This window comes from Rhinolophus sinicus, chromosome 14 (assembly GCF_057876585.1).
Source record: "Rhinolophus sinicus isolate RSI-liver-muscle chromosome 14, RSI-T2T, whole genome shotgun sequence".
NCBI lineage: Eukaryota > Metazoa > Chordata > Mammalia > Chiroptera > Rhinolophidae > Rhinolophus > Rhinolophus sinicus.
Window position 1 is genome coordinate 78,578,231 of NC_142514.1, and position 136,290 is coordinate 78,714,520.

The following is a 136,290-nucleotide window of genomic DNA, read 5'->3' on the forward strand; positions in this document are numbered from 1 at the left end:
TCAATCTGCCCCTTGGGTGTGTCATTCTAGGACGTGGGGGGTGATTCTCCAGCTTGTTTTGAAGCTGTCCACTGGGGGCGACAGCCCCAGGACCACTTTGGAGGGGTCCGATGTAGGTCAAGTCAGCCACAACCAGTGCCCTACCTAGGGCAACCTATCATTAACCACAAGGACATCCGCAGATGGCTGCCACCTGTGCTATGGTTGGAAGCACCTGGAGAGGCCAAGCCTTGAACCAAGGCTGGCTACCGCTGGTGCCACGCTTAAGGCTGCTTAGCCAGAGGTACAGGACATGCTTAACCCAGATGCTGCTTGTCTGGATTCCACAAACCTTTGAGAGACTCTAGGAAAGTCTGTAGCTTGAGCCAAAGCAGGTGGTCTACAGGAGAAAGCCACGGGAAGAGGCCTGGGTGTTCCCGAAAGTTTGTTGGGGCCAGGACTTAAATGGCAAGGCTGGGGTGAATGAATAAGGGAGACTCAAATATGGTGGCTGCCTGCATAAGCATGTGGGGAAGGGGGAGGGCTCACCAAAGAAACAACGGCCTCTGCTAGCTCGCCCGTCCAGGAGAAAGCTGCCTCTCCAGCCCCTGTACCATGACAGACAACTCAGTTCCCCAATACATGTCCCTGCTGCCTTTTCAGCTGCTGCCCCAGCACTGGAGCTCAGAGCCAGTGATTCTGTTGGTGGGTAAATCTGTGCACAGTCCCTTTAATGGGCCTTGCAGTGCAGCCACCCTTAATGTCAGTCACAATCTCCACTGGTTTTCATTACCAGAAATTATGGCGACTTCTCTCCCTGGCACTGGAACCCTGGACCGGAATGCAGCCGAGACCTCTTGCTCCTCTGGGAGGTGGGGGGGGGGGACCCCAAAGCTGAAATATCCCTCCTGATCTTTAGTAGTCACATTTTGGTGTGGTACCAGCCCATTCTGCATCTGTGCCCTGCCTACCAGTGTGGAGGTGGCTTCTTCTGTGCGTCCTGAGTTGAAAAGCTTCAGTTCAGCTTGATTTTAGGTGATTCTCAGTAACAGTTGTTTTGTAGATTAGTTGTAATTTTCATGCACTTGTGAGAGAGGGTAAGCACAGTGTTTACGTACTGCATCTTCTTGGTTGTCTCCTGAGTCCTATTTGCTTATGCATTCAGCTAACTCATGTCTTCTTTTCATTGGAGCATTTGATCCGTTTACATTCAAAGTGATTATTGTAGGTACATCTTTACGGCCATTTTATGAATCATTTTTTTAATCTTCATTTGTTTTTGTTTTTTCGTCTTTCTTCTGCTTAAAGATGTCCTTTTAACATTTTTTACAGACTGGCTTGGTGGTAGTGAATTCCTTTACCTTTTTCTTCTCTGGTAAGCTCTCTATCTCTTCTTAAATTTTAAATGGTGGTCTTGCTGTGTGGAGCAGTCTTGTTGTAGGCCCTGGTTTTCCATTACTTTGAATATTTACTTGTGCTCTCTTCTGGCCTGCAAATTTTCTGTTGAGAAAGCAGCTCATAACAATTGGTAGCTCCCTGGTGAGTAAGTAGTTGTCTTTCTCTTAATGCTTTTTGAGTTGTTGTTTGTCTTTAAGCTTTGCCTTTTTCATTATAATGTGTCTGGATTTGGGGATCATCTTTTTTGGAGCTCTCTGCACTTCCTGAGCTAGTATGTCAATTTCCTTTACCAGGTTAGGTAAGGTTTTAAACATTATTTCTTCAAATAGGTTCTCAGTCCCCTGTTCCCCTTTTTTCCTACCTGGTACACCTAAGATGTGAATGTTGTTCCACTTGATGTTATCTCACAGGTCCCTTAAAACATCTTTGTTTTGTTGTTGTTGTTCCGATTGGGTATTTTCTACTTCCTTGTCTTCTACATTGCTGATTCAATCCTCTGCTTCATCTGATCTGCTCTTGATTCCTCCTAGTGTAGTCGTCACTTCACTTATTGTATTTTTGTCTTTTTATTTCTGATTGGGTCTTTTTTATGCTTTATGTGGTCGCCTTTATGCTTACTACAGCTTTGTTGAAATTTTCACTACCTTCCTTAAGTTTTTTATAACAAGTGGTTTAAGCTCTGCTCTGGTTGGTTGGTTTCTTCCATTTCATTCAGTTCTACCTTTGGAGGTTTCTCTTGTTCTTTTATTTGGGACATGTTTCTTTGTTTCCTCATTCTGGCTGCCTCTCTGTGTTTGCTTTTGTGTATTAGGTAGATCTGCTATGTCTCTCAGTCTTTTCTTGATGGCCTATGTTGTATGTGTCCTGTGTGGTTCCATGGCTTAATCTCACTGATTACCAGTGTGTGTGTGTGTGTGTGTGTGTGTGTGTGTGTGTGTGTGTGTGTGTGTTCTAGGAGTTTCCCTTGAGTGTGTTCTCCTGTTGTAGGTTAGCCTGGATTGTATTTGGTGGTACAAGGTGGAATTGACTCCCAGGCTGACTGACTATGAGAATTGGCTATGACCACAGTGCATGAACTGCTGTGTGGTATTCCTGAGAATGGAATTCATCGCTATGGCCTCGGTGTCTGTTGATATCCCCCCTTATAGGGTGCCACCTGTTGGGCTAACCAGGTAGTATCCTGGTGTGGTTTGAGGCTGGCCTCATGGCATGTTGTTTGTGGTGTCTCTTGGCTGGTTGCTGTGTAGGATAATTTCAGCCTTTCCTGTTACTGGCTTGCAGTTTCCTGGTAGGATTCACAAAGCTATATGTGGTTGGCTCCTGCCTGTACTGTACTATGTAGGTGTGGCTTACCAATGAACTGAGTCTGGCTGCCACCAGTAGAAAGCCTGGAACAGCTAAGCAAAAGGCCCAGGGCCCCCTAGGCCTATTGACACCTGCTGGCTACTCATAACGCTCATGCTTTGAGAGAGTCTCCTTACGTGTGCAGGCCAGGTTGGGAGTGGGGGCGGTGTTGAGAGTGTCCTCCATGATGCAACACTTGTTAGGTGGGGCAGAGATTCTACTCTTTCATTGCTGTCTGAGATTTGGTCCTTTGATGGAGATTTCAGCGTAGAACAAATGATGGCCTCCTGTAGGCTACACATGAGGCAGGCTCCACACAATCATAATAATTGCTGTAGCTCCAGCTCTCGCTCAGAAGCCACTCACCTTACTCTTACCCCATATATCTGTGGCGCCTCTCAAGTTGTCACCCCTCCACTGGAGACCAAGTGAGTGAGTCTGTGCACCAGTCCTTTAAGATGACATCTAGGTTCTAGCTGGCTACCATCTCATTGGGATGGGCCAACAGAATCCTGGTTGATTTCACTTCCAGATTTTGTGGGAACTCTTCTTGCCACAGCACCCCTCGGCTGGGGAACCAGTCTTGAAGTGGGACCGCTTCCTCTTCTGGGGCAACCTTCTCCAGTGAGGTGTCTCTAACTGGAGTTCTGCCACTATATGTGAGTTTAGGGTCTACCAGTTTCAAGTGTCTGCCCCTTCTATAAGTCTCAATGTGGCCTCTTCTTTGTATCCTTAGTTATGGGGTTCTGTTCAGGTAATCTTCAGATCGTTCTTGAAGTTGATTATTATTTAATTTATTTGTAATTTTAGTGTGATCCTGGAATATCGTAGTCATAGCATTTCCCTAATTCGCCATCTTCACGTTGAAGGAATACAGGTTGGTTCAGTATCATGTTTATTTTTTCAAATTGGAACAAAATGGAATTTTGCTGATATCCCTAAGGAAAATAGTGAATTTGATATATAAAGAAGAGATCGCCCACTTCTGAGACCTCTGCTCCTGAGTGCCACCATTTCTTCCCTTAAATTGAGGGTCACTGTTTTGGTCCAGCACCCCAAGGACAGCTGTGGCAGGGGGTGGGAGTGCCAGCATTAGCAAAACAAAGAGCTGACTGAACTAGGAAGCAGCTCGGTGGAGGATAAGGTCATCCTTACTCATAACTGTTCTTACAAACCAAGCACCCATTTGTTTAAAAGGCTTTAACTTCCTCTGCACTGATCTTCAAGCAGAATCTGCATTGCTGGCCGACATCAGCTTTTCGGTCCCTCTTCTAACAAGTCCAGGAAGGACTCGGGCCAGAAGTCCACAGGATCATTCTCCATCCTGGGACTGTGCTCCCGAATGTAAATGTGCGCTGAACTCCCTGGGGGTTTCTGTGAGGGAGGTGCCTCTTCACATTTCCATTCCCAGGTTCACTGCACCCACACTTAAGATTTTGCTTCAGACGGACTGGAAGGGGTGGGGACAGGTTTGTACAAACCCTCCGCAGAAGTAATGTGACTGGGAGTGTCTGAGAGCTGCACTGACAGACACACAGTCCATAGAAGGGGGAAGAGGTGTAACAACTCACTCATTTCATTGCCTAGAGTATTTAGAACCCAACAAACAGGAAGAAAACCTGGTTTTTGCTTTGGGAAGTCTCCAGAGTAGTGTGTCCCTGATAAAGATCTTTTCTAAAAATGTGAAATTTACAAAAGTATTTGTTTTATTACAGTAATGTGGGATTATTGTGATTTTTAAAAATTGCTTTAGTGTTTTTGTTATTTTGGTTTTAGTAAGTTGTTTTGACACTGTTACAGTGTGAAAACTTTTTAAGTAGTAAAGTTTGACTTTTGTTCTCACCTGACATGACTTAGCATGTGGGGCAGAAATAACAAGTATTATCATTAACTTTGGGTCTTGCCGTGCTTTACTTTTCCTAGAAGCTTCTCCTGGGGGCCAGCTTTCTCCCTTGTACAGTGTCATTTCCAGGACTGGATTCCATAATAAACCAGATACTGTGAGTCCCTTTAGGAAGAGTCCCAGGGTGGGGTCCCCGCAGTCATTCTGAGGGTGATCCCTGTAGGTGGGGAGGGGCGGTGGGGACAGGAGCTTGAACTCACTGGCCTCTGCATTCCAGGGGAGCAGGAATTCGACCCCTCCGTGAAAGGCAGCCAGCACTTCATCCCCAGCACCCAGCCACTTTGGGCCAGGTTGTTTTGAGACAAACATAACACTCATCTTTAAAGCATGCTGTGGCCTAGCGGGACCTCAGCCCACTGTGGAGATGCCATGTGCTTAGTGGGCCGCCTCCTTTCCACTCCTGAGCAGTTAGTAGAAAAGTGCATTGTCACCTGGCTGAGTCGACAGTTTCTGCTTTTTTCAGAAAGCCAGAGAACTGAAAATCCTGGATTAATGAAGAGGCAGAGTTTTAGTTTGCACTTACTACACACCCCACTGTGTAGAAATCACCACAGATTCAAACAAAGTTATTCTTGTACAGTTTTAATATGTTCTTACTGTAGAATCTCGAGGTGATACTCTAATTTGTTATTTTATAAAGAATATATATTATGTACATGAAATGTGTGTATAACATGTCTCTTAGGAGACAGATAAGACTACACAGTAAAATGTAGAGAAAAGTGATTTGTAGAAATTCATAAGGTAATAGACTTTGTTGCAGAGCAACTTGGGCGATCTCATGTGCATGTTGCAGGAGCAAACACAAATGCTTTTATTGCCTGAGAATGAGGTTGCAAATCCTTCTTTGCAGAAGAGGTTATAGAATGCTGCTCTGTGTAACCAGAGATCCTACACAGGCCTGAACGATTTTGCTGTCCACTCGTCTTTTATGTGTACATATACTTTGACTGCAAGTTTGGTTTCACACTCCTGTTGGCCACCAGGCCAGTGCTGCCATTCTGTCCTGTTTCCTAAGCACACTGAAAAATCTCCCAACTATGTTCTTTGATTTTTTCCACCTGGCCCGCCACCTGCTGGCTTGACATTGTATTATAACCCTTGACAGTGATTGGGGCTCTGCCTCTAGCATTTCTGGCACCTTGGTTCAATCCAAGAGGCAGGTAGAGTGGGGAGAGCAGTTGTGGGGGCAGAGCCCCAGAAAGTAGTTTCCAGGCTCTCGGCCTCACATAGACAGGTGCTGGCTCAGGTAGTAAATGGCCATCAACTGATTGCATGGCCATCAGCTGTGGCTAGTTGGCCGTCAGCTGTAGCCAGTTAGCCAATTAGCCGCCAATATAACTGCTGCGGCTACGGAGGAGAGTAGAGGAGAGAGAAGGAGAGGAAAAAAGAATGGGGCTAGCAAGAAGATGGCGGCTGGGCTGGCAAGTGTGGAGGCGGTTTGAGGACAGTGTAGATCCAGCCTCCATTGAGAGTATAGTGCCGCCAGAGAGAATATAGTGGTATGACTCCCCTACCTACGGCTCCGTGGGTGTTCCTTTTTGGCCTCACCATATCCTGCGTTCTTGTATGGGGAGCAGGAGCAGAGACCCTGTAGGCCTCCCAGCACGACAGCAGTATTACTGTAAAAACACAAGACATACCAAGACTTGGCTTGGGGTGTGGAGGGGGTGTGGATTTTTGTTTCTGTGTAGGTTGTTTGGCATTGGTAGGTGTCACGCGGGGCGTCCATCGGGGTCTCTGGTCCCAATCCCCACATAAGAGCGCAGGACATGGTGAGGCCAAAAAGGAACACCCATGGAGCCATAGATGGGGGAGTCATTCCACTATATTCTTGCTGGCGGCATCTGCCTCTCTGCAATCCGCTCTTGCTAGCTCAGCCACCATCTTCTTGCTAGCCCCCATTTTTTTGCTAGCATAGCCACAGCAGTTATATTAGTGGCCAATGGCTCACTGGTTACAGCTGACAGCCAACTAGCCACAGCTGATGGCCATGCAATCACAGTTGATGGCCATTTACTACCTGAGCCAGCACCTGTCTATGTGAGGCAGAGAGCCTGGAAACTACTTTCTGGGGCTCTGCCCCCACAGTAGGTTTCACTGTGGTCTGGTTTTGCTGTTGCTAGCTTACTGAATTCTGGAAAATGCTGAAGAGATGGAGAGAGCTATACTGTTCACGGGTGCCCACTTCACTGTATTTGCAGGAGATGATTGAATACAGATGACCCTGCTGTCCATCTCTTCATTTGTAAAATTCTCCCAGTAATGGAGACATTGTGGGATCACGTGTGCAGAAATCTCTACAGAGGAACTTTATGTACCTAATCCAGAGATGCCTGTGCAGTTGGTCTGGATGTACAGCAATAAATGTGTTGTGAGAGTGAGAGCATGCGTGTAGCCTGCTGGACCTTTTTTCTTTAATGGTTAGCCTCAGTAAATGAGTAGGGTGAGGACATTTTAATGCGAAGCTACTGTTCATGATGTTCATGTATAGTGAGCTGACTGTAGTATGTTACCGTTGTCTGTTTAAAAATAGAAAAACTGTAATTTATGTCCACTTTGTACTGTAGTGTATTTACTTGGTACAAACCATGTGTGTGTGTGTGTGTGTGTGTCTGTGTGTGTTAGAATACAGACCATCTAATTTGGATTTTAAAACATCAGGTGTTTGTCTTTACTAACTCTGCCATTAGTTTGCCTTCTGATTTTCCACACCTGTATAACCCATGTCCCTGTAGCTTAATAATAGTAACTGCCAACAGTCATTGAGGGTTTACTGAATATTAGGCACTGTTCCCAACATTTGATATTTATTATCTCATTTCATCCTTTCTGCAACAGATGCCATAGATACTATTGTTATTAAGTGTCTTTGAATGGAAAACTGGGGTAGAGAGCTTAGTGACGGAGAGGGTGGCAGAGCCAGGGTTCCACTTGCGCTTCCATCGGTTCGTCCTCTCCTTGTTCTGTCTGGTGAATGTCACAGAGTGGCAAGCCAATGAAATGGAAGACCGGATGTCTGCAGAGTGCAGCAGGGCTGTGGTGACTATCAGAAATTCCAGACTGACCAATACTGAGGGCCGGCATCTGTGATATGTAGAACAGCGTGTGTGATACATGAAACGATGCTTGCTTAAATGAGTATTTAGAGCAAGTAGCAGAGCCGGCACTGCAACCCATGAAATAGTAGCTAAAGGTAGCTTAATATGAAAGATGTATCTAAAAATGGTATTTCATTGTTTTCAGAAAAATCACAGTATCCTTTCTGAAGTGATCAAAAATTAGGTGTAACCTTTCCTGGACAGAAGAGTGTCTTATATAGACTGCCAGGGAAAAGTAGAGAGGGAAAATGAGCCCAATACTTATTTGAATTTTACAGAGTGGGAGTTGGTGTGGACAGCAGCAATGTAATATTTAAATTAACTATGACAACTACAAATACAGTTGAAGACAACATGAACAAATTATCATTGACTTTACTAGTGTGAGATCAATAGTATTTGGTCATTGATATTTTCATTTGTCATTGTGACTATGGGAGAGTAAAGTGGTTTGGGGCATCTTTTATGGGATAGTTCAGTAGAGGCCTGTGTTTAAGAGTTAATTTCCAAAGTACATTATTATCAGTATTGTTACATCTGTTTACAGGTATGTGGATACACTTTTTCTCCTAGCAATAACATAGCCTTTTCTTTCTAGGGCATCACCTTATAGGCAGATTAACTTTGTAAAAATACCTTTAGGGTTAGGTAAGGTCAAGATGCTATCTGACTTAAAAAGAAGTGACAGCGTTCTGCCTGGCGACCAGGGCAGCGTCCTTAGCAGCGGTAATAGACGCGAACAAAGGCGGTGACTGCGGGGATCTGACGTCGCCCGGGTGGGCGTTGTGCGCATAGTGGAGGGTTAGGCGGTAGCGGTGGCGGCTTTAACTGCGGCAGCTCGACTAGGGCGACGGGAGAATCCCCGTGACCGGCGGTCGAGTTAGGCAGCGAGTGTGTGCATCCGCTCTCGCTGTGCTCTGCGGAGCTTATCGTAGATACCGTGCGACACGCAGGGGAGGTGGTGCGCGAGGGGCTGCGGGAGCGGAGCCCGCTCCTCGGCTCCTGTAGCGCCCACCTCCTTCTCTGCTGCCAGCACGCGTTTTGTCACCTCGGTGCTCGCAACTTCGCGGTACCTGTGGGTCTGTGCCCCCGTGTGGGCAGCGCAGACGGACTTTTGGGTTGGGGTGGACAGGGGTGGAGGGCTTTAAAGAGGCCGCCTCTGCTTTCCAGGCCTGTGACGGGCCAGCCGCCAGGAGTTGATCAGTACCTGAATGGGGGAGTGGGAATGAAATAAAAGTCACACACAAATGCTAATGCGGCCGGTCTTCAGTCATGCTGAACCCTGAGTTTATTATCTCTAACCAATATATACAGTTTGAGTATGTGCAGTTAAATGAAGAAGATATGCATTATCTCAGCGAAAGTAAATCTTTCCAGCCTCAACTTTCCTTTGACATAGAAGATACAAGGTCACTGAAACTCACAAAAGTAAATATCTCAAGGAGACAGAACCTACCAATTGTCCAGAAAGCCTTTAGTCTTCTGTGTCCGGGAACTGGCCGTTTCCACCACATTCCTCAGCAGCCGTTAGGCGCCTCTCAGATAAGGCAGAGGCAATGTTATGGGGGCAGAAACCAAGCCAGTCTGCAAGGTTCAGGGTTGCAAGAAACCATGGCTCCCCACATCTCCCCCTTTTTTATTTTATAAAAGCAAAGTCCATCCAGCCAGGATGGCGAGGTGACGGTGCCTGACTTAGGTGTCTCAGGACGCCAGCCTCAACTTACCCGTCTTTGGTACTCATATTTTATTATATAAGCCCTGTCTTAGGTGTTGAAGCGGCTCCCAAGTACTTACCCGTCTTTGGCTAACCCGCCCCTCTAAATGCATGGGGGAGAAAGACTTAAGGCTTCGCCTTAAGCTCAAGCTGATGGATGTCAGCTCGTAAGTCTAACATCCTGCTGATGAAACATCTGATGAGGATGGGGAGTAGGCACAGAACCAAGCAGACACAGATGCTCAATGTAAGAAATATTATAACAGAATGGGTAATATAAGGCATAGAGGGCAAAACACTCCTAAGAACATCAACAAACTCAGAGGCAGCCTGAGCTGCATCAAATTTTAAGGGTTCAGCTTCTCTCATACTTTGAACTTTATCATGAAGCTGAAGCATATCTAAAGACAAATTAGCATTATGCCAAATTCCTTGAAGATGTAAACGAACCCGATTCCAATCATATTGACTATTATTATACTTTTTAGAAGTGACACATATCCAATGATATTCTGCATGACACTCTAAATGAGATTTAACTTTCATACCCTGAATCACATCTCCCATATACTGAACTGTATCATAAAGGGCATTCACTTTTTGCTCTAATTTCTCATCAATAGCTTCTTGGGTCCCTAAAGCCAAAGTAACATTTTTTGAAAGAGTATTAACATAATGAGCATTTTGAATAGTCTGAGAAAGAGCCACAGCTGCTGTAGCAGCAGTTGCAATAATAGTAACCAAAGCCATAATTCCTGTAATTAGAAGTCCAATAAACCGCTTTTGCCTACTCAAAGCATACTCAATTTCTTTGAAAATCTGCAAACTTCTTTCAGCATACCAAGGTCCAGAAATATTAACAGGAAGCATAACAAAAGATGGTTGTTTAAGTATCATAACATGAGTTCCTGATGGTACCCAAGAAATACAATTTGCTAAAGAACAATTGCTACAAGATACATTAAATTGATTTCCTACAAAGTGTACATTAACATTTCCAATCAACAGCGCATAAGGAGAAGGAACACAAGCAGATACATTAACAGTCTCAGTAACAATAGTCCAATCCCTAGTTCCGTCTTCCAAATCCTCATGGGCAGAGAGAGCCTGGTTTCAACCTTGTCCATTGCTCCCATAAGCCTCCATAGTGAATTTTGCTGATACTGCGTATCACAAGTCCAAAGTCCAGAAGTCAGTTCTCTGGCCCATCCTGACCGGTTACTTCTTGACCAGTCAATGATATATCTGTTTGTCCTGGGGATGTCATAATGAACAGGATCATTGCCAGGACAGTCTCTCCATGGGACAGTCTCAATATTCAATTTCAATCTTTTATTGCAAGATGGACGCGATGGAGGGACGGGCAGATTTATCTTGCGTCCCCCAGACCAATCGCCTAGCATGTTAAGACGAATAGTCCATCCAACTAAAGAGTCATTAATGTGCATAGTGACAGGAGAACTGCGCAAGCACCCAGATGTAGACCTATTTTTTGCAATACAAATAGGCAAACCTATTCCTATACCATTATAAGTGAACTTCTTTTCCAAATGCTGTTTCATGTGTCCATCAGAGGGCAGTCCTAAGGCATGGGTGTCATTAACATAGACTGGAATCTCAGGACCGTCCCACACAGCGGGGTGGAGGATTGGTGGATCAGATACATAGGCCCAATACGTCTGGTCGTCTTCTGCATTGCTGAGGACTATCAGCCTCATCAGTAGGTAGAGGGTCCACATGTCGCACCAATCGTTCTGGCAGCCACCGAGGGCCTTCTGCATCCTGTGGAAAAATACATACATGTCCTCGTCCCCATATGAGGACTGGTTCTGGGCCTTGCCAAGAGCCCGTAAGTGGATCTTTCCATTTGACTAAAGCCTGAGGGGCAGTAGAAGGATGCCAAAAGCGTTCCGCAGCACTTTTACCATGGGCATCCAAGGTCAAGAAATTTTGAATAAAGAGAGAATGAGACAGATAATTATGAAGCGTCAGGGGATATAACTCCCCCTTTTTTATTTTATGCAAATTAACTTTCAATGTACCATGAGTGCGCTCAACAATCCCTTGTCCTTGGGGATTGTAAGGAATGCCAGTAACATGATTGATCGAAAATTGCTGGCAAAATAGAAAAAATTTTTTGCTGGTATAACCTGAGCCATTATCTGTTTTAAGTTTTTTAGGGGTTCCAATCATGGCAAATGCAGCAAGACAATGTCTGATAACATGGGATGTGGCTTCTCCATTATGAGCCGTGGCCACAACGAATCCGGAGAAGGTATCAATAGAGACATGAACATATTTTAACTTTCCAAATTCAGGTATATGAGTCATATCCATTTGCCATAAGTCATTAGGACGCAGGCCTCGAGGGTTGACTCCATAATGAGGCACAGGTTGGAGATGTGAACAATCCGGACACTGTTTTACTATCTGACGTGCTGCTTCTCTGGTTATTTTATACTGCAGTCTCAAGCTCTGGCTATTTTGATGATGGAGGCTATGAGACTTTTGTGCCTTTTCTATTTGAGTCAAGGCAATGAGCTGAGTAGCAGAGTCTGCAATTTGATTTCCTGAGGCTAAAGGACCTGGAAGATTAGAATGAGCTCTAATATGGCCAATGTAAAATTTCTTACAGCGTAGCTGAATGGCCTGTTGTATCTGAAGAAACAGGTCCTGAATAACAGGATTACTGGTGCTAATAAAAGGTACCATTTCTAAATTCCTGATGGCACGAACCACATAATGGCTGTCAGAGAATAAATTAAAAGACTGAGAAGCAAATTCAAGCAATACCATATGAACTGCTCGAAGCTCAACTATCTGAGCTGAGGCAGGAGGTGTCTGTACTCTTTTGATGACTTTTTCACTGAGCGCATAAACAGCTACACCATTGCTAGATCCATCAGTAAAAATATTAGGTACAGCAGGAAGAGGAGTATGTGACACTATTGAAGGAAAAATTGGATCATGATGTTGAAAAAATTGAAGCAATTTATGCTTGGGATAATGATTATCCAAAGTTCCCACAAAATGAGCCAATGCAATAGGAAAACTGTTTGTAAACTCATCAGGCCTTGAATTTGTGTTTTTGTAAAAGGGATAACAATAGAATCTGGCTCTTTTCCATAATATTTTCGAGCTTCTAGGCGGCTCTCCTGAATTAAACTGGCCACAAATTCATAATAAGGAGTAAGATTCTTTTGAGCAGCCACATGGAGGTGTATCCATCTAAGTGGTCCTTCTTGCCATAACACCGCTGTGGGTGTATGCTTGGTGTCCAGAACATACACATATAGAGGTTTAGAATAATCTAAAAAGGAAACATGCTGTTGCTGAATGGCTTTCTCAACCTTAGAAAGAGCCTTCCTTGCAGGCTCAGTAAGAGACCTGGAAGAGGTCGGATCAGAATCTCCTTTTAAAATTTCAAACAGTGGTTTAAGATCTCCAGTAGTTAATCCCAAAGAAGGGCGTAGCCAATTAATATCTCCCAACAGTTTCTGAAAATCATTAAGAGATTTAAGATGATCTTTCCTAAGCTCTATTTTCTGTGGAGTGAAATACTGAGCAAATAACTGCCATCCCAAGTAAGAATAAGGCTCACTTCTTTGCACTTTTTCAGGTGCAATAATAAGACCTGAGGCTAGAAGGTTCTTTTTCATATCTGCAAAGCAAGCTAACAGCTAACAACATTCCTTCTTTTTTACAAGCCAATAAGATGTCATCCATATAATGAATGATATACACAGAAGGAAACTGTTTTCTGGTGTTATCAATTGCTTTACTAACAAACTTCTGACACAAGGTAGGACTATTGGCCATACCTTGGGGAAGGACTCTCCATTGATACCTTCTTACAGGTTCCTGGAAGTTTGGACTAGGAATGCTAAAGGCAAATCTTTTACAATCTTGGGGATGGAGTGGTATATTATAAAAGCAGTCTTTCAAATCTAGCACTATTTTATAAGTATCCTTTGGAATAGCAGAAGGATGAGGTAACCCTGGCTGGAGAGCACCCATAACTTCCATAGTTTCATTTACTTTTCTCAAATCTTGCAATAATCTCCATTTCCCTGATTTTTTATTAATTACAAAAATGGGTGAATTCCAGGGCGACGTAGATTCAATTACATGGCCTTTATCAAGCTGCTCCTGTACTAGCGCTTGAGCGGCTAATATTTTTTCTTGAGTAAGGGGCCATTGATCTATCCACACAGGCACATCAGATTTCCAAGTGATTGCTTCTGCAGTTTTTTGGTGGAGTACAGGTAAATCTATGACCCCTGGGGAAAATATCCCAGACCTGTTCTTTGTAAATTAGGGTTAGGCGAAATAGGTTCCTGACGTCCCTGTCCCTTAATGCCTAAGCCTTGTCCTGGGAGAAGCCCTTGATCAAACATTTGCTGAGTTACTTGAGTGCTTGGGCTATAAAGATAGACTCCCATATTACTCATAATATCTCGTCCCCACAAATTAACAGGCAGGCCGGGAATAATATATGGCTGGAAAGTCCCTTGATGTCCGTCCTCATCCTGCCATGACAACAAATTACTGCTTTGCTTAGGGGAATGAGATTATCCTATGCCCTGCAAATCTGTAATAGTGCTTTGCATCGGCCAGTTAGATGGCCAGTGTTGTGCAGATATACAGGAGACATCAGTGCCAGTATCCAAAAGTCCCTGGAAACTTTTTCCACTAATTTTAAGCTGCAAAACAGATCGATCTCTTTTTATTTCCTGAACCCAATAAACATCAGAGGAACCGAATCCTCGGTCTCCACGTTCCTGATTTTGCCTATTTTTTCCTATTTTTACACGAGGCAAAATAATTAGCTGAGCTATGCGAGTTCCAGCAGGTATGGTCGAAACATTCAAGGGTGAATGAGTCATGATTTTAATTTCTCCGGTAAAATCCTCATCAATAACTCCCGGGGAAACCTGAATCCCTTTCATAGTGGTACTGCTTCTTCCTAATAATAAACCTACAGTTTCTGGTGGTAGTGGCCCAAAGATTCCTGTGGGCAATGCTTGCATTCCCATCTCGGGAGTTAGTACAATGTCGGTGGTGGAACACAAGTCCAATTCTGCGCTACCTGAGGTGGCCTGAAATAAATCTGTGATGTATTTCCTCTCAGAGGCTCGTTCCCTCTTTGTCCCTGCATCTGCGCTGGGATCTGCAGTGCCCCATAACATTGCTGATTCGGGGCCTGGGGCTGGCCCCTCACCCAGTTTCCCTGAATCGGCTTTCCGTTTTTGTTTGTTTTGGATTTGCATTCATTGGCCCAATGTTTTCCTCTCCTGCATTTAGGACACACATCTGGAGGCTTTCTCACAGGAGCAGCCGAGTTCTCAGATTCCCCTTTATGAGGGCATTGAGCAGCTCGATGTCCCTTTTTGCCACAAGTAAAACAAGCTCCAGAGCGACTTCCTGCATTAAATCTTGCTTGTTGATACAGTATTTCTTTCATAGGCTTTCCCTGAATAGCAGCCGCTATGGCTATGCCCTGTGTAAAAGAGGAACCTACATCAGAGCACAAGCGAATATAATCAGATAAGGTTCCCTTTTTTCTGAATGGTCTAATAGCAGCTTGACATGCAGAATTAGCATTCTCATAGACAAGCTGTGTTATAAAGGACTGAGTGGCCATTGATGGCCCAAAAATCCGCCCTGCAGCTGTATTGAGGCGAGATACAAAATCTTGAAAGGGCTCATCGGGTCCTTGCCTTATCTGAGAAACATGTTCCTCTTTGCGGGAAGTATCTGGCAGCATACGCCAGGCATCTTTTGCTGCAGCAGTGGTCTGAACATAAGCTCCTGCCACAAAGTCCATCTGATTCCTTAATTCAGCATATATGCCTTCTCCTGCTAACATGTCAAAAGTGATGGGAATTTGTCTTAAGGCATTCTGATTAGCTTTCTCCTTGCAATTTTCATAAAACTCGGATTTCCACAAAAGATAATCGCCCCCGGAAAGGCAAGCATGAGCAATATGCTTCCAATCCTCTGGAGGAGTAGCTTCATTAGACAAAGCATCCAGAATTGCCATGGTGAAAGGGGCAATAGGGCCGTACTGTACACAAGCCTCTTTTAACTCTTTTAATTGTTTCCATTGAAATGGCCTCCATTCTCTAAACCTATTCCCTTCCTGGTCAAGCCTGTCAAAAAGAGGATATACTCCAAATTGTTCTGTGGATTCCCCCTGCTTGTGAGCTTCCTCACAAGCCATTTGAAGAGGGGAACACACATTAGAGTCCGATCCTGGCTTAACATAATCCGGCGGAGGCTTAGTAGGCATGTCCCAAACTGGGGGCTGCAACGGAGGACCCCACATACAGAGCTCCTCAGGAGGTGGTGCAAAGGGAATAACTATGAGGGGATCTTTGCCCCGAGGATTCCATTGCTCTCTAAAAGGAATCTGGGGACCCCGAGGACAATTTCCTTCGTCCACAGCAACTTTAAATTCAATCAACTGTCCCTGAATCATCTTTATCTGATCTGCAAGAGAAAGTGTAGTGCCTGCAGGTTGTCTGCCTTCTTGAGCCATAGCCACCAAAGGAGGGTATTTGTTCCTATTATATTTGGCTGCTTCATCCTCTAAGTCTTCCTGATCCTGAGAGTCTAAATCTTCCCAGTCCTCGACCGGAGGTTCCTGATAAATAGGCTCTGTATCTTTAAAAAGTTCTTCTGTGGGTTTGGCTTCCTCCCCCTTTTCTCTCTCTGCCAGAGAAGCGGCAGATGAAAGAATTTCCTCATTGCCAGCTTGTTTCACTTTCTCTAGTTTACAGCTCTTACGCCTGAGATCTAAACAATCTCTAATCAAGGTCCACAACCCGAATGTTTCTACAGGGATCTGCTGAGGTCCGTGGGCAGCATAATAATCTTGTAACTGCTCTCCCACTTTCTCCCAAGTTTCCAGACTGACAGTGCCTTCTTCTGGAAACCATGGACAAACTTCTTTTACAAATTCTAAAAACTTATCTAACTGTTCTCTGCTCACCCGACTGCCACGGGCGGCAAGCAATTTCTTAAGTCCTCTAACATACAGGTCCTTGCTGCTAGCGTGACCCATCCTTCACCCTAACTCGGCCCTTCAATCAACAAGGAAAACACTCTGATGCCCGTCTGGCCGTGCCCCTCGCGGAGCTAAATCTGTCTTGGCTAAGGCGCTTCGGTATAATCCCCCGAACAGGTGGACAGAAGTCCAGTCGCCGTTATGCCGTATGACAGAACCGGAACCGCAGATTAGGGCCCAAGCAAGCTCCGTGACAAGAAGTCGTGGAACTATCACTCACTCACACATTCATTCGACCGAGGGGTATTGTGCCTTACTCACCGCGCATCCACTGAAATTAGCTCTTATACGAGCTGGGCCCTTGCCACGCGGAGTTCCTCACTGTTATCCCCCGTATTCAGGTCCCTGTTCGGGCGCCAAGTGTGATGGGCCAGCTGCCACGAGTCGATCAGTACCTGAATGGGGGAGTGGGAATGAAATAAAAGACACACACAAATGCTAATGTGGCCGGTCTTCAGTCATGCTGAAGCCCTGAGTTTATTATCTCTAACCAATATATACAGTTTGAGTACGTGCAGTTAAACGAAGAAGATATGCATTATCTCAGCGAAAGTAAATCTTTCCAGCCTCAACTTTCCTTTGACATAGAAGATACAAGGTCACTGAAACTCACAAAAGTAAATATCTCAAGGAGACAGAACCTACCAATTGTCCAGAAAGCCCTTAGTCTTCTGTGTCCGGGAACTAGCTGTTTCCACCACATTCCTCAGCAGCCGTTAGGCGCCTCTCAGATAAGGCAGAGGCAATGTTATGGGGGCAGAAACCGAGCCAGTCTGCAAGGTTCAGGGTTGCAAGAAACCATGGCTCCCCACACCGGCCACGTAGCGGGAAGGAGCCGAGGCTCCGCCATGGCCTCGGGGGCCGGAGGAACAGGAGGGGGCGCTGGCGGCGGCAAGATCCCGACGAGGCGTTGCCACCTGCGGTCATTTCAACCTTACGAGCTGGGTGGGCAGAGGCGCCAGGTACTAGACAGCGACTCCCTGTGGTGCAGCGGGGATGGTCTGGAAACGAGTTAATATATTCTAGGTGCCAAAAGTTATAACCACAGTTTCTTTTTAATGCTCTTAGGTAAAAAATCTAAATTTGGGGGGTGATGCCTTAACAAGATAACACCTAAGATCCAAACTCTCTTAGAGCTGCTATGATTTTAGGTTGTGCAGTTCTGTTTTACAGCGTCATAATTTATCATTTCCCTCATCCAAAATACTATCAGCTTCTTGCCTCAGCCGTTTAATTGGAAAAGAAAATATATTTCTCGCTTTGGATTCAGGTTTAAAGATGTTTGGGGATTTTTACATCAACACTAGGTGTTACTTAGTATTGGCAGAAAATAGCACATAAAAGTATCCAGGAATATATAAAATACTACTCAATTTATTATTATCGATTTTTAAATCTTAAAATAAGAACTTTCTTTACTCCTTTCTGGGACTTTTGTGGATTTATAGGCTGACTGCCTCCTTTCTGTCTTCTACTCTTACCAGAACCTTGGCTCTGCAAGAATCCACCACCAGCTCCTGGTGCTGGGGAACTACTTAATTTTGCCCTTTTTTGGGGGGTGGAGTGGGTGGGTGCTTCAGAGGTTTTATCTTCTGGTTTGGAGCTAAGGGAATCCATTCATTTTATTTTCCTAGGTTGTAATTTGTCTTACCAGTCAGTTCCTGCATTAGGCTATTTGAAAAAGAGGGGAAGGAAACACCTTTATTCAGTAACTTAGACCAGGAGTCTGCAAACGTTTTCTGTAAAGGCCAGATAGGTTTGTAGCTGAAAGTTCTTTCCTCTGTTTTCACATTCTTTAAAAAGTATAAAAGTCATTCTTAGCTTGTGGCCCGTGTAAAAGGCATCCAAGGTCTGTATTTAGTCCACAGACCATGAGTTGCCTAAATAACACTCCATTATATGACAATGTGGGTTTTTGGTGGTGGTGGAGTTTTGTTGTATTGGTACCATCTATAAAATACTTTGTTCCAAATAAGTATGCCCTGCTTGGTATCTGATGACTAAAGAGTGTTCTCAGTTTTGAAAAGGAGGGATATTTAGAGGTTGAATACTGATCTCATTCCAGAAGTCACTAAGTAGTTTTGAATTTATCCTTATTTGCTTTCTCCTAGATGTTTAATTCTATCCATGGACATAGGAATGGAAAGAGTTGATAGGAAATGTGCTCTAATCAAGTCAAGCACTTGGGTTTGAATGCCTGTCTGCCAGGACTTGTAATCAACTTTAAATAAATACAAGTTATTTAAGTACTCTGTGCTTAATTTACACATTTGTAGAGCAGAAATTGTTCTGAGAGTTAAATGAGATAACAGAAGTAAAGCTCTTAAATCAGGGCCTGGCATATAAAGTAAGGACTCATTTGTAATTACTGTGATTAACTAGAAACTTTTGATTTAAATGTTTTAACTGCCTATGAATTCTGCTGCCTCTTTCTAGTGGTTTTTCCTTTATATACCCACGCTCAATCTTTTATAGGCTCATATTGGATTTAAGGACTTGTTTGCTGAGTGATGAGGCCAAACCTTAAATTATTGCTACTCTCCTAAGTGCTTACTTTTAACATATTTTCTTTGTAGAAATGCCAGTCATTTAGATATATAGGGAAATAAATCCAAGTATTGAGTTGTTTGAAGAAAGGTCGTATTTTGGTTCATGATGAGAGGCCGTTGTGTAGTTTATGATTTTACCACATTTTCTCATGAGTGACAAAAGGGCCCAGGTGTTGTTTCCATTTCCTGGAAAGTTCCCTGATGAGGCAGGTATCTGTTAGTTTTAAGTAAAATGAAGACTTTGGTCTGATGACCCTAATTTAAACCATTTTCATTAGGCACAGTGTATTATTGGAAAAATATGTTGATCTTTTATTCTCAGAAATGTTTTCTTTGTAGCTACTTAGTTAATGGTCATGGCGGTAGCAGAGTTTGAGAAGGGTCTTCTGTGTTGGGAAGCCCAGTTTAAAGTCTCGCCACCAGGTACAATTTACTGTGTTTACTGTCAGAACAGGACAGGACAGTGCCTTTTCTGTCTGTGCGAGGAGATATTCCAGTGTGTGTGTCAGTTTGCTTGATTTCACTGATCTTTTCCATAGTATGATTTCAGAAATAAATTCTTACATCCTGTGTCAAACAGATTGTGGACAAAAAGTGGCAATATCTTATAGGGAACTTTGGGTTACACTGCTTTGGCCTTTTAGTGGGTCTCCTGTGGCTAGCTTACAGGTCTTTTAGGGACTCTTTTTCTTGTCCTTGTTGTTTGATTCCTGTTAATTAACTATTCACCACCTCTGTGATATGGATAACTGAAAATAAGAGACTAAGCCAGGCCATGTTTCTCCTTCATGTGTTAGTGACAGAGTATTGAAGGAAGGGGAAATGTGTGTCCCATTGTAGTTTCTAACTTTTTAGCCAGAGTAATTTTTATGCCCAGGTTGTTTGGCTTGATCTGTTGAAGTTGAGAAGAGAAATGAAAAGCGGATTTTTAGTGGCTAGAAGGTTTTGGACTGGGTATATTGGGAAAACTTGGCTGCTGACTGTCACACTGGAGGTTGTAAAATATGACAACTAGTAGCTTAGATTTGCAGGTTAGATTGAGATTATTTAAAACTAGATTCAATATAACTGCATTAGAATTTGAATACTTCATTACCTTTTTCCCTCATGGAAATAACTGAGTGTGCATCAGGCACACAGACACTGGAGCAGTAACAATTGCAGTACTTGGAGCAGGCTTAGCCAATCAAGCAAAACAAACATATTCATAGGAACAGCTTCGAGGAAATCACAATAATTTTAATCCACCTCCTGTGTTTGCATACATGCTGAGTTCACAATCTCAGCTGCCATTAAAAAAAAAAAACAAACAAAAAACAAAACTGAGTGTTAAAGTCAGAATAGAGACATATTTTTAAACAAGTAATGTTAGAATGGATATATTGAAAAACTGGCAATACCTGGTAGATTACAATGGCATCTAGGTTTTCGCTCTAATTTAGTGTTTTTATAATAGATATTTTTTAAGTCTCATGTGAAGTCTTGTGTTCTTAGTTCTTGTTCTTTACTTGGGCTTGGAGGCAGCAAGGGGAAACACTGATTAAACAGACTATATGAAATAAGAGTTTCAAAAAAGTTTGGGAAGGAGAGTCTGGTGGCGTGGGAATTCAGTGGGTAAGGAGAATGTTCACAGAACTGTGGAAGAGAACTAAGGGTTAGTGATGGTCCCCAAGGAAATAACGGCCACTGAAAGAGCAGATAAAAATCAAAACAGCGGTGTATTCTGGGGGAATGGGGCTCCAGAACCTGAAAGCTGATGATGGAATATATTTGATATTTATACTTAGAGAGGCAGTGAAGTTATTTGACAAAAGAGATTTTATAGTCTGAGTACTACTGTTTAATAGAGTATGATGTGAAGAAGAGAGTTGCATAGAACTGAAGTCAAGAAAACTAGTAGGAATAGAGTTCTATGTAAGAAGAAGGAAGGCTGTATAGTAGTGATAAGGAAGGAATTAGTCATGTTGAAGAGATGTCTCTGGTTGTTCTGAGATTTCCAATTGGCGAAAAGATACATAGGAACAAATGACCTTTTTTATTAGAAACGAGTTGTGAGTTTGTATTGTAGAAGAGCCTTTCCCCACCTCAGCCTTCTTTCTTTAATCCTTGAAATCAGGTAAAATGGAATTTGTAAAGCTAGTGTCCTCACCGCACCTTAGACATAGATTGTGCTTGATATGTGAGTCATTTACTTGATTTTACTTCTGGCCCCTAAACTGAGTACTCTAATCTCAATGGCATTTTTTAACGTGTTTTGCCAAGTGCAGAACCTTGGAAAGAATGGACTCGATGAGTTTAACCAGTCTGAGTTTGAAGATTCACGCCTTTAATCCTTGAATTTAGCTCATTAGTTGTGATTATGTTGTTAGGCTTACAAGGAGTATTTTTAAGATTTTAATGCTCCGTTTCTTTGTTGATTTTTCTAAGCCCTTCATTAATTTAGCTTTTTGGGGGCCTGACTTTCTGCTTCTTTTCATTTAGTTGGTTTTGTATTATTTATCATTCCAGAGGATGGTTTCAATTTTCCCATGGTCTTGGATAGCTTCACACATTGGTTTTTTGAAGAAAGGATTATTAGTGTAGTGACAGAAATATTATTTGGTTGAGGTACAACTATTACACTGAGCAAATTTATTATTTATTTTTAAGTTCTAGAATCACTGATGTTCTTTTTCGAAACGTGTCATGGAATATTCATGTGTAGGAATAAGAGGTTGGTTGAGCAGTGCAGTCGTAGGAAAATTCAAACCACGCACCAGCTAATCTGTGCGTGAACAGACCTGGTGTCTGCGCTCACAGAGCCAATGTTAGTGCAGGTGATGGACAGACTGATTACATCCTGTTTGACAAATTGCCGTCCTGTAAGAAGTACGGGGCACTGTTGGAGCATATAAGGGGGGGACTGCCCAGACTTGGAGGATCAGAGAAGGTTTTCTGTAGGAAACCTTCCATGGAGTTACATGGTGGCCATTATGCTTCCCTCTGAAGCCTCTGACAGCAGGAAGGAAGCTGATCTGGTAAAGCAGGACATGAGTGTGCACTGCTTAGGAGACAAAGATGAGATGTTCTTTGGTTATACAGTCAAAGGAACCTTTACTTCTATAACGAAACGGTTTTTCCCCTTTGTCAGGCAGGGAAGTACTTCTCCAAATTTATTTGATATACAGACAACTTTATGGTCTCCACGCAAATCTGTGCATAATCAGATTTCTTTTTCACAACAATTTTTTACAATTGAATACTCAGTAGTTGGTTATTTACCATAAGTATGCTAAGTCTTTACAATTAGAAATAAAATGCTTCAAAGATAATCTTTTATATTTACTTGTGGTGTGAATTTCAAAGTTGATATTATGAAGTAGCTGTTTATAAAAGTTGGTGTAATGGTCTGATGTATTTGATTCTCATGGAAATAGGGTGATCATTTAGGTAAAACTTTGTTGTAGTTAAGCTTATACTCAGGGTTATGTTTACTCTGGCCTTAATTGGGATAATAGTCACTGAGTTTGTAGAGGATTTTAGTACACTGGTTCTCCAACTTTAATTTGCATAAGAATCATATCAAGAGTTTTTTAAAACAGACAGATTTCCATTTCTAACATGGTCAGGGTGACACCAAAGCTGCTGATCTAAAGACTCCAGTATGAGGACCACTGTGTTAGTCCTTTTACAGTTACTGTCTCTCTGTATATGTATGTACATATGTATATATGCTATAGAATAAAAGATTACACATAGGTTCTCACACATACACATGCACGTGATTAAAGGGGAATTTTGAAGAACTTCAGTAGTTATTTAATGTTTATTAGATTTTGCAGTCATTAAATGGTTACCATAAGCTTCGTCAGCATGTACCAAGGACACTGCTGTATTTGAGTCTTGGTACTTTTTGTTCCCTCAGTTTAGAAAACTTCACTAGAAATTTGCATGGCTCATGCCTCACCTTTTTCAGGTTTTTGCTTATATAAAATAGCTACCCCATTTGGCTTCCCTGCCTTATTCTTGCCCGTATCACCGAATGATGATGTTATATGTTACATATTATATTTATTTGTCCCCCTAACTTAGAATATAAGCTCCAAGAAGGCAGGAACTCGTTCCCTGCCGTCTCCCAGTGTTCTGTGTCTGACATGTAGCATGCGACCAGTAAGTACTGACTGAATGAGCTGAGTGAAGGAAAGCAATGTCTGCTGTTACATCTATGAGTTAAATAAGATTCCAAAATAGTCCCCAAATAAAGCTTCTCTGTGGCCTATTTATGGACTTCTTTAAGAGATAAAGGTTGGATGTAACTTTTGGGTACTATGAGTGCTGCCCTAAGCGTGGTACATTTGTCCCATTGGTGATAAAGTAGATGAGTCAAACTGATACATGGACTGACTGTTTAATTTTCATTTTAATCATACAAAAAACTCTGACAAGTAGCACTGCTATATCAATACCTTAGGGGCCCATCAAGAAACAGACACTCTGGATGATTGAATGGAGATGTCTTTTAAGAGAGTCTACTTAGAGATATGCTGGTGGTTAAGGAATAAATACGGCGTGGCAGGAGGCCCAGAGACTAGCAATAGCAGAAGCTGCCATCATCCCTCAGACTGGAAGGATAAAGGGAAGAAATGGTGTCAGGAGTGGAGGAGGGACCACCTGTCTAGAGCTGTGGTTTTAGAGATGGGGCAGGCACTTAATCAGAGGGAGCACAGGAAGAAAGACCTCTTTCCTCCCATCCTCAAATATCTGGTGTCTGTCATAGGCCAACCCTTTTAGAAGCCAGTTTGGTGGGACAACTTCTCAAGAATAGAATGAGGATGGGCACGTGAAGCCCAATACAACATCAATCTGTGATTTGGTAGATTTTATTGTGTAGAAAAAGCTAAATTTATGAAGAGAAGTGAGTGGATAGAAAGAAAAATCAGTAAGTAATAGTACAGGTGAAAATCATGGCTAAAGTTTGAGAAACACTGGGGAGACTGTTCTGTAAGCCGCACTGTGTTCTGTACAGTCCTGTGGGGACAGAGACCCAGAAATCAGTTTCCAGGCTCTTCGCCTCACATGGAAAGGTGCTGTCTCGGGTAGTAGATGGCCATCAGCTGTGACTGATTGGCCATCAGCTGTAACCAGTGAGCCAGTTAGCCACGATATAACGGCTGTGGTGGGATAGCAGGCTCGGATTGCAGCTAGTTAGTGGGGGTTGGTTGGTTCGCAGAGAAGCAGATTGCGGATTGCACATCGTTTGGAGCCTGCTTCCTGTATCTTCAACCCAGCTGCCTGCGACAATATAGTGGTATGACTCCGCTATCTATGGCTCCATTGGTGTTCGTTTTTGGCCTCACCATATCCTGCATTCTTGTGCGGGTAGCGGAACCAGAGACTCTGCATTACAGTCCACTGGACAATTTGTTTTTCTCATTCATTTTAGAATATTTTATGATATATTTTAATGATTGTGTGACCAGTATTCCACATTATACGTTTCCAGGTAACTGATTCGTAATAAGACTTGTAAGTACACATAATTTTATTCACCTCTTGTAGAGGGACTTTTTCCCTGAAATAAATGTATTGTAATTTCATTAAATGTATCTAATTTCCTCATCTCTTTAACGAGAATGGTGGTTCTGAAACTTGAGCACCCATCAGAATCCCTTGGGGGCTTTTGTTAAATCAGGTGAGCCTACCTGCTGAGTGTAGTAGGGCTGGGATGGGGCCTGAGGCGAGGCTGATGTTACTGTGAGGGGGGCACACTTTGGGAACCACTAGTCTCGGGGATTCTGAGCTTATGACCTTTTCTTATGACTTAGGGTCGCTTACCCCACAGAGGTACACTGAAGCTGAGGGATGTTGTTTTCTTCCAATGGTTCTGGGTCAGTTTTATCATCCGTATTACTTTGTACTGTGGAGCTCCTGATGCTGTCATTCATTGTGCCACTAGTAACTCCTCTCTCTCACATGGTAATTTCCTTGTGCTGAGCTGCTGTGGGCTGAGATAGATTCGTTGGTTATATTTTAGTTAAGTAAAGGGAAGGTCTGCAAGCAAAGTTCATGAGCTTTAGGTAATGAGCTTTATTATGTCCATTTTGACTGTTTGGTTTGTTTGCTGATTATTCTCCACAGAAATCTAACACTGCCCCAGAAGTGACCTTTGGTTAAGTATGGCATTCATTTTAAGTCTCCATCTGTAAAGTGACCCAGTTAATACCAACTTAATAAAATTATTGTGAGGAGTAAATTGAATAAGATTTATAAACCGCTTAGAATAGTGTCTGGCCTGTAGCAAAGCTACTGTAAATGTTAATACTGATAGTTGTTACACCACATTTTTCTCCTTTTAGAAGTTACCATAATAAAACTATTTCCTCGGATTTTCAGGCAACATTCTGTATAATGAAATTTTACCATTAAAAAACATGAGATTATTTCTTGAGTTTCTTATGTTGGATTAGTTGTCTATTGTCCGTCATTTTTGAAAAGGAGTCTCCTAGTTTTGTCTCGATTTTTGTTCTTTTAAAAGACTTTGCAATAAAATAATTGCTTGAGGCAGCTATTGAAGGTATTGTTTATATTGCTTCTTTAATATGCTGAGATCAAAATGGATGCCTTTTCTCTGGGATTATGACATTTTAGTGCATGCTTCATTACTAAATTTAAAGTTTATGTCTCATGGGAAGGACTATTGGAGATTTTTAAGGATTCGAATAATATGGCCATTTGGGGGTAATTATTGGCTCATGAATACATGCTATGGAAGAAAGAAAAAAGCAGGAATTTCATAATGTCTCTACAATTTGTGAAATACTGGTATGTCAGCATTAACTCAAGAAACTGATATTTAGGAAACTTTGTTGGAAACAGTTGTGTTTTTCTTGGTGTGGCTTTCTGTAAGTTGGTACCTATATAAAAATACATTTCTCAAACTGCCTTATGTGTGTTTCCCCCCAACAGAGTATCTTTAGCAAGTTGACAGAATCTATTAAGAATATTGTGCCACAATGGCTACAGAACTACTTCAGCAGGAATGAACATGTATGCACCTGCTCAGCAGTTAGAAGAGAGGAACCACAGGGGCTGGAAAATAGAGAAGATGACCATCTGATATGTGCTGATGAGGAGAGCGCTAATATTCACGGTGGCAGAATCACTCCTGAGCCAACAGTCAGTAACACGGAAGGTAAATAGGGCGTGGGTATTGTGTTTTGAATGCTGGTTTCGTGCCTGAATTTTAAATATTTTTATATTGTCTGATGTGGTAAATCTAACTGGGAAGAAGGAGGAGAATAGTGATCAGATTCCAATTAAATATCTTTCTCATTTATCGGCTTTCTGATTATAATTAAGGGAGTCAGATACACTATATCAGTTAAGAGGGCAAGCTCTGATGTTAGACTTTGGGTTTGATTTTGACAGCAGCAATCGTTAGACATGTGGCTTGGGGAAGACAGTCTCCTTTCTCTTGTGTAGCCTCATAAATACTTTTGAAAACAGTAGTACATGCAAAGCCCTCAGAGTAGGCCCTGGCGCTAAGGGAGCGCTGTGTAGACATCAGCTCTTACACTGACACTGTGGTACTGCCTCCCACAGCACAGGAATTTGGGTATGGCGGAACTGCAGTTGGTTTCTGTCCTCTGCAGTGCGCCAATGGGGCATTTCATTCATCGTGTCGTTGAGTGACCAGGCATGTTAAGGCTTGACCGGTTTTGGATCCACTTCCAGCATTTGTGTGTGTGTGGTGGTGGTGGGGGGTTTACAAATAGTAAATAGCTTCAGTGTAACCCATGCATGTGGCATATTTGGAAATGCTACTTTGTCATTTCACATTAAATACTTTTTACACCTCTATTGAGATCCATGTCACATAGGCTTGAGGTAATGCATTTAAGGTGTACAGCTCGGTACTTTTCGACATTTTTTTGAAATATATTACCATTTTTTTTGAAATATATTGAGCCTTTCTCTGGTAGACCTCTAAGCTGACTGCTTCCTTGTCACTTTCTTCCCTGGGCCTCAAATGGGCCCCCAGGCTCTCTCTTTCTCTGTATTAGAGACTTCTCGTATGTAAACAGTGTGTATCCCCAGGGACTGACAGCTTCTTTTCCATCCTCGTGTGCTTGCTTGTGAGGATTTACTAACTTGAAGAATTTAATGTAGGTGTCAGATGAACGGAGAGTTTGAAATAATGGAATTAATTCAGTGGTCACCGTGGTCAATTCCAACTTGGATTTTATTCATTATATTACTGAGGTTATAAGGAGCTTTTCTGCTGCATGTATGTATATTATACACACCTTTGTGAATAACTTCTAAACTTAAAATATGCAAAGTGTCAAACTAGAAAAAGTTCTCACAACAGTAAGGAGGATGGTGCAGTGAACCCCATTGTCCCCATCCCCCAGCTTCAAAGACAGCCGACTTGCTGTTGATCTCCTTGGCTCTGATCACACGCCTATTCACCCACCTTCCCACTCTGATTCCCTTGGTTATTTGGTAACGAATTATGAGCAGCTTTTTGATAATTAATTTCAAAGACTGGTAGTGTTTCCCCTTTGTCTTAGATCTGAATTCTACTCCTATGTTAAACTTTGTAAATTCCAGAGAGTTCTCTCTTCACAGTCTGCCTCGACCTTTCTCACAGTGTTTATTCTATACATATAATCACATAACATGTGAATTAAAGTACCTCTTATAACTCCTCAATATGTGGAATGTAGATCTCACTAGATACAACACATCACAGTTTGTGTTTCCTCTGCGAAACATTACACTTGAATTTGTCAATGTGTTCTCAAAACAACTTAGGCATGTCTGCTCTTAAAGTAGTGCCACATCGTTGGAAGCTTAAAGTAATTCAGATATAACAGTCCTGAATGTTGTTTAGTGAAGGTTAATTGTACCAGTGTGGCTTTTCCATTAACAGTACCTGGAGCTGGAGGGCACTGTACCGTCTTCAAATAGCACAAATAGTGCAGGAAGAACAGTTACAGAATCTGTGGCTCATTTCAAACCTGTTGTCTGCAACTTTCCGCTGATGTACCTCTGTGTGCTGCCTGTCTTAGTGAGCGGGAGCCATGGAGTGTCTAGTGTGTTCTGCAGGGGCAGTGGACCTGATCGATGAGGAGAAGTCATACAGTATTTGTCCTTTTGTGACTGGCTTCTCTCACTTAGCCTAATATCTTTAAGACTCATCTATGCTGTTGCATGTACCAGAATTTACTTCTTTTTGAAGGCTGTGTAATATTGCTCTGTATGTATATACCACATTTATTCATTTGTCAGTGAACAATTAAGTTGCTTCTACTTTTTTGGCTATTGTGAATAATGCTGTTAGGAACATGGTTGTACAGAAATCTTTGAGAATCTACTTTTAGTTCTTTTGGGTGTATATCCAAAAATGGAATAGCTGGTTCATATGGTAATTTTGTTTTTAATTTTGCGAGGAACTGACATACTGTTTTGCACAGAGGCAGTGCCATTTTACACGACTCATGATGTTGAACATCTTTTTCTACCAAGAGTGCATACAGGTTCCCGGTTCTCCACATCCTGCCAACATTTATTTTCTGCTTTTCTGATAATAGCTGTCCTAATGGGTATGAAGTGGTATCTCACTGTGGTTTCGATTTGCATTTCTCTCCTGATTAGTGATGTTGAGCATTTTTTTATATGCTTGTTGGCCACTTGTGTATAAGCTTTCGAGAGATGTCTGTTCAAGTCCTTTGCCCAATATTTAATCAGGCTATTTGAGTTTTCTGTTTTGTGAGTAGTAAGAGTTCTTTATATTTTCTGATATTAACCCCTTGTCAGACATGTGATTTGCAAATATTTTCTACCATTCTGTGATTTGCTTTCCACTCGGTTGATTGTGTGTTTTAGTGCACAAAACTTAAGTTTGATATAATCCCTTATGTCTGCTGTTTTTTTGGTTGCCTGTCATGTCCAGTCCAGTGTCATGAAGCTTCTCCCTTTTCTTTTCTTCTTGGAATTTTATAGTTTTGGGTCTTATGTTTAGGTCTTTAATCCATTTTGAGTTAATGTTTGTATATTGTGTAAGGTAACGGTCCCCTTTCATTCATTTTCATGTGGAGATCCATGTTTCCAAAAACCATTTTTTGAGGACATTGTCCTTTGCCTGTCGAGTGGTGGTCTTGGTACCCATGTCGAAGATCATTTGACCATTGATGAGAGGGTTTATTTCTGGGCTGTGTTTTCTATTCCATTTAATCTATTAACATGCTCAGCTACATTAACAATTCCCTAATGATGAATGATTCCTTGCATCCCTCAATGAATTCCCCGGTGAGCGTGATCCCAGTCAGGTAATTTTAACAGGTGTGTTAGGAACTTTGGTCATAGTTTAATACCTTTTTAAAGACTGTGTTAAGTATAGCACCTTGGCTAGCTTGGTTTCAGTTTCTGTTGATTAATTTTTTCCCATTGCGGATCACAGTTTTCTTTTTTTAGGTATATCAAGGGATTGTTTTTACAAAATATTGTCAATTTGGATGGATATGTAGAGTTTCTAGATTCTGTTATCTCCCTCTGACAAGAATTGATTCTCATTTTAGCAGGCAGTTGTTACTGAATGATCATTTTTAGCTTTATAGACTTAGTTTCACACTTTGGTAGTTGTATCTACGGAAATTCCAGGGTGTTTCTTAAGTCCCGTAAAGTGGTGGGACTTAGCTTCCAAGCCCTGTCCCCTCTGTGCGTTTTGGGGATGAGTCTGCAGTAAATAGACTCTGGATACTCCCGTGGGGCCACCTGGAGGCCCCTTCTGGCACAATTTTCTAGTCCAATGCCCTTAATTCTGATTTTTGCCTGTTGTGCTTTGCTTAGACTCCAGCTCTGCAACAGGTGTGAAATGCCCTAGACAGAGAGCTAGGGCTCACTGTGTCAGGTTTTTGTGTGCTGTGTTTTATTGCCTGAAAGCTGTCCTTCACATAGTTTGTCCAGTTTTATAATTATTTACATTAGACAAGCTAATCTGGGGCCCAGTTGTTTTACCCTAACTGGAAGAGTCTTTTGGAAAGTTGTCATATGATTCTAAAGTTCTTGAAAATACAACTGAAGGTGAATAGAAAAATTCTGAAAAAGAATAAGGGGGATGTGGGGTAGGTTGGAGGCTCTTTTAGAGTTATTCAATGTGTCCTAAAGCTACAGTATTTAAACCATTATGGAACTGGTACAGAAATATACAGATATATAAAGTGGGAAGGGGGGGAAGCCTCTTGGAATTTAGCATAGAAGGACCCCGACATAACTAACATTCATTCAACTTATGAATTTTTGACCTTGCTATAGTGTGTAAGTGATACACAGTACATAGAAATTGTAGTTTAAATTTTGAATTTTGATCTTTCCCCAAGCTAGTGACCTGTGGTAAGATACTCTTGGGATGCTGGCCATGGCCATGAGCCACATCTCCCAGTCAGGTATGAGATCACACAACAGCTGATACTCTGCAGTGTACTGTATCGCCAACGTTTTTGGATATTGTGTTCTCAGTAGGTGTAAAATAGGCTGGGTAAAGGTACAATGTTTGGTAGGTCAGGTGTATTAAATGCATTTTCGACCTAATGGTGTTTTCTGTGGGTAAACCCATCCATTGTATGTCCAGTAGCATCTCTATGTAAAGGGAGTAAAATTTTTCATTTTTTAGAGTCTTTGAATACTATCAAGTCTCTGTAAACAAGGTAGAAGTTATTTTCTGATTACAAAAGACACCATCAAAAGAAATGAAGGGATACAACTGATAGTGAAAGTTTCGATACTTTAGATCATCTCACACTGATTTACTGAAAAAGAAATTAGATCTCAGTAATCTTAAGAGAGATTACATCAATAAACAACTAACAGGAGAAGAAATATGAATGACCAATGAATTTAGGCAAGGATACTCAATATCCCTGTCGTTAAAGTAAGTGCAAATCATATAGTGATGCCATTTGTCATATTATATTAACAGAAATCAGAAAGGGTTCATACGCAGTGAGAACATGGGGGCAGTGTACATTGTCATTTGCTCTTTGTGGGCGTATAATGACAGGAAATCTTTGGATCACAGTATCTCTCATAGGCAAAAATGAGCATGTGCTCTGATCCAGTGTGTCAGAGCAATTCCACATAGTATTGTTTTCTCACTGATTCCCGGGATACCTCTGACTACTTAGGCTGTTTTATGGGCCCAAATTTAGACTACCGAATCAGACCTTTCCTTTATGATTTTTATTAAAAATATGGCTAACATACATTGTTATATTAGTTTCAGGGATACACCATAGTTTTTCAACATTTATATACCTAAAAATTGATCACCATGGTAAGTCCAGGAACCATCTGACACCATACCACGCTATCACAATATTATTGACCATATTACTTATGTTGTACATTACATCCCCATGACTTATTTGTTTTATACCTGGAGATTTGAAATTCTCATTTCTCCCAAATTTTCTCCTCTTTTAAATTTTTGAATTACAATTGACATTCGATATTAGTTTATATTAATTTCAGATGTACAGCATAGTGGTTTGACATTTATATAATTTAGGAAGTGATCCCCCTGACTAGTCTAATATCCACCTGGCACTGTACATATTTATTACCATATTATTGACTTTATTCCTTATGCTTTACTTTATATCCCCATGAGTATGTTGTAAACACCAATTTGTACTTATTAATCCCTTCACCTTTTTCACCCTGCCCCGAAACCCCCTCCCATAGGTGACCCCAATAAATTTAGTTCCTCTCTGACACCATGCGTAGTTATTACAATATTATTGACTATATTCCTTGTGTTATACCCTACCTCCCCATAATTATTTTTTAACAACCAATTTGTACTTCTCAATTTCATCCCCATTTTCTACCTACACCCCAACCACCCTCCCACATGGCAACCATCAAAATGTTTTCTGTATGTATGAGTTTGTTTCTGTTTTTTTTTCCTTTATTTTTTTCTTTAGGTTGCATATATAAGCAAAAACACATTACACCGGTCTTTCTCTATCTGACATTCCATTCAGCAAAATACCTTCTAGGTCCACCCATTCTGCCAAAGATGGCAAGAATCCATTCCCTTCCCTGGCTGAGCAATAGTCCATTGTATACATGTACCACCTCCTCTTCATCCATTCTTCCATCAAGGAGCACCCAGGCTGCCTCCACATCGTGGCCATTGTAAACAATGCTGCAGTAAACATGTGGATGTACATGTCCCATAAAAGTAACGTTTTGGGTTTCTTTAGATAAATACTCAGAATTGGGATTGCTGGGTCCTTCTTTATCTTTTGTTATACACTTTGTTTTAAGGTTTATTTTGTTTAGTATAGTGTTGCTACCCCAGCTTATTTCATTTTTATTTCTTTTTTGTTTCTTTGTTTCCATTGTCATGAAATGAGTTTTTCCATCCCTTCACCTTATGTCTGTGTTTCTTTCAATCTGAAGTGAGTCTCTTGTAGGCAGCATATGTAAGAGTTTTGTTTTCTTATGTATTCAGCCCTCCTGTGTCTTTTGACTGGAGCATTTACTCTGTTTACATTGAAAGTAATTGTTTTTTCTGTTTTGTTTTGTTTCATTTTTTTAGAGGAACAAAGACTTTTATTGAAGCAAAAGTACAGCTCCCTTATTGGAAGGGGTACCCGAAACTGGGATGCCCCTGAAAGTAATTGTTGATAGATATGTAGCTATTGCCATTTTGTTATTCATAATTTGTTGTTGTTATTCATAATTTTGACTTTTTTTTTCTTCTGTCTTAAAGAAGTCCCTTAAAATTCCTTATAGTACCAGTTTGGTGATGATGAATTCCTTTAGCTTTTTCTTGTCTGGGAATCTCTTTATCTCTCCTTAGATTTTAAATGACATCCTTGCTGGGTAAAGTAGCCTTCGTTGTAGGTTTTTCTTTTCATCACATTGATGCTTTGTGCCAGTCCTCTCTGACCTGCAACATTTCAGTTGAGAAATCAGCTGACAGGATTATGGGGGCTCCCTTGCAGGTGATGAATTGCCTTTCTGTTGCTGCTTTTAGAATTCTCTGTTTGTCTTTAAACTTTGCCATTATAATTATATTGTGTCTTGGTGTGGTCCTGTTTGGGTTCATCTTGTTTGGGTCTCTCTGTATTTCCTGGACGTGTATATCTTTTTCCTTCACTAGGTTAGGGAGTTTTTCAGTCATTAGATCTTCAAGTAGGTTCTCAATCCCTTTCTTTGTCACTTCTACTTCTGGTACCCCTATGATGCAAATGTTGTTATGCTTCATGTTCTCCCAGAGGTCTCTTAAACTATCCACATTTTTTGGACTCCATTTTCTTTTTACTGTTCTGACTGGGTGTTTTCTGCTACCTTGTCTTCCAAATCAATGATTCAATCTTCTGTTACATCTCATCTGCTGGTGAGTCCCTCTTGTGTAGTCTTCATTTCAGGTATTGTATTCTTCACTTCTGACTGGTTATTTTTTATGGTTTTTATGTCCTTTTTTATGCCTGCTATCTGTCTGTTGAAGTTCTCACTATGTTCCTTGAGCATCGTTATAACCATTGTTTTGAACTCTCTATCTGGTAGGTTCTTGTATCCACTCCATTTAGTTCTCTTTCTGGAGTTTTCTCCAGTTCTTTCATTTGGAACTTCTTTCTTCGTTTCCTCATTGTGGCTGCCTTTCTTTTTTTCTATTAGGTAGATCTGCTATGTCACCCTGTCTTGGTCAGGTGGCCTTATTTAGTAGGTGCTCTGTAGGGCCTTGGAACAGTCTCCCTGGTCACCTGCTCCAGGTGCTCCAGGAGTGTCCCTTGTGTGAGTTGTGTGTGACCTTTTGTTATAGTTGATCCTTGGTTGCTCTTGGCATGTTAGTGGGTGCAATTTTCCCCCTGGCGATTTGTTGTGGGGTTTGGTCAAGTACACAGCTTATGTGCTGTTGTTCAGGGGGCTTACCTCCCTGAGTGGGAATCCCACTGAGGGATTCAGCCCTGTGGGCTCTGGTGCCCTTTGAGACTGCTTTTTTGTGTGCTGCTTATGGGACTAACTGGGTATTGCGCTGCTGTGTTCTGAAGCCAACCTCCATGTATGTTGGTCTGGGGGCTCTTAGGAAGGGCTCTGGTGCAGGCTGATTACACCCAGTGCCTGTGATCAGCCAGGGACTACCTTATAGGAGCTACAAAGTGACCTGTGGATGTTTGCTTTCTGTGCTAAATTTGGAGGCATGTGTGAGAGGCCACACTGTGATCTGAGGATAGCTGCCACAAGTACTGAGCCTGGCGTAGCTCTTTTCAAAAGCCAGGATGCTGTGAGGCCTGCTGCTACCTGCCAACTTTCTTAAGGTTCAGAAAATGATGAAGCCTTGTGTGGTACACAAGTTGGGTGATGCAGGATCTCAGGGAGTCACTAGAGTGGGCGGAGTTGTTGTCACCAGGTTAATGTAGATTCTGACTTGGTGCCAGGGCTGAGCCTAGAGCTACTCAGCAAAAGTCTTAGAGCACACCGAGGCCAGTTGTAGACCGCCTGGTGTACTCAGACTCTGATAGCTTTTCAAGAAAGAGTGCAGTGTTAACAGGGCTCTCTGAGGAAGTGCCTCTGGTGTGGGGGGATTTGGTGGGTAGGGTCCCAGTAGAGCCCACCAGACCAATTCAGATTCAAATTTCACCCTCTTGGGGGAGTGCTAAAGAAAGAAAAGATGGTGTCTGACAGCTGGCTGCATGGGAAGAAGATTCTACACAGGGAAAATGTTGATTGTCCTCTCTCACCCTTGCCCTGAAGCACAAACCTCAGTCTGCCTCCCATATGACTTTGATGCCCCCTGAGTCACTGTCCCTTCACTGGATCCCAGCTCGAGAGCCTTGAAGTGAGAGAATCTGTGCATGCGCCACTTAAGAGAATGACTGGGTTTCTCATAGCCTTTTTCGTACCAGGATAGTCAGAATGCCCACTTTTTTTCCCAGCTGGGTGTTGTGGGGGATCCTCTTCCCGCTTGATAGCCTGGTGTGGATCTGGGATACCTCATTCCTTTGGGGGAACCTCCTCGACCAAGAAATCTCTCCTGATTCTCAACTGTCACCGGCGGTTTGGTGCCAGTCTGTTCGGTCTTTCCACCCTTCCTACCAGTCTTAATGTGGCTTTTTCTTTATATCATTGGTTATAAAACTTGTGTTCAGCTATATCTCAGAAGGTTCCCCAAGTTGATTATTTTATAATTTAGTTGTAATTTTAATATTTTCACAGAAGGATGCAGACACAGGGTTTATCCACTCTCCTGTCTTGGATTTCCTTCAAATCAGAATTTTTAAAATCTTTTTTTAGGAATATTTGTTTCATAATTTCTCCTCATGTTACTCTTTCAAACTTAAAGAATCGTGGATTTGTTGATAAGTATGCTCTCATAAGTATATAGGTGTAACCATAAAAGTTGGATGGAGTATTGGGAAAATAATGAAATATGTAGAGTAAGTCAGTATGATAAAATACAATGTGCTATTTAAAGGGAATGAATGCTCTGTATGTAAAGACAAAATTATATTGGTAAATGGAAAAACACATTACAGAACAGGATGTAAAAGCATGATTATTGGATTGGGGAATACATATATTTTTGTATGCATATATAGTATACTTCCCTCTTATCAGCATTTTTCCCTTCTGCAGCTTCAGTTACCCACAGTCAGTTGTGGTGTGAAAATATTAAGTGGAAAATTCCAGAAAGAAAAAATCGTTAAGTTTTCAATTACTCACTGTTCTGCATAGCATGATGAAATATCGTGCAGTGCTGCTCTGTCCTGACGGGAGCTGAATCATCCCTTTGTCCAATGTCTGCACGCTGTAGATCCTCCCTGCCCTTTAGTCACTAAGTGTCAGGTTGGTTATCAGATCGACTGTCTTGGTATTCCAATGGTAGTGCTCACATAACACTTACTTTACGTATAATGGTTCCAAAACACAAGAGCAGAGATGCTGGCAATTTGGATATGCCAGAGAGCTGGAAAGTGTTTGTTCTGTTTTTTTAAGTGAGAAGGTAAAAGTTCTCAACTTGTTAGGGAAAGAAAAGATCGTACAAAGATCTACAATAAGAGGGAATTTCTACCCATGAAATTGTGAAGAAAGAAAAATAAATTTGTGCTATTGCACCTCAGACTGCAAAAGTTACAGCCACAGTACATGATAAGTGCTCAGTTAAGATGGAAAATCATTCAGTTTGTGGGTGGAAGACATGGACAGAAACCGTGTTCCAAGTGCCAGCAGCGTGTTGTGCCAGAAAGTCCTGAGCCTATAGGAAGAGTTCAGCGAGGGGTCCCCATTCACATAGCTTTTATGACAGTATATTGTTATAATTGTTCTATTTTGTTAGCTATTGTTTATCTGTTCCTGTGCCTAATATAATAAATGTTATCATAGCTATGTCTGTATAAGTAAAAACATAGTATATAGCATTTGATACTATCTGCAGGTGCAGGGATCCACTAGGGGGTCGTGGAATATATGTCTCACAGAAAAAGGGGAACTAATGTAAATTCTTTGGGAGGATATAAAATTTAATCGTGGTTGTTTCTAAAGGGTTAGACTTTGTTTTATGAATTAGATAGCTTTAATTTTATCTTTGATTAATGAGTTTTATCCTGAGACCAATTCAAAGAAAATCAGGAACACTGAACTTTTACAAGTTGGTATGTGATCACGGAAATATATTTTGACACTAGGTTAGGTAAATTAATTGCAGTTAGTTGAAATCTTTTTTGGCTCAATTGGGCTTATAGGAGGCCTCAGTGACTGGAATTGAGGCTATATGCACTGTGTAGTATGTTTTCTTAAAGTACAAACTGCATTTTGTCATGATGGGTTATTGCTTTTCCTAAGTTATATATTCATAATAATAGTGTTTTATTTGTTAGTTTAAAGATACCACAACAACTAATACTTCAAATTGTCCACATGTAGTAACGAGGCCTTCTCTTCATCGGAGCCATCTGAATTTCTCCATGTCAGACTCTCCTGCATTACACTCTGATCCCTTAACTTCCTCGTTTCCAACGGGCAGTTCTCGAGTTTCCCTTGTGAAGGAAATGAAAGATTCTGCCCCTCAGCATGACAATGGTAACATCTCAACTACCAGTGGTGTTTCTTCAAGAGCTTCTGCTAAAGGTGTTCTTGGCATTTGGTTGTAAATAATTTTGGTAGTAAAATTAACTTTCATGGGATAATATTTTTCTACACTCACTTGTAATTTTCATTTTCTATTCATGAACATCTAGGGCCTCGTCATTAGTGCTTTTACTATGTGTTACATATTTTTGTTTCTGATACAGCTGCTTCGGAGAACACTTCAGTGCCACATCTGTGGTCCATGGAGACGAAAAGTAATTCATTCTCTAGGCATACTGCCACCAGTTCCAAAAACCCAGCATTCTTTAGAAGACTCTCCCAGGTGAGTACTAATTGGAGTTGATTGAATCACATTAGTTTTGAGTGTTTATTGCTTATAATTTATCAACTGTGTTTCTGTACAGTTAAGTGGGAGATCTTCGATCCTTCAAACAAGCCAGCTTGGAATTTCTTGTTTTCATCCTGTGAAAACAAGATATGGTGGGGCGACCGCTTTCCTCAGAGAGCCTAAAGTACGAAACACACCATATCAGGTTGGTTTGAAAAGGATCGGTAACCTTTTCTTAAAAACAATAGTTGATAAGTAAGTAATGCCACTCAAATCGAATTTTGTTTAGGTATTTTCTGGAAAATGAAAGAAGTGGGTATTACAAACATTCTTTTCAGTTAGGGACGCTATGAATATGATTTTAGATCTAGTGAATATTTTATACATTAGAGTTGTGTGTGTGTGTATGTTCAGGACACGTGATTATTAATCACTTTCTAAAAATGTTTTGTTGTTTATTTTGCCTTTTTATTAACTTTTTATTTTATTTTATTTTTATTTTATTTTTATTTATTTATTTTTTAAATTAAATTTATTGGGGTGACAATTGTTAGTAAAATTACATAGATTTCAGGTGTACAATTCTGTATTACATCATCTATAAATCCCATTGTGTGTTCATCACCCAGAGTCAGTTCTTCCATCACCATATATTCGATCCCCCTTACCCTCACCTCCCCCCCCACCCCCCTTACCCTCTGGCAACCACTAAACTATTGTCCGTGTCTATGAGTTTCTGTTTCTCATTTGTTTGTTTTGTTCTTTTGTTGTTTTTGGTTTATATACCACATATCAGTGAAATCACATGGTTCTCTGCTTTTTCTGTCTGACTTGTTTCGCTCAGCATTACTCTCTCAAGATCCATCCATGTTGTCACAAATGTTCCTATATCATCTTTTCTCACTGCCGAATAGTATTCCATTGTGTATATGTACCACAACTTCTTTATCCATTCATCTATCGAAGGACATTTTGGTTGTTTCCATGTCTTGGCCACCGTAAACAAAGCTGCAATGAACATTGGCGCACACGTGTCTTTATCTCTAAATGTTTTCAGATTTTTTGGGTAGATACCCAGGAGAGGGATTGCTGGGTCATACGGCAATTCTATTCGTAATTCTTTGAGGAACCTCCACACTGCCTTCCATAACGGCTGCACCAGTCTGCATTCCCACCAACAGTGTATGAGGTTCCTTTTTCTCCACAGCCTCTCCAACATTTCTTACTATTTGTCTTGTTGATGATAGCCATTCTGACTGGGGTGAGGTGATATCTCATTGTGGTTTTGATTTGCATTTCTCTGATGATTAGTGATGTTGAACATTTTTTCATATGTTTATTTGCCATTTGTATGTCCTCTTTGGAGAAATGTCTCTTCAAGTCCTCTGCCCATTTTTCAATTGGGTTGTTTGTGTTTTTTTTGTTGAGTTGCATGAGTTCCTTGTATATTCTGGATACTAGCCCCTTATCGGAGGCACTGTTTGCAAAAATCTTCTCCCATTCAGTTGGTGGCCTCTTTATTTTGTCAATGGTTTCTTTTGCTGTGCAGAAGCTTTTAAGTTTCATATAGTCACATTCATTTATTTTAGCTTTTACTTCCATTGCCTTTGGAGTCAAGTTCATAAAATGCTCTTTGAACCCAAGGTCCATAAGTTTAGTACCTATGTTTTCTTCTATGCAGTTTATTGTGTCAGGTCTTATGCTTAAGTCTTTGATCCATTTTGAATTAACTTTGGTACATGGTGACAAATAGCAGTCCAGTTTCATTCTTTTGCACGTGGCTATCCAATTCTCCCAGCACCATTTATTGAAGAGGCTGTCTTTGCTCCATTGTATGTTTTTAGCTTCTTTGTCAAAAATTATCTGTCCATATTTATGTGGTTTTATTTCTGGGTTCTCAATTCTATTCCATTGGTCTATGTGTCTGTTTTTCTGCCAATACCATGCTGTTTTGATTATTGTGGCCCTGTAGTACAGGCCAAAGTCAGGAAGTGTGATACCTCCATTATAGTTCTTTTTTCTTAAGATTGCTTTGGCTATTCGGGGTCTTTTGTGGTTCCAAACAAATCTGATGATTTTTTGTTGTATTTCTTTAAAATATGCCATTGGGATTTTGATGGGGATTGCATTGAATCTGTATATTGCTTTGGGTAATATGGCCATTTTAACTATGTTGATTCTTCCAATCCATGAGCACGGAATGTCTTTCCATTTCTTTGTGTCTTCTTCAATTTCTTTCAAAAATGTCTTATAGTTTTCAGCATATAGGTCTTTCACATCCTTGGTTAAGTTTATTCCTAGGTATTTTATTCTTTTTGCTGCAATTGCAAAAGGAATTGTTTTTTGTATTTCTTTTTCTGATTTTTCATTGTTAGTATATAGGAAGGCAATGGACTTTTGTGCGTTGATTTTGTAGCCAGCAACTTTACTGTATTCGTTGATTGTTTCTAATAGCTTTTTGGTGGAGTCTTTAGGGTTTTCTATATATAGCATCATGTCATCTGCAAAGAGTGATAATTTAACTTCTTCATTCCCAATTTGGATTCCTTTTATTTCTTTCTCTTGCCTGATTGCTCTGGCAAGGACTTCCAACACTATGTTGAAAAGCAGAGGTGATAGGGGACATCCCTGTCGTGTTCCTGAACGTAGAGCAAAGGGCTTCAGGTTTTCTCCATTAATTATGAGATTAGCAGAGGGCTTGTCATATATGGCCTTTATTATGTTAAGGTATTTTCCTTCTATACCCATTTTATTAAGTGTTTTAATCATAAATGGATGTTGTATCTTGTCAAATGCTTTTTCTGCATCAATTGATATAATCATATGATTTTTGTCCTTTATTTTGTTTATGTGATGTATCACATTGATGGATTTTCGTATGTTGAACCATACTTGTGCCCCGGGGATGAACCCCACTTGGTCGTGATGAATAATCTTTTTAATGCATTGTTGTATTAGATTTGCTAGAATTTTATTTAGGATTTTTGCATCGGTATTCATTAGAGATATTGGTCTGTAGTTTTCTTTTTTTGTGCTGTCCTTACCAGGTTTTGGTATCAGGGTAATGTTGGCCTCATAAAATGAGTTAGGGAGTACTGTCTCTTCTTCAATTTTCTGGAAGAGTTTGTGCAGAATTGGTATTAGATCCTCTTTGAAGGTTTGGTAGAATTCACTAGTGAAGCCATCTGGTCCCGGACTTTTGCTTTTGGGAAGGTTTTGGATGACTGATTCAATTTCCTTACTGGTGATCGGTCTGTTTAGATTTTCCAGTTCTTCATGGTTCAGCCTTGGAAGGCTATATGTTTCTAAGAACTTGTCCATTTCTTCTAGGTTGTTGAATTTGGTGGCATATAGTCCTTCATAGTATTCTTGGATGATCCTTTGTATTTCTGTGGTGTCCGTGATAACTTCCCCTTTTACGTTTCTGATTTTGTTAATCAGTGTCTTCTCTCTTTTTATCTTAGTAAGTCTAGCCAAGGGTTTGTCAATTTTGTTAATCTTTTCAAAGAACCAGCTCTTTGTCACATTAATTTTTTCTATTGTCTTTTTGTTCTCTATTTCATTTAGTTCTGCTCTAATTTTTATTATTTCCTTTCTTCTGCTGATGTTGGGTTTTACTTGTTCTTCTTTTTCTAGTTCTTTAAGGTGTAACATGAGGTTATTTATTTGGGAGTTTTCTTGTTTCTTGAGATAGGCCTGTAATGAGATAAATTTCCCTCTTAAAACTGCTTTCGCTGCATCCCCAAAATTTTGGTAGGATGTATTTTCATTGTCATTTGTTTCTATGTATCTTTTGATCTCTCCTCTAATTTCTTCTTTGACCCAGTCCTTCTTTAAAAGTATGTTGTTTAATCTCCATGTATTTGTGTTTTTTCCCGCTTTCTTTTTACAGTTGATATCCAATTTCAAAGCCTTGTGATCAGAGAATATGCATGGTATGATTTCAATCTTCTTAAATTTGTTGAGACTGATTTTATGTCCCAATATATGGTCTATCCTTGAGAATGTTCCGTGTACACCAGAAAAGAATGTATAGTCTGATGTTTTAGGATGAAGTGCTCTATAAATGTCAATTATGTCCATTTCATCTAATGTGTCATTTAGGGCTACTATTTCGTTATTTATTTTCTGTTTGGATGATCTATCCATAGCTGTCAATGATGTATTTATGTCCCCTAGTATAATTGTGTTTTGGTCAATTTCTCCCTTTAGTTCTGTTTGTAGTTGCTTGGTGTATTTCGGTGCTCCCTGATTGGGGGCATAAATATTGATGACTGTTATGTCTTCTTGTTGTACAGTCCCCTTCACCATTATGAAATGTCCATCTTTATCTCTTGTTATCTTTTTCACCTTGAAGTCTGTTTCATCTGATATCATTATGGCTACACCTGATTTTCTCTGGGTACCATTTGCTTGGAGTGTCAATTTCCACCCTTTCACTTTGAGTCTATGCTTGTCCTTGTAGCTGAGATGTGTCTCTTGTAGACAGCATATGGTTGGGTTTAGTTTTTTGATCCAATCTGCTACTCTGTGCCTTTTTATTGTTGAGTTCAGTCCATTTACATTTAGGGTGATTATTGATATGTGAGAATTTCCTGCCATTCTATCTTTAGTTTTCTGGTAAGGCTGTGTCTCCATTGTTTCTTTGCCTTTTTGTCGTTATCTATTATTTCTGTGTGGTGGTATTCTATGATGTTTCCCTCTGTTTCTTCTTTTATTTCAGTATATATTTCAGTTCTGGATTTTTTTTGAGTGGTTACCCTTAAGTTTATGTAAAAGTAAGTTTGATGTTTAGAGTATTCCATTTTCTTCAGCACGCTTACTTTCTGCATTCCCATAATCCGGTTCAGGCCTTTACTCTCCCCCTTTTTGAGTTTTGGTTGCCACAAATTGTCCCTGTTGATGGTGGTCAAATAGCCTCCTTTAGTATTTCTTGTAGTGCAGGTCGTGTATTAGAAAATTCCCTCAGCTTCTGTATGTCTGGAAAGGTCTTTATTCCTCCTTCATATCTAAAGGATATCTTTGCTGGATGTATTATTCTTGGCTCATGATTTCTCTCTTTCAATAGTTTGAATATTTGGTTCCACTCCCTCCTGGCTTGTAGAGTTTCTGCTGAAAAATCTGATGATAATCTAATGGGCTTTCCTTTGTAAGTTACCGTCTTCTTTTCCCTGGCTGCCTTGAGGATTCTTTCTTTGTCGTTGATTTTAGACAGCTTCAGTACAATGTGCCTTGGAGAAGGCCTGTTGGGATTGAGGTAACTAGGTGTTCTATTTGCTTCTTGGATTCGAGGGTCCAGTTCTGTCCACAAATTTGGGAAGTTCTCATCGACGATTTGTTTGAATATATTCTCTGTTCCCTTCTCTCTTTCTTCTCCTTCTGGTATGCCCATTATTCTTATATTGCTCTTTCTGATGGAGTCAGAAAGTTCTTGTAGAGTTCTTTCATTTCTTTTAAGTCTCAAGTCTCTTTCTTCTTCTCTCTGTGTCATTTCCAGGTTTCTATCTTCGATGTCACTGATTCTTTCCTCCATCTGATCAACTCTACTACCTAAGCTGGTTATTTCATTCTTAATTTCTTCTATTGAGTTCTTAATCTCCAGAAATTCTATTTGGTTCTTTTTTAAGATTTCAATCTCTTTCGTAAAATGCTCATGCTGTTCTTTGATTGAGTTTCTGAGTTCATTTAACTGCCTATCTGTGTTTTCTTGTATCTCGTTGAGTTTTTTCAGAACTGCAATCTTGAATTCTCTGTCATTTAAGTCACATATTTCTGTATCTTTAAGTCCCTTCTCTGGAGATTTTTCACTTTCTTTCTGAGCTATCTTGTTGCCTTGGTTATTCATGGCGATTACTGGTTTACTATTTCTCTTCCTAGACATCTACAGGAGTGACTTCTGCAACAGGTTGATAGAAAGCGGTCTTTCTTTTGTTTGCCAGTACTTGTTGGTAGAATGTTTTATTATTTCTCCAACTGCAACTTATTTTTCTTCTCCCACACGGTAGTGCTATGTTTTCTCTGCACTATTCCAACTTCTCACACAATGGGGGGATTCCCTGGGAGACGGGCTTCTCCTCTATTTATAGTTCGTCTAGGTCACAGGGCGCAGTGTCCCGGTGGGTATGCGGAGAGCTTTTGATGTTCCAAAGCTCTTCCAGCTCCTGATTCAGAGCCCGTATGTTTCAGCAGTTCTGTTTACTCCTGCAGGGATCCGCCCAGATAGGTGTGGTCTGGGGCGGGGTGAGTTGTGAGAGGTGACCCAGAGCAATGGCGGTGACCACCACCACAGCCGATCCTGCTTCCACAGCTCTCTCCCCTTTGCCGGAACTAGTTGGGCTGTGCATTTGTGTCTGCAGTACACAGTTCTCAAAATAGCAAATTTTCTGTTGTTTTGATCTGACACTGCTACTGTTTCGCTTCTAGCACCGGGCAGGTGGGGGCGGGGCGAGCTCTGGGAGGGGAGGGAGGGGGCGGCTAGTCTCAGTGCCTAAGGCTCCGTTCTCTGCTTGGCAGTGCGGCTTAAACTACCGTTTTCAGCCTTTTACCCTCAGTCTTTTCTCCGAGGTCTCTGCCGTGAGCGTTGGGTTCAGCCATGTTATATGCTGTCCCCTCAGCCCCGTGGGCCACAAGCGGAGCCCTAGCAGTCCGAGTTCTTCCCTCTCCCGCAGCTGCGGTAGTTCCGTTAAGCAGCAAGCTCGGTGCACTGAGCGAGGTCTGCGTCCTGCGCCCGCGCGGCTCCGTCTCCGCGCACTTCTCCCTTTCCTCCTCCCTCCACTTGCGCGAATCTCCCATCTGTAGGTGATTTCAGTCGGTAGTGGGCCTCTTCGTCTTGCCTGTCTGCTGTGCAGGGAGTCCTTTGTGGAGTTTTTGTTGTTCGATTCTTTGTAAATTCCAGGGGAGCTTTACAGAGGCTCACCTCACTCCGCCATTTTTTCGGAAGTCCAGTCTATTTTTTTTACATACAGAAAAATTCACTTTTTTTGTGTACAGTTGTAAGAGATTTGTAAAACTATAACCTCATGAAACCACCACTATAATTATGATACAAAATTGTTCTATTACTGTTAATATTCTCGGGTACACTTTGTAGTCAAACCCTCTTCCCTTGCCCTCTAAAAAAGAAATTGAGGTACAAATTACATGCAGTAAAATCTACCCTTATTAAAGTATTTCAATTTTAGCAAAACACATGCAGCTGTGTAACCACTTTGCAATCACAATAAACAAACGTTTTCATCATCCAAAAATTTTAACTTGTGCATCTCTGTCTGCAGATAGTCTACCTACTTTCACCCTGTGGTAAGCATTGATGTGTTTTATTTCAGTGTAGTTTTCGATTTTCCAGAATGTCATATAAATTTAATAATACAATATGTAGTCTTTTTAATCTGACTTACTCCACACAGCATAATGCATATATTAATAGTTAGTTCCTTTTCATAGCTGAGCTATTATACTGTTTTTCTGTCCATTCACCAGTGAAGGGATACTCGGGCTGTTTCTAATTTTTGGCAATTGTGAATAAATCTGCTATTGACATTTGGTGTGAACTTTCATGTTCATTTTATTTTGATAAATACCTAGAAGCTGAACAATAATGAATGCCAACTATAATTATATATGTCATATATATATATATATATATATATATATATATATATATATATATATATATACAGTGCAGTGATCAGGCATCTACATCATGCCCGAGGTGGTCTCCCAAAAGGGACAAGTGTCCATCGGATACCCTACAAAGTCTTTACAATATTATTGATTACATTCCCCAAATTAATTTTCAAAACTCCGTGGCAATCTTGTGGTTACCCACTGTTTTCTAATGCCCTCAGCTTCCCCCTTATCCCCAACCCCTGCCCATCTAGCAACCCTCAGTTTTTCCTCTATGTCTCCAAAACTGTTTCTGATTAGTTCATTCTCCTTATTCTTTTCATTAGATTCCACATATACGTGAGATCATATGGTATTTGTCTTTCTCTGTCTGACTTAGTTCACTTAGCATAATGTTCTCTAGGTCCGTCCATGTTGTTGCAAATGGTAAGATTTCTTTCTTCTTTATGGCTGCGTAATACTCCATTGTATAAATGTAACAGTTTCTTAATCTAGTCATCTACCGATGGGCGTTTCAGTTGTTTCCATGTCTTGGCTATTGTGTATAGTGCCTCAATAAACATAGGAGTGCATAAAGATTTTTGAATTGGAGTTTTGGATTTCTCCGGATAGATACCTAGGAGTGGGATTGTTGGATCATAAGGTAGTTCCATTTTCAGATTTTTGAGATACCTCCATACTGTTTTCCATAGTGGCTGCACCAATCTGCAATCCCACCAACAGTGCACAAGCGTTCCCTTTTCTCCACATCCACGCCAGCACTTGTTGTTTGTTGATTTATTGATGATAGCCATGTTGACTGGGGTGAGGTGGTATCTCACTGTGGTTTTTATTTGCATTTCTCTGATGGTTAGTGAGGTTGAGCATTTCTTCATATGTCTGTTTGCCATCTGTATGTCCTTTTTAGAAAAATGTCTCTTCATGTCCTCTGCCCATTTTCTAATTGGGTTGTTTGTTTTTTTTGGAGTTGAGTTGAGTGAGTTTTTTATAAATTTGTGATATTAACCCCTTATCAGATATATCATTGGCAAATATCTTTTCCAATTCAGTAGGATCCCTTTTTGTTTTATTGATGGTTTCCTTTGCTGTGAAGAAAACTTTTTAGTTTGATGTAATCCCACATGTTTATTTTTTCTCTTACTTCCCTCGCGTGAAGGGATATATCAGTAAAAATCTTATTCCGAGTTATGTCTGTGAAGATTCTTCCTATATTTTCTTCTAGGAATTTTATGGTTTCAGATCTTACATTTAAGTCTTCAAGCCATTTTGAATTTATTTTTGTATATGGTGTAAGGAGGTGGTCCAGTTTCATTTTTTTGCATGTGTCTGTCCAGGTTTCCCAGCACCATTTATTGAATAGACTGTCTTTGCTCCACCGTACATTCTTGCTTCCATTGTCGTAGATTAAATGGCCATATAGGCATGGATTTATTTCTGGACTCTCTATTCTGTTCCATTGATCGATGTGTCTGTTTTTATGCCAGTGCCATGCTGTTTTGATTACTGTAGCCTTGTAGTATAATTTGATGTCAGGTATCGTTATAGCTCCCACTTTGTTCTTATTTCTCAAGATTGCTGAGGCTATCTGGGGTCTTTTATGGTCCCATATAAATTGTAGGATTATATGTTCTATTTCTGTGAAAAACGTCGTTGGTAGTTTGATAGGAATTGCGTTGAATATGTATATTGCCTTAGGCAGTATGGACATTTTAACTATATCAATTCTTCCTATCCATTAACATGGTATGTGTTTCCATCTCTTTGTATCTTCTTTCATTTCTTTCTTCAGTGTCTTATAATTTTCTGAGTACAGATCTTTTACTTCTTTGGTTAAATTTATTTCCAGGTATTTTATAGTCTTTGGAGCAATTGTAAATGGGATTGTTTTTTGTTTTTTTTTTTAAATTTCTCCTTCTGATGTTTTATTATTGGTATATACAAATGCAACTGATTTCTGAATATTAATTTTGTATCATGCTACTTTACTAAATTCATCTATCAGCTCTAATAGTTTCTTGGTGGAGTCTTTAGGGTTCTCTCTATATAGTATCATGTCATCTGCATATAATGACAGTTTGACTTCCTCCTTACCGATTTGGATGCCTTTTATTTATTTTTCTTGTCTGAGTGCTGTGGCTAGAACTTCCAGCACTATGTTGACTAGAAGTGGAGAAAGTGGGCAACCTTGCTTTGTTCCTGATCTTAAGTGGAATGGTTTTAGCTTTTCCCCATTGAGTATGATGTTAGCTGTGTGTTATCATATATGGCCTTTATTATGTTGAGATATGATCCCTCTATTCCCACTTTCTTAAGGGATTTTACATAAATGGCGGCTGGATTTTATCAAATGCTTTTTCTGCATCTATTGATATGAACATGTGATTTTTATTTTTCATTTTGTTAATGTGGTGTATCACATTAATTGATTTGCAGATGTTGAACCACCCTTGCATACCAGGGATGAATCCCACTTGATCATGGTGTATAATCTTTTTAATATATTGCTGAATTCTGTTCGCTAATATTTTGTTGAGGATTCTTGCATCTATATTCATTAGAGATATCCGCCTGTATTTTTCTTTTTTTGTGGTGTCTTTGTTTGATTTTGGGATCAGGGTGATAGTGGCTTCATAAAAAGTGTTTGGGAGCCTTCCCTCCTTCTGGATTTTTTGGAAGAGCTTGAGGAGAATAGGTGATAATTCTTTTTTGAACGTTTTGTAAAATTCACCTGTAAAGCCATCTGGTCCAGGGCTTTTGTATGTTGGGAGATTGTTGATTACTGTTTCAATTTCTCTGGTGGTAATCAGTCTATTCAGGTTTTCTGTTTCTTCTTGAGTTAGCCTTGGAAGGTTGTATGGCCCTAGAAAATTGTCCATTTCTTCCAGATTGTCAAATTTGTTGGCATATAGTTGCTCATAGTAATTTCTTAATTTTTTTTGTATTTCTGCGGTGTCTGTTGTCACTTCTCCTCTTTCATTTCTGATTTTATTAATTTGGGTCCTCTCTCTTTTTTTAAATGAGTCTGGCTAAAGGTCTGTCAGTTTTATTTATCTTCTCTAAGAACCAACTCTTAGATGCATGGATCTTTTGTATTGTTTTTCTGGTTTCTATTTCATTTATTTCCGCTCTGATCTTTATTATCACCTTCCTTATACTCCCTTTGGGCTTATTTTGCTGTTCTTTTTCCAGATCCCTTAAGTGTGAAGATAAACTGTTGATTAGTGATGTTTCTTGTTTCTTTCGGTAGGGCTGCAATGCTATGAATTTCCTTCTTAGGACTGCTTTCGCGGCATCCCATAGATTTTGGGTCATCGTGTTTTCATTTTCGTTTGTCTCGAGATATCTTTTGATTTCTTCCTTGATATCCTGGTTGACCCATTCATTATTTAGTAGCATGTTATTCAGCCTCCATGAATTGGTGTGTCTTCCAGTTTTATTCTTGTAGTTCATTTCTAATATCATAGTACTGTGGTCAGAGAAGACAATTGGTATGATTTCAATTTTCTTAAGTTTATCAAGACTTGTTTTGTGGCCTAACATATGGTCTGTCTTGGAAAATGTTCCATGTGCTCTTGAGAAGAACGTGTATTCTGCAGCTTTGGGGTAAAATGCTCTGAAAATATCGATTAAATCCAAGTGGTCCAATGTGCCATTTAAGGCTGTTGTTTCCATATTGATATTCTGTCTGGAAGACCTGTCCCTTGTCAGAGGTGTGTTGAAGTCCCCTACAATGATAGTATTACTGTTGATCTCTGTCTTTATGTCAGTCAATATCTGTTTTATATATTTAGGTGCTCCTATGTTGGGTGCATAGATGTTTACTAGGGTATGTCCTCTTGTCGGATCGATCCCTTTATTATTATATAGTGCCCATCTTTGTCTTTTAATATGTTCTTCATTTTAAAGTCTGTTTTGTCAGATATAAGTATTGCAACTCCAGCTTTTTTCTCATTTCCATTTGCATGAAATATCTTACTCCAACCCTTCACTTTCAGCCTGTGTGTGTCTTTTGATCTGAGGTGAGTCTCTTGTATATAGCATATTCAAGGGTCTTGCTTTCTTATCCACTCAGCTACCCTATGTCTCTTGATTGGAGCATTTAATCCATTTACATTTAAAGTGATTAATGATAGGTACATAGTTATTGCCATTTTTAAATTTGTAGTTAGATTGTTTTCATCTTTCTTCTACTTACAGAAGTCCTTTTAGTATTTCTTGCAGTGCTGGCTTGGTGGTAATAAATTCCTTTAGCTTATTCCTTTCTGGGAAGCTCTTTATCTCTCCATCAACTTTAAACGATAGTCTTGCTGGATAAAGCAATCTAGGTTGTAGGCCTTTGTTTTCCATCACTCCCTCCTGGCCTTCAATATTTCAGTAGAAAAGTCATTTGATAGTCTAATGGGAGTTCCCTTGTATGTAACCCTCTGTCTTTTTCTTGCTGCTTTTAGTATTCTCTCTTTGTCTTTAACCTTTGCCATTTTAACTATAATGTGTCTTGGCGTGGGCCTGTTTGGTTTATCCTGGTTGGAACGCTCTGCACTTCCTGGGCTTGTATGTTGGTTTCCTTCATCAGGCTAGGGAAGTTTTCGGATATTATTACTTCGAATATGTTCTCAATCCTTTGCTTCCTCTCTTCACCTTCTGGTATTCCTATGATGCGCATGTTGTTGCGCTTTATGTTCTCCCAGAGGTCTCTTAAACCATCTGCATTGTTTTTTATTCTTTTTTCTTTCTGTTATTCTGTTTGGGTGATCTCTGCTAACTTGTCTTCTAAGTCGCTGATTCAATCCTCTGCTTCATCTAACCTGCTGTTAATTCCTTCAAGTGATTTCTTTATTTCGGTAATTGTGTTCTTTAGTTCTAACTGGTTGTTCATTATGATTTCTACATCCTTCTTTATGTCGTCTCTAAGCTCCTTAAACATTCTTATGATCAGTGTTCTGAACTCTGTCTCTGATAGGTTGGTTACCTCTGTTTCATTTGGTTCCATTTCTGGAGGTTTCTTCTGTTCTTTTATTTGGGACATGTTTCTTTGTTTTCCCATTCTGGCTGACTCTCTATGTTTGCTTCGATGTATTAGGTAGATCCCCTAGAGTTCTTAGTTCTTGCTGGGTTATCTTATGCAGTATGTGTCCTTTATATTTGACTTGCACTACTTGGTTCTTCTCCTCTGCATGTGCTCCAAAGGTGACTCTTGTGTTATGTATATTGTCCTGTTAAAGAAGATCTTTAATTGCTTTTCGCTTGTGAGTAGGTGGGGTTAACTCCTAGTCTGACTAGTTGTGAGACTTGGCTCTGCCCACTGCAGGGTGTTCTGCTGCGTGAAGGTGTTCTGCTGCATGAGGGCTGACCACTTAAATGTGATTTGGCCTCTATGGGCTCTTGTGCCTGTAGAGAATTCCCTCTGGGTGTGTCACTTGTAGTTCAAACCCAGTAGTACTCTGATTTGGTCTGTTGTTGGCCTCTGGGTGTGTTGAACCTTGTGCCTCTTAAGCTGGGCCGTGGTAGGGCAATTTCAGAACAAAGCAAATCACCAGGCACAGCAACAACAACAACAAAAAAGAAAAACTCAAATACCTTCCCATGTAAAAACAACCGATAACCCCCACTCAACACAGGCAAAGATATCAAAGATATAAAGTCAAAACAAAACAAAACAAAAAGCAGTGCCAGTCTTGGCTTAAGCCCACCAAGTAATCTCCAGGTTGTCCTCTGCTGTACCAAAGAGTCCTGTGTGTATTGTGCAGGCAGAGCCGGTCACCTGGTGACCAGAGTGACATTGGGACTGCAGATTTTGATGCGTGGGACTGAGGGGTGTGAATGGTAGTTTCTACAAAGTCAGTGCAGTTTCTGCCCTTGCCTGCACATATGCGCACTGAGAGTAGCCCCACCAGCCCTGTGTCCAGTTCTACTGAGTCTTAGGGCACTTCTTCCGTGTGTGTGTGTGTGTGTGTGTGTGTGTGTGTGTGTGTGTGGCGGGCGGGAGATTTCTGAGCTGCTGAAAACCCAGAGCTGCATCTGCCGCTTACTGCTGATCCCTGGGAGTGCCTCTGCAGTTGTAATTGCCCTGCCCTAGGCAGGCTAGAATGGGTGGGGGCTGGAGATGGAGCGGTGGTCTCTCTCCCAGCCCAGCCATGTCACACTCTTCCCGTAGGCCAGAAAAGGTGGTGGCCGGGCGTGGAGGAGTCTCTTCTCCCCTAGCCCAGCAAAAATCACACTCTTCCCAGCCTCTTCCCTGGGTCAGAGCTGCACACCAGTCTTCCCAGAGCCTGAGCACTAAGGCTCCTCTGTAATCTGACACTACTCCTCAGTTCAGGGGCCAGTTTAAGTCTCTGGAAGGGCGGAGGTAGGATTGGAAGAGCGGGGGGAGGGGCTTAGGTATGGAGTTTGTGTCCTTTGTGCTGCCTAGGGCCCAACTGGAGGTCTCACTGAGGTTATTGCCTCAAATGCTGGATATGCTGCCCCCTGGGCGGAAGAGATCAGCTGTGGGACACAGGGAAAGAGCCTACCTCCTGGCTTTCGTGTTCTCTGTTCCGTCCTGGTATCCCCTGTGTCTCTGCAGCAGCGGATGCCGGCAGCGTTTCCACCGTTGCAGATGCGGGCCGAGTTTCCACCGCCGCACATGTGGGCCGCGTCCCCACAGCCGCAGATGCGGACCACGTTTCCACAGCCACAGGTGTGGATCACGTTTCCACAGCCGCAGATGAGGACTGCGTCCTCACAACCGCAAATGCAGGCCGTATCCCCACTCCGCTCCCTTCCCTCTTCCCCGGCTCACCCAATTTGTCCACCTTCAAGTAATCCTTGCACAAGTCTCTTAGCTGTTCTGCGTGATGAGCAGAGTCCTTTGATCGGTTATAGATGTCCCTTTTGTGATAAGATCCGGAGGAGAACTCAAAAAGTGCACCCCGCTGACGCCATTCCTATGACTTCTTCCTCTTGTAGAAACTTTTTAACTTTAGGTTTTAATTTAGTCCTATGATTCCTTTGAGATAATTTTTGTATGTAGTATGAGGCATGGGTCCAGATTTATTTTTTCAACATATGAATGTCCTATTTTTCTAGTATGATTTGTTTTTCTAATGTGATTTCTCAATTGAATTGCCTTTGCATGTTTCAAACATCAGTTGACCATATCACAGCTCTATTTCTGGACTTCCTATTCTTTTCAATTGATCTACTGTATTTCCCTGAAAATCAGACCTAACCAGAAAATAAGCCCTAGCATGATTTTTCAGAATGCTCGTCATATAAGGCCTACCCCCAAAATAAGCCCCAGTTAAGATCATCAGCCTGACGGATGCATTTAGTACTTCCGTTGCAACACAGGATGGAAGTATTGAATTGTAAAATAATAATATTAATGTATAATTAAATATAAATAAATAATATTGATAGTAATACTTAAAATAAGGGATAATGTAAATTATAATTAAATATTTGTAAATACCTAAGCGGGTGACTTTGGATGAGAGGTAAACAGATGAACTTGAGACTTATTGCCAAATGACCAATCGGAGTACAGATACAACGTGCGACTAATGTGCACACTTGACAATGAATGGACATGCCTGTGTTGAATATGAATCTTCATAATTCAATACGTCCTGTGTTGTAACGGATGTACTTAATGCACTGATGTGAAATAAAGCAATGTGAATTTTGGTGCCTGAAATTTTTCGTGGCTTTTGGACCATCATTCTTAACTGTCATCATTTTTGTTGCCACTCCTGTCTTTTAAGTCTTCAGTTCACAATTGATTTAATGGTAGGTTTAAAGGGAATAATATTTTGACCCACAGACAAGATGAGTGCATAAAGAAAGAGCTATTCCATCAAGTACAAGAAAGGAATCATGGAGGACTCCTGGAGTAAGAATCTTACGGCTTTCTGCAAAGAGAAGTTGGATCTCCGAATGGTCCGAAAATGGCGAGCAGAGTATGATAACCTCAATCAACAGGTAGACGAGGGAAATGCTTTGAAGCGCAAGTGTGGATCAGGTCGGCAACCATTATTTCCTGAGCTGGAATACATCATCTGTGAATGGATTGCTGACAGGAGAGCAAAGGCTTTCGTCGTGTGTAGGGCTTATATTCAAGCATTTGCCATTGCAATGGCACCACAGTTAGAAATGTCCCCAGAAGAATTCAAAGCATCACAACACTGGCTGGATGGCTTCCTTCAGCGATATGAACTGTCTCTAAGATTGACAACACTCTTCAAGCTGGAAGATACTGAAGTTATTAAACATGGACTTGTCTTCAAGTCCTTTGTTGATGGCATCGACTTTTCTACATACCAACTCCCCAACATGATTGCTATGGATGAAACTGCAGTGTTTGGGGGCCAATGATCTCAAACTACAGTTGATCAGAGGGGTGCCTCGTCAATCTACATTCCCTCCACTGGTTACAAAAGTGCACGTGTTACCTGTATTTTGGCAATTCGTCTGGATGGAAAGAAAGTCCCACCTCTAATCATCACTAAGGGCAAGAAAGATAAGATTGAATGTGTTTCGGGCATTTGTGTTCTTGAAACCAAAAAAGCCTTGTGCACACAAGCATTTATAAGGAAGTGGGTCAATTTAATGCTGCTACTTGTTTTGCGAGGTGGCCAAAGACGTCTGCTAGTCTGGGATTCAGCCAGCACTCACGGCGCTAAAGACGTGAAGAACTTCCTTGCAGAAAGAAGAATAGATCAAATAATGATTCCCGCAAGAATGACTGCGCATCTCCAGACTCTTGATATTGTAATAAGCAAGCCATTCAAAGACCATTTGCACATGGAAATAAATGACTACATTGAAAATAGAATGGAAAGAAATCAGCGTAGAAACTTTGTGAAGCCTATCCTGCAAGAGGTCATGACTTGGGTGAAGAATTCATGGGATCATATCACTTACAGTTGTGTTGCCAATGTACTACGAGCAGGCTACATGGACAAGAAATGCTCATTTAAGGAGAACTCCATTGCTGGACATGAGAGATTGGGGCCAATGGTTCTACATGAAATGGAGTCGCAAGAAATTCGAGTCGGAATTTGGGTTTGGAGAGTTATGATGATGTTCCAGAAGAAGATGACATGACTGTATTTTAATAAATGTAGATTTTTGTACATGAATAAATGAATAAATGTAGATTGTTGTACATGAAGAAATGTAGACTATTGCACAGGTAAAAAATAAGACATCTCCTGAAAATAAGCCCTAATTCATCTTTTGGAGAAAAAATTAATATAAGACCTGGTCTTATTTTAGGGGAAATACAGTATATATTGATCTTTTCACCAACTCTGAAATTTCTTGCTTGCTATAGCTTTACAGTAAGTCTTGAAATCAGGTCCTGTGAGGTCTCCAGCTTTGTTCTTATTTAAGCTTGTTTTGGCTCTCCTACTTTTTTGCTTTTTCATAATTTTAGAATCACCCTATCAGTTTTTTACAAAGTCTACAGCAATTATGATTGGGGTTGCATTGAGTCTAAAGATCAATTTGGGGAAAATAAGCATCTTAAAAAAAAAATGAGTCTTCTGATCCATAAAGTCAATATGTCTCTCCATTTATTTAGTTCTTTCTATATTTCTACCAGTGTTTTGTAATAGTCATTACACAGGCCTTGCACTTATTTTGTTTGTTTTATACTTGTAAGTAGCCTATTAAATAAATTAAATTTGTAGTTAAAATAGCTTTTAGCAAAGAAAACTTGAGATCCACGTAATGTCCCTGGAGAATTCTACCAAACATTTAGGACAGAAATAACACCAATTCTCGACAACCTTTCTTGTATACCTCCCAGCACATTCAGGAACCGACATTACCCTGATAACTAAATCCAAAAACATTATAAGAAAGCTACAGACCAGTATTTCTCATGAATTACAGACACAAACCTTCTCAAGAAATATTTGCAAATTGACCCAGCATAAAAATATGTAAAAACTTACATCATGGTCACATGGGAGTATGTCATTGGAATGTAATTTCATTTAGCATTAGAAAATAAATATTATCTACCATGTAAATAAATAATAAAAAGTGCATGAACATCTCCCCAGATGCCTTAAAACACATTTGACAAAATCTAGCATTCATTCATAATGAAAATTTTCAGCAGAACTAGGAACAGGTGGAACCTCTTGGATGTGATAAATGGTGTCAATGGAAAATGTTCAGCTAGAATCATACTAATGTTGAAAGACTGAATACTTTCATCCTAAGATTAGGAAAGAACAAGGATGTCTGCTATCACTGCTGCTGTGACATGTACTACAGATCCTAGCTAATGCCAGAAAAAAGAAACACAGGGTGTACTTATTGAGAAGGAAGGACTGAAATGGTTATTAGTCATAGACAACGTGCTAATCTGAATAGAAAATCTCAAGTAACTACAAGAAGAACTTATAAGTGGGTTTAGCAAAGTCACAGAATACAAGGTCAATATAACAAAATGAGTTATGTTTACATATAATATTAGCAGAGAACATTTAAAAATTGTTAGTTTTAAAAATAATACCAATTTTAGGTAAAGTGCAGCATTCTTTTTTGTCCTAAGATATTCCTGAAGCTCATAAAACTTCTGTTTTGTGTATGTGTTGTTATGGTGCTTATGTTCCAGATTTTGACATTTTAAAGATGAAGGAGTAATGATATTTTTAAGCCTGTAAGTTTTTGATTAGGAAATCATATAAAGATGACAATCTATGACAGACGTTGAAATTGCATAGAAAAAAGTATATATGATGATTTGCCTTCTATTCAGAGTAGTTTCTTGTTTTCCTGAATAGAGGATGCTTTTATAAATAGTTAACAGTAATTTGAGTCTTATTTCTGAGTGTGTTCATGAAGGGCAATATTTTATTTCACAAAGTGCTAACTGGATCTTGTAGTCACATGAAGCTTTTTCTAAAGCTTAAAGTGGATTATAATACTTTTTTAAAAAAATTATTTACAGTTAAAATAGTTCAGTGTGTTAGTAGAAGATAAGATGATGCCAGTCAATGATTCATCGGCTTGTCCCAAGTAAAGATCCTATTCCTGCTGCTTCCTCCTTTATTTTGTATACGAAACTCTTTACTTTTTATTTCTGAGTTCTGAGATACCGTATGAATCATCCTCAACACTGGCTCCCAGGTGTTTGTCGTTGACATTTGGGATGAAACTGTGCTTTTCCTCTCTTTACTGCGGTGTAGAGTGGGAAGGTATATTAAATGTTCTCATTTCCATTTTATGAATTAGTGAGGTAAGGCCCTGAGAGGTCCATGGCCATTACAATGCAGTGACAGTGCACACTGTCACATATTCCTAGAGGATTTTGATACCTCATGTTAGCCAAAGCCTCTGGTCTGAACAGCAATCCTAGATGGGCACCAAATTCTTAGTAAGACTTACGTAGAATATTGCAGCGACCCTGAAAATATAATGAATGTTTGGGATCAGATGGAGAAACAGTATTTAAAGTAGTTGTTATGGTTCAATTTTTCAGATGTTATCAGCTAGTTATAGAAACCGGGTTGTAATTTGATTATCATAATGTATCATTTTGATTGCAAGTGTTCCCAAACTACTTTGACTCGTGGAGGTCACTTGGATGTTGAAATATTATAGTGCATTCTTGAGAAAAGGAAGTGTTTCTATTGCAATTTCTAAACATTGTTTGTGTATTAAAGGGTACTTGTCTATTCTTTACAAGGTTGTATCTTTAACTCCAATTTTAAGAAATTTGAAATGCTACCTATTAGGAAAGAGTCTGTGTACTTAATGTTTTTCTATTAAAATTTGTGAAACAAGTCCACTTAAAATTTTTAATTTTGATTGCAGTAGAGTCTACCGTGTCTTTGTTTAGTTATCTTGGAATTTACTTTAATAAATACTATTTAATACCTGGAATAACTAATATTTTAATACCGTTCTACTTAATCCAGTGGTCTTTGATTTAAATATCAGGGATAAACAGATGAAGGTAATGCTAGAATGTTCTACCAGTTATCTCAATTTTTCCCATTTAACATACTTGTAGCTGGCAAATCTGTAGAGGGGTACGTGCTGTCTTACCATGTTTTTCTTATTGTAAAGGTGATGTGTCAGCTAGACGGGTAGAATTTCAGTAAACACATAAGGCAAAAAGGTTGAAGTTGCTGATAACACATTAATCCTGTTTCACTTAGGACATCCATTCTGTTTAGTAAATATTTTCCTTTTCTGAAAATGTGTTTTGAAGTTCACAGTTCCAACAGATAATACAAGGTTTAATTTTTGGGCACCAGTAACAAAACAGATGAAAACTAAGCAACTCAATACACAATCTTATGGTGTGACTAGTTCAATAGCTTGGCAAATATTCCAGACTTTAGAGAAGATGTCAAGTCCAGTAGCAGTAAATTTTTAAATTCACAATTAAATGCAACGGTGTTCTAAAATTTGAGTTTAATGAAGAATCTTAGCTTTGTTATCATTTCAAAATTAACAGGATGCAAAAAGAATTCCACAAGTTGCTATTGCTCCACTGAATTCTGTAAGTTGTTTTTAAACTTTTTACGTGATTTGTTTTTTATATCTTGGTAATGAAAGTCCTATTTTTCACAGTTTGCCATCTATTCTAATATATTTTGTTTTTCAGCCTGTTGATAGTTACCACCACAGATTATTGAGCCAAAAGGCAAAAGGGAAGACTTCTTTTGCATTTATTTTTGTAAAGTGTGAGGACTTTTGCATTATTTATTTTTAAGTCATCAAATGCACAAACTGAATTTAGTTGATCGTCATTAGGGAACATGTATGTGAAACATAAGATGTTTTCCATGACTTTGTTCCTCTTGTGCACACGTTACTTAGCATATTGCTGTATATGTAGTAGATGCTCATGCAGTATTTTGTGGATATTTGGCATTCCTGTCTACATCATCTTGGCAGTCTTTTCGAGTAACTGTTGTTATCTTTGGATAAATAAAGAGAAGAGTGAACAGAGTTTGAAGTGCTTAGTCTCCAGACGTTCAATGAACTAAAGTGCTTACTGAACATAGTTATCTTTGTAAACTTTCCTCATTAATAATCATATGTCAATCTGCTGTGTGTAATTGATTTCAAATTGACATGTCTTCCATCGGTCAGCCCAAAATACTGTTTCAAGGTAGCAGAGCTAATACACAATAGAATATAGATTATATCATGATAACATTTTTATTAATGTATTTTGTTCAAATTATCTTTGGAGTTTACTGTGGGAAAAATAAAATACTCTATAGCCAGGGTTATAAAGGTGTATTTTTTGTCATTTATATTTGTAGCTGTTTAAGTTTTGTTCTGGAGAAGCAGACAAATTTCATTTGTGACTTCTTTATTGACCCTTGAGTTTTGGAGGAGTATATTTTTGCCGTTAAGTAGGAGATCTTGTAACATTTTCTGTTGAATGTGACATAAGATTTGATTGAAATTGTGGTGTGTATTAGTATATATTTTCTTCATGTCTGTTGACATTTTACTTTGCTGGCTTATTTATAGGGGGAGGTATTTGTTTTTTATTTTTTCTTTATCTCCTCTTTTCCTATTTAGCACCTTTGTCCTTGGGACTCAGACTCATCAGAATCATGACTGGTTTGGTAATTTGGACTTTCTACCTTAAGGCCTGTTTTGTGATATTTTATGTTGGGGGCCTTGGCTCAGTTACTGGTCTTGAGGGTCTATTTAACCTTTTGTTTCTACTTGTTGGTGGGTTGGAGTATTGCAAAGGGAAGGACTAGATCAATGTATCTAACCCGTTGAAAGAAAATGTCTTGAATGCTATTTATTATACATTGTATAAACTTTTCTAGTTTTCTTAGCAAATTGCTTTTATTTTGTCATTAAAGCTCTTTATGTAGACATATTAACATTTAAGAAATGGGTTATTTGTCTTACATTGTTTAGGTAAGGAATTGTGATTAACACAGCATGAGCTTGTTCTTTAGAGAAGTTCTTAAATACTCTGTAAAATGTGTGGGCCTCCCTTTTTGAAGTCTATCTCAGTAGTAGAAAACCATCAGCTTGGTTTGGTGTTTGCCTGATAACAGGTTTGTAAATTTTGCCTATTTCCCTTTGGTTTAAGTTTTGAAAGATATAATTGCTAAGATCTTTATCTGAATCTCAGTCTGATACCTGTAGCTCAATTTTAGCCATTTCACAGATTTGTGTTTCGTCTGATTTTGCTATAATGTGAAATTTTGTGAGTAGTGGTAGTTAACCGTTTGTTTATTTTAAGTTCGTGTACCATTGAATGACTTGGACAGATGTTTACACCTGTGTAACTCGAAGCCTACTGAGATGTGGAACATTTCCAGTCCTGCAGAAAATTCACTCATGCTCCTTCCCAATCAATACTCATTGCCTCTTGACCCAGGGCAACCAGTATTCTCATTTTTCCCCACTATATATTTTTTTCGTATTCTAAACGTTCATATCAGTACAATTATTCAGTATGTAGTGTTTTCTGCCAGGCTCTTTTGAAAAGCTGCTGTGAAGATTCTTGTACCATTTTGTGGATACATGTTTATTTCTCTTGGGTAAATACCTACAAGTGGAGGTGCGAGTAATAGTTTAAAGTCCCCCCAACAGTATGTGAACCTTTCCATCACTCTGCATCCTTACTAGTAGTTGGTTGTCTTCTTTTAAATTGTAGCCATTCTGCTTTGTATTTGCTGCTGTGTCATTGTAATTTTACTGTGCATTTCCCTCATGACTAGTAATGTGTTCTTGTTTATGTGCTTCTTGGCCACGTGCCTGTCTTCCTTTGTGAGGTCTCTCTTCAGAACGTTTGCCCTTTAAAAATTTGTGTGGCTTTTAGTTTAGAGTTATAGCAGCTGTTTGTAAATTCTAGACACAATTACTTTGTTTGATACAGGCCTTACAAATATTTTTCTCCCAGTCTGGCTTGCCTTTCATTTTCTTGACATTATCTCTTGATCAGATGTTTTATATTTTATGAAGTCTGAATTTTGTGTATTTTTCCCATTATTTTTACTGTTCTATGTGTTCTAAGAAACCATTGCCTCTTTCCAGGCTGCAAAGAAATACTCCTGTTATCTTTTAGAAGATTTTAGTAGTGGTTTTATGTTTTCTCTTATTTCCATTTTGATTTCTCATGTGATTGTAGATTATTGTGATCCCTGTTTAATCATGACTTTAATGTTTTAAAACACATCGAGACTTGTTTTTTAGCCCAGTGTACAGTGTGCTTGATGAATTTTGGTGAAGGTATATTCTGTAGTTGTTATATACAGTGGCCTCTAGATGTCAGATAAGATGACTGATAATATTTCTTACATCTTTCTTCTTGCTGGAAGTTTCTTTTCTTTTCTTTTTTTTTTTTTTCCAGTGGGTAGTATCTGGTTAGTCTTTTAAAATTGTTGAGATATAGGAGTTAATATTGTCTGTTTTCCATTTGGTGAATTTGTCTTTTCCCATTAATTATGTCAATTTTGGCTTCATGTCTTTTGAGGCCCTCATGACAGCCTGCACCTTACATTATTATGGCTCCTCGGTGATGTCCCCATGTTAATATGACTACATGTGTGTTTTAAAACAATCTTTTGAAATAACTTTTTGTCTTCAAAGTTACTTCATATGGTATTCATATAGACAGCCATTCCATTACTAGAATATGATTTCTTTTGCTTACTAATCATGGTTTGTATCTTCTCCATCCATTTACTTTTAGCCTGTGTCTTTATAATTATAGTAAACCTCTCATTGGCAGCATATATGTGAGTCTTCCCTTTTTGGTTCTTTCTATCTTTTTTTTTTTTAAGATTTTATTGGGGAAGGGGAACAGGACTTTATTGGGGTACAGTGTGTAATTCCAGGACTTTTTTTTTTCCAAGTCAAGTTGTCCTTTCAGTCTTAGTTGTGGAGGGTGCTGTTCAGCTTCAAGTTGTTGTCCTGTCAGTCTTAGTTGTGGAGGGCACAACTCAGCTCCAGGTCCAGTTGCCATTGCTAGTTGCAGGAGTCGCAGCCCCCCATCCCTTGCGGGAGTCGAACCGACAACCTTGTGGTTGAGAGGACGCACTTCAACCAACTGAGCCATCTGGGAGCTCAGCATCAGCTCAGCTCAAGTGCCATGTTCAATCTTCGTTGCAGGGGGCCGAGCCCACCATCCCTTGTGGGATTCGAGGAGTTGAACCGGCAACCTTGTGGATGAGAGCCCACTGGCCCATGTGGGAATCGAACCAGCAGCCTTCGGAGTTAGGAGCACGGAGCTCCAACCCCCTGAGCCACCGGGCCGGCCCTCTTTCTATCTTTTAATATGAATGTTTATAATTAATGAAATTATTGGCATGTTTGGGTAAAAGTCTACCTTTTGTGATTATTTCAGTTACTTGTTTACTTCTTATGTTCTATCTCTTTGTTTTACTTTGTGGTTCCTTTTGTGATTACGATGTATTTCCTTAACTCTTTTACAATCTACTTTGTGTTAACATTGTGCCACTTCTTGTACAAACTTAAGAATCTTGCCCCTTTATAGGCTGATTTATTAGTCCTTTTCCTTGGTATATTATGCTTACTTCTTATTTTTATTATATTTAGATACATAGCCTATAAACCCACAGCATATAATTTTTGCTTTATTTAGTTATATGTATTTAAAGAAATTCATAGAAAAACAATGTGTGTTTTTTGTTGTTGATGATGTTGTTATGTATCCTCAGGTATTCTTTATTTTTTCTGGAAATCTGTGTCTCTATTTGGTCTCATTTCTCTTCAGCCTGAAGAACTCATAAAGCAAGTTTTATGGCAACAGATTCTCTCAGTTTTCTTTTATCTGAACGTGTCTTTATTTTTCCTCTTTTGGGAAGAGGTAGACTTACTGAGGTGTGCTTTATGTATAATATACTGCGTCCATTTGAAGTTATGCAGATTGTTTTAGTTGCAGTGAAGTTACCTGAACTCAAACCCTGTCTGCTCTGTGGTGGGCAGCAGCCGAGACTCTTTAGTCGGAGTTGGCTGCTTGCTGTCCGTCCATCTTCCACTCATGTAGTTTACAGGTCTGCCAGGTATTTGAACAGCTAACATGCAGACCGGAGGCTCCTCTCCTGTGGCTCTTCAGTCATGTATCTCCCGTTATTTTCTAGATACTGTGGTCACCTAGTTTGTCCACTGATTCTTCAACCAACACATTGCTGTTTTCTCTCTGCATTTCAAGTATCCAGTGGCCCTCATAAAGAGAACTCATAAAGAGAACAAGAAGCTCACTCAGTGCTTTTCTCTTCTTCCAGGTGTCATCTCCCCTCCAATTCCTGCTTGTTTTTGTTTGCTCTTTAATGTTTTCAGATGATTATTTTAATATTTAGGCCTTAGATTCTAATTGTTATGTCAGAGATTGGGCAGATATGAGCTACTCTACCAATAGCTGAAGCAGAACGTCTTTTGTTTGTTTTTAATCTGTGTCCATGAGACTTGGGGTGGTCTTTGCTTTATTAGGGTAAAACCAAGGCAGTTCCCCAAACTCATGAGAAATAAAGTTTTTTAAATGCTTGTTTTATATGGTGTGACCATATATAACTTTGCATTTCATAGTACTACCACCACTGTGGCCTATAATTTTCCCCCTCATTTTCACAGATTAGGAGTTTGGTACTTAGAACAGTTAGGTTCACAGGCACATGGCTGGCTGGTGGTACAGCTGGGATTCAAATCTATTTCAGTTTTTTTGATTCAGGAACTCACATTGTCAATTAACACTGCATGGTGCTACCTTGACATATTCTCAATTTACCTCTAAGTATATAAATTCTACCTGAAAAAATGTAGAGATAAAAGAATGACAGAAAAGATGAAGTATATTATTATAAAACATACTGTATTCTAGGAAATAGAAGGACCAGTATTCCTGAGAATCACTCTACCCATGAGTAGTTCTTCATGGCCTTCCTTCAATTTCAGTTTCTCTGTTTTGACTTCTCCTCCATCTTAGAACAAATGAAATTAAATATATTTTTTTGACTTGAGTGAAAAAGCTCTCTAACGAGATTTGTTTAAAAGTAATTTGACACTTCAAGGTTCACTTTTCTCGTGACAGATTGGATATACAGTTAGTATGTCTGTTGCAAAAAGAGCAGAACTTTCTGGATCTAGTAGTGTTTCAGAACCAGTTACAAGTGGTTCAGGTAAGTAAAAATTTCTCATAATCTTTACATGAAAATACTTGCATATATTAGATTAGTATTTCAAAAGCTTTAAGTTTTGGCATTTCCTATAAATGCCTTCATTTGAATGAAATGAGCTCAGAAAAATAAACAGGATGTAATATCAACATTTTGACAATGCTTTTTAGTAATTAACCTCAGAGATACTTAGCTCCCTAAATGTCAGTGTTACAGGTTGGTCATGAGGAGAATAGTGACAACAGCAGATTCATCCATTGTCTTTATTTAGTCATAATTAGATGACAGTGTATTATTAAAATGAAATCTCATTCCCCGTAGTGGTATTACTGAGCATTACATATTTTTGTTTCGTATGTAGCTGTTTCAAAAAACACTGCAGTGCCAGCTCTGTCGTCTGCAGACACTGATCGTTATCATACACTCTCCAAGCACACTGCCACCAGCTCCAAAAAGCCAGCATTTAACTTGGCAGCTTTTGGAAATGTTTCCCTGGTAAGTATTAATTGGAGTTGATTCAGTCACATTGGTTTTGAGTGCTTATGGCTGATAATTTACCGTGTGTTTCCATGCAGTCAAATGGGGAATCTTCGATCCTTATAAGAAGTGAGCTTGGAGATTCTCCTTTTTACCTTGGCAAAACAAGGTATGGTGGGGCAGCTGCGGTTGTCAGACAGCCTAAAGTACGAAACACACCATATCAGGTTGGTTTGAATAGGATTGATAACGTTTTATTTAAAAATAGTTGTTAGGTAACTGTTGGCACTCAAATAGAATTTTGGTTTAGTTAATCTTTTGTAAAATGCAAAAGGTATTAGAAAATTCTTTTCATTTAGGGACAGTATGAACATAATTTTAGATGTCAGTGAACATTTTATACATTAGATTTGTGTATGTTTAGGATGTGTGATGATTAATTCCTTTTTGAAAAAAATAATTGAGATATAAGTTACATGTAGTAAAATTACCCTCATGAGAAGATTTGAATTTGAGATAGTTTTGTATGTGGTATGAGGCATGAATCCAGATTGATTTTTTAAACATATGAATGTTCACTTTCTCTAGTACCATTTGTTGAGAAGACTATACTTTCTCCATTGAATTGAATCTTTAAAACATCCGTCGACCATATTGTGGCTCTATTTCTGGACTTCCAATTATTTTCCATTGATCTATGTATTGATCACTTTGCTGACATTGAACTGTCTTGATTATTATACCTTTAGAGTAAGTCTTGAAATAGGTCCTGTGAATCCTCCAACTTTCTTCTTGTTCAAGCTTGTTTTGGCTTTCCTAGTTCCTTTCCTTTTCAATAATTTGAATCACCCTATCAGTTTTCTACAAAGTCTACAGGAATTTTGATTGGGTTTGCATTGAGTCTAAAGACCAACTTATGGAGAATAAAAGTCTTAACAAAAAAGAGTCTTCCGATCCATAAAGTCAATATGCCTCTCCATTTATTTCTGTCTTTTTACATTTCTACCACTGTTTTGTAATAGTCATCACACAGGCCTTATTAGTTTTATACCTATCAGTAGCCTATTCAATAAATTGAATTCATAGGTAAAATACCTTTTAGCAAAGAAAACTTCAGGCCCATATAACTTCCCTGGAGAATTCTACCAAATATTTAGGACAGAAATAATACCAATTCTCCGCAACCTTTCTTGTACATTTCCCTGATCATTCAGGAACCAACATTACTCTCATAACAAAAACCAAAGGCATTATAATAAAGCTACAGACCAGTATTTCTCATGAGTTATAGACACAAAACTTCTCAACAAATATTAGCAGATCTATCCCAGCACATATAAAAAGTATATCATGATCGTGTGGCATATGTCCTGGGAATGTAAGGTTGGTTCAGCATTGAAAATTAATGTTATCTACCCAGTAAATAAAGAATAAAAACTACATGAACATCACCACAGATGCATAAAACACATTTAACAAAAATCCAAAGTCCATTCATGAGAAAAATTTTCAGCAGAACTAGGAACAGATGGAACCTCCTGGATGTGGTAAATTGTGTCTACAGAAAATCTTCAGCTAGCATCATACTATTGTTAAAAGACTGAAATCTTTCCCCCTAAGATTAGGAAGAGAACAAAGATGTCTGCTATCACTGCTGCTGTTACACGTACTGCAGGTCCTAGCTAATGCCAGACAAAAGAAACACAGGTGTACATATTGGGAAGGAAGGAATGAAAGGCCTCCTAGTCATAGACAATGTGCTGGTCTACATAGATATTTCCAAGAAAGTACAAGAAGAATGTGTAAGTTGGTTTAGGAAGGTTACTGAATACAAGGTCAATATAAGAAAAGAGTTATATTTACATGTATACATTAACAGAGAACATTTAGAAATTGCTAGTTTTAAAACTAATACCCGTTTAAGGTATATTGCAGCATTCTGTCTTATCCTAAGAGTTTCTTGAACATCATAAAAATTCTGTTTTGTGTATATGTTGCTATGGTGGTTACGTTCCAGATTTTGACATTTTAAAGATGGAAGAGTAATTATATTTCCAAGTCTGTGGGCTTTTGGAGAGGGCAATTGTATAACGATGACAATTTATGACAGATGCAGAAATTTCATAGAAAAACGTGTATTTGAAGATTTGTCCTTAGAGTAGTTTCTTGTTTTCCTGAATAGAAGATGCTTTCATAAATAGTTGATAGTAATTATGAGTTTTATTTCTGAATGTGCTCATGAAGGGCAATATTTTATATCAAAAAGTGTTAAGTGGATCTTGGAGTCACAGGGAACTTTTTCTAAAGCTTAAAGTGGATTATAATGCCATTCAAACATTTTTTTAAACTGAAAATAGTTCAGCATGTTAGTAGGAGATGATGCCAGCCCACGATTAATAGATTAGTTCCAAGTCACAGTGTATACCCACGACTTCCTCCCCCATTTTCATTAATAATTGCATTAAATTTAAATCTTAGTCTTAGAAAAACATTTTTTTTTCTTAATTATGAAGCCTGAGGAGATTCCCTACATATCTCCATTACATTTTTAATTTTAAATAATATTATTAAAAAGTGTTGGGGAGGCTGTGGAGAAAAAGGAACCCTCATACACTGTTGGTAGGAATGCAGATTGGTACAACTTCTCTGGAAGGCAGTGTGGAGGTTCCTCAAAAAATTAAGAATAGAATTACCATATGACCCAGCAATACCCCTCCTGGGTATCTACCCAAAAAACCTGAAAAGAGTTATCCATAAAGACATATGTGCTCCAGTGTTCATTGCACCTTTATTTACGGTGGCCAAGACATGGAAACAATCAAAGTGTCCTTCAATAGATGAATGGGTAAAGAAGTTGTGGTATATATACACAATGGAATACTATTCGGCGGTAAGAAAAGATGAAATAGTACCATTTGCGACAACTTGGATGCATCTTGAGATTATAATGCTAAGCGAAATAAGTCAGACAGAAAAACTAGAGAACCATATGATTTCACTGATATGTGTTATATAAAACTGAAAACAGCAAAGGAACAAGACAAACAAATGAAGAAACAAAAACTCATAGATATAGACAATAGTTTAGTGGTTACCAGACGGTAAGTGGGGAGGGGGATTTTAGAAGAAGGTAAACAGGGTCTAATATAAGGTGATGGAAGGAGAACTGACTCTGGGTTGTGAACACACAATGTGAGATATAGATGATGTATTACAGAATTGTATACCTGAAATCTATGTAATTTTACTAACAATTGTCATCCCAGTAAACGTTAATTTAAAAAATTATATATAGAGATAACATACAATATTGTATTTATTCCAGATTTACATGCCTAAAGAAGTGATCACCCTAAGTCCAGCCACCAGCTGACACCATAGCATGCTATCACATTATTGTTGACTCTATTCCCTATGCTGTACATTACATCCCCATGACTTAGTTGTTTTATACCTGGAAATTTGGACTTCATATTCCCCTTCACCTTTTCACCATTTTTCATTTTTTATTACAGTTGATATTCAGTATTATTTTACATTAATTTTAAGTGTACAGCATAGTGATTAGAAATCCATACAATTTAAGAAGTGCTCCCCTAACTAGTCTAGTACCTAGCTGGCATATGTACGTAGTCATCACCACGTCACTGACTATATTTGTACTCTCTATGCTTTACCCCACATCTCCATGACTATTTTGTAACTGCCAATTTGTACTTCTTAATCCATTCACCTTTTTCTCCCTGCTCCCCACACCTCTCCCATCTATCACACCAGCAAATCTGGTATCCATCTAACACCATTCATAGGTATTAAAATATTACTGACCCTATTCCTTATGCTATACCCTATCTCCCCATAACTGCTTTATAACAACCAGTTTGTACTTCTTCATCTCTTGCCTTTTCTCGCTCATCCCCAAGCCCCCTCCCATCTGGCAACCATCAAAATGTTTTCTGTATCTATGAGTGTCTTTATGTTTTGTTTATTTTGTTCTTTGTATTCCACACATAAGCAAAATCACATTGCATCTATCCTTCTCTGTCTGACATATTCCACTCAGCACAACACCTTCCAGTCCATCCATTCCGGGAAGATGGCAGGAACCCTTGCTTCCCTAACTGAACAATAGTCCATTGTATACATGTACCGCCTCCTCTTCATCCATTCATCCATTGAGGAGCACCCAGGCTGCCTCCACATTGTGGCCATTGTAAACAATGCTGCAGGAAACATATGGACTCACATGTCCCCTTACAGTAGCATTTTGGATTTCTTCAGATAAACACCCAGAAGTGGGATTACTGGATCCTTGTTTGTCTCTTGTTAATATGTTTGTCGTAAGGTCTATTTTATCTTGTGTAACTATTGCTACCCAGCTTTTTTTCGGTTTTTGGTGTCCACTTTCATGAAATAACTTTTTCCATCCCTTTACTTTCCATCTGTGTGTGTCTTTCCATCTGAAGTGAGTCTCTTCTAGGCAGCATATGTAAGGGTTTTGTTTTCTTATCTATTCAGCCTTCCCATGTCTTTTGATTGAAGCATTTAATTTGTTTACATTGAAAGTAATTTTTGATAGGTTATGTTGCTATTGTTATTTTATTATTCATAATTTTTATTTTTTTCTATCTTAAAGAAATTCCTATAAATTCCTTTGTATACTAGTTTGATGGTGATGAACTCCTTTAGCTTTTTCTTGTCTGTGAAACTCTTTATCTGTCTTTCAATTTTAAATGACAGTCTTGCTGAGTAGAGTACCCTTGGTTGTAGGTTCTTGTTTTTATCACGTTGACTATTTTGTGCCAATCCCTTCTGGCCTGCAAAGTTTCTATTGAGAAATCAGCTGATGATCTAATGTGAGCTCCCCTTTTTTGTTGTTTTTTCTTTTTATTTATTTTAAGTGTGTTTTTCCAGGACCCATCAGCTCCATGTCAAGTAGTTGTTTCAAGTTAGTTGTGGAGGACACAGCTCACTCTGGCCCAGGTGGGTGTGCATCCGCCAGCCCTGGTGTTACCAGCATCACACTCCAACCAACTGAGCCAACTGGCCACCCCGTGAGCTCCCTTTTAAGATAGTAGTTGCCCTTCTCTTGCTGCTTTTAGGAGTCTCTGTCTTTACCATTTACCATTTTAATTTTAATGTGTCTTGGTGTGGGCCTGTTTGGGTTCATCTTGTTTGGAACTCTCTGCATTTCCTGGCCTCGTATGTGTATTTCCTTCACCAGGTTAAGAAACTTTTCTGTCGTTATTTCTTCAAATAAGTTCTCAATCCCTTGCTTTCTCTCTTCGTCTGATACCCTTATGATGTGAATGTTGTTATGCTTGATGTTATCCCAGAGGTCTCTTAAACCATCCTTATGTTTTTGGATCCATTTTTCTTTTTGCTATTCCCCTAGGGTGTTTTCTGCTACCTTGTCTTCCAAATCGCTTATTTGATCCTCTGCTTCATCTAGTCTGCTGGTGATTCCTTCCAGTGCATTTTTCATTTTATTTATTGAATTTGTTATTTCTCACTGGGTCTTCATTATGGTTTTTGTGTCCTCTTTTATGCTTGCTATCTCTCTGTTGACGTTCTCCCTAATTTCCTTGAACATCCTTATTAACCATTGTTTTGAACTCTATCTGGTAGGTGCTTGCATCCATTTCGTTTAGTTCTTTTTCTGGAGTTTTCTCCTGTTCTTTTATTTGGGATACAGTTCTTTGTTTTTTCATGTTGGCTGCCTCTTTGTGTTTGTTTCTATGTGTTAGGTAGGTCTGCTATGTCTCCCAGTTTTGGTCGAGTGGCCATATGTAGTAGGTCCCCTATGGGGCCCTCGCACAGTCTCCTTGGCCATCTGCTCCACCTGCTTCAGGAGTGTCCCTTGTGTGGGTTGGGTATACCCTCCTGTTATAGTGGCACCTTGATTGCTATTGGCATGTCAGTGGATGGGTTTGATCCTCAGGCTGATTGGCTGTGGGGTTTGGGCACATGCACAGCTTATGGGCGCTGTGTGGAGGGGCTCAACTCACTGATTGGGATTTTCCCCAGTAAGCTCTCGTGCCTATTGTGACCGCCATTTGTTTGTGCCTCTTGTAGGTCTAATTGGGTTGTGCTCTGCTGTGGTCTGAGCCAACCTCCAAGTATATTGGTTCTGTGGCCCCTTGGCAGGGGGCTGCGGTGCAGCCTCAGGGCAGTCCCTGCCTGTGTCCCACTGGGGACTATCACGTAGGAGCCGCAAAGACATCTGTGTTGGGTCACTCTCTGCTCTGGAACTTGCATGTGTGGTAGACGCCACACTGTGGACCGGGGACGTCTACCCCCATATCCAGGTCTGGAGTAGTTCCTCAGAGAGCCAGGACAGCCTGAGGCCTGCTGCCACCTGCCAGCTCTCTTGTTTCAGACAATGATAAAGCTTTGTGCAGTAAGCAAGTTGGGTGAGGCAGGGCCTCAGGGAGTCACTAGAGTGGGAGGACTTGTGGTTACCAGGTGAATGTAGATTCTGGTTTGGTGCCAAGGCTGAGCCTAGAGCTACTCAGCAAAAGATTCAGAGCACACCAAGCCCAGTGGACACCCACTTGGGTCCTACGGACTCTGATAGTTTTCTAAGAAAGAGTGCAATGTGGGCAGGTCTGGCTGTTCACTGAAAAAGTGACTCTGGTGTTGGAGGAGTTGAATGGTCAGGTTTCCAGCAGAGGTCCTCAGACCAATTCAGATTCACATTTAGCTGTGTGGGGGTAGAGTTGAAGAAAGCCCAGATGGTGCCTGCCTGGTGCTTGTACAGGGAAAATGAAGAATGTGCTCTAGCCCTTGTTCCAAAGCCACAACCCTCCGACTGCCCCCCATATGCCTCTAATGCCCCTTAAGTCACCCTACCTCCACTAGAGCCCAAGGTGAGAGCCTGGGAGTGAGAGAGTCTGTGTGCATAGTGTTTTAGTCCCAAGCAGAATGTCAGAATCATCATTGTTTTTTCACAGCCTGATGATGTAGGGTCTACTCTTCCCGGCACCTGGGCTCCAGGCTTGAGAACCTGGTTGGACCAGGGATCCTGCACACCTTTGGGGGAATCTCTGTGGCTGAGATATCCCTCCTGATTCTCAACCACCTAACTGAGGTTTGGGAACAGTCTGTTTAGCTTCTCCTCCACCTTTACCAGTCTCCACGTGGCTTCTTTATATTTTCAGTTGTAATACTTCAGCCAGACTTCAGATTGTTCTCCAGGTTGATTTTCTATACTTTAGTTTTAATTTTATTGTGTTCCCAGAAGGAAGCAGGCCCAACGTTTATCTACTTTGCCATCGTGGAGCTATTTCAAATCCTATACTTTTTTTTTTTTTTTTAACTTTATTAACCTTTGCTTCAAACTTTATTCCCAAGCTTCTTCACCTTAATTAGCTGCAAAGAATGATTTGTGTATAAGCAAAAACTGAAAAGAGCTGCAGTGTCCAAGGGGCTTGGGCTTAAAAATATTAGAGATTGAGATTTTATCAGATCCATGAACAAAATTTAAAAAGCAGTCTTAATATAAAATATCAGCTCCCAGTAATTTCTTCAGGTTTTCTTCAGAAGTTGACTCAGTTCAGTTTGCTTCACTCTTGGAAGCCTCATGAAAATTCTCCACAAGATCTGGAACTTCATCATCATCCTCCTCTCCGGTAGCAAGTGGTGCTTTTCCACCCACAGATTGTTTGGGCAGAGCTTCAGCCAGTCTCCTTAAACTAGTCAGACTATCTGCACCGAGCTTGTTTAAGATGCTGGGTAGCATTTCTGTCAGCTGCTTGGTCTCAGCGTGGCCTGTGATGGTGAAAGTATTCTCTGCCAAAGAGATTTGAACTTTAGGGTTGTTAAAGTGGATCCCTGTTCCTTGGTTTGTGAACATATTCACCTCTTCAGTACCAGAGACATTGTTTACCCCTAACTTCTTTAAAGAGAACTGAAGTTTTTTATCATCTGCTGTAGCTGTTCTGTGAACCACCTTCTTCTTTCTGCGCGCAGTTCCTTTTCCACCAATGCGCACTTGTGCCTGCAGTTTGGCGAGTTTCTCCTGGTTCATGATAGTTTCTTTCATCTTGTTGGAGAGGACACGGGGCTGCGCAGGGGACTGGGGTTGGCGCTCAGGGGGTCTTGGGAAGACCAGCTGAGAATAAACTCACACGTGGGAACACAAGATGGCAGCTAGAGTACTTGTGTTTTTTAACTTTTATTTCTTCATATTAGTTTGAGGTTTACAAAACAGAATAATGTTTAGGCATTTACACCCCTTCTAAAGTGATAACCCCTCCCCAAGAGTCCTGTACTTTTGAATGCTTAATCCTGAGATAGCACAAGAATCATTCTCAACACAGGCTTCCAGAAGTATATCGTTGACATTTGCGATGAATCTATTAGTTCTTTCTTCATTTGCTGGAGCCTTAGAGTTGGAAGGTATATTAAAGATTCTCTAATTAATTTCTATTTTATGGATTAGTGAAGTGAGGCCCTGAGAGGCCACTGGCCAATGGAATCCAGTGACAGCACAGACTGTCATTTTTTCCAAAAGTTTTTTAATGTCACCTCATGTTTGCCTCTGTCCTGAATGGCAATCCTTCTTGGGCACCAAATTTTAAATAAAATTAATGTAGAATATTGCAGCTCCTCTGAAAATATAATGAATGTTTGGTACCAGATAGACAAACTTTATTTCAACTAGTTATTGTGATTCAGTTTTTCAGATATTATCTGCTATTTATAGAAACTGGGTTATAATTTGTTATAATACTTTTTCTATTTTATATTGAGCATTATCAAACTACTTTCATTTGTGGTAGTCACTTGAAATGTAATGCAATCTTGAGAAAAGGAAGTGTTTCTATTGGAATTTGTAAACATTATGTGTGAAAGAGTACTTGTCTCTTCTTTATAAGGTTATTTCTTTAACTTCCATTTTAAGAAAGTTAAAAATCCATTTATTGAAAAACAGCCTGTTCCTTTAAAAGTTTTCTTCTATTAAAAGTTGAGACACAAATCGTTCACAATTTTTAATTTCCATTGCAGTAGAGTCTACAGTCTCTTTATTTATTTATCTTGGAATTTACTGTAATTAATACATTTTAATACCCAGAATAACTAATATTTTAACACAGTTCACTTAATTAAGTGTTCTTTGATTTAAATATCATTACCTTGATAAGCAGATCAAGGTAATGCTAGAATGTTCCATCAGTTGTCTCATATTTCCCATTTTACATAGCTGACAGATCTTTAAAGTGGTGCAAGCTGTCTTACCATGTTTTTCTGATTGTAAAAGTAATTTCGCTGGCGGAGAATTGCATTTTCAATAAATAAAGGAGAAAGGTTGAATATATGATTAATGACACCACCCAGAGATAAGTTGTTAACACAATATTCCTATTTCCCTTTCGACCTCCATTCTGTGTTGTAAATATTTTCATTGTCTGAAATATGTGCTGTAGAGTTCACAGTTCCAACAGATAATACAAGGTTCACTTTCTAGGTACCAGTCAGAAGACTGATGAAAACTAAGCAACTCAATACACAATCCTGTGGTAGGATGAGTTTAACAGCTCGGCGAATATTGCAATCTTTAGAGATGGTAAGCCCCCTCCTGGTAAAATATTTAAAATCACAATTAAATGCAACAGTGTTTTACAATTTGAGTTTAGTGGAAAATCTTAATTTTATTATTGCTCCAACATTAACTGGATGCAAAAAGAATTCCATTTGTTGTTTTTGTCCACTGAGTTCTCTAAGTGGATTTTCAAACTTTTTATCTCTCACTTAAAGATACATTTTTATATATTGGTGATAAAAGTCATATTTTTCAAACTTTGCCATCTATTCTAATATATATACTTTTTTCAGCCTCTTGATAGGAATGGGATGGATATCAACACATATTTTCAGGCCCAAATGCAAAAGGTAAGACTTCTTTAGCATTTATTTCTATAAAGTGTGAAGACTTATTTATTATTTATGTTTAAGTCATCAAATACATAAACTGAATTTAGTTGATAGTCATTAGGGAACATGTATGAAAAATGATTTTTTTCTTTGACTTTGTTCCTCTTGTGAGCACCTTACTTAGCATAATGCTGTATATGTAGTAGATGCTCATGCAGTATTTTTTGGATATTTGGCATTCCCGTCTTCAGGATCTCAACAGTTTTTATGAGTAACTGCTACCTTTGGATAGCTAAAGACAGGCTTTAACAGAGCTTGAAGTGTTTAGTCACCAGACGTTCAGTGAACTGACGTGCTCACTCAATGTAGTTATCTTTGTAAAATTTCCTCATTAACAAACATATATTAATCTGTTGTGTGTGATATAATTACAAATGGGCAAATCTCAATCAGTCATCCAAAATACTATTCAAAAAAAGTAGAGCTAATAAAAATAGAATATAGCTTATATCTTGCTAACCCTTTTTAGGGCATTTTATTTTGTTAAAATTAGCTTTAGTGGTTATTGTGGGAAGAATTAAGTGTTCACTAGCCAGGGTTAAAAAGACTAAATTTTTTTAGTTATTACTGTGACTGGTTAAGTGTCCCTCTCGGGAAGCAGATAACCAGATCCTTACTTGTGGAAGCATTTATTACAACACCAAGTTCCCCCAAGAAGTAATTGATTAAAATTATCATAAATCTCTGAATTATTTTGGGGACCTTATTCAAGATATGAAAACTTATGAAATTTTTACCAAATTTTTGATGCATAGGAGAAAGTTAACATTTACTTTTTCTTCGGATAGTGTTGCTTCTCAATTTTCGGAATGACCTAGACGCTTGCATTCTGGCAAGAGGGAATCAATCCATTATTAGTTTCTGTTAGGGGATTAGTATAGCCTTATTAGCTGCTTTTCTCAGACTCCTATTTTATATCAGATTTCTTAAAAAGTAGTAAATTTTAAAAATTGTGCCAGAATACATGTTCTCATGAAAAAAATTTTTTCTTACTGTTTGTGTGCAGTACCAAAAACATTTTATTAATGGGTGTTAGGAAGTATAAGGGCCAAAACATGATATTAAAGCTCATGGTTCATGATGTAATCAGAAGAGTCTGCAAAACAGACCGTGTCACCAAGTTGTAGGATCACACTTGTGGTGAGACTGAGGGAAAAACCTCTGAGTCTTTGCCCTGAAACCAGTGCTGTTCACAGCTGGTGCTGAGTGAACAGCCTGTATTCCTAGTATTACAGTCTGTGGACAGAGGAGAAGAATCTCTTGGTTTCAGACTCATCTTAAACCCACAGGATTCTACTCTGATTCTATGTAGCCAGAGACCATTAACAAGACACTTGTGAACCTGATAATAAAGATGGTTCATGCTAAGCTTTGGAATTCTAAACACTACTTTACTAAAGAGATTTCAATTGTAAGACTTTTGGTTTGGTTTTTAAATCACAGCAGAAAAACATTAAATTGGAGAGTAATTTGCTCACATTTTAAGCTATTAAAATATTTTCCTAGTTAGTGTAAAGGTATCTTATTTGCAGCTGAGAAAATTTAGATTGTACTTTGAAGGAAAATGTTGCAAAATCAATTGCAATTTATATAGTTAGTTTTTATATTTGAAATTCATCCTGTAAAAGCTTAGATATGTGGAACGGTTTTGAATAGAGTTCCGATGTTGTGTGTGTGCACGTGTGTCAAGGTCATTAAGTCTAGAATAAAATAGTCTGTGAAAACCATTTTTGAACTACACACACACACACACACACACACACACACAAATCTAAACACACGTACCCACACCCTTTGGTTTTATTACTATCAGTTTTCTTATTGGTATTTGTTTGCATTCCCTGGGTATTTCTATAGGAAGTACTCACAGTCTGTAGTTCACATTAGGTATTGCCAAATAATTATTAAATTTGCACCACTGTTATATATGAAAATTAAATTTCATGTTTGATTTCATTTTACCTATAAGGCGAACTCTCAGTATCCTCCTGTTCAGAGACTCATGACCCCAAAGCCAGTCTCCATAGCAGAAAATCCAACTGATTATTTTCAGCCAGATCTGACCACATCGAGTGAATTAAGAGCACTAATCAAAGAACATAAAAACCACAGTGTGACTATGTGTCTATTTTCACTTGTCTTCGAGTATAGATGAAAATGAACAAGAATAAATAATGTAAAACACAAGCACTGTACCATCTCAGTCTACCAAGTAGATAATGCATACACTTTGTGAATTAGTGATAATTATGAATTAGTATGGGTTTATAATGGCTGGCACCTCAATCAAATCGCAAATTATCGTTTACTGGTAAGCACTAGTATGTACTCATGGTTTAGACTAAATAATTTTTCTAGGTTTATTTATGTATGTACTTTGCGTTGGTGGACTACCACATATAAATTTCAGATATCACATCTTTCAACTCTGAGTGCTTTGGCATTCATTTTCTAAGTCATTTCTTCTGTATTATCACACATAAGAAACTAATGCCAGTTCCTTCCTAATATTCTCTAATATCTTGTCTATGTTCAGATGATGTTTATAGCTGTATTTTTTAACCAGAATACAAGTTTTACACATTGCTTTCACTTTTGTCTTTCTAGACCTGAAATTGTCCCTCTCACCACATTATTTTTATTTTTAACTCACCTCTTTATTGGGATATAATTCAGATTCCAAAACATTTACCTATTTACCTATTCTGTGGTTTTAGTGTATTCACAGAGTTGTTCAGCCATCACCATAGTCAGTTTTAGAACATTTCCATCTCCATTTTCCTGACCCCCAAAAACATGTACCTGTTAGTAGTGATCCCTCACTCCTACCCCTCCAGCCCTAGGCAACCACTGACCTGTCTCTGTAGATGTGCTTATTCTGGACATTTCATATAAATGGATTCTCAAAATATGGGCTTAATTGTGACAGGCTCATTTCACTTTGCATAATGATTTCAAGGTTCATCCATGTCATAGCAAGTATGTGAACTTCATTCCTTTTTATGGCTGAATAATATTTATTTGGATGTGCCAGATTTTGCTCATCCATTCAGGAGGAGATAGACATTGGTGTTATTTTCACTTTTGTACTATTGAATAGTCCTGCTATGAACTTTTCTGTAAAAGTTGATTTTGGTGTTGTTCTTGTTGTTTTGGTGAACATATATTTTCATTTCTCTTGGGGTTTGTAATCTAAGAGTGGAATTCCTGAACACATTGCTTTTTGAAGAGACCAGACCAGTTGTCTTATACAATGTCCCACAATCTGGGTTTGTCTGTTTTCTTGTGTCATTTAATTAAAGTGATTTTTTTTTTATTTACATAACATCTTACCATTTGTGCTTTTACTTATATATAGTTAATCGGATTTGATCTTCATAACAACTCCATTTCTTGAAATGTTTCAAAGTGAAGTTGAAAGAATAATAAAATGTTGACGTATTACTCTTTTATCTGGATTCAACTGTCATGATTTGCTTGATCAATATTTAAATAGTATTTTGAATTTAATTTTGGACCTGCAGAGTTGCAAGACAAATTTGAAGAACTCCACATTTTACTACATTTGCTTTATCTTTATCTGCATATTTTTTACCAACAAGGAAATCCTTACATAAATGGCTAATAATTATCAAACTCGGAAAGTTAATGTTGGTACAATACTATTATCTAATGTAATGTACAGGTTTTCTTTAGATATTGCCAGTTATCCAAAAGACAAAGAATCCAAAATCATGTTTTAGTCTATAACAGTCCCTTAAAGATTTTGTGGGTTTTTTTCTTTTTTTTTTTTGGTATTTCACATCATAGATAATTCTGAAGAGTGTAAGTTACGGTGTAGCATGCCCTGCGATTTTGGGATGTGTGATGTTCCTCCTGATTGGATTCCAGTTGTGTACTTTTGGTAGTAATACCCCAGAATGGATGCTGAGCTCTTTTCAGTGTATCATGTAGGAGGCACATGCTGTCAGTTCATCCCATTCCTGGCTGTGTGATCATTACCGAAGGTAGTGTCAGTGGGATTTGTCCACTGTAAAGTGACTATATTTTACCTTTTATTATTAGTAACTTTCTTGTGGAGAAGACTACTTTGAGCACATAAATGTCCTTTTCACCCAGTTGTGTTAGCATCGTTGAGGATTTTTGCCTGAATCTATTATTTGTTAATTGCCAAAAGGTGATTTTCTAATTCTTTGTTCCTTCTTTTTGTCTATTTTTGTGTTTATTTTTCATGTCACATGAATTTTTACATTTAATAGGCTAAATCCTTCATTAGCGTAATTTGTTTCAATGCTCATATTGTCCCATATTGGTCTTCGGCCGGGCTCTTGTGTGCTTTCGATATTCCCATGTTATTTCTTGACCATTTAGTTTCTTTTTGATATTATAAAGTAATACAGGCTCATCTTGTAAATTCCTGGCCCTAGCCCTTTTATCAATCATTTATTTCTGTAAGAAAGTCTGATTCCTTATCATGGATGAACTCCTCAGTTTCAGAGAATAATTTCTAAAGGAATATCTTTATGAATTTGCTTGTGTGTTTAATAAGCCATTAGAAGAGATAAGTAAAAGTCTTTTTAAGGTTGGTAGTAGATTAAGTTTGTATATTGCCATTTTGTTTAAGGGACAGTTGTACTCGATGACATTTTATGTGTATGTAATTATGCTCTTACTCTTGTGTACCATTCTGAAGGCAGGGTATAAGTTGCCAATTTTAGGTTTCATTAACTGAGCAGCATGAAATTCCTGATTCCAAATATGAAAACTCACAGACAGAAGGATGCTACTACAAAAATGAGAACAAATAAGCAAGCATTTAAATACGGTGTGTTCATTTTTTCTAGACTGTAGACGGGAAAGCTGTGACACCAGAGCAAAATACAGAACAAAGGTAATGTCATCCTTATAGCTAAACATTATATTTAGTTTGTAAGGTCTATATTTGATTCACATAAGCCATTTTGAAGTAAGTAAGGTTGGAAAATAGAACTCTTTACACAAAGAAATCTATCAAGGTTTAACATCATATTCAGCTGTTAGTAGTTCTCTATTATTTAGGTAATCCTTTCACAAATTATGGAGAAGCGTAATATATCTGTTGCCTTAATTTCCTTTAATTTTTTTATTTCCTTTTTTTTGTTTCTTTTTTGCCTAGTGGTTTATCTTACCCAAATTTCAATCTGTCTGCGGCCAATGGTTTATCTCCTGGAGTTGATAATGAAGGTAACAACATGACACAGGAGAGATCGGACTTTGTGGCAACTAAACCCCCAGAGGAGGAGGTAGGTTATATAGTTAATACTTTTGATGTTTATTAAAGGCCTGGGTGTGCTGGTGAGGGGAGGTGTGAAAGGGTGGGCTTTGGGGTGACCCAGCACAAGACTAACCTGCCACTGAAACAGTCCCTTCAAGTAGTGTGTGTGTGTGTGTGTGTGTGTGTGTGTGTGTGTGTGTGTGTTTTAAACTACCAGGCTTTTAAATTTTAAATCACGTTCACTGTGATTTAAAACCTAACCTAGCACCTATAATTTCACGAGTATCATCAAAAAGCCATAATTCTTCCAAGAGAATATGACACATGAAATTATTTGACCCTCAAAATATTACATGATTTAGTTTAGCGAATATCTGAAGTGTCTATAAGTGGATTAATATTGTATGTATTCATCTCACTTGCCTTTTTCTTCATATTACTTATTAAACTTATCAGTGTCGTGAAAGATAACTCTGGGTTATTGAATTTCACTGTTACATATTTATCCTGTAGGAAGATTTCCCACAATCCATTCTGCAGAGTACATTTGGGTCCATTCCTCATACATGCTGAGCAGAGTGTCCATGCACGTCTCCCTGGGCACAGGTGCCGGCTGTTCTGTAGGCTCTTTATCCAGGAATGGGGTTGGATTATAGGGGATCATACACACCTTCAGATGTGTGATGTGTTGCCTCATTGCTCTTCAAAGTAGTTTTACAGCTTACCACTTCGACATTACTGTGGGTAGTGTGCTGTTTCTGTGTCCTTACTAGTACTTGATTTTGTTTATTTTAAAGTTTTTCCATTGTGATATCTGTGAGGTGGTAGGCCTTTGGTGTTTTACTTTGCATTTTGTTGTTTACCAGGAAGAGGAGATATTTTTTTGTGAGTTTCTTCGCCATTTGTTTTTTCTCTCTATCCACTTTTTCATTATCCATTATTACTTGTATTAAGGAGAGTCCTTTATATGTCCTAAATACGAAACTTTTGAAAAGATTCAGACTAACTGAAGATTGTTTAATTTAACCTTTCTTTCTATAGGTTGTTGTATTTGTTTTCTCTCTACTTTGAGCTGAACTCAGGTCCTTGCAGTCTTTTTATAAATGAATCCGAGCCTAGCTGGATCAGTTAAGTTTTGATTCCTAATGCTTCTTTCTGTCATTTATTTCTAGTTAAAATTTCATTTGTGACTTCCTCCTTGATTCATGAGTTCTTTACGAGTATATTTTTAGGCTTTTCAGTAGGAGATCTGATAACAGTTTCTTTTGACTGTAAAATGATGTTTTGATTGAAAGTTCTGTATGTATTAGCAATAATTTTGTTCATGTCTTTTGGTGTTTTGCTTTGCTGCCTTATTGAGAGTGGGAGGCCTTCCCCCCCCCCCCCATTTTTTCTTTATCTCCTTTTTCTCTGTTTAGCACTTTTTCTGTAGGGCTCTCTGATTCACCAGAATCATGACTAGTGTGGCAGATTGGGCTTTCTACCATACACCTCTCTGTTGGTATTTATGCTGGCGGCCTCAGTGTAGTTACTGGTCCTGAGGCTCTATTTTTCCCTTGGTTCCTACCTGTTGCTGGGCTGGAGTGTTGTGAAGGGAGGGACTATATCAGTGTATCTGACATCTTGACAGAAAAGTCTTGAATGCTATTGATTATACAGTATGTAGAATTTTGTAGTTTTCTTAGCAGACCGATTTTCTTTTGTTATTAAAGCTCTTTATGCAGACGTAATTACATTTAAGAAACACATTATTTGTCTTGCCTTGTTTACATGAGGAAAGTAATATCGATTAATATAGCATGAGCTTGTTCTTTAGACAAGTTTATATTTTTCAAAGTAAAATGAGTGGTCCAAACTTTGGAAAGTCTATGTCTTTGAGAAAACATTAGCTTGGTTTGTTATTTGCCTGATGACAGATTGGTCAATTTGCTTATTTTCCTCACTGTCAAATTTTAAAGATATAATTGCTAAGATTTTAGCTGAATCTCAGGTTGATGCCAGTAGCTCAATTTTAGCCATTTCGCAGATTTGTGTATAGTCTGATAATCCTGTATTGAGAGATGGAGGGTGGTGGTGTCTAAATGTTTGTTTGTTTTTCATGCTCTTACTACCTGGTACACTCACTGTTAGGCGTTTTATGGCTCTTTGTTTCCTCCTCTCTTATCTGGGCTCACTCCCTCCATTGTAGGAATTGAGTATTAGTCATTAAACATTGTCATTTTGCCTCTATTGTGATATCAGTCTCATTTTTATAATGAAAAAGTCCATTGATACCGAATAGTTAAGTAGTATATAATAAGACAGAGTTTGGGAGACTTAATCGCTTGATATTATCCTGTCAGGTACAGTCCTGCTGCTTCGTGGTGTGAGTAACATTGGCAAACATAACCTCTTTGCACATCAACTTCCTTCTGTTTAAAATGGAGATATAAATACTGAGTATATTTACCTTGTGTCTGTAGGGTGCCTGCTATTTAATAGCTATATGGTATTGGGCTATATATCTCCGTGCCTCAGTTTCCTCATCCACAGCAATAGTGTGTACCTCATGTGAGATAACCCAAGTAAAGGTATTATAAAGTTAACACATAGTAAGTCCCATATTTGATGGCAGTTATGTTCAGCTTGAGGTGTCTATAAGCATCTGATAACAGTTCATGACTTTCTTTTCCCCAGATTTGTGGGACCTATGTCTGATCAACCAAGTCAAAATTTTGGTGACTAGGAATCAACTTAGAATTGGTTCAAGGTCCATAGTATAAAGAAACAGTATTTCCAAGCTTAAGGAGTTGGTGTGAGAAATAGGTTGTTCAACTTATGTACGCAGGTGTTATAAGGGTCTAAGGGGAAGAAAATACGGCTAGGGTTGCGTTGGGAAGAAACGTCCCTACAGAAATACCTAAATGTTTTCTTTTGTTTTTCTGCACTCCCATATTTGATTATAAGATTCACACAGAAGAAATGTTGAAAGAATTGTGCAATTGGATACATATTCCCAGAATGAAGATTCTATTATTTTGTTCTATTTGCTTCATGAAGTACATATCCATCTAATTATGATTTGGGTGCATTGCCAACGAAGTTGAAGATATGAATACACTTCATCCGCAGATACTTTGGCATACATTGCTAAACTATAGTTAAACATTTGTTGTTTTTTAATTTAGCAAGATTTACATGTAGTGAAATGTACAACTCTTAGGTGTACCATTGAATGAATTGGACAGGTGTTTACACCTGTGTAACCCGAAGACTACCGAGGCATGGAACATTTTCAGTCATGAGGAAAATTCACTCCTGTTCCTTCCCAGTCAATAATCATTGCCTCCTACCCCAGGGCGATCAGTTCAGTGTTCTCATTTTTCACACCATCTGTTGGTTTTGCTTGATCTAAACATTCATATCAGTGCAGCTACTCGGTGTGTACTGTGTTCTGCCCTTCTCTTATGAAAAGCTGCTGTGAACATTCTTGCATCTGTTTGTGGACATATGTTTATGTCTCTTGGGTAAATACCTACAAGTGAAGGTGTGAGTAATAGTTTAAAGTCCCCCCAACAGTATGTGAACCTTTCCATCACTGTACATCCTTACCAGTAGTTGGTTGCACTCTTTTCAATTGTAGCCATTCTGCTTTGTGTATGCTGCTGTGTCATTGTAATTTTGCTGTGCATTTCCCTCATGACTAGTAATGTGTTCTTGTTTATGTGCTTCTTGGCTGCAAGTATGTCTTCCTTTGTGAGGTCTCTCTTCAGAACATTTGCCCTTTAAAAAATTGGGCTGTCTTAGTATTACTGAGTTGTAGGAGCGCCTTATAAATTCTGGATGCAAATACTTTGTCTGCGACATGCCTTACAAATATTTTTCTCGCACTGTGGTTTTCCTTTTATTCCCTCTGTCTGTTCCTTCCTTCCTGCCCGCCTGCCTGCCTGCCTGCCTGCCTGCCTTTGTTCTTCCCTTCCTTCCTTTCAACTTTCTATATTATTTTATGTTAATTTCATGTGTACTCCATGGTGGTTAGTCATTTATATAAATTAAGAAGTGATCCCTCTAACTAGTCTAGTGCCCACCTAGCAGTATGTATAGTTATTACCACATTCTGGACTGTATTCTCTGTGCTGTACTTTACATCCCCAAGACTATTTTGACCCATTTGTACTCCTTCATGCTTTCACCTTTTTCATCCTGCCCCTTAATTCCCCTCCCAAGTATCACCCCAATAAATCTAATACCCATATGACACCCTACATTGTTACTACAATATTATTGACTATGTTCCTTATGCAATACTTTAAATTGCCATGACTACTGTGTAACAATCAATTTATACGTCTTGATTCGTCCCTTTTCTCACTCATCCCACCCCCTTCCATCTGGCAACCATTAATATGTACTTTGTATGTTTGAGTTTGTTACTGTTTTATTTGTTTATTTTAATTTTTAGAGTCCACAAATAAGCAAAGTCACATTTTATCTGCCCTTCTGTGACATGTTCCACCCAGTACAATACTCTCCGAGTCCATCCATGTCGCTGCAGTTGGCAAGAATCCATCCCCATCCATGGCCAAGCAATATCCCATTGTATATATGTACTACCTACTCTTTATCCATGCATTCATCCACAGACACCCAGGCTGCCTCCACATCTTGAACATTGTAAACAACGCTGCAATGAACATATGGATGCACATGTCTCCTCAAAATAGTTTTTCGATTTCTTCAGATAAATACTGTGAAGTGGGATTACTGGATCCTTGTTTGTCTCTTGTTATAGCCTTTGTTTTCAAGTCTGTTTTCTCTGGTATCAGTATTGCTACCTGATCTTCTGTCTGTTTGGTTTTTCTGTTTCCGTTTTCACGAAATATTTTTTTCATTCCTTTACTTCAACCTGTTAGTGACTTTCAATCTGAAGTGAGTCTCTTATAAGCAGCATATGTAAGGGTCTTATTTTTCTGTGCATTCAGCCACTCTATCTTTTGACTGGAGCATTTAATCTATTTACACTGAAAGTAATTATTGATGTTTGTGCGGTATTTCCATTTTATTATTCATATTTTTTCATTTTCTTTGTTTTCTCCTTATTATTCTTAAAGAAGTCCCTGTTGCATTTCTGTAACACCAGATTGGGGTGATGAACTCCTTTAGTTTTTTTTCTTGTCCAGGAAACTCTTTATCTGTCCTTTGAGGCTAAATCACACAAATGCATGTGTTCTGACAATTAAGTTTGCAAACTTTTCACTGTGTTGCACTCACATTGGCAGCACTGTACAAACAGCTCCGTAAGGTTTCATAACCTTGGTATAACAGTGTCTCTCTCACAGCGGTGTTTGTGTCTACGTGTTGTGGTGTCATGCTGAGTGATGTTCATTATTGTTGTTGCGTGCTTTTGTGTGCCATCGTGAGAATGCCTGACCTTGTATTAGAGCAACGAACAGACATTAAATTTCTTGTTAAACTTGTCAAGAGTGGAAGTGAAATCATGGACATGTTAGTCCAAGTTTATGGCAGCGATAATGCCATGAAGAAAATGGCAGTGAGCAAATGGATTAAGTGTTTTTCTGAGGAGAGGGATTGTGTCACTGATGAAGAGTGCTCAGGGCAGGCAGCAATGAGCAGAATTGAGGAAAACATTGCAAAAGTTCATCAAATTGCGCCTCAAAATCATTGGCTAACTGTGAGAAGCATAACAGACCATGTAACATCGATAGAAAAAGTTAGGAAAATCTTAGCTGAAAATCTTGGCATGAGAAATGTGTGTGCAGAAATGGTCCCAGAGCAGCTCTTGCATCACAATGCACCAGCTCACACGGCACTGTCCGTGAGGGCATTTTTAGCCAATAAACAAAAACTGTATTGAAAACTCCTCCTTACTCACCTTATCTGGCCCCCAATGACTTCTTTCTTTACCCAAAGATAAAGGAAATATTGAAAGGAAGACATTTTGATGACATTCAGGATATCAAAGGTAATAAGACGACAGCTCTGATGGGCATTCCCAAAAAAGAGTTCCAAAATTGCTTTGAAGGTTGGAATAGGCACTGTCATCTGTGCATAGCTTCCCAAAGGGAGTACGACCATAGTGATATTCAGCAAGGAAGTATGTAGCACTTTTTCTAGGATGAGTTCTCGAACTGAATTGTGAGACCTCATAGCTTTGCTTCATAGAGTAATTGAGGTTGTAGGTCCTTGATTTTCATTACTTTGTGTATTTTCTGTCAATCCTTTTTGGCCTGCAAAGTTTCTGGTGAGAATTCAGCTGATAGACTTACAGGAGCTCCTTTGTAGGTGACTAATTGTGTTTCCCTTGCTGCTTTTAGGATTCTGTCTTTGTCTTTAGTCTTTGGCATTTTAGTTATGAGTGTGTCTTGGTGTGGGCCTCTTTGGGTTCATTTGTTTGGGACTCTGCACTTCTTGGGCTACTTTCTTCATCATGTTAGGGAAGTTTTCTGTCATTATTTCTCCAAATAGGTTTTCAATCCCTTGCTCTATCTGTTCTTTTTCTGGTACAGGCATAATGCAAGTGTCGGTACCCTTGATGTTGTCCCAGAGGCCCCTTAAACTCGCCTCATTTTTATTTTATTTTATTTTTATATTTTTGTTGTTCTGCTTGGGTGTTTTCTGCTACCTTACTTTCTAAATCGTGGATTCAATCCCTGCTTCATCTAATCTACTGTTGATTCTCCATTTATTTTCTTAATAGTATTTTTTATCACTAGATGTTCTAAATTTTATGAAGTTTGAATCTATGTATTTTTTCCCATTATTTTTACTGTTCTTTTTGTCCTAAGAAACGTTTGCCTGTTTCTGGGCTGGAAGGAAATTCTCCTATTATCTGTCAGAACATTACAGTAGTTCTTTCATGTTTTTTTCTAATTTCCTTATTGATATCCTATGTGATTCCTTGGATTAAAACTGATTTTAATCATCATTTTCATGTTTTGAAATTAATCGAGACTTGTTTTATAGCCCAGTGTATGGTTTACTAGATGAATTTTTAGAAAGGTATATTATGCATTTGTTGGCTATAATGGTCTAGAGAAGTCAGATAAGATGACTGATAGTATTTCTTACATCATCTTTGTTTTTGCTGAATTTTTTTTAAGAGGTGGTGTATGATTCGTCTATTAAAATTGTTGCGAGATAGGAGTTAAAGTTGTCTACTTACGTTTTGTGAATTTGTCTTTCACCCTTTATTAGGTCAATCTTTGCTATGTATATTTTGAAGCCCTCATTGCAGCATGCACCTTGCATCTATTATAGCTCCTCACTGATATGTCCCTGTGAATATTACTAACTGTCCTTTAAAAAAACCCAAAAAACAGAAAAACATTGGAGATATTTTTTGTCTTGAAACCTACTTTATCTGGTAGTCATCTAGCCAGCCATTCTATTACTAGAATCAGCCTCCTTTTGCTTACTAAACACAGGTTCTATCTTTTCCATCCATAAACTTCCAAACTCCAAACTGAGTGTTTATTTTTGAAATAATCTCTTGTAGACAGCATATTGTTGATTCTTGTCTTTTTTTTTTTAATCTATTTCTGCCTTTTAATTTGAATGTTTATATTTAATGTAATTATTAACATAGTTGGATAAAGGCCAACCATTTTGTAATTGTTTTCATTACTTGTTCACTTTTTATTTCTCTCTCTTGATGCTACTTAGTGGTTCCTCTTGATTACGGTTTATGTCCTTAATTTTTTCCATTCTACTTTGTGTTAATATTGTGCCACTCCTTTCAGAATGTAAAAATCTTGCACCTTTATAGTTTGATTTACCACCGTACTTGTAATTTTTGTTACATTTAGATACATAGGCTATAAACCCACAGCCTACAATTTTTGCTTTATCCCGTTATATATACGTTTATGACAATTAAGTTCACAAACTCATCCTAGAAAAAGTGCCACATAACTCATTACTGAATATCACTACTGTCACCTTCGAAGTATTCGTTTTGGGAAGGTATGCACTGATGCCAGCACCTAGTCTACCCTTCAAAGCAATTTTGGAACTCTTTTTTGGGAATGGCCATCAGAGCTGTCATTCTATTACCCTTGATATCCTGAATGTCATCAAAATGTCTTCCTTCCCACATTTCTGTTATCTTTGAGTAAAGAAAGAAGTCATTGGGGGCCAGACTAGGTGAGTAGGGAGGGTGTTCCAATACAGTTATTTGTTTACTGGCTAAAAACTCCCTCACAGACAGTGCCGTGTGAGCTGGTGCATTGTCATGATGCAAGAGCCATCAATTGTTGGTGACAAGTCAGGTCATTTTCATCTAACTTTTTCACACAGTCTTTTCAACACTTCCAAATAGTAAACTTGGTTAACTTTTTGTCCAGTTGGTACAAATGCATAATGCAGTCTGGTATCAAAAAAGGTTAGCAACATCATTGCAAGTACTTCGCAAACTTAATTTTCAGAACTTCATATTTTAAAGAAATTTAGTGAAAAATAGTGTTGTTGTTTTCATTTTTCCCCCTAATGATTTGTCACATATTATTTCCAGAAATTATTTTTTCCAGAAATCTGAATTTCCGTTTGGTATCATTTCCCTACTCTGCAGACCTCATACGGCAGGTTTTATGGCAACAGATTCTCTTAGGTTTCTTTTACCTGAAAGTGTCTTTATTTTTACTTTTTGGGGAGAGGTTGACTTTACTGAGGTGTGGTTTATGCATAATAAACTGCGTCCATTTGGAGTGATTCAGATTGTTTTAGTGGGAGTGAAGTTACCTGAACTCAAACCCTGTCTCCTCTGTTGTGGGCAGCAGCCGAGAAACTCTTGTCTGAGTTGGCTGTTGGGTGTCTGTCCATCTTCCACTCATGTAGTTACAGGTCTGCCAGGTAGTTGGACACTTACATGCAGACTTGGGGCTCCCCTCCTGTTGCTCTTGAATTGTGCATCTCCTGTCTAGCTGCCGTGGTCACATTCTCTACCTGAGAGTCTTCACCCAACACATTTGCTGTTTTCTCTCTGAATTTCAAGTATCTAGTGGCCCTAACTCATAAAAAGAACAGGAAACTCACTCAGTGCTTCTCTTTTCTTGAGGTGTCTTCTCCCCTCCAGTTTCTGCTTGTTTTTGTTTGCTCTTTAGTATTTTCAGATGGTCGCTTTAATATTTTGTCTAGCGTTTGTAATTGTTATGTCAGGGAATTGACATATATGATCTATTCCTCCATGAACAGAGGCGGAACTCTTTTTATTTGTTCTTAATCTGTTCATGTGAGACTTGGGATGGCTTTTGCTATATTGGGTTAAAAACCAAGGCAGTTCACCAAACTCATGAGAAAAGACGTTTCTTAAATTCTTGATTTATGTGCTGTAACCATATACAACTTTTCATTTCATGTTAATACTACCACTGGGGTTTATTATTTTTTTCCTTCATTTTCACTGATTAGGAGATTGATACTTAGGGCAGTTAGGTTCCCAGTCACATGGCTGGCTGGTGGCACAGCTGGTATTCAAATCTCGTGTAGTTTTCTTGATTCAAGAGTGCTTATTATAATTAACACTGTATGGTGTTACTTTCTCCATGTTCTAAATTTTCCTCTAACTATATAAATTCTACCTGAAAAAATGTAGAGATATAAGAATGACAGAAAAGATGAAGTATATCATTATAAAACATACTGTGTTCTAGGAAATGGAAGTACCAGTATTACAGAGAATCACTGTACCCATCACCAGTTCTTCACAGCCTCCAGTAAAATTTAGTTCATCTGTGATGACTTCTTCTCCGTCACCGATTATCCCTGCACAGTCATTAACAAACAAGGTACCAAACCATTGTTCAAATAGGGGTGATTTTTGTTCTTTCTTATTGTTTATTTTAAAATATCTAATATTCAGTTGGAAGCAGGGGTTAATTTTTGCTAATCAAACCAACAACTCAGAGTAAGAGGACAAAAGTGGAAATGCTATTTTCCTTTCTTTACTGTAACTTATAATGGGATCCACTACATTTGGAGTGTTTTCATTTCTTATGCAATGCATTAGAGAAAGCAATGATTGTAAATTTGTTTCCAAACAATGTTTTCAATGAAGATACTTTTCTTTCCATTAGAAGACATGTATGCTTTTTATTTCTCAAGTAGGATTAATACCTTTAATTCGCTCGTGAAATTTTATGCTTTTCAGTTTACTTTTACTTTTGTGAACATATAGTTATAGATGTTACTTTTCTCCATTAGACAAATATTCATCTTTAAAATAGTGTATAAAGGAAGCCAGATTTCATAGCAGTAGCTTCAGTATTTTTCAAAAGTTCAAAAGTGATTTTCAAATCTAAAAGGGAACATATTTGCCTTTGGCTTCTTAGGAATAATTAATTTGCTTAAGGCCCATTTCATTGTAAATTTATTTTTCTAAAAAGCTGTTTTTGTATGTCTTTTAATAATTTTGAAAAACAGGTACAAATGTCGTCTTCCAACAACACTGGCCATTCTATATCTAGAATTTCAACTCCGATTGTGCAATCTGTTCAGGGAGATGTAAGTAGTAACTGAGGAATATTTCATATGTATGGATTTTAAAGGCATAATGTATTTTTATTAAATCCAAGATGCCATTGGTGATAAAAAAATACCATTATTTTTCCTCCAATAGCAACACTAAAAATTACAATGTATTGAAACCTCGAATGAGTAAACACCTGTATATTTTCTTTTATATATGTAGACCTATGCGTATACACACATACACAAGCATGTATTGTTTTTCACATACCACTTGAAAATTAAGATGCAGACATCTTAATACCCTGGTACTTTTCCATGTACCCTGACATAGTAGGACATTCCTTTCCATACCCACAACATGGTTACTATACCATCAAAAATTAACATGATATAGTAATGATATAGTACATATTCAGATTTCCCCATCCATCGCAGACTGCCCTTTAATTGCTTATATTTTTTTCTTGGTCCTAGATCCAATTAAATTAGGACCTAGTCAATTAAATTATAATGCAGTTAATGTTTTTCTTGAATTGACTTTAACCTAGAAAAGTTTTGGGTTTTTAGGAACATATTTTGTGTTTGTTTCTTTGTAGTTAAGAAACAAATATTTTCAAAAAGAATGAGTTCAGTTAGTGTCCAGTTTATCCCACCCTTATTTGGCATGTTTATCAATTTCATATCTCGCCCTTTGTTTTTCTCTGTTTCCTTGTTTGCTGTCACCGTTCATTTTGTGGTTTCCGTGCTGCATGCCTGACATCTATACATTGTCCAAAGGTCTCATATTTTTTATTAAAAAGTGACACTTAAAACCCAGAATTGAGCATTATGTACTGCCTAAGAACATACCTACAAAATTAAAACCATGGCTATTATGCTATGACACACCTCTCCTTATAAGAAGCATCCCAATTTTAGAGATTGTAAAATATGAAAAACTGTGAATCTTAGAACAAGTAAAACTAAATGTATTTTTGGCTTGGAATGACAAATCTCTATATTTGAGATTTGCTTAAAACTAATTTGACACTTGAAGGATCACTTTTCTCTTGACAGATTGGACTTACAATTACGGTGCCTGTTGTAAAAACAGCAGAACTTTCTGGCTCTAGTAGTAATTCAGGACCAATTACAAGTAGTTCAGGTGAGTAAAAATTTCTCATGAAATTTTACATAAAAATAGTTAGAGATATTTGATTTGTATTTCAAATTCTTTAACCTTTGGGAATTCCTATAAATGCCTTCATTTGAATGGAATTAGCTCAGAAAAGCAAACAGTAGCTAATATCAACTTTTTGACAATGCTTTTTAGTAATTAACCTCAGAGATACATAGCTCCCTAAATGTCAGTGTTACAGGTTGGTTGTGAGGGGGATAGTGACAACAGCAAATTCAACCATTGTCTTTGTTTAGTCAAAATAAGGTGACAGTGTATCATTATAAATGAACTCTCCTTCTAAGAAATTCAAGGTTTGTCTACCTGATAATTGCAGTGCATTCCATCTTTAGATTTACTGTTCAGTTCACAAGCATTTTTACGTGTCAGGGTTATGCTTGCCTCTGCAAATAGGCCTCTGTTCAGAATATGTAAACTCAAGAAATGGACATAATTGAGGGAAATAAAACAAATAATCAGATAATTAGTTCATTAATAGGATTTTGTTGTGATAGTAGTAGTTTCCTTTCAAGTGTTTGGTGTTTTGGAACTGGAGAATCATCCGGACTGAGTTACTTAAGGTCAAGAATTTTTGAGCATTTTACCAAAGAAATGAACAGCAAATGCAAGGGTACAGAAACAAGAGAAAAAGCATGACATAGTTTGAAAATTGCAAATAGTTTGTCAAGAGTTTGAGACGTAGTTTTAAATTCTAAAAATTCTTGAATGCTATACTAAAGAATTGAAAGTTACCGTGAATGCAGTAGGAAGACGTTGAGTGATTTTTTTATGGGGGTGAGGTAGCTGCAGTGACAGAATGTGTTGAGTGAGGGACATCAGGTATGTTCTTTTGCCCCATCCAGAAGTGTTTATTTGACTATGTGCTGAGGTGGGGGTGTTTGTCTTTGGATGATGTAGAAGATAGAACATAGATTCTGAGAGTGGCACAAAGTGAGATTTGACGGGTGTGTTTGCAATCCTATTTTTCTTTGAATGCAACAGCTCTGCTTAAGAAAAAGTAACAAGTACATTTCAGGTGTAATCTTTGCACAAAGTTTGTTTGTTTTTTCTTTAATGTAAGTATAAATTCAAGAGGAATGAATCTATTCAATTACTATTTCCATGTCTTGTTCTTGAGAAAAGGCCTTTAAAATCCTTCTCAATTTTTATTAATGCTTTACTAATGTTAGTTGAATGAGTAACAATTTGTCAAACAAGTTTTGTGTTTCAATACATCTGGGGAAATTCCCAGATTTTTAAGGCATTAGGAGTGACATATATATAATGGTGATAATTGTGTATTCTCACTTTGACACCCGATTCTCACCACATCTGTCATTAAGAAGCTGATTGAAAATGTGGAAGTCATGATTAACTACTTTGTGACAGCAGCAAAATTTTCCAATATGTTCTTTATCCATCATTTTGAGTACACTTCAGGGCATCCTTACAATTAATCTTAAATTACTAAACGCAATTTAATTTTGATTATAAAGGAAGGTAGAATATGATAAAGTGATGAAAGCGTATGTTTCCTTTCACATTGATATGAGAGGTAAGTCTGGTGTTTTGCATATTTTTGTTATTGAGGTGAAATAGACATAAGATACAATTAATTGTTTTAAAAGACTAATTCAGTGTGATTAAGTATATTCTCAATGTTGTGCAGCCACCACCTCTGTCTACTTCCAAACATTTTTATAACTCCCAAAGGAAACCTGTATTCATTCAACAGTTGCTTTCCATTTCCCCTTCCCCACAAATCCTGTCAACCACCCATCTGTGTTTTGTTTCTGTGTATTGCCTATTCTGGAGGCATACCGTGCCATTTGTTGCTTGTGGCTCACCCACTTTGTATTATGTATCAGTCCTTCATTCCGATTATGGCTGAATAATACTCCATTGTATGGATATACTAAAACTCCTCTGTGCATCCATTGATGGACTTGGGCTATTTCCACCTTTGGGCTGTTGTGGACAGCGCTGCTGTGAATATGCAGGTGCATGTATTTTTTTGAATACTGGGCCCAGTAGTTTCAGCGTATATCTAGGGATGGAGTTAAAGGGTCAGATGGTAGTTGTATATATAATTTTCTGAGGCACCACAAAACTGGTTTTCTCAGCAGCTGGCTTATTTACATTCCCATTTGGAATATATGTTGGTTCTAATTTCTTCACCTTCTCACCACATTTATTATTTTTCTATTTTGTATTATAACTGTCCTAGTGGTTGTGAAGCAATGCTTTATTGTGGTTTTGATTCACATTCCCCTAGTGATCAGTGGTGTTGAGCCTGTTTCCATGTGCCTGTTAGCCCATTGTCTATCTTCTTGGGGAAAAGTGTGTTCAAGTTTATTGCCCATTTTTAAATTAGTTTGTCTCTTTGTTGCTAGATGCAAGCATTTTTGATAGTGTGGATACTATGTCCTTATCAGACATATGACTTGTAAGTAATTTCTCCAATGCAACGGATTGTTTTGATACTGTCTTCACACTTTCTTGGTAATGTCCCTAGATTCACAGAGTTTTATGATTTTATTGAAGTTCAAATTTTGTTTGGCTTTTTCTTTTGGTGTCATATCTAAGAATCCATTGCCAAAATTCCACCATCATGAAGACATACCTCCTAAGTTTTCTTCTAAGTGTGTTACTGTTTAGTCCTTATATTTAGACCAGTTATCCATTTTCAGTTAACTTTTGTTCATGGTGTGAGGTGTAAGGGTAGGCAGGATTTTTTGGTAACTGCTTTTTAATTGGTGTTACTGAAGAAGAAAAACCTGGATATTTATATTTTATGATAGAGCATTTCAAACATTCTCAGAAGTGTAATGGTCGACTGAATCCCCAATACTCATTACTCAGTCTTTGATGTTCTCTTTAAATAGTACCATTTCATCTGCAAATAATGACAGTTTTACTTTGTTTGTTGGTTAGAGACCTTTTATTTGTTTTTCTTGTCTGCTTGCTCTGGCTAGGACTTCTAGTGCTATGTTGGATAAAAGGGTGAAAGTGGGCATCCTTGTCTTGTCCCTGATCTTAAGGAGAATGCTTTTACTTTTTCCTTGTTGAGTATGATATTAGTTGTGGGTTAGCCATATATATGTGGCTTTTCGTGTGTTGAGATGTGTTCCTACTCTTCCACATTTGCTGAGAGTTCTTATCATAAATGGATGCTCAATTTTGTCAAAGGCTTTTTCTGTATCTATTGATATGACCATATGATTTTTATTTTTCATTCCCTGTATGTGTTGCATAATGTTAACTGATTTGAGGATATTGAACCAACCTTGCATAGCAGGAATGAATCCCACTTGATCGTGGTTTATGATCTTTTAATATATTGTGGAATTTGATTTGTTAATATTTTTTGGAGGATTTTGGAATCTTATCTTCATTAGTGGTACCTGGCTTTAGGTTGTTGTTGTTGTTTTTGTTGTTTTGTGTTTTTAATGCTTTGTCTGGTTTTGGAATCAAGGTAATGTTGGCATTATTAAATGAGTCAGGAGGCTTTTACCTTCTTGGATTTTTTAGAATATTTTGAGGAGAATAGGTGTTAACTGTTTTTTGAATGTTTGATAAATTTCACCGGTGAAGGCATTTGGTCCATGACTTTTATTTGTTGGGAGCTTGTTGATTACTGATTTGATTTCATCTATTCAGATTTTCTGTTTCTTTTTCAGCCTTGGATGATTGCATGCTTGTAGGAATTTATCCATTTCTTGCAGATTGTCCACCTTTTTGGTGTTTAGTTGCTTGTAGTATTTTCTGTGTTGTGTGTGTGTGTGTGTGTGTGTGTGTGTGTTTCTGTGGTGTCTGTGGTCACTTCTCTTACATTTGTGAAATTATATTTGGGTCATCTCCCTTTTTTTACTTGGTCAGTCTTGTTAATTTAAAGTTTTAATAAAAGTGTTGTTAATTTTGTTTATCTCTCAAAGAAACCAGCTCTTGTTTTCATTGATCTTTTGTTGTGTTTTTCAGTCTCTATTTCATTTATTTCTGCTCTGATCTTTATTATTTCCTTCCTTCTACTCACTTTGGACTTTGTTTGCTCTTCCTTTTCTAGTTCCCCTACGTGTAAAGTTAGACTATTTATTTGACATTTTTCTTATTTCTTGAGGCAGGCTTGCATAGCTATGAATTTTCCTTTTAGGACTGCTTTATCTATGTTGTTGTATTTTTGTTTTCATTTGTCTCAAGGTATCTTTTCATTTCTTCCTTGATATAATTGTTGGCCCATTCATTGCTTAGAACCATATTATTTAGCTCCATGTGTTTTTCATTTTTTCTTATAATTAATATCTAGTTTCACACCGTTGTGGTTAGGGAAGACACTTGATATGAATTCAGTGTTCCTAAATTTATTGAGAATTGTTTTGTGGCCTAACATGGACTATCTTGGTAAATGTTCCATGTGCACCTGAAAGGAACGTATATTATGGTGCTTTGGGGGGAAATCCTCTAAAAATGTCAATTAAATCCATCTGGTCAAGTGTGTCATTGAAAGCCTCTGTTCCCTTGTTGATTTTCTGTCTGGAAGATTTGTCCGTTTGTGTCAGTCGAGCGTTAAAGTCTCCTACTCTGATAGTGTCACCGTCAATGTCTGCCTTTATGTCATTCAGTATTTGTTTTATCTATTTAGTTGCCCCTATGAAGGGTGCATAAACGTTTACTAGGGTGATGTCCTTTTGTTAGATTGATCATTTTTATTATTATGTAATGTCCTTCTTTGTCTCTCATTAGACTCTTCATTTTAAAGTCTACTTTGTCTGATATAAATATCATTTCCCCAGCATTTTTTTCCATTTCCATTTGCATGAAATGTCTTTTTCCATCCCTTTACTTTCAGTCCGTGAGTGAATTTCAATCTGAGGTGGGTTTCTTTTAAACAGCATATGTATGGGTTCTGTTTTCGTATCTATTCAGCTACCTTATGTCTTTTCATTGGAGTATTTAATTCATTTACATTCAATGTGATTATTGATAGGTACAGAGGTTTTGCCATCTTGAGTCATACTTTTTATCTTCATCCGGTTTTTTCCTCCTTTCTTCTGCTTAGAGACATCCTTTTCACATTTTTTTTTAAGATTGGCTGGGTCATAATGAATTCTTTACCTTTTTCTCCTCTGGGAAGCTCTCTGTCTCTTCTTCAGTTTTAAATGATGGCCTTCCTGTGTACAGTAGTCTTGTTGTAGGCCTGTGTTTTCCCTTAACTTTGATTATTTCCTTGAACTCTCTTCTGGCCTGCATATCTTCTGTTCAGAAATCAGCTGACAGCCTATGGTAACTCCCTTGTAAGTAATGGGTTATCTTTCTCTTGGCTTTTGGAATCTTTCCTTGTCTTTAACCTTTGCCTTTTTTATTCTGCTGTGTCTGGGTTTGGGTTTCCTCTTTTTTGGAGTTCTCTGTGCCTCCTGGTCTTGTATATCTATTTCCTTCACCAGGTTAGGAAAGGTTTTAGTCATTATTTCTTCAAATAGGTTCTTGACCCCTTGCTCCCCCTTTTTCCCCTCTGGTGCTTTTATGATGTAAATGTTGTTAACACTTGATGTTATCTCACCGGTCCCATAAAAAATCTTTGTTTTTTGTTGTGGTTGTTCTGATTGGGTGTTTTCTGCTTCATGGTCTTCTACATTGCTGATTCAGTTGTCTGCTTCATTTGATCTGTGCTTGATTCCTGCTAGTGTAGTGTTCACTTCACTTATTGTATTTTTTATTTCTGAGTGGTTCTTTCTTATGCTTTATACGGCTGTCTTTATGCTTCTTGTATCTTTGTTGAAATTCTCACTGTGTTCCTTAAGCATTCTTACAACAAGTGTTTTAAACTCTACTCTGGAAGGTTGGTTTCTTCCATTTCATTTAGTTCAGTTTCTGGAGGTTTCTCCTGTTCTTTATTTGGGACATGTTTCTTTGTTTCTTCACTCTAGCTGCCTCTCTGTGTTTGCTTCTGTGTATTAGGTAGATCTGCTATGTCTCTCAGTCTTTTCTCGATGACCTATGTAGTATGTGTGCTGTGGTTTTATGGCACAATGTCCCCGATCACCTGTGTGTGTGTTCCAAGGTTTCCCTTGAGTGTGTTCTCCTGTTGTAGGTTAACCTGCATTGCTTTTGTTGCTTCAGTGGTTGGAACTGACTCCCAGGTTGACTGATTGTGAGGATTGGCTATGACCATAGTGAATGAACTGCTTTCTGGTGGCTGACCACTGAGAGGGGGAATCTACGCTGTGGGCTCTGTGTCTGTTGATACCACCTCTTAGAGTGTGCCACTTGTGGGGCTAACCAGGTAATGCTCTGGTGTGGTCTGAGGCTGGTCTTGGTATGTTTTGTGTGGTGTGTCTTTACAGGGGTTCCTGTGTAGGCCCATTTCAGCATTGCCTGGTACTGGCTCGCAGTTCCCTGGTAGGATTCCCAAAGCTATATGTATTTGGCTCCTGCCAGTACTGGACTTGGAGGTGTGTGGGCATGGCTCGCTGTGAACCGAGGAGAGCTGCCAAGAGTAGTGGTCTGGGACAGCTTAGCAAAAGGCCCAGGGTCCCATAGGCCTGTTTCCATCTGCCAGCTACCCACAGGGCTCATCCTTTGAGAGAGCCTTCTTATGTGTGAAGGCTGGATAGTGTAGCAGAAGTTGAGAGTGCCTTTGGTGATGCAGCACTAGCTCTGTGTGGTGGAGATTCTACCAGATCAATGCTGTCTGAGATTTGGCTCTTTGATGGAGATTTCCAGAAAAGATGGATCCCTCCTGTAGGTAACACGTGAGGCAGTGTCCACAATGAGATAATACCTGCTGTGCCTCCAGCCCTCACTCAGAAGCCATATATCTAAGTCTTTTCCTGTATATCTCTGGCACCTCTCAAGTTGTCACCCCTCTTTGGGATACAAAGTGAATGTGTCTGTGCATAAGCCCTTTAAGAGGACATCTGGGTTTCCGCCTGCCTACTGTCTCACAGAGTGAGCCAACAGTGTCCTGGCTCTGTGGGAAGTCCTATTCCTGGCACAAGAACCCTGGGCTGGGGAAGCCCAGTATGGGGCTGGGTCACCTTCCTCTTCTGGAGGGGACCTTCTCCAGTGGGGTGTCTGTCCCAGTATTCTACCTCTATCTGTGAGCTTGGGGTCAGCCGGTTTCATGTCTCTGCCCTTCCTAGCAGTCTCAACGTGGCCTCTTCTTTATATCCTTAGCTATAGTGTTTCTGTTCAGTTAGTCTTCAGATGATTGTTGGAGTTTGTTGTTCTATAATTTATTTAGTGTGATCCTGTCATGCAGGAGGTATAGCATTTACCTAATTCGCCATCTTGGACCCTTCATAACAATGTTTTTAAGAATGATTTTTGTGGCTGTACAGCATTCCATCATGTTAGTGTTCTGTAAAGTATATAACTAGCCTCGCATTGAGCATTTATCATCCAGGTTGTCAACGTAACTGAAGGATATTTTCAGTCATAGGGTGAATTTCTAGAAATGAAATAACTTGCTTAGCTGAATGTGTTTTTTAAGGTTTTTGACCAATATTGTAAATTTCTGTGTATTCGTTATATATTTCATTCAATGTATCATCCGTTTTAGCTAGTTGCCATTCCTTCTTCGGTGTTTCAGCTTGGTTTTCTTGATTCCCAATAAAATTATTTGTGTAATAATTATAGCTTCTATTTTTTGTCTGTCGAAGGAGAGATGGACAGTGTGGGAAATAGTATTTTTACTTCCTTGTAATGGCAACTTAACCCTGTTCTTTTAAATTTGTTCACTTTCTTTGAATTACAGTGACTTTTTCCATAATGGTTTAGAATTTCATCCAAATTATCTTTGAAAGTTCTTTTTAATACACTTAACTTGAGTCCAGTGCTCTTTTTGACATAATATTTTTCATAATTAAAACAAATACAGCTCAAGATAACATTTCAGTGAAGAGTTCAAGCTGTAAGAAACAGCTAGGTGAAGATCGTGGAAGCCCTTTTAGACCTGCTATAATCTTGAAAGAAGGAAGTGTCCTAGATGTTTTAAAAAACCCTGGTGAGATAATGGCTACCTTTGAGATACTTTGAAATTTTAAATATAAACTCATGATCTTATTTAATGTCATTTTTGGTATACATTAGACTTTTTAAAAATTATGGCTAATTTCATAGGCAATTGACTCTGAATGTAGATGTAGTCAGATGTACTCATTTTGAGGGAAATATCTTAGAAACTATTTCTTTAGAATTCAAAGACTTTGCACGATAATGAAATCTCTGAGGGGAAAGATAAAAGGAGACTATGAAGCAAGTATAGAATAAGACAATGAATTACATATTAATAGAGACAGTCTAGCATAGAATAAAAATAGTAGGTAATAATTTGAAGTCAATGACTAGAAATCCTCAAATAGGAATATGTTTTCAGTATGAAAATGAAAGAGGATAGTCACAAGTTCAATTGTGATGTGTACTGTAAGAATGTAGTAGTGTTTCTAAGAGAATCTAGTAGCTCAGGGAGTTTAGGCCTAGTAGATATGTTCATATATAATTGAATAGGAATTTCAAAGTAAGGTTGACTTCTACAGCATGATTTAGAAGAATTACATTTTTTCAGTCTAGTCCTCTCATTTTATAAGTGAGTATATTGCCTGTAGAAGTTTCAGTAATTCAGGTGATTTTATGCAGATACAGTAGAACTCCTGAATGCCCATAGTAGAATGAACCAAGTAGTAGGTAAGCATCAAATTCGTATAGTTTATCTACACTGATCTCTTAACAGCCTTCTATATCTTCTTCCCCTCCGCTTTTCTTTTCCTGTGGTGATAAAGGCTGAAGAAACGGGTCTCTGAATTTGTTGGTATGAGTGAAAGAAAAGTTAATTAGCTCAAAGTAAAGGATTGAAGTGTCATTCCCACAAATAAAGTGTAATTTCAGTGTATCCATTCAATGATAGCAGTTTTTGGTAGCACAAAAACTTTTTTCTTCCTGTTATTCCATGGTTCTACATAAATACCTTAGTTGTCTAAATACACCTTTTCTGGTTATACCATGTGTAACAATGTGAAAGGCTCTGAGATTATAAGTGTAGAGTCACTTGAGGCAATTCTGTTGGAATCACTGTTTGGTCACGGTGTGTACGCATGGATTTGAGTAACATGAGCTTGTGCTCATTAGGATTGACCGGGTCTTAATAATTTTCATATTGCTGGGACTTGGACTTACCAGGTGGTTTGATACATGGCTGTTGGAATTGGTTATCATATTTGTCACTGAACTGTTACTATTGTAAAGGTCTATAGAGTTTAATAGAATTAAAAATAATTCTTTCTACTCTGTTGTATTTTTAAGGGACATCTGTACCTTGACCGTATCTACACAACTCAGCTGGTTTGACCAAAAGTAGAGGATACCACAATAGTGGATTATAACTGGATAAAATTCAAAGATAAGAGATACTGGAGTTATTTTATATAGCCACTTGAAAGGAGAGACAGATGAGGGAAAAAAGCTATAAATATACTGTATGTAGATCAGACATCAGGAAGGCAAAACATAGTGTAGGAAAAGTAGATGACAGTAGCATAGGTCAGTACATTACTACAAATTAAAGCCTAAACTTAGGTATTGGTTGAATTATAATAAGTAGAAACTTTGAGAGGAAGAAAGTGATATCTTATAAATAAAGCATCTGTCATAGATTTTAATTAGGTCTAAGTGTCAGTTGTTAATTATGTGATGAATAAATAGTACTCGGTGAAAACCACCTCTTTAGTACATAATGGATTGTAATAAATCAGCAATAAGGTCGATATGTTTTTCTCCTAGTAATAACATTTCAGTTAATGTTTTGATAGGAAAGCCTTCCCTACCTTATTCTTTTCACTCCTCTTTCCCCCCACGGTAGGTTTTACATCACCAAAGACAGATTCTCTTGAGGCTCAGCCTACCACCACAGACGCTGTTGTATACACAAGACCAGCAATAAGTAGCTTTTCTCCTGGTGGAATGAGGCTTTCAGAAAGTTTAAAAGCTAGATCGCCGTGGCAGTGTGACATTTGTCTACTCCCGAACAAAGTTACAGACAACAAGTGCATCGCCTGTCAAGCAAGGAAATTTCCACCAAACACTTCTGCTCAGCAGATTGGAATTAGAACACCAAGTGGAAGTGGCAGAGCAACTCTTTGTGCACTGGAGACAGGTTTGCGAGACAAATTTAAACCAGTGGTAGGAACTCGGGATTGTGATACCTGCTTAGTGCAAAATCAACTGGAAGTGATAAAATGTGCAGCTAGTGAAACACTGAAATCTGCAACTGGTATTAAGCGAGTCCTTACATTGCCAGTGGCTTCAGAAAGTGCTGTAACCGTGGCCTCTTCATCTTCAGGCTGCACTGTGACCACTGGTGCCTTAAGAAAGAAATTCAAAAGGCCTGTGAGGTCTTGGCAATGTCCATTGTGCTGTTTATATAATAATGCTGAAGACGAGAAATGTGTGTCCTGTATGTGTGAAAAACCAGGTATGTTTTTAACCATTTGGAAGGATTTTGTTCATTACTTCAGTAGAAAATTTTACTTTATTCTCTGTCTAACCACTAAGAACACCTGAATATTTTAAATGTTTTGGATGAGCATTTCCTCATGCATCTTAAGTTTTCTAATCCATCCTGAGGTTAAAATGATATTCTTGGGGCTAGATTTGCAAGTTATGATAGGACAGGCTGTGTGTTAATCAGCCTACCATATATTTCCTCTTTGTATGCATTCTTATCTGAAGTTTCTTATTCTTCATGATCATTTTCATATAATATTTGTATAATTATATATAATGATATAGTGATTTAGTACAGATATATGATGAAATGGACACTAAAAAAAACATGATATGAGCATCCTAGCATTTATGTGTAGTTTAATCTCTACAATAACAAGCTCTTGAGTTATTACCTTAAAACCCTGTCTGAACACAAGGGCTGAGCCATATTTCTAATTCCTACCTGACATCTCCATGACAATGAGATTTCAGAATCTTCATTCTGAATTATCTTTCTCTTCCCACCTGACACCCTTCTCCCCTAAAAAAGAAAAAATAATAATAATAAGGAAGCCCTGATGCATGTGGGACAGTGAAATTAATTGTGAGTTGAAGGGAGAATAAAACTTTGATTGAATTGTGAGACACAAGCAAAGGAAGCTCATACATGTATTAATGACTTTGAACTCATCCTGTGAAAGATGAGCCATCTTTTTAAGTAGAGGAGTGATGTGGTCAAACTTGTATTTTGACAAGTCACTTGGTAGCTTTTTGAAGCACAGATCTGGAGGTGACAAAATTTGGAGACCAGTGCACAGATTAGGAAGTTGTGTGGATGATACAGGCAACGATAATGGTGATGTGCGCGAAGGAAATCACATAAGGGTGAGGATGTAGAATAAGGTGTAGTGGAAGACATGTTGATTCAAGCTGCTGACATTGACTTTCAGATACACGTGAGGCCTTTGGATATACTGATAATGGACCCTCGGGTCTAGAGGTACAAACCTGGGAGTCATTAGCCCATGCTTTTTGAATACATCATGGGAATAAAAGTGACGGAAAGTGAGTGAGCAGAGTGAGTAGGAGAAGACAGCCTGAAACTGAGGTCTGCTACCTTCAGGAAGTGGCAGCAATAAAACTTTGGAACAATTAATTTTTTAAAGGACTAGCCACACAGGAATATCATGCCACTGGTTGCTTCTTTGATGGATGGATTTAAGGGACCAAGACCAGACGTCTCAATAAGAAGACTCTTATTCAAGAAATAAGGGGAGCTTGAACTAGAATAGCAGCAGATGGCTAATCAGGAAAAGAGAATGAAGAAAGTTTCAGAAATATGTCAGGGAAGACAACCCATCTAGACGAATTAATCAGGTGAATAGTGGAAAGAGACCATGGGGTTGAAGCTCAGAAGTATGGATTGTAGGCACAAGTCAGGAAACTGTTTTGTTGGTGATTAAAATCATCCGAGCGGATGTGAGCTGGTAAGATGAGTAGTGCACCAAAGGTGGAACCTCAGGGAACAATTTTATTGGCCAGATGGAAGAGAACATACCAATAAAACTGAGAGCTCAGGTAATAGGAAGAAGTGATAGCAGCTAGAGATAATTTAGATAAGTGGGAGTTCCAGAATGAATGGCTCCCATATAGTGACTTGAGAGTGAGCCAGCGTGCTCCGTTTTCTGTCAATCATGCCATGTGACCCACCCTGTAATGTGACCAGCCCTGTCTCTACACAGTACTAGAACTGACACATTATTAGAAGTTTTTCAAAAGTCTTCAGGAAGGCAGATGGATTCACGATCATCATATAACAATCAGTAGCCTTTCTCCAAATCAGCACTAAATAGTTAGACAACATATCTTATTTGTATTTTCTAACATTTCTCTTTTATATTGTGTAATAGCTATAGAACCTGTCACATGCTGACATAAAGACATATTTAACACTTGTTCCTGAGTGAGAACATTCCTCTCCCTCCCAGTTTCACCCTAATATAATTTTGGTTCGTAGAAGGATTTTTATGGAACTTGGCAAGCAGAGCTACTTCTAAAACTCATATGGAAGGGAAAATGCACAAAAAATCTTGGGGAGAGGGGCAGGCACACAGACAGATTTGACTTAGTAAGTAGCAAACCATAATGTAAAGCTACACTAATTAAAACAGTCTAGTCACAATAACTGTACAGGAAACAAATGCACATATATTTAGAATTTAATATGTCATGAAGGTAGAGTTAAAAATTAGTGCACAGAGAATGCATTTATCAATGAATGCTGCAGAGGAAATTGGCTCTCATTTTGACCAGTTGAAGTCATAAGCCTGCCAACAGAAATTGCAAAATCAAATTGACTAAAGTAAAACCATCTGCCCCTATGTGAACTTGCTATCCAAACACAGTATTAGGTTAGGTTTCCATCTAAGGCATATGTTTATTTCTATTAATCTGAGGGATGAAGGTTTTCCTGTGTAAGACAGAAAATCCATAAGCCGTAAAGGAAGAGATGGATGTTTGTGATTATACCCACATTTAATAGAGCAGATGCCCATTTGATGAATGTGTATAAAAAAGAGTTGTTTTCTAATGAATTCTTAGATTGTAGGGTAGGAAAAAATGCTTTCTCCGATTACTTGTTAAAGATTTTTGTTTGTTTCTTAATTTCTGTTAGTCCAGAACAAGGTTCTGCAAAGCCTGATTTTAGTTTCTTGAACATTTCCTCTAATTCAGGTCCACCAGCTACTTCAGCTACTGGCAGCATATTTGGCAGTTCCACATCCTCCTCCAGGGCGGCGGTGGCTGCCTCTGTGTATGGACAGGCCAGCAGTGAGGGCAGCTCGGTCTTCAGCAACTCTGCCAGATCCATTATGTCTCAGTCTCTGCTGTTCACTAAAGAGAGCAAATCGGCAACCACCTCCAGGAAGGGTACAGCTGTTACCCCGTGTGACTCTGGTGCAGGAGGCGGCAGTAGTAATACTGCAAGGTCTGGTTTCAACTTTGGAGCTGCAACCACGCCTAGCGCTGCAGGTACTTTTACCAAAGAAAAACATACCCATGCATGTTGTGCTTGGATTGCCTTTAGTTATAAGTATGTCAACTCTTAGAAATAATGCAGCAAGTTATCACAAAATAGCATGGGTGCCCTTAGGTCATGCATATCCACGATGGTGGAGTTATTCGCCATGTGACACAATGTATATTTTGGTTCAAATTTGATATAATTAACTGTTGGAAGCAGTTTTTTCTAATCTCAGCAACAGCGTTATCTTTCGTTTTTCCATGAGTGTTGTTTGCAATGCTAGTCATAAGTAACCAGACACTGGGGTTTATTTTATTAGACGTTAGACCTCATTATGCAGTATATTCATGATTACAGCATTAGCTGATTCCTGCCATGTGCTAAATTTCTGATACGAGATCAGCTGTTGTCTTAGATATATTCCTTTCATTTAAAAAATTTGACTGCGAAGGTCAGAGGTCTTGTTATAGAAGTTTTTGTTTCTATAGACTAGGTTTTATTAAATAGTGGTAGAGAGAATTGTGTTCCTACAATTCTTAGAATCATCACTCAAAGCTTGGTAGCATTTGTTTCACGTGGTAAGAGTTTGAAATTAAGATTGAAATTTGCTTTTGAGTTAATGGAGATTTCTTGAGGATTATCTATCTCATTTTAGCTGCCGTGGTGATTTAAGTGTTTATTTGGGCCTCTAGGTTACTCGTTTATCGTGGACCGTGGACCCTCAGCACCACCGGCCAGTCCATCATTTGGTGTGAACCAGACCCCAACATTTGGACAAAGTCAAGGTGCCAGCCAGCCAAATACCCCAGGTTTTGGATTTGTATCATCTGGAACATTATTTTCTGCTGGTTCTCAGGCCATACCACCTGCTATTTGGAGAACATCAAGCAGTGGCCAGGCTGTGTTAGGACAACAGCGTGGTCAGTCTGCATTTCACTCTGGAACAGCTCCTAATTCTAGTGAGTGTGTAGTAGTGATGTGGTTTGCATCCGTACTCAGGTTTATATGCCTCATGTACAGTTTTATTCTTTGACCTTTGAAACCATTCATGTCCTTTTTCTTTTTTTTTTTCCATTGTCTCTTGTACTTGGCAGAATATAGAGGTGTGTGTTTAGTCTTACCTATGAACCACATTCCCAACTTTGACACAACTTTAAGCATTTTTAAGGCATTGAAGCATTTGATTAAAATGTAGTTATTTCTTAGTGACACCAATGTGTACTAGTAATCACATTCTCCACAACCATACCTGTCTTACTGAAGAAAGTCCTGGATAAAGTGGTGGAAAAATCATTAAGTTGATTAAATCTTGTCCCTTGAGTTCACATCCTTTTTTTAATAAACTTTTATTTTTAGAGCAGTTATGTTCACAGCAGAAGTGAGCAGAAAGTATGGAGAGGTCCCATATTCCCATTGTCCCCACACAGGCATAGTGTCCCCAACTAGTAGCATTCCTGACTAGAGCAGTGCATTAGCTACAGTTCATGAACTTATATCAAAACATCGTAATCACCCAAAGTCCCTATTGTATATTAGGATTCATTCTTGGTGTTACACATTCTGTAGGTTTTGATGAATGTACATGGACATGTATCCACCACTATAATTTCATAGAGTAGTTTCACTGCCCTAAAAATCCTTTGTGCTCCACCTAGCCCTCCTGCCCGACCTCCTAACTCCTGGCAATCACTGATCTTCTTGCGTTTTCCAGAATCTCATACAGTTGGAATTATACAGTATTTGGCCTTTTCAGATTGGCTTCTTTCACTTGGTAATGTGCATTTAAGGTTCCTCCATGTCTTTTTATGGCTTGATAGCACATTTTTTTTAGCACTGAATAATATTCTGTTATCTGGAGGTACTATTGTTTATTATCCATTTACCTCCTGAGGGACATCTTGGTTGTATCCAAGTTTGGGCAATTATAAATAAAGCTGGTATAAACATTGAAAAATTGATTAATTAAATAATTATATAATTAATTAATTAAATGCAGTTATTTCTTAACTATAATTTAGGTTCTGGATTTATTCAATCCCACTTCTCCCCACCCGACTTTGGGGCACTCTAGCCTAGATTTCAGCTGTAGTGTTTTCTGATCCTCTCTGTGATTGGATTTATCTGTGGAATTTATACCCCATTTCTAGTTCCCATGCTGGGACAGTCCAGCCACGTTGTCTCATGACACTTTCTATGTGATGTGCTCGCCTTTTCACTTGTGTCTTTCAATCTGAGGTGGGTCTCATGTATACAGCACATGTATGGTCATTTCCAGGGAAGGTTTCATGAAGAGGTAGACAGCATTGCGTTAGCAAAGTCTGTGGCTGCATATTACTGATGATACCTGTACCTGTATGCCATCTGCCAGAAACTGCCTTGAGAGTCCATTACTGAATCATCAATGAAAAAGGCAAATTAGGCAGTGAAAAATGCAGTTAAGTTTGATTTTCTCCTGTTTCTGTTCAAATTCTAGAGTTACTAAAGATTCATATCTGGAAATGGTTCTGCTGTTTTTGTAATACTGTTATATAATTATTTGGTACAGATTATGGTGACATGGATGCTAAAAGAAATTCCAGCACCCTGGAATTTTATGTGTAGTTTTCTGTCTTCAATCAGAAGTTCTTGAGTGATTAGTCTAGACCCCTGGCTGAGCCATATTTCTAATTCCTACAGGACATCTCCATGACAATGAGATTTCAGAATCTTCATTCGGAATTATGTTTCTCTTCCCACCTGACACCCCTCCTCCCATAAATAAATAAATAAATAAATAATAAGGAAACCCTGGTGCATGCAGGAAAGCGAAATTAATTGTGACTTGAAGGGAGAATAAAACTTTGAGTCAGTCATTGAATTGTGAGACACGAGCAAGGTTAGCTCATACATGTATTAATGAATTCTGAAGTTGTCCTCTGAGAGATGTATTTTGATAAATCACTTGGTGGTGTTATGGAGAATAGATTTATTTATTTTTCATAATGGAACAAAATAGAATTTTGCTAATATCCCTAAGGAAATTAGTGCATTCTATATATAAATCAGAGATTACCCACTTCTGACCGCTCTGCTCCTGAGTGCCACCATTTATTCCCTTAAATTGAGGGTCACTATTTTGGTCCAGCACCCCAAAGACATCTTTTCAAAAAATGTGAAATTTACAAAAGTTTTTCTTGTATTACAGAAATGTGGGCTTATGGTGATTTTTAAAAATTGTTTTAGTATTTTTGTTATTTTGGTTTTAATAAGTTGTTTTGACACTGTTACAGTGTGAAAACTTTTTAAGTAATAAAGTTTGACTTTTGTTCTCACCTGACATGACTTAGCATGTGGGCCCAGAAATAACAAGTTTTTACTTTAACTTTGGGTCTTGCTGTGCTTGATTTTTCCTAGAACTTTCCACTTAGGGCCATCTTTCTCCCATGTACACTATAATTCCCAGGACTGGATTCCATAATAAACCAGATCCTGTGGGTCCCTTAGGAAGAGCCCCAGGGTGGGGTCCCTGAGGGTTCATGGGGACAGGAGCTTGAACTCACTGGCCTCTGCATTCCAGGGGAGCAGGATCACGACCCTTCCATGAAAGGCAGCCAGCACTTCGTCCGCAGGACTCAGCACCTTTCTGCGAGGTCGCCCTGAGACAGCACCAGCCTCATCTTTCAAACATGCTGCAGCCCAGCGGGACCTCAGACCAATGTGCAGATGCCATGTGCTTCCTGGGCCAGCTCCTTTCCCCTCCTGAGCAGGAACTAGCAAGGTGCATTGTCACCTCGGTGAATCTACAGCTTCTCACTTCTTCCAGAAAGCCACAGAACCTAAAATCCTGGATTAATAAAGTGGCGATATTTTTCTTTTCCCTTGTAATATAGACCATTCTGTAGAAACCACCACAATTTCAAACAAACTTATGCAGTTTTAATCAGTTCTTACTGTAGAATCTGGAGTCGATACCCTATTTGTGTTTCTAATAAATAATATATATTATGTATATGAAATGTGTGTCTATAGTATGTCTTTTCGGAGACAGACCAGACTGCGCATTAAAATGCAGATAATAGGGCTTCATAGAAATTCATAAGGTAATAGACTTTGTTACAAAGTAGCTTGGGTGACCGCTGCAAAAGGATTGTATTGCCTGAGAATGAGGTTGCAAATCCCTCTTTGCAGAAGAGGTTACAGATGCTGCTCTGTGTAACCAGAGATCCTACATAGGACTGAACAATTTTGCTGTCCACTCGTGTTTTATGTGTACATGTACTTTGACTGCAAGTTTGGTGTCATACTCCTCTTGTCCACCTGGCCACGCGCTGCCATTCTGTCCTATTTCCTAAGCACACTGAAAAATCTCACAGCTGTGTTCTTTGGTCTTCTACTTGGCCTGCCACCTGCCAGCTTGCCATTGGATTATTACGCCTGACAGTGACTGGGGCTCTGCCTCCAGCATTTCTGGCACTTTGGTTCAACCCAGGATGCAGGTAGAGTGGGGAGAGCAGTATTACTGTAAAAACACAAGACATACCAAGGCTTGCATTAGGATGTGGAGGGGGTGTGGATTTCTGACTTTCTGTGGATTTGTTTTGCATTGGTAGGTTTCACTGTGGTGTGGTTTTGCTGTTGCTAGCTGACTGAAGTCTGGAAAATGCTGAAGAGGTGGAGAGAGCTGTTCACAGGTGCCCACTTCACGGTATTTGCAGGAGATGATTGAATACAGATGACCCTGCTGTCCACCGTCTCTTCATTTGTAAAATTCTCCCAGTAATGGAGACATTGTGGAATCACGTGTGCAGAAGTTTCTACAGAGGAACTTTATGTACCTAATCCAGAGATGCCTGTGCAGTGGGTCTGGACGTACAGCAATAAATGTGTTGTGAGAGTGGCAGCATGCGTGTAGCCTGCTGGACCTTTTTTCCTTAATGGTTAGCATCAGTAAGTAGGGTAAGGAGATTTTAATGAGAAGCTGCTATTCATGATTTTTGTGTATAGTGAGCTGACTGTATAGTATGTTACTATTATCTGTTTTTAAAACAGAAAACTGTAATTTATATGCACTTGTACTTTATTGTACTTGGTACAGATTGTGTGTGTGTGTGTAGGTGTTAGAATACAGACCGTCTAAGTCAGACTTTAAAACAGCAGTTATTTGGCTTTACTGACTCTGCCATTAGTTTGCTATCTGAGTTTCCACACCTGTATGTACCATGTCCCTGCAGCTTAATAATAGTAACAGCCAACATTCACTGAGGGTTTAATGTATACTGTGCACTGTTCCCAACATTTGATATTTATTATCTCATTTCATAGATACTATTATTATTAAATGTCTGATGAATGGAAAATTGGAGTAAAGAGCTTAGTGACTGGGAGAGGGTGGCAGAGCCAGGGTTCCACTTGCACTTCCATCGGTCCGTCCTCTCCTTTTTCTGTCTGGTGAATGTCACAGAGCAGCAAGCCTCTGGAAGGGAGGACTGGACATCTGCAGAGAGCGGCAGGGCTATGGTGAGTGTCAGAAGTTCCAGACTGACCAATACTGGGAGGCGGCATCAGCAGCAGGTAGGACAGGGTGTGATACATGGCACGATACTTACACAATTATTTCGAGCAAGTAGCAGGGATGGACTTGCCACCCATGAAAAAGTAACTAAAGATAGCTTAACATGAAAGATGTATCTAAAAATTGTATTTCAGAGTCTTCAGAAAAATCTCAGTTGTGTACAGTTGCCTTTCTGAAGTGATTGAGAATTAGGTGTAAGCAAGCTTTCCTGGACAGAAGAGTGTCTTATGTAGACTGCCAGGGGAAAGTAGGGAGGGGAAATGAGCCCAAAACTTGTTTGAATTTTATAGAATGGGGGTTGATGTGTACAGCAGCTATGTATCAATAATATTTAATTTAACTATGACAACTTCAAAATGAACAAATTATTATTGCCTTTACTAGTGTGAGAACAATAGTATTTGGTTGTTGACATTGTCATTTGTCATTATGACTATGGGAGAGTAAACTGGTTTGGGACATCTTTTATGGGATAGTTCCGTATAGGCCTGTGTTTAACAGTTAATTTCCAAAGTATATTATTATCATTCAGTGTCATCACATCTTTATAGGTATTTAGACACACTTTTTCTCCTAGCAAAGACATAGCCTTATGTTTCTAGGATATCACCTTATAGAAAGATTAACTTTATAAAAATACCTTTAGGATCAGTTAAATCAAGATGCTATCTTCTATTAAATTATCCTGCTGTAGCAATATTTATGTATAAAATTACAATATTCCAGCTTTAGAAATATATTGGGAAAAAGAACAACGAACTGCATGATTAAGCTTTATTTTCAAAAAGCAAAGCTTCCCTTCGTGGAATTAAAAATCATTAAGAGAAAATATGATTGGGTATTTATAACTTCAAACAGTGATTTGGGGCCATCATGTCCTAACTATCTGCCTGAACCAAACAATTGAAAGATATTCCTCAGTTTCTTGGTTATTATATGTCTTTTCATAGTCTACCATGAATTTGGGGTAATATCAGAGTAAATGTATTTTTCTTAGACTAAAAATTTTAGGAAAATACATGTGAGCCAAAAGCCACACCTTCCTGTAATGAATTGATTAGTCGTCCTTGTTGAATCAGCATAATCTTTACCTATTGTGTGGTCAACCACAAGGAAGCCAAGCTCTTGACAAACACCAGAGTTAAAATCCTTAGCTTCAGCAACTCCCACAAAAGAGCAAGTGACCAGCAATGAGGCTACAAGGGTTTACCTTGGTCCCACTTGTACCTAAGGCTGTCTTCATGATGACATGAGAATGCCAATTCACCCACATTTTTGTTCTGGTTCGTTTATATGTAGTAGTGTATATTTGTGAGAAAGCTAGTTATGAATCAGTTGTTGTAAAATGAATTATGCTTAAACTCAGCAGCTTAAAACAACTATGAACAGTTATCATCTCACACAATTTCTGTGGGTCCAGGAATCAAGTGTGGGCAATTCTAGGTTAATTCTGGCTCCACAAGAACTGAGTGGCTCATGAGGCTACAGTCAAGAGGTCAGGCGGAGCTGCAGGCATCCAAAGGCTTCACTGTACCTGGGAGGACCCCCTTGTGGGTGCACCCCTTCTTGATGCTGGGGCTTCCCTACCCTGTAGGCATCTCCATCCTGCTGAGTGTTTACAGGACATGCTGGTTGTCTTCCCCAGGGTGAGGGGTCCAGAGAGCAAACAGGAGCCACAGGCCTTTTATGACCTGATCTCAGAAGTTACCTTTCGTCCTGTCCACTACATGCTGTTCCTTAGAGAGGAGTCACTAGTCCAGCCCTCACTGGAGGGGAGGGAAGGAGGTCCTTTCGTTTGAAAAGAAGAAAGACTGAGACTCTGTAGACATTTTAAAGGCATCATAACTACTTAAGAATTGCATAGCTGAGGCCAGGGTCCAAAGCAAAATGAAGTGGAACCTGAGCGAATATAGGAATCCAATTTATAAACAGTAGGATCAAAAGGAAAGCCACAATGTCATGGGAGAAAAAGGTGATAATCATAAAGTGAAACTGGGATTATCAGAATGTGTGAGTTACAGCCAATAATCAAACTACACTAATGTTCCTGATGGAGGCAAATGATCAGAAGCAATTAATTCTGCCTCTCTTTGTAGTTATATTTTCACATTTGACCCATTCCAGATTTACTTTATCAGAGAGACAAATCCATGAGTATATTTGACAGCTTTGCTCAAAACAGGAAATTCAAACACATCATTACTTATTAAGCCAACCAATATTAAAGATTGTCTTTAGAAATAAAACTGTCAACAAGAGTTTAAGAATGAAGCATTTCTCTTTTTTTGTTAAAGATCTTGACAATATTTTCTTAAATTGTGATACCCAAACAATTGTTTGGAAATAAGCACAGCATGTTCAAGTCTGCTGAAACTTGTAAAATGAAACTTTAAATCCCAAACAGGATAACGGGAAAAAGAAAATAACAGGATTTTGAAAAGAATAGTTTAAAATGGAAAACGACTTAACAACAAAAATTAAAACTAGGCTGACAAAAAGGGTGCAGATATGTAGAAAAGCACTCTTTGATAATTTCTCCCATTTTAAAATTCGAGTCTTTCAGGTAAATATTCAGTCAACTCAAAGTCAACATTGGGATTCTATGCCCCCAGTCTGTCTCTTGACTCTCTCACGTCCCTGGATGGGTCTGGAAGGAGCCTTTGGTTGTCCTGCCAGCCAGGTATGCAGCTGTGATCTCTCAGACTCTTCTGTCTCCTGTTGATCCCTGGTTGAGAAGTAGCTTTTCTCATCTAATTTTGGGGCACAGACTTCTGTCCCGGCTTCACCCACCACTGATGTCAGTAATGGTGTGTCCCTTGAGAACTTTTAGCAGGACAACTGCTCCAGGAAACCTGGCAAACTCCCTCTGCTGACTGGGTCTCACTGCTGGCCCTCCACTGGTACTTGTGAGGCTCCGCTCGGCCTGCCTGTGGCTCCCGTCTCTGGGCTGTCCCCTGCCATGACACTCCTGTAACCACGCCCATACATGGCGAATCCTGGGCAGTCACAGTGACTCTTCATTCTGAGCACTCTTCTAAATCACTCATCGGTTCTTCCAGGAACTCTTTCATGCCACAAGAAGGACCTGTTGAAAGCTCCCTGGAGCCCATCTCTAGTCCCCCGATCCTACCAAAGCAAGCCTGGTAGGGCGCCAATGGGGAGAAGCAGAGCATCAGCCTAGGCAGACTCAGATTCTCTCTCAAGCTATCTTGGCTTTTAAACCAATGTCGTATTCGTCAGCCAAGACCAAGACACGGGGGATTGATCATCTCTTATGGACCAGAACCATCCTCAACACAGGTAAGAAACTCTGAATCTCTGTGTCTCTTCTCTCATCCCCTTTCCTGATTCCTCCCTTGTCCTTCCCTTCCCATCTCACAGGAACCACTTTTATATCATAGAGCCATATAAGCCACACTGTGGCTTATAGCAAAATGACCTCTAGGCTTTGCTGTGAATCCATAAAGGAAAGAACACATAAAGAAATTAAGAAAACTCATCTTGTTCAACAAGACAGGGCTCTCAAGGGAATAGCAGGACATATTCAAAGTGATGAGAAGCAAGGGCCTACAACCAAGACTACACAGAAAAGCTGTGATTCAAAATTAAAGTAGAGATATAGACCTTCCCAGACAACAAAAAGCTAAGGATTTCATTACCACCATGCCAGTATTACAAATGTTAAAGAGACTTCTTGAAGAAAAAGAGGGAGGAAAACAAAGGAAAGAAGATAAAAAATGTGTATCGTAAAATGACGATCACTATGTACCTACCAATGATCACTTTGATTATAAATGGTAAATAAATCAATCGAAAGATAGAGCGTAGTGAATGGATAAGAAAACAAGACCCTTACCTGGGATGTCTACAATAGACCAACCTCAGATCAAAAGACACACATAGACTGAAAGTAAAGGAATGGGAAAAGATACTTCACATGAATGAAAATGGAAAAACAGCTGGGTTAGTGATATTTATTTCAGAAAATAGACTTTAAAAAAAGCCTGTAATAAGATACAATGAAGGACATTACCTAATGATAAAGGGATCAATCCAATAAGGGGACATAACCCTGGTAAACATCTATGCACCCTACATAAGTGCACCTAAATATATAAAACAAATGATGACTGGCATAAAGGCAACACAATCAAAATAGGGGACTTTAACACCCCATTGTCACCAATGGGCAGATATTCCAGACAGAACATCAACAAGAAAACAGCAGCTCTGACACTCTAGACCAGATAGATTTAATTGATATTTTTAGAGCAGCGGAACATACATTCTTCTCAGGTACACGCGGAACATTTTCCAAGATAGATCACATATTGGGCCACAAAACAAGTTTCAATATTTCAAGACAATTGAAATCATATCAAGTGACTTCTCTTGACCACAATGGTATGAAACTAGAAATTAATTCCAAAAATAAAAAACTGAAAACACACAAACACAAGGAATAACATGCTGCTAAACAATGAAGAGGTTAACAATGAGAGCAAGGAAGAAATCAAAGTATACCTTGAGAAAAATGAAAATGAAAGGACATTGACCCAAAATCTGTGGGACCCAGCAAAAGCAGACCTAAGAGGGCCAATTGTAGCCATGAAGGCTTACCTCAAGAAACAAGAAAAATCTCAAATAAATTGTCTAACTTTACATCTATGGGAACTGGAATAGGAACAGCAAACAAAGTCAAAGTGAGTAGAAGCAAGGAAATAATAAAGATCAGAGAGGAAATAAACAAAATAGAGGCTAAAAGACTATACAGAAGATCAATGAAACCAAGAGCTGGTTGTTTGAAGAGATAAACAAAACTGATAGATCTTTAGCCAGACTCATCAAGAAAAATAGAGAGGGCCCAAATAAGTAAAAGCACAAATGAAAGAGGGGAAGTTACAACAGACTGCACAGAAATACAAACAATTTTCCAAATACACTACAAGAAATTATACTCTAACTAACTGGACAACAAGAAAGATATGGATAAATTCCTAGAAGCATAACGTTTTCCAAGGCTGAATCATGGACAAACAGAAAATCTGAACTGAGGGATTACTACTAAGAAAATCGAATCAGTTGTCAACAAGCTCTGACAAACGAAAGTCCTGGACCAGATGGTTTCACAAGTGAATTTTACCAAAAATTCAAAAAAGAATTAACATGTATACTTTTCATATTATTCCATAAAATTCAAGAGGAGGGAAGCCTCCCAAACTCATCTTCAAGGTCGCCATTACCCTGATTCCAAAACCAGACAAAGACATTACAAAAAAAGAAAATTATAGGTTGATATCCCTGATGAATATAGATGCCAAAATCCTCAACAAAATATTAGCAAACAAAATTCAGCAGTACATAGAAAGATCACACACCACAATAAAGTGGGATTTATTCTTGGGATACAAGGTTGGTTCCATATTTGCAAATCAATTAACATGAAACACCTCAAAAAAAATCCCAGATCATATCAATAGATGCAGAAAAAATGTCTGACAAAATTCAGCACCCGTTTATAATAAAACTCTCAGGAAACGGAGAATACAGGGATACCTCAACATAATAAAGGCCATATAAGACAAACCCACACCTAACATCATGCTCAATGGGGAGAGCCTAAAGTATTCCCCTTAAGATTAGGAACAAGAAAAGGATATCTGCGTTCACCAGTTTTATTCCACATAATACTGGAAGTCCTAGCCACAACAATCAGACAAGGAAAAGAAGTAAAGGCATCCGAATTGGAAAGAAGTGAAACTGTCATTACTTGTGGATGACATGATATTATATGTAGAGAACACCAAAGATTTCACCAAAAAATATTAGAACTGACAAATGAATTTAAAAAGTAGCAGGATACAAAATCATTTGCACTTGCTATACTAATAACAAATTATCAGAGAAATTTAGAAAAAATCCTATTTACAATTGCATCAAAAAAAAAAAAAGCTACAAACAAATTCAACCAAGGAAGCAAAACACCTGTACTCAAAAAATTATAAGACATTACAGAGAGAAATTAAAGAAGATACAAATAAATAAAAGCACATACCATGCTCATGGATAGGACAAATTATATAGTTAAAATGTCCATACTACCCAAAGCAATCTATATATAGATTTAATGGAATCTATCAAAATACCAATGGCATTTTTCACAACTAGAACAAATAATCCTAAAATTTATATGGAACCATAAGAGACCCCAAATAGCCATGGCAATCTTGAAAAGAGAAGAACAAAGCTGGAGGCATCATGCTACCTAATATCAAATTATACTACAAGGCCATAGTAATCAAAACAGCATGGTATCGGCATAAACAGAGACACATATATCAATGGAAGAAAATAGAGAACCCAGAAATAAACGTATCCCAATATGGTCATTTAATCTATGACAAATAGAATTTACACTGGGGCAAAGACAGTGTAAATTCAATAAACAGTGCTGAAAAATAGAACAGATACGAGGTCTGACAATTAAGTCCGCAGACAATGTTGCAATGATGTTGCTAACCTTATTTGATATCAGAGGGATTATCACTGTGAATTTGTACAACCTGACAAACAGTTACCTGAGTTTACTAATTCAAAGTGCTACAAAAGGTTGCATGACAAGATTAGATGACCAGAATTTTTCTGCAACAATTCATGGCTCTTGCCGATAACAATGCACCAGCGCACACAGCACTGCCTGTGAGGGAGATTTTAGCAAGTCAACAAATAACTGTATTAGAACACCCTCCCTGCTAACCTAATCTGCCCCAAATGACTTCTTTCTTTACCTAAAGATGAAGGAAATATTGAAAACATTTTCATGAGATGCAGGACATCAAGCGTAATAAGATGACAGCTCTGATGGCCATTCCAGAAAAAGAGTTCCAAAATTGGTTTGAAAGGCGGGGGATGGGGGGTGGGAGATGAGGGTAAGGGGGATCGAATATATGGTGATGGAAGGAGAACTGACTCTGGGAGATGAACACACAATGGGATTTATAGATGATGTAATACAGAATTGTACACCGGAAATCTATGTAATTTTACTAACAATTGTCACCCAAATAAATTTAATAAAATAAAATTTTAAAAAAAAATTGGTTTGAAGGGTGGACTGCAGGCACTGGTTCGGTGCATAACTTCTCAAGGGGAGTACTTCAGAGGTGACAGTGGTGATATTCAGCAATGAGGTATGCAGCACTTTTTCTAGGATGAGTTTGCAAACGTAATTTTCCAATGTTCATAAGCAAAAAAAAAAAAAACTGAAAATGGACCACCTTCTTACTCCATTTACAAAAATACACTCAAAATGGATTAAAGACCTAAATGTAAAACCTGAAACCATAAAACTCTTAAGAGAAAATATAGGCAGTAAACTCTCAGACATTACCTGCGGTAATATTTTACTGATATGTCTCTTCTGCCATGTGATGTCTGTGAAGTGGCATGCCATTGGAGTTCTATTTTGCATTTTGTTGTTTACTAGGGAGGGGAGACATTTTTTTATGAGTTTCTTTGCCATTTGTTTTTTCTCTTTATCCTTTTTTTTCATAGGTTATTTCTTTTATTAGGAAGAGTCCTTTATATATGTTGAATAAAATTTAGCAAAAGATACAGATTAAAGGAAGATTGGTTAATTTAATGTTTCTTTCTAGCAGTAGCTGTATTTGTTTTCTCCCTACTTTGAGCTGAACACAAGTGTCCTTTTAGTCCTTTTATAAATCACCTTCAGCCTGGCTGGGTCATTTAAGTTTTGGTTCACAGTGCTTTTATTTGTCATTTGTTTCTAATTAAATTTCATTTGTGACTTCCTCATTGACATGTGAGTTTTTTAGAAGTATATTTTTTGACATTACATAGGAGATCTTGTAACAGTTTCTGTTGAAGGTAAACTCATGTTTAGATTCAAATTATGGCATGTATTAGTATTCATTTTCTTCATGTCTATTTATATTTTCCCTTGCTGGCTTTTATATAGAGTTGGGGGTCTTTGTTTTCAGTTTCTTCATCTCCTCTTTTTCTATTTAGCGCCTTGGTTATTGGGACTCTGACTGAACAGAGTCATGACTGGTTTGGCGGTTTGGACTTTCTACCATAGGGCCCTCTTGTGATATTTATGTTGGAGGCCTTGGCTCAGTTACTGGTCGTGAGGGTCTTTTTTTCCCTTAGTTTTTACTTGTTGCTGGGCTGGAGTGTTGCAAAAGGAGGGAATGTATCCATGTATTGTAATATCTTCAAAGAAGTTGTCTTGAATGCTATTGATTATAACTTGTATAAAATGTTATAGTTTTCTTAGCAAATCACTTTTCTTTTGTCATTAAAACTCTTTCTGTAGACATATTTACATTTGTGAAATGGATTATTTGTGTTACCTTGTTTACATAAGGAAATTAGTATCAAGTAATGTAACATGAGTTTGTACTTTAGACCAGTTTTTATATTCCTCCCTAAAATGTGTGGCCTGCCTTTTTTTTTTTTTTTTTTTTTTTTTTCAGGTGTACAATTCTGTATTACATCATCTATAAATCCCATTGTGTGTTCATCACCCAGAGTCAGTTCTCCTTCCATCACCATATATTCGATCCCCCTTACCCTCATCTCCCACCCCCCACACCCCGCCCCCCTTACCCTCTGGCAACCACTAAACTATTGTGTCTATGACTTTCTGTTTCTCATTTGTTTGTCTTGTTCTTTTGTTGTTTTTGGTTTATATACCACATATCAGTGAAATCATATGGTTCTCTGCTTTTTCTGTCTGACTTGTTTCGCTCAGCATTACTCTCTCAAGATCCATCCATGTTGTCACAAATGTTCCTATATCATCTTTTCTTACCGCCGAATAGTATTCCATTGTGTATATATACCACAACTTCTTTATCCATTCATCTATCGAAGGACATTTTGGTTGTTTCCATGTCTTGGCCACCGTAAACAAAGCTGCAATGAACATTGGAGCACACGTGTCTTTATCTCTAAATGTTTTCAGATTTTTTGGGTAGATACCCAGGAGAGGGATTGCTGGGTCATATGGCAATTCTATTCGTAATTCTTTGAGGAACCTCCACACTGCCTTCCATAACGGCTGCACCAGTCTGCATTCCCACCAACAGTGTATGAGGGTTCCTTTTTCTCCACAGCCTCTCCAACATTTGTTATTATTTGTCTTGTTGATGATAGCCATTCTGACTGGGGTGAGGTGATATCTCATTGTGGTTTTGATTTGCATTTCTCTGATGATTAGTGATGTTGAGCATTTTTTCATATGTCTATTTGCCATTTGTATGTCCTCTTTGGAGAAATGTCTCTTCAAGTCCTCTGCCCATTTTTCAATTGGGTTGTTTGTTTTTTTGTGGCCTGCCTTTTTAAAGTTTATCTCTGCATATGGAAAAAATCAGTTTGGTTTAGTGTTTGTCTGATGACAGATTTGTAAATTTTGCCTATTACCCTTCAGTTGCAATTTTTAAAAATATCATTATTTAGCTGAATCTCAGGTAGCTTAATGTTAGCCAATTCACTGGTAATTCAATTTGGTCTGATTTTGCTGAATTGAGACATTTGGGGTGTGGTGATACTGGTTAAACGTTTCTTGATTATTTTGCTCTTCATACCTGGTATAGTAACTGTTAGGAGCTTTATGACCCTCTAACCCCTAAGACCTCTGTCTTATCTCCTCTCTGATCTGCATAACCTCCCTTCCTCTGTAGGGATTGTTACTCACTAAACATGGTCATTTTGCCTCCACTGTGATATCAATCTCATTGGTATAATGAAAATGTTCACTGATAGTGTTAATTGGACAAAAGTAACCTTTTAGATAGTTCATCAAAAAGAGGATTTATTCAGGTGGTGGCCAGTTAGTTCAGTTGTTTAGAGCATGGTGCTAGTAACACCATTTGCCAATTTGATCCCCACATGGGCTCTGGGAGCTGCGTCCGCCTTTAAAAAAAAAAAAAAAAAAAAAAAAAAAAGTGTACTGGGGATAAGAAAACAAAACCAGCACAGCAGTGTGGGAATCCGCGCACCTTCGGGCCATTCATCCACGTGCAAAAAAAAAAAAGTGCTCTCTCAAGAAGGTTCCCTTATAACACCTCCTACAGGAAGTTAGAACCATAAAGTTTTACAGGAAGTTGGGACTAGAGAGTAACAGGAAGCCCAGCTCCAGCCATAGACCTCCCAAGCCCTGGTCAGTTTCCTTAAACGGCCCGTTGGCTTTTACCAATAGAGAATAAGTGAGTGGTATATGATGAGACTGGTATTCGGGAGATTTAAATGCTTGATATTATCAGGTCAGGTACAGCCCTGCCACTTAGTGGCGTGGATGACCTTGGTAAAAGTAACCTTTTTATACATCAACTTCTTCCTTTTCTTCCTTCCTTCCTTCCTTCCTTCCTTCCTTCCTTCCTTCCTTCCTTCCTTCCTTCCTTCCTTCCTTCCTTCCTTCCTTCCGAGAAAGTCAGCTGATGCTTTATGCTGTATTGTTTGTGGTCAGGAAGGTGCTCAGGAGCCCTGGGTGGGGCGAGCCTGCTTCCTCTTCAGTGTCCCTGGCTCCTGGCTGCGCAGGATGGCACTGGCGCTGTGGGTGTCGGCCATGCGCAGACCTCGGCGATCATGTTCCGGATGCTGCTGAGGGGGGCCCGAGCCTTCGTGTTGATGTTTGTCCTCATGTAGGAGGTGGATGGCTTTCACTGGCTAGATCTCCACTTCATGATGACCACCACACCTCTGCGGTTGGCTCCTCGCTCCAGGTCCATATTCTTGCGGTGAATCAGCCCGTTACAGCGGAAGGAGTTGCAGGCTTTCACATTATTGGGCTCAGTGCTGTATGTAGGCTTGTTCCTTCTGATCAGGATGCTAGAGCAGTTGCGCACAGCCTTCCGTTGCAGATGCGTGAACATGGTGACAGCGCCTCTCCTTGCAGCAGCGGGAGACAGAAAGGGCAACTTCCTTCTCTAACATGGAGATGTGAATAGTAAGTATATTTAGCTTGTGTCTGTAGGATGTCTGCTGTTTAAGCTACAGGATATTAGGCCATATATCTCCATGCCTCAGTTTCCTCTTGCACAGCAATGGTGTCTACCTCATGTGAGATAACCCAAGTAAAGGTATTATAAAGTTAACATATAGTAAGTCCCACATTTTCGGTGGTTTTGTTCAGTTGAGGTTTCTGTAAGCACCCAATTATAGACTTTCTTTTTGCCACCTTAGTGGGACCCACTTCAGATCAACCAAGTCAAAATTTGGGTGAGCATGGTGGAATCAAATTTAGGGTTGTTTCAAGGTCAATATATAAGGAAACAGTATGTCCAAGCTTAAGGAGCAGGCATGAGAAATAGGTTAGTCAGTTGATGTGTCCAGGTGTTATAAGGTTCTAGGGGAAGAAAATAAGATTAGTCGTTGGAGAGGGGAAAAAACATCCCTACAGAAATAACCAAATATGTCTTTTGGATTTTTTCTCCACCCACAAATTTGATTATCACATTCACACAGAAGAAATGTTGAAAGTGTGCAGTGGACAAACATATTACCAGCACCTACATGCTGATATTTTGTTGTATTTGCTTTATCAAATAAATATCCATCCTCATATTTTAGGTGCATTACACACTAAGCTTAAGGTATGAACACACTTCTCACCCAAATACACAGCATCCATTGTGCGAACTAGAATTAAATATGTGTTGTTTTTTAGATTTAGCAGGAATTTACATACAGTGAATTATAACATTCTTAGGTGTACCACTGAATGAATTGGACAGATGTTTACACCTGTGTGACTCAAAGCCTACTGAGATGTGGAACATTTCCATTCATGCAGAAAATTCACTCATGCTCCTTCCCAGTCAATACTCATGCCTCCTACCCCAGGGTAGTCAGTATTCTCAATTTTCCCACCATCTATTGGGTTTGCTTGTTCAAAATGTTCATATCAGTCTAGTTACTCAGTGTGTAGTGTTTTCTGTCAGGCTTTTTGGAAAAGCTGCTGTGAACATTCTTGTACCTGTTTGGAGACATAGGTTTATTTCCCTTGGGTAAATACCTATAAGTGGAGGTGCAAGTAATAGTTTAAAGTCCCCCCAACAGTGTGTGAACCTTTCTGTCACTCTACATCCTTACCAGTAGTTGGTTGCACTCTTTTAAATTGTAGCCATTCTGCTTTGTGTATGCTGCTGTGTCATTATAATATTACTGTGCATTTCCCTCATGACTAGTAATGTGTTCTTGTTTATGTGCTTCTTGGCCACGTGCATGTCTTCCTTTGTGAGGTCTCTCTTCAGAACGTTTGCCCTTTAAAAATGGGGATGTCTTCGTATTATTGAGTTGTAGGAGCTCTTTGTAAATTCTGGCCGCAAATACTTTGTGTGCAGCATGTCTTACAATTATTTTTCTCCAGTTTGCCTTTTTTTTCCTCCCTCCATTCCTCTTTTGCTCCCACCCTCCTTCCTTGTCTTACTTCTATTTTTCCTTCCTTTCTTTATTTCCACCTTCAATTCTATTTTATATTAATTTCGTATGTACTCCATAGTTGCTAGTCATTTATATAATTTAATAAGTGATCCCTCTAACTAGTGTAATGCCCACCTGGCACTATGCATAGTTTTGCCATATTCTGGACAATATTCTCTGTGCTGTACTTTACATCCCCATGACTATTTAACCCATTTGTACTTCTTAATTCCTTCACCATTTTCAAAGTGGCCCCAACCTGCCTCCCAAGTATCACCGCGATAAACCTAATACCCATTTGACACCATGCATGGTTATTATGATATTATTAACTGTATTTTTATGCCATGCTCTACTTTCCAATGACAACTGTGTAACAACCAATTTGTAAGTCTTGATTCCTTCCCTTTCTCACTCAAGCTCACCCCTATCCCATCTGGCAACCATTCATATATACTCTGTATGTATGAGTTTGTTTCTGTTTTATTTGTTTGTTTATGTTGTTCTTAGATACCACCAATAAGTAAAATCGAAATTAATCTGTTCTTCTCTGACATACTCCATCCAGCACAGTACCCTCCCGGTCCATCCATGTCACTATAGATGGCAAGAACCCATTCCCTTCCATGGCTGCGCAATATTCCTTTGTATGTATGTACCACCTACTGTTTATCCATGCATCCACCAACAGACACCCAGGCTGCCTCTACACCTTGGCTATTGTGAACAATGCTGCAATGAACATATGAATGTACACAACCCCTTGAAGTGGGGTTTTGGTTTCTTCAAATAAATGCCCTGAAGTGGGATTACGGAATCATCAGTTGTCCCTTATTACAGCCTTTGTTTTGAAGTCCATTTTGTCTGGTACAAGTATTGCTACTCCAGCATTTGTCTGTTTGGTTTTTCTGTTTAAATTTTCATGAAATTTTTTTTTGTTTTTTTTTTTCCATTTCTTTACTTTCAACCTCTTTGTGCCTTTTGATCTGAACTGTGTCTCTGCAGGCAGTATATTTAAGGGGTTGTTTGTTTGTTTGTTTGTTTGTTTTCCCCATTTGGCCACTCTATCTTTTATTTGGAGCATTTAATCCATTTACACTTAAAGTAATTGTTGACATATTTTCATTTTATTATTCATAGTTTTGATTTTCTTTGTTTTCTTCTTCTAATCCCTTTATTTCCTGCCAATCCCTTCTGGCCTGCAAAGTTTCTGTTGAGAAATCAGCTGATAGAGTTATGGGAGCTTCCTTGTAGGTGACAAATTGTTTTTCTCTTACTGTTTTTAGGATTCTCTCTTTGTCTTTAAACTTTGACATTTTAATTATGATGTGTCTTGGTGTGGGCCTCTTTGGTTTCATCTTGTTTGAGACTCTGTGTTTCCTGGATATGTATGTCTACTTTCTTTGCCAAGTTTGGGAAGTTTTCCATCGTTATTTCTCCAAAAAGGTTTTCACTTCCTTGTCTATCTCTTCTTTTTCTGGTATACCTATAATGTGAATGCTGATACACTTGATGTTGTGCCAGAGGCCCCTTAAACTCTCCTTTTTGATTCTTTTTCGGATTTTTTTTGCTATTCTGCTTGAGTGTTTTGTGCTACCTTATCTTCTGAATCACTGATTTGATCCCTGTTTCATATAATATATTATTCATTCTCCATTTGTTTTCTGAACAGTATTTCTTGATCACCAGGTGTTCTAAATTTTATGAAGTTTGAATTTATGGGATTTTTCCCCCATAAATTTGGATTATTTTTACTGTTCTTTGTGTCGTAAGAAACGTTTGCCTCTTCCCAGGCTGCAAGGAAATTGTCCTATTATCTGTTAGACTATTATAATAGTGCTTTTATGTTTTTTAAAGTTTCATGATTGATCTCTTATGTGATTCCTGGATTAAAACTGATTTTATGCATGATTTTCATGTTTGGAAATGCATCGAGAGTTGCTTTATAGCCCAGTGTATGGTTTACTAGATGAATTTTGAAGAAGGTATATTATGCATTTGTTGGCTATAGTGTTCTACAGAAATCAGATAAAATGACTGGTAGTATTTCTTACATCTTCTTTGTTCTTGTTGAATTTTTTTTTAGGAGGTGGTGTATGATTAGTCCATTAAAATTGTTGAGAGATAGGAGTTAAAGTTGTCTACTTACCTTTGGTGAATTTGTCTTTTTGTCTTTATTATATCATTTTTGCTTTATGTATTTTGAGTCTCTCATGACAACATGTGCCTTACATCTATTATGGCTCCTCAATCATGTGTCCCTGTTAATATTAGTAATTGTCCTTTAAAAAAAATCTTTGGAAATATTCTTTACCTTGAAATCTACTTTATCTGGTAGTCATAAGCCATTCTATTACTAGAATAAGCCTTCTTTTGCTTATTAATTGCAGGTTCTATCTTTTCCATCCATTACTTTCCACCTGTATCTTTATATTAAAAATAAGTCTCTTGTAGACAGCATACAGTTGAATCTTGTATTTTTATCTATTTCTGCCTTTTAATTTGAATGTTTATATTTAATGTAATTATTAACATGGTTGGATAAAGACCTGCCATTTTTATATTGTTTTCATTACTTGTTGACTTTTTATCTCTATCTCTTGATGTTACTTAGTGGTTCATTATGAGACTACAATATATGTCCTTAACTTTTTCCATTCTATTTTGTGTTAATATTGTACCACTCCTTTCAAAATTTAAGAGTCTTGCACCTTTATATTTTGATACACCACCTTTTTTCCTTGTATCTTATGCAGTACTTGATATTTGTATTACATTTAGATAGACAGGATATAAACCCACAGCATATAATTTTTGCTTTATCCAGTTGTATGTATTTTAAAGCAGTTTAGTGAAAAACAGTGGGTTTTTGTGTGTGTGTTTTGTTTTGTTTTTTTAATAATTTCTCGCATAGTCTCCATTTTTTCTTTTTTTTTTTTTTAATTTTATTTTATTAAATTTATTGGGGTGACAATTGTTAGTAAAATTACATAGATTTCAGGTGTACAATTCTGTATTACATCATCTATAAATCCCATTGTGTGTTCATCACCCAGAGTCAGTTCTCCTTCCATCACCATATGTTCCATCCCCCTTACCCTCATCTCCCACCCCCCACCCCCCGCCCCCCTTACCCTCTGGCAACCACTAAACTATTGTCTGTGTCTATGAGTTTCTGTTTCTCATTTGTTTGTCTTGTTCTTTTGTTGTTTTTGGTTTATATACCACATATCAGTGAAATCATATGGTTCTCTGCTTTTTCTGTCGGACTTGTTTCGATCAGCATTACTCTCTCAAGATCCATCCATGTTGTCACAAATGTTCCTATATCATCTTTTCTTACCGCCAAATAGTATTCCATTGTGTATATATACCACAACTTCTTTATCCATTCATCTATCGAAGGACATTTTGGTTGTTTCCATGTCTTGGCCACCGTAAACAAAGCTGCAATGAACATTGGAGCACACGTGTCTTTATCTCTAAATGTTTTCAGATTTTTTGGGTAGATACCCAGGAGAGGGATTGCTGGGTCATATGGCAATTCTATTCGTAATTCTTTGAGGAACCTCCACACTGCCTTCCATAACGGCTGCACCAGTCTGCATTCCCACCAACAGTGTATGAGGGTTCCTTTTTCTCCACAGCCTCTCCAACATTTGTTATTATTTGTCTTGTTGATGATAGCCATTCTGACTGGGGTGAGGTGATATCTCATTGTGGTTTTGATTTGCATTTCTCTGATGATTAGTGATGTTGAGCATTTTTTCATATGTCTATTTGCCATTTGTATGTCCTCTTTGGAGAAATGTCTCTTCAAGTCCTCTGCCCATTTTTCAATTGGGTTGTTTGTTTTTTTGTTGTTGAGTTGCATGAGTTCCTTGTATATTCTGGATACTAGCCCCTTATCGGAGGCACTGTTTGCAAAAATCTTCTCCCATTCAGTTGGTGGTCTCTTTATTTTGTCAATAGTTTATTTTGCTGTGCAGAAGCTTTTAAGTTTCATATAGTCCCATTCGTTTATTTTAGCTTTTACTTCCATTGCCTTTGGAGTCAAGTTCATAAAATGCTCTTTGAACCCAAGGTCCATAAGTTTAGTACCTATGTTTTCTTCTATGCAGTTTATTGTGTCAGGTCTTATGCTTAAGTCTTTGATCCATTTTGAATTAACTTTGGTACATGATGACAAATAGCAGTCCAGTTTCATTCTTTTGCACGTGGCTATCCAATTCTCCCAGCACCATTTATTGAAGAGGCTGTCTTTGCTCCATTGTATGTTTTTAGCTTCTTTGTCAAAAATTATCTGTCCATATTTATGTGGTTTTATTTCTGGGTTCTCAATTCTATTCCATTGGTCTATGTGTCTGTTTTTCTGCCAATACCATGCTGTTTTGATTATTGCAGCCCTGTAGTACAAGCCAAAGTCAGGAAGTGTGATACCTCCATTATTGTTCTTTTTTCTTAAGATTGCTTTGGCTATTCGGGGTCTTTTGTGGTTCCAAACAAATCTGATGATTTTTTGTTCTATTTCTTTAAAATATGCCATTGGGATTTTGATGGGGATTGCATTGAATCTGTATATTGCTTTGGGTAATATGGCCATTTTAACTATGTTGATTCTTCCAATCCATGAGCACAGAATGTCTTTCCATTTCTTTGTGTCTTCTTCAGTTTCTTTCAAAAATGTCTTATAGTTTTCAGCATATATGTCTTTCACATCCTTGGTTAAGTTTATTCCTAGGTATTTTATTTTTGCTGCAATTGCAAAAGGAATTGTTTTTCGTATTTCTTTTTCTGAGATTTCATTGTTAGTATATATAGGAAGGCAATGGACTTTTGTGCGTTGATTTTGTAGCCAGCAACTTTACTGTATTCGTTGATTGTTTCTAATAGCTTTTTGGTGGAGTCTTTAGGGTTTTCTATATAAAGCATCATGTCATCTGCAAAGAGTGATAATTTAACTTCTTCATTCCCAATTTGGATGCCTTTTATTTCTTTCTCTTGCCTGATTGCTCTGGCAAGGACTTCCAACACTATGTTGAAAAGCAGAGGTGATAGGGGACATCCCTGCCGTGTTCCTGAACGTGGAGCAAAGGGCTTCAGTTTTTCTCCATTAATTATGAGATTAGCAGAGGGCTTGTCATATATGGCCTTTATTATGTTAAGGTATTTTCCTTCTATACCCATTTTATTAAGTGTTTTAATCATAAATGGATGTTGTATCTTGTCAAATGCTTTTTCTGCATCAATTGATATAATCATATGATTTTTGTCCTTTATTTTGTTTATGTGATGTATCACATTGATGGATTTGCGTATGTTAAACCATCCTTGTGCCCCGGGGATGAACCCCACTTGGTCGTGATGAATAATCTTTTTAATGCATTGTTGTATTCGATTTGCTAGAATTTTATTTAGGATTTTTGCATCGGTATTCATTAGAGATATTGGTCTGTAGTTTTCTTTTTTTTGTGCTGTCCTTACCAGGTTTTGGTATCAGGGTAATGTTGGCCTCATAAAATGAGTTAGGGAGTACTGTCTCTTCTTCAATTTTTTGGAAGAGTTTGTGCAGAATTGGTATTAGATCCTCTTTGAAGGTTTGGTAGAATTCACTAGTGAAGCCATCTGGTCCCGGACTTTTGCTTTTGGGAAGGTTTTGGATGACTGATTCAATTTCGTTACTGGTGATCGGTCTGTTTAGATTTTCCAGTTCTTCATGGTTCAGCCTTGGAAGGCTATATGTTTCTAAGAACTTGTCCATTTCTTCTAGGTTGTTGAATTTGGTGGCATATAGTCCTTCATAGTATTCTTGGATGATCCTTTGTATTTCTGTGGTGTCCGTGATAACTTCCCCTTTTACGTTTCTGATTTTGTTAATCAGTGTCTTCTCTCTTTTTATCTTAGTAAGTCTAGCCAAGGGTTTGTCAATTTTGTTAATCTTTTCAAAGAACCAGCTCTTTGTCACATTAATTTTTTCTATTGTCTTTTTGTTCTCTATTTCATTTAGTTCTGCTCTAATTTTTTATTATTTCCTTTCTTCTGCTGACCTTGAGTTTTACTTGTTCTTCTTTTTCTAGTTCTTTAAGGTGTAACATGAGGTTATTTATTTGGGAGTTTTCTTGTTTCTTGAGATAGGCCTGTAATGAGATAAATTTTCCTCTTAAAACTGCTTTCGCTGCATCCCAGAAATTTTGGTAGGATGTATTTTCATTGTCATTTGTTTCTATGTATCTTTTGATCTCTCCTCTAATTTCTTCTTTGACCCAGTCCTTCTTTAAAAGTATGTTGTTTAATCTCCATGTATTTGTGTTTTTTCCGGCTTTCTTTTTGCCGTTGATATCCAATTTCAAAGCCTTGTGATCAGAGAATATGCATGGTATGATTTTAATCTTCTTAAATTTGTTGAGACTGATTTTATGTCCCAATATATGGTCTATCCTTGAGAATGTTCCGTGTACACTAGAAAAGAATGTATAGTCTGATGTTTTAGGATGAAGTGCTCTATAAATGTCAATTATGTCCATTTCATCTAATGTGTCATTTAGGGCTAATATTTCGTTATTTATTTTCTGTTTGGATGATCTATCCATAGCTGTCAATGATGTATTTAAGTCCCCTAGTATAATTGTGTTTTGGTCAATTTCTCCCTTTAGTTCTGTTAGTAGTTGCTTGGTGTATTTCGGTGCTCCCTGATTGGGGGCATAAATATTGATGACTGTTATGTCTTCTTGTTGTACAGTCCCCTTCACCATTATGAAATGTCCATCTTTATCTCTTGTTATCTTTTTCACCTTGAAGTCTGTTTCATCTGATATCATTATGGCTACACCTGATTTTCTCTGGGTACCATTTGCTTGGAGTGTCAATTTCCACCCTTTCACTTTGAGTCTATGCTTGTCCTTGTAGCTGAGATGTGTCTCTTGGAGACAGCATATGGTTGGGTTTAGTTTTTTGATCCAATCTGCTACTCTGTGCCTTTTTATTGGTGAGTTCAGTCCATTTACATTTAGGGTGATTATTGATATGTGAGGATTTCCTGTCATTCTATCTTTAGTTTTCTGGTAAGGCTGTCTCCATTGTTTCTTTGCCTTTTTGTTGTTGTCTATTATTTCTGTGTGGTGGTATTCTATGATGTTTCCCTCTGTTTCTTCTTTTATTTCAGTATATATTTCAATTCTGGATTTATTTTGAGTGGTTACCCTTAAGTTTATGTAAAAGAAAGTTTGATATTTAGAGTATTCCATTTTCTTGAGCACGCTTACTTTCTCCATTCCCATATTCCGGTTCAGGCCTTTACTCTCCCCCTTTTTGAGTTTTGGTTGCCACAAATTGTCCCTGTTAATGGTGGTCGAATAGCCTCCTTTAGTATTTCTTGTAGTGCAGGTCGTGTATTAGAAAATTCCCTCAGCTTCTGTATGTCTGGAAAGGTCTTTATTCCTCCTTCATATTTAAAGGATATCTTTGCTGGATATATTATTCTTGGCTCATGATTTCTCTCTTTCAATAGTTTGAATATTTGGTTCCACTCCCTCCTGGCTTGTAGAGTTTCTGCTGAAAAATCTGATGATAATCTAATGGGCTTTCCTTTGTAAGTTACCGTCTTCTTTTCCCTGGCTGCCTTGAGGATTCTTTCTTTGTCGTTGATTACAGCTTCAATACAATGTGCCTTGGAGAAGGCCTGTTGGGATTGAGGTAACTAGGTGTTCTATTTGCTTCTTGGATTCGAGGATCCAGTTCTGTCCACAAATTTGGGAAGTTCTCATCGACAATTTGTTTGAATATATTTTCTGTTCCCTTCTCTCTTTCTTCTCCTTCTGGTATGCCCATTATTCTTATATTGCTCTTTCTGATGGAGTCAGAAAGTTCTTGTAGAGTTCTTTCATTTCTTTTAAGTCTCAAGTCTCTTTCTTCTTCTATCTGTGTCATTTCCAGGTTTCTATCTTCAATGTCACTGATTCTTTCCTCCATCTGGTCAACTCTACTACCTAAGCTGGTTATTTCATTCTTAATTTCTTCTATTGAGTTCTTAATCTCCAGAAATTCTCTTTGGTTCTTTTTTAAAATTTCAATATCTTTCGTAAAATGCTCATGCTGTTCTTTGATTGAGTTTCTGAGTTCATTTAACTGCCTATCTGTGTTTTCTTCTAGCTCGTTGAGTTTTTTCAGAACTGCAATCTTGAATTCTCTGTCACTTAAGTCACATATTTCTGTATCTTTAAGTGCCTTCTCTGGAGACTTTTCACTTTCTTTCTGAGCTATCTTGTTGCCTTGGTTATTCATGGCGATTACTGGTTTACTATTTCTCTTCCTAGACATCTACAGGAGTGACTTCTGCAACAGGTTGATAGGAAGAAGTCTTTCTTTTGTTTTCCAGTACTTGTTGGTAGAATGTTTTATTATTTCTCCAACTGCAATTTATTTTTCTTCTCCCACACGGTAGTGCTGTTTTCTCTGCACTATTCCAGCTTCTCACACAATGGGGGGATTCCCTGGGAGACGGGCTTCTCCTCTGTTAATAGTTCGTCTAGGTCACAGGGCGCAGTGTCCCGGTGGGTATGCGGAGAGCTTTTGATGTTCCAAAGCTCTTCCAGCCCCTGATTCAGAGCCCGTATGTTTCAGCAGTTCTGTTTACTCCTGCAGGGATCCACCCAGATAGGTGGGGTCAGGGGCGGGGTGAGCTGTGAGAGGTGGCCCAGAGCAATGGCGGCAACCACCACCACAGCCGGTCCTGCTTCCACAGCTCCCTCCCCTTTGCCGGAACCAGTTGGGCTGTGAATTTGCGTCAGCGGTCACAGTTCTCAAAACAGCAGATCCTCTGTTGCTTCGATCTGACACTGCTACTGTTTCGCTTCTAGCACCGGGCAGGTGGGGGCGGGGCGAGCTCTGGGAGGGGAGGGAGGGGGCGGCTGGTCTCAGTGCCTAAGGCTCCGTTCTCTGCTCGGCAGTGCGGGCTTAAACCACCGTTTTCAGCCTTTTTCCCTCAGTCTTTTCTCCGAGGTCTCTGCCGTGAGCGTTGGGTTCAGCCGTGGTATATGCTGTCCCCTCAGCCCCGTGGGCCACAAGCGGAGCCCTAGCAGTCTGAGTTCTTCCCTCACTCGCAGCTGCGGTGGTTCCGGGAAGCAGCGAGCTCGGCGCACTGAGCTGGGTCTGCGTCCCACGCCCGCGCGGCTCCGTCTCCGCGCACTTCTCCCTTCCCTCCTCCCTCCACTCGCGCGAATCTCCCACCTGTAGGTGATTTCAGTCGGTAGTGGGCCTCTTCGTCTTGCCTGTCTGCTGTGCAGGGAGTCCTTTGTGGAGTTTTTGTTGTTCGATTCTTTGTAAATTCCAGGGGAGCTTTACAGAGGCTCACCTCACGCCGCCATTTTTCCAGAAGTCTCCATTTTTTCTAAAACACTGAGTTTCCATCTGGTATCATTTACCTTCACCCTGAAGACCTCATATAGCAGGGTTTACGACGACAGATTCTCTTCGGTTTCTTTTACCTAAAAGTGTCTTTTTTGTGGGTGGCAGGGGGAAGGTTGACTTTGCTGAGGTATTGTTTATGTATAAAAAACTGCATCCGTTTGAAGTTATTCAGATTGTTTTAGCTGGCAGTGAACTTACTTGAACTCAAATCCTGTCTCCTCTGTGGTGGGAAGCAGCTGAGACTCTTTAGTCTAAGTTGGCTGTTTGATGTCTGCTGTCTTCCACTCTTGTAGTTTACAGGTGTGCCAGGTATTTGGACAGCTGCCATGTAGACTTGGGGCTCCCTTTCTGTGGCTCTTCAGTTGTGCATCTCCCATGATTTTCTAGCTGCCATACTCACCTAGTCTGTCCTTGGATTCCTCAACCAGCATGTTTGCAGTTTTCTCTCTGAATTTCAAGTATCCAGTGGCCCCAACTCATAAAGAGAACAGGAAACGCACTCAGTGCTTCCCTCTTTTTGAGGTGTTGTCTCCTGTCCAGTTTCTGCTTGTTTTTGTTTGCTCTTTAATGTTTTCAGATGGTTCCTTTAATGTTTTGTCCAGAGTTTGTAATTGTTATGTCAGGGAATTGACACATATGATGTATTCCTCCGCGAACAGAGGTGGAACTCTTTTTGTTTGTTCTTAATCTGGGTTATTTGAGATTTGGGGTGGCCTGTGCTATATTGGGTTAAAAACCAAGGCAGTTCCCCAAACTCATGACAAATGATGTTCATTAAATGCTCATTTAATATGGCAACACCATACATAACTTTGCGGATCATGTTAATACCACTACAGTGGTGTGTTATTTTTTTCCCTCGTTTTCATTGATTAGGAGATTGATAGTTAGGGCAGTTAGGTTCACATTCAGATGGCTGGTTGATTGCACAGCTGGGATTCAAATCCTGTTTAGTTTTTTTAGTTCAAGAGCTCACGTTGCTAATTACTACCCGTGACGCTATCTTCTTCATGTTCCTAATTTACCTCTAAGTATATAAATTCTACCTGAAAAAACTTGGAAATAAAAGAATGACAGAAAAGATGAACTATAACATTATAAAACATATTGTGTTCTAGGAAATGGAAGTGCCAATATTACCAAGAGTCACTCTATCTATGACCAGTTCCTCATGGCCAACCATCAGTTGGAGTTCTTCTGTGATGACTTCTTCTCCATCACTGACTAGTCCTGCACAATCATTTAACAAACAAGGTATCAAACCATAATACAAATTCAGGTGATTTTTTTTTTTATTGTTCATTTAAAATATCTAATATGCAGTTTGAAGCAGTGATTAATTTTGCTAATTCAAACCAACAGCTCAGAGTAAGAGGCCAAAAGTTGAAATGGTGTTTTCCTTTCTTTACTGTACATTATAATGGGATATGTTATAGCGGGAGTGTTCATCACTTCTCATGCAATGCAGTAGAGAAAGCGATTGTAATTTTTTTTCCAAACAATGTTTTCAATGAAGATATTTTTCTTTCCATAAGAATAAATGCATGTTTTTATTTCTTGAGTAGGAATAAGATCTGAATCACTCATGAAATTTTTGTACTTTCGAGTTTGTGTTTACTTTTGTGAACATAGAAATGTTACTTTTCTCCTTTAAACGAATATCAATCTGTATACTCGTATTCCAAGAGGAATCCAGATGTTACAGCAGTAATGTAAGTATTTTTCAGAAGTTATAAAGTGATTTTTGAATCTAAAAAGGAATATATTTGCTTTTGGATTCTTAGGAATAATTAATTTGCTTAAGGTCTATTTTATTGTAAATTTCTTTTTCTAAAAGGCTGTTTTGTATTTTTTAAGTAATATTGAAAATCAGGTGAAAAGGATCTCTTTAAACAACACTGGCCATCCCATATCTAGATTTTCATGTCGAATTGTACTATCTACTCATGCAGATGTAAGTAGTCACAAGGTAATATTGCATATGTATGGATTTTAATGGCATAATGTATTTTTCTTAAATCCAAGATGATGTTGGTGGTAACAAATACCATTTTATTTTCTTTCAACAACAACAAAAAAATTACAGTGTATAGAAACTTGAATGAGTGAACACCTATATAGTGTTTTCTTTTATATGTATGCATATACATATATAAACACACACACAAGCATATATATATTTTCATGTACCATTTGAAAATTAAGATGCAGAAATCTTGATACCCTAATACTTTTCTATGTACCCTGAAGTAGTAACACAATTCCTTTTCATACCCACAACACGGTTACTAACCCTCAAAAAATAACATGATACAGTAATGATACAGTCCATATTTAGATTTCCCCATCCACCTCAGACTGTCCTTTAGTTGCTGTTAAATTTCTCTTGGTCCTAGAACCAATTAACTTAGGAACTAATCAATTAAATCATAATACAGTTGGTTAACATTCTTTTGAATTGCCTTTAACCTAGAAAAGGTTTGTGTTTTTATCAACATGTTTGTGTTTATTCCTTTATAATTAAGAAATAAATATTTTCAAAAAGAATGAGTTCAGTCAGTACCCAATTTGCCCCACCCTTATCTAGCATGTTTATCAATTTGATATCTTGCCCTTTATATTTAACTATTTCCTTGTCTTCTGTCACTACTCATTTTGTGGTTTCTGTACTGCGTTCCTGAGATCTATCTGTTATCCAAAAAGTCTCGTACTTTTTATTAGAAAATGACACTTAGAAACCCAGAATTGGACATTATGTACTGCTTTTAGAGAAAAATACCTAAGAAATTAAAACCACTGCTGTTATGCTATGACACACCATTCTTTATAAGCACCCCAATTTTAGAGACTAAAATATGAAAAACTGTGACTTAGAAAACTTCAAACATTCTCAGAAGTGTCACAATAGACTGAATCCCCATACTCTTTACTCGGCTTCAACATTTACCATTTTGTGACCAATCCTGTCCCTCCTTCTCTCCCTCCCTTTCTTCCTTCTTCCATTTTTACACATACAGACACTCCTATGAGGTTATTTTGAAACAATCCCATACATTTTTAAACGGAAAACAGAAATTCCTCTTTAAAAATATAACCACGAAACTATGATCATTCTCAAAACATACATTTCTTCTTTCAAGTAAAAGAATATACAGGTTTTGGAAAGTTTGGAAAATATAAAAAGTAAAAGCAATAAATAAAAATCACTCATCATTAGCAGCCATCATTACTCTTTAGATGTAAACATAAAAAATCTTCCATACTTTCTAACCTGTTTTTACCCATAACTATGATTCTTTTTTATTATTAGTTTCAGGTGTGTAAAACACCATAACGATTAGACCTTTACACACTTCAAAAAGTGATAACCCCAACTAGTCTACCACCATTTGACATCGTACATAGCTATGACAATACCATTGACTATATTCCCTATGCTGTACTTTACATCCCATGACAATATATATATATATATATATATATATATATATATATATATATATATATATATATATATATATATAACATTATTTTCTATTAGTTTCAGGGCTACAGCACAGTGGTTAGACATTTATGTAATTTAAGAAGTTTTCTATTTGACACCATACATAGTTTTTACAGTATGAACTATATTCCCCACACTGTAATTCACATCCCCATGACTATTTTGTGACCACCCATTTGTACTTCCTAATCCCTTAAACTTTCTCACCCATCCTCCCCTCTAGCAACCATCAGTTTGTATTCTGTATTTATAAATCTGTTTCTGTTTTGTTTATTTATTTTATTCTTTATATTCCACATATAAGCGAGATCAAATGGTATTTGTCTTTCTCAGTCCAACTTATTTCACATAACATAATATGCTCTAGGACCATCCATGTTGTTTCATATGGTAGGATTTCATAATTTTTTATGGTAGAATAATTCTCCATTGTATAAATGTACAACAATTTCTTTATCCAGTCATCTATTGATGAGCATTTCAGTTGTTTCCATATCTTGGCTACTGTGAATAGCACTGCAGTAAACATAGGGGTGCATGTATTTTTTTCAAATTACTGTTTTGGTTTTCTTTGGATAAATATCCAGAAGTAGAATTGCTGGGTCATAAGGTAGTATTTTTAAATTTTTGAGGAACCTGAATACTGTTTTCCACAATGGCTGCACCAGATTGCAGTCCCACCAACAGTGCGCGAGAGTTCCATTGTGTCCACGTCCTCACCAACACTTGTTCTTTTTTGAATTATTGATGATAGCCATTCTCACAGGAGTCTGGTTGTATTTCACTGTAGTTTTTATTTGTATGTCATTGATGGTTAGTGACACTGAGCATCTTTCCATATGTCTATTGGCCACCTGTATGCTCACTTTGTAGAAATGTCTCCTCACATCTTTGGCCAGTTTTTTAATTGGATTCTTTGTTTTTTGATGTGGAGTTGTATGAGTTTTTTAATAAATTTTGGATACTAACCCCTTATCACATGTGCCATTGGCAAATACCTTTTTCCATTCAGTAGGATGGCTTTTTGTTTTCACTTATACACATATAAAGTGTATTTCATTTTTTTATTATTATTATTAGTTTCAGGTGTACAAAGCAAAGTAATAGTTAGACATTTTCAGCCCTCACGAAGTGATGACTCCCCCGATTTACAACCTTTCTGACATGATATATAGCTGTTACAATACCACTGACTATATTCACAATGCTATACTTTACATCCTGTGATAACAGGAGATCTGAAAATTACATTTGCAAAATCATCCTAAAGATATGCATACTTCGTTGCTGAATATCACTACCGTCACTGGTGACGTACTTCCATTGGGAAGCCATGCACTGACACCACCACCTAGTTCACCCTTCAAAGCAATTTTG

General features: G+C 38.5%; 2 protein-coding genes and 2 pseudogenes across 2 annotated transcripts; 2 read left to right on the top strand and 2 right to left on the bottom strand.

The window, feature by feature from the left end:
- Positions 1-17,328: 17,328 nt before the first annotated feature.
- LOC148755747 (nuclear pore complex protein Nup153-like) lies at positions 17,329-61,375 on the top strand. The gene is made up of 5 exons (XM_088791364.1): positions 17,329-17,470; positions 26,003-26,228; positions 37,345-37,463; positions 37,546-37,674; positions 61,197-61,375. The coding sequence occupies exons 1-5, from the start codon at positions 17,357-17,359 to the stop codon at positions 61,359-61,361; spliced, it is 753 nt and encodes a 250-aa protein (XP_088647490.1). The 5' UTR covers positions 17,329-17,356; the 3' UTR covers positions 61,362-61,375.
- Positions 61,376-63,101: 1,726 nt separating this feature from the next.
- Positions 63,102-107,966, top strand: LOC148755748 (nuclear pore complex protein Nup153-like). The gene is given in 15 exon segments (XM_088791365.1): positions 63,102-63,223; positions 63,582-63,715; positions 63,796-63,924; positions 73,167-73,265; positions 73,535-73,591; positions 78,478-78,524; positions 78,789-78,915; positions 88,535-88,669; positions 89,304-89,388; positions 90,388-90,495; positions 98,384-98,509; positions 100,361-100,972; positions 103,720-104,016; positions 104,701-104,967; positions 107,565-107,966. Coding segments are annotated over 15 exon segments (2,376 nt in total). The 5' UTR covers positions 63,102-63,153; the 3' UTR covers positions 107,648-107,966.
- Positions 71,238-71,847, bottom strand: LOC148755749 (transcription factor BTF3 pseudogene; annotated as a pseudogene).
- A 12,090-nt stretch (positions 107,967-120,056) lies between the features above and the next one.
- LOC148755750 (large ribosomal subunit protein eL28 pseudogene) lies at positions 120,057-120,454 on the bottom strand (annotated as a pseudogene).
- Between the last annotated feature and the right edge of the window lie 15,836 nt (positions 120,455-136,290).

Excerpts from the sequence above, each read along its gene's own strand:
- LOC148755747 (XM_088791364.1), top strand. The coding sequence starts at position 17,357 with ATGGCCTCGGGGGCCGGAGGAACAGGAGGGGGCGCTGGCGGCGGCAAG. Across the intron at positions 17,471-26,002 it reads TGGGTGGGCAGAGGCGCCAG|AGTATCTTTAGCAAGTTGAC; the intron begins GTACTAGACAGC and ends TCCCCCCAACAG. Across the intron at positions 26,229-37,344 it reads AACAGTCAGTAACACGGAAG|CTGCTTCGGAGAACACTTCA; the intron begins GTAAATAGGGCG and ends TTTCTGATACAG.